Source organism: Coregonus clupeaformis, unplaced genomic scaffold (assembly GCF_020615455.1).
Source record: "Coregonus clupeaformis isolate EN_2021a unplaced genomic scaffold, ASM2061545v1 scaf1882, whole genome shotgun sequence".
Taxonomy (NCBI): Eukaryota; Metazoa; Chordata; class Actinopteri; order Salmoniformes; family Salmonidae; genus Coregonus; species Coregonus clupeaformis.
In genome coordinates this window covers 1-104,613 of record NW_025535336.1, presented here as the reverse complement: position 1 = coordinate 104,613, position 104,613 = coordinate 1, and the positions used below count along the sequence as shown (strand labels likewise).

The following is a 104,613-nucleotide window of genomic DNA, read 5'->3' as shown; positions in this document are numbered from 1 at the left end:
TTCGCTGCTCTACCGGCACCCCAATGGTGGAACAAATCAAATCAAATCAAATCAAATCAAATCAAATCAAATTTTTATTGGTCACATCGCCTCCGAATACAACAAGTGCAGACATTACAGTGAAATGCTTACTTACAGCCCTTAACCAACAGTGCGTTTATTTTAAACAAAAAAAGTAAGAATAAAACAACAACAAAAAAAAAAAAGTGTTGAGAAAAACAAAGAGCAGAAGTAAAATAAAGTGACAGTAGGGAGGCTATATATACAGGGGGTAACGGTGCAGAGTCATGTGCGGGGGCACCGGCTAGTTGAGGTAGTTGAGGTAATATGTACATGTGGGTAGAGTTAAAAGTGACTATGCATAAATACTTAACAGAGTAGCAGCAGCGTAAAAGGATGGGGTGGGGGCAGTACAAATAGTCCGGGTAGCCATGATTAGCTGTTCAGGAGTCTTATGGCTTGTGGGTAGAAGCTGTTGAGAAGTCTTTGGACCTAGACTTGGCACTCCGGTACCGCTTGCCGTGCGGTAGCAGAGAGAACAGTCTATGACTAGGGTGGCTGGAGTCTTTGACAATTTTGAGGCCTTCCTCTGACACCGCCTGGTATAGAGGTCTTGGATGGCGAGCTTTGCCCCAGTGATGTACTGGGCCGTACGGCACTACCCTCTGTAGTGCCTTGCGGTCAGAGGCCAAGCAGTTGCCATACACAGGCGGTGATGCAACCAGTCAGGATGCTCTCGATGGTGCAGCTGTAGAATTTTTGAGGATCTGAGGACCCATGCCAAATCTTTTTAGTCTCCTGAGGAATAGGCTTTGTCGTGCCCTCTTCACGACTGTCTTGGTGTGCTTGGACCATGATAGTTCGTTGGTGATGTGGACACCAAGGAACTTGAAGCTCTCAACCTGTTCCACTACAGCCCCGTCGATGAGAATGGGGGGCGTGCTCAGTCCTCTTTTTTTCCCTGTAGTCCACAATCATCTCCTTTGTCTTGGTCACGTTGAGGGAGAGGTTGTTGTCCTGGCACCACGGCCAGATCTCTGACCTCCTCCCTATAGGCTGTCTCATCGTTGTCGGTGATCAGGCCTACCACTGTTGTGTCGTCGGCAAAACTTAATGATGGTGTTGGAGTCGTGCCTGGCCATGCAGTCATGGGTGAACAGAGAGTACAGGAGGGGGACTGAGCACGCACCCTGAGGGGCCCCGTGTTGAGGATCAGTGTGGCAGATGTGTTGTTACCTACCCTTACCACCTGGGGGCGGCCCGTCAGAAAGTCCGAGGATCCAGTTGCAGAGGGAGGTGTTTAGTCCCAGGATCCTTAGCTTAGTGATGAGCTTAGAGGGCACTATGGTGTTGAATGCTGAGCTGTAGTCAATGAATAGCATTCTCACGTAGGTGTTCCTCTTGTCCAGGTGGGAAAGGGCAGTGTGGAGTGCGATAGAGATTGCATCATCTATGTGGATCTGTTGGGGCGGTATCAAATTGGAGTGGGTCTAGGGTTTCTGGGATTATGCTGTTGATGTGAGCCATGACCAGTCTTTCAAAGCACTTCATGGCTACAGACGTCAGTGCCACTGGGTCGGTAGTCATTTAGGCAGGTTATCTTAGAGTTCTTGGGCACGGGGACTATGGTGGTCTGCTTGAAACATGTTGGTATTACAGACTCGGTCAGGGGACATGTTGAAAATGTCAGTGAAGACACTTGCCAGTTGGTCAGCACATGCTCAGAGTACACGCCCTGGTAATCCGTCTGGCCAGCGGCCTTGTGAATGTTGACTTGCTTAAAGTCTTACTCACATCGGCTACGGAGAGCGTGATCACATAGTCGTCCGGAACAGCTGGTGCTCTCATGCATGCTTCAGTGTTGCTTTGCCTCGAGCCCGAGCATAGAAGTGGTTTAGCTTCGTCTGGTAGGCTTGTGTCACTGGGCAGCTGCGGCTGTGCTTCCCTTTGTAGTCTGTAATAGTTTTCAAGCTCCTGCCACATCCGACGAAAGGCTCAGAGCCAGTGTAGTATGATTCAATCTTAGACCTGTATTGACTCTTTGCCTGTTTTGATGGTTCGTCGGAGGTCATAGCGGGATTTCTTATAAGCTTCCGGGTTAGAGTCCCGTTCCTTGAAAGCGGCAGCTCTACCCTTTAGCTCAGTGCGGATGTTGCCTGTAATCCATGGCTTCTGGTTGGGGTATGTACGTACGGTCACTGTGGGGCGACATCATCGATGCACTTATTGATGAAGCCAGTGACTGATGTGGTGTACTCCCTCAATGCTGTCTGAAGAATCCCGGAACATGTTCCAGTCTGTGCTAGCAAAACAGTCCTGTAGCTTGGCATCTGCGTCATCTGACCACTTTTTATTAACCGAATCACTGGTGCTTCCTGCTTCAGTTTTTGCTTATAAGCAGGAATCAGGAGGATAGAGTTATGGTCAGATTTGCCAAATGGAGGGCGAGGGAGAGCTTTGTATGCGTCTCTCTGTGTGTGGAGTAAAGGTGGTCTAGAGTTTTTTTCCCACCTCTGGTTGCACATTTGACATGCTGGTAGAAATTAGGTAGAACGGATTTAAGTTTCCCTGCATTAAAGTCCCCGGCCACTAGGAGCGCTGCATCTGGATGAGCGTTTTCCTGTTGATTAATGGCCTTGTACAACTCATTCAGTGCAATCTTAATGCCAGCATTGGTTTGTGGTGGTAAATAGACAGCTATGAAAAATATAGCTGAAAACTCTCTTGGTAAATAGTGTGGTCTACAGCTTATCATAAGATACTCTACCTCAGGCGAGCAAAACCTCGAGACTTCCTTAGTACTTTGATTTTGTACACCAGCTGTTGTTTACAAATATACAGAGACCGCCACCCTTTGTCTTACCGGAGCCAGCCGTTCTGTCCTGCCGATGTAGCGTGTAGCCTGCTAGCTGAATGGTATCTATTGTTGTCGTTCAGCCACGACTCCCAGTGAAACATAAGATATTGTAGTTTTTAATGTCCCGTTGGTAGGATAACCGTAATCTTAAATCGTCAATTTTATTCTCAAAAGATTGAACGTTGGCTAATAGTATTGATGGGAGAGGCAGTTTACTACGCTCGCCGTCGGATCCTTACAAGGCACCCCGACCTACGTCCCACGATATCTCCGTCTCTTCCTCAGGCGAATGACGGGGATCTGGGCCTTGCCGGTGTCTGTAGAATATCCTTCGCGTCCGACTCGTTGAAGAAAAGTCTTCGTCCAATGCGAGGTGAGTAATCGCTGTCCTGATATCCAGAAGCTCTTTTTGGTTATAAGAGACGATGGCATAAACATTATGTACAAAATAAATTACAAATAACGCGGAAAAACACACATAATAGTACAATTGGTTAGAGGGCTGTAAAACGGCAGCCATCTTCTCAAGCTCCCTCACGACGCCAGGACAGCGGAGTCACTCACCACCTTCCGGAGACATTTGAAACCCCACCTCTTTAAGGAATACCTGGGATAGGATAGTAATCCTTCTACCCCCCAAAAAAAATAAAAAAAAATAAAAAAATGGTAAAGTTATTATCCCACTGGCTATAGGGTGAACGCACCAATTGGTGAGTCGCTCTGGATAAGAGCGTCTGCTAAATGACGTAAATGTGCCCTTGAGCAAGGCACTTAACCCTAATTGCTCCTTTAAGTCGCTCTGGATAAGAGCGTCTGCTAAATGACTAAATGTAAATGTAAAATGTAATAGACATTTGGGAATATATTAGAAATTGGTATTAAGAATAATTGGTAAAACGTAATCATTTGTCATTATAGTCAATACTTATATGGATTTCTTGGATTCGAAATGAAATCAATTAAACTGTTATGTTTTGTCTTCTAGTGAGGTAAATACAGATGGTGTCTTGATGCATAGCAGGGATAATTTGGCCTAGAATGGTGTGAACCTAAATAAAAGAAACAACCTATGAACCGGCTGAAGATGAATATAGGAGGCGTTGAAGACGTTTCTGTAAAGTACCACTTCTACCTGCAACTGGTCTACATCAGCCAATCGAAGCTATCGAATGATTTTTTCTCATGTTTTTATCTCGAGGGAGTGGGACAGGAGTCCACCATTGAGTGCGAATGTCAAAAGATACGTTCAAATGCAACATTTCTAATGTTGTGGGTGCAATGGTTGGCAAATGGATAAGACACAATGGGGTGTAGAGTTAGTGGTGACTCGTATGAGACATTGTAGTTGGGACATTGTCATGGGCAAGTCATTTTGAAATGTGAAGATGTCTGAAGAACATAATGGAGAGACGCCAGAAGATTTAAGTGCCGGGAGAAAAAAGGGGTTGCTTAGCTGGGTGGATAATAAAATTGGATTTATCTAAATTTGCTAATTGGGGTAGTAGGTATATACACTGTTAAATTAATAGTATTAAGAATGCATTGAGATAATGATCTGTATTTATTATCAGGATGAGGAAAGTCATAATAGAATTATGGATGTTTATACTGTATGTTAATATAAGTGTACATTCTGATTGTTGTAATGAGTGATAAAGTTGAGGGTTTTAATTTTGATTGATAAGGCCCAAGTGAATCAATAACAATTGTCATTCAAAATTTTGTTGTGATAAGTAATTTGGTTTTTGGGTTATCATTTATAAGATGAATGAGTGATTTAAGTAAATCATTAGTATTTATTAGTATAAATATTTTCAAAATGAAGGATATTACTTGTACAATTTAGAACTGTCTTATATAGGTATTAGGTTAAAACAGCGATACATTATGGTAATGTCTTAGGATACACTTATATGATTTATTTTGAGTAGACATTGTTGAATCATAATGTTTTGAAACATGTAAATTAATGTGAGGATTGTGACTGAAATCATGAATATGTTGATTAATTGGATTAACGTATTAACATATGAGTCACTATTTACATTTGAAGTATTGGGAGGTATTGATATGGATGTTTAGAGTGGTACATATCTATGTTGCTAGGCAAGTACTTAATTGGTTCCTATCATGGGGTTTTGGTATTTTGAGACATAGGAATATTTATGCTATTTTCATCTGATCTGATTGTGGTTGAATTTTTCAATTCTAACTAGTTCAAGGATGTACTGATTTAACAGGGAGTGAAAAACAGAGTGAATACTGTGTATCTCTCCTCAGGCATATTATCAGAACAGAGTAAGGGTTGAATAGAGTTCAACATTGTACTCATTAACAGTCATCGGTTTTCAAGCAATTGGGTGAAAGGTTACTCATTAGACTATGCAATTGATAATCGCATAGCATTGGATGCTATTATAGTAGATAGAGGGGGAATGTATGTGATTATATAGCGGATGCATGTTGTACATGCTGGCCATCAAGATTAGGAAGGTCTTGGGGAATTTAAATAAAGCTATGGGAAATATTAGAGACATGCAGGAAGGCATTAAGAGGACTAATTCTTAATATATATAATCTTATTCCAGTTTAGAGTCCATTGATAATGTTGATTGAGGAATAGGGAATGTTAAGTTGGAAATGGATAACGTGGATTTTAAGGTTTACAGGATTGAAGATGTGGAAACAAGACTATCTCAGTCGATCAGATTGTGCCCCAAGTGAAAAGAGAAAAGCTTGGGGTTCCTCTGAATGAACATGGATGAAGAAGACTGACGTTATTTTTATTTTGATATATTCATTCGAATATATTATAATATCCATGTAACTTAGAAAGGGTCATGTATTATTGCATTTGTATGGATGATGTCATGAATTGTATTTCTATGTATGTTTTTTTGGTAGCATAGTTTAGACTCTAGTCATATATATATACTACTGATTTTATACTGATGAATTTAGGCTATAATCGGTTTAACTCAGCGTTAACCTGCCAGCCGCACGCTAGCAGAGTCAACAGAACATGTTGACAACACCCTACCCAAATTGCCAGTGTGTATCAGAACAATAATATGTCTTTTGCATTTTTGAGATTGAGATTTTTTGTTTAAATGGTGTTAAAAAGATATTGACACCAATTTTTATAGGATTGTATAGGCCTATTCCAGTAGAGAACCTAAACAGGTTATAAATCATTTATCCTACCATAGTCCACATTAGATCTGTCAATATTTATTTCTCTTAAATTCTATTAGTTCCAAATCACATGCACCAGAACAGTATTCAAGTCATAATATAGACCAATCTCTACAATTAGCTTATCAGATAAAACTCAAAACCCAACCTAGGTTTTTACATTTTAACGCCTATGCAGTCTTCAAAATAAATAAATAAATAAAAATTCAGCCCTTAACCATTTTCGACTTCCCATAAATGCAACCTAATTTTAAGTCCACATAGTCCAAGGTTCTGTATCGCATGAGTAAAAAGGATGAGTCCATCATGCATAAAAATAACATAATAATAATAAAAATATTAATAACAATAATAATAATTATTATTATTATTATTATAATATAGGATTGTAATGTGTAGTGCGGAGCAATGTGTATCATGATATATCACTCACAGCCACATTGTTAACTTTGAATCCTTCAACAATTGGTTGTTTACATACAATTTATCTACCACTAGATGAACATTCTGCTTATCTGCTCGGAGCATTTTGAAAGTGGGTTAGGGCACGTCGTCTCCACTATTTCATGGGGAAATTGCTCATTAATAGAGAACGGTGTGTTCTTCAGCTCCCTACCCCGTTGTAGCAAGGCAGTCTTCATTTTGTAGTGAATTAGCCTATTCATTTTGTAGTGAGTTAGCCTATTAATTTTGTAGTGAGTTAGCCTATTCATTTTGTAGTGACTCAGCCTATTCATTTTGTAGTGAGTTAGCTTATTCATTTTGTAGTGAGTTAGCCTATTCATTTTGTAGTGACTCAGCCTATTCATTTTGTAGTGAGTTAGCCTATTCATTTTGCAGTGAGTTAGCCTATTCATTTTGCAGTGAGTTAGCCTATTCAGTTTGTGAGAGTTAGCCTATTCATGTTGTAGTGACTTAGCCTATTCATTTTGTAGTGAGTTAGCCTATTCATTTTGCAGTGAGTTAGCCTATTCATTTTGTAGTGAGTTAGCCTATTCATTTTGCAGTGAGTTAGCCTATTCATTTTGCAGTGAGTTAACCTATTCATTTTGCAGTGAGTTAACCTATTCATTTTGTAGTGAGTTAGCCTAGCTACTATCTGACGGTGGGACGGTGCCTTCCCTCCCCTCTGCCACCCAAACCGTGAGCCATTTGAAAATAATTTGTGTCCTCCTGTTCCTCCTTCATCTTGAGATTGTTTCATGAAAACCTTGACTTTATCCTCAGTTGCCTTATAGTTTTCATCCTACTTTATTCCCATTATGACAATATTATTCTTCATACTTCTGCACTTCAGACCAAGTCATTCTGTTTTCATTGTGTTATCATACTATAGCCTCTCAGTAGTGCAGGGTTCCCCAACTGGCGGCCTGCGAGCCAAATTTGGCCCGCATGTGATTTTATTTCCCCCCCCAATTTTTCTGAACAAAATGTATTTAGAGACAATAAAGAGACAAGCAAATCAGCTTAAAGTTATTTTAATTTTGGAAATCTGTACCATAGTATTAGCAAAAATAATAGAGAGGTATACAGTGGGGGAAAAAAGTATTTAGTCAGCCACCAATTGTGCAAGTTCTCCCACTTAAAAAGATGAGAGAGGCCTGTAATTTTCATCATAGGTACACGTCAGCTATGACATACAAATTGAGATTTTTTTTTTCTCCAGAAAATCACATTGTAGGATTTTTTTATTAATTTATTTGCAAATTATGGTGGAAAATAAGTATTTCGTCACCTACAAACAAGCAATATTTCTGGCTCTCACAGACCTGTAACTTCTTCTTTAAGAGGCTCCTCTGTCCTCCACTCGTTACCTGTATTAATGGCACCTGTTTGAACTTGTTATCAGTATAAAAGACACCTGTCCACAACCTCAAACAGTCACACTCCAAACTCCACTATGGCCAAGACCAAAGAGCTGTCAAAGGACACCAGAAACAAAATTGTAGACCTGCACCAGGCTGGGAAGACTGAATCTGCAATAGGGTAAGCAGCTTGGTTTGAAGAAATCAACTGTGGGAGCAATTATTAGGAAATGGAAGACATACAAGACCACTGATAATCTCACTCGATCTGGGGCTCCACGCAAGATCTCACCCCGTGGGGTCAAAATGATCACAAGAACGGTGAGCAAAAATCCCAGAACCACACGGGGGGACCTAGTGAATGACCTGCAGAGAGCTGGGACCAAAGTAACAAAGCCTACCATCAGTAACACACTACACCGCCAGGGACTCAAATACTGCAGTGCCAGACGTGTCACCCTGCTTAAGCCAGTACATGTCCAGGCCCGTCTAAAGTTTGCTAGAATGCATTTGGATGATCCAGAAGAGGATTGGGAGAATGTCATATGGTCAGATGAAACCAAAATAGAACTTTTTGGTGAAAACTCAACTCATCGTGTTTGGAGGACAAAGAATGCTGAGTTGCATCCAAAGAACACCATACCTACTGTGAAGCATGGGGGTGGAAACATCATGCTTTGGGGCTGTTTTTCTGCAAAGGGACCAGGACGACTGATCCGTGTAAAGGAAAGAATGAATGGGGCCATGTATCGTGAGATTTTGAGTGAAAACCTCCTTCCATCAGCAAGGGCATTGAAGATGAAACGTGGCTGGGTCTTTCAGCATGACAATGATCCCAAACACACCGCCCGGGCAACGAAGGAAAGACATTCGTAAGAAGCATTTCAAGGTCCTGGAGTGGCCTAGCCAGTCTCCATATCTCAACCCCATAGAAAATCTTTGGAGGGAGTTGAAAGTCCGTGTTGCCCAGCGACAGCCCCAAAACATCACTGCTCTAGAGGAGATCTGCATGGAGGAATGGGCAAAAATACCAGCAACAGTGTGTGAAAACCTTGTGAAGACTTACAGAAAACGTTTGACCTGTGTCATTGCCAACAAAGGGTATATAACAAAGTATTGAGAAAATTTTGTTATTGACCAAATACTTATTTTCCACCATAATTTGCAAATCAATTCATAAAAAATCCTACAATGTGATTTTCTGGATTTTTTTTTCTCATTTTGTCTGTCATAGTTGACGTGTACCTATGATGAAAATTACAGGCCTCTCTCATCTTTTTAAGTGGGAGAACTTGCACAATTGGTGGCTGACTAAGTACTTTTTTCCCCCACTGTATGTGATTGTATACATATCTAAGCAAGGTTTGAAGTGATTATGTTTTAGTCATCTGTTTCGGCATCTTGCGGTCAATTTGCAGTCTATACATTATTTGTAATTATGTTCTGGCCCCTTGACCATCCACTCAAGAAAAGATCGGCCCGCAGCTGAATCTAGTTGATGATCCTTGCCATAGTGGCTTTTAGGGAGTCCACGGTCGTTTTCAAAAACATATTTTCAGCTCATATTTCTTCCATCATTTTATTGCTGTAATCCATTCCTGATTTGAGGGCCTCAACGTCCTCCATTAACCCAGGCAATAGATCTATCTTTTTTAACTGCTCGCTCATGCTTGACAGCAATGCCCATCTTCTGCTGACATTGTTATAAAAGTCTCTTCTTCCATTGTCATATTTGGAAGTTTAGATGGCGGCTTACCTTCAGTTTTGCTCGAGGAGAGTTCTGCTATGATTCTGGTTCGAGCATTTCAAAGTGTTGATCAATAAATAGTTGAAGGTTCTCTATATTATCCAGAATGTTTGTTTTACTATTAATTAATGTAACAAGCTGTGCCTACCACGCTGCCACGTCATTTCCCCCCTAAAAAACATGTTACCCTTACCTGATAGTCTGGAGAAGATGAGGAGGAGGATGGAGAGGGAGAGATGAGAAGCCATTTCTGGGTATGTGTCTCCGTATGTTATATGGTACCAATGCACAATGTGTGTGTCTAGGACCAAACCACCAAAGAGAATGACTGAACTTCCTAATAGCTGTCTTTAACTCTCTTCCTGCTTCTGTTTGAGTGTATATGCCCCCCTCAGTGGCAGATAGAAACTATTACATTCTATGAACTAGTTGTAACATAAGGCTCTAAGGCATTACAACTGATTACTTTATTTGATTAGCACATTTGTATATCTACAGATGACAAAAATAACTTTCAATAATAGTACATTTACTTGGCCAATAGCAATATATAACCTTAAATCAAAGACTAAGGCAAAACAGCCTACATGAAACATTTACACTACTCCTCCTGAATAGAGTTTTGCACCAGAGTTGTAAACTCACTGAGGAGCACTAGAACATCAAGATGAAGCATACTTTGCAGACTATTCCATGCCTCTGGTGCACAATAGAAAAAGGTAGTCTTGTCTAACTGGGTAACGGCCCTGGGGACATTAAGTAGCAACCACCTAGTAGACCGTGTCTGGTAACTGCTAGTGGTGAAGGAGAACAGGCTACAGAGGTAGTGGAGGAGTTTACTCAGAAGGGCTTTATATATGAACACATACCAATGTAGCTGTTTGCCCATGTAAAATGAGGTCTAGCCCACCATTTGATACAAGGCGCAATGGTGGATGAGTGACTTGGCATTTGTAACAAAGCACAAGGATGCATGATAGACTGAGTCCAGTCTCTGTAGCACAGGGGAGGCTTCATGCATGTACATTAAGTCACCATAATCAATTAAAGAAAAGTGTCTTGAACAAGCCTTGTTGCGAAAATAAATAAATAAATACTGTATATATTTCAGTTAAACCTTCCTCACAAGATTATCAACATTAACTTTGTAGGACAGTTTATTTTCCAACCATATACCTAGGTATTTGTTTGATGACACATTTTAATGGAGCTAAAATTGAGCCCTGGGGTTCACCTCTAGTAATCTAAAAGAAAGCTAGACTTGTGATTCTCAGCATAGATGCATTTTGTTCTGTCTGTGAGATACTTTCTAAACCAATTGACATCCACTGAGACCAATGTTATTGAGACAGGCTAGCAAAAGTTTGTGGTCAACTAAAGCCAGACTGAACCCCAAACAGGATGTAATATTCAAGTAGGAATGTATTTAGCTGAGAGTTCACTAGGAAGTCAAAGACTTTGACCAGGATAGGTAGCTTGGAAATTTATTCACAGCTTGGAAATTTATTCACATCTGAAGGGTCTCCACCCTTTAGTAGGGGGTGAACATATGCTGAGGAAGAGCACTGCATTACCAATGTTTGGCATGTAGAATAATGTTTGCCCCCCATCTGTAGAATAATTAAAACATTTAGAACATGTTCCTCTGTAAATTGCTGCAATACAATGACATTTTTTAACGGGGAAATGTAAAGGGAAGACTTTTCTAGAGGCAGTGTATATTTAACAGTTTCCTTCAGTGATGATTTTGACTGCACAAGGTATTTAATGAGTGTGGATCATTGAAGGTGGTAGTGTAGTTATCTTCCATGTGACTAGAACACCAGATATCACCACCACCAGCATGCCCAGAGGAACCAGTAGGACTTTTAGATCTATGGAACTGAAGGTGAAAGACTTTGTTTATTGTAAAATATAGTCCGTAAAACATATAAGATATTAAGATTTTTTTATGATACTTTTTGTGCTGCTATGACTAAATGGAAATATTTGTTCAGCTCTTCACACCTTTTATGTGTGAAACTTGGCCATACGAGAATAGAATGCTGCTACTTCAACAAGCCACAGAGGTACGAGGAAGTGGTAAATGTCTCTGTTTCTATGATGGTAAATGTCTCTATGACAACAGTGTCACGGTTAACTAAGCCAGAACCCAGAAGCAGACCAGGACACGGTACGTGAGACAAAGGTGAGTGTTTATTTATAGAGTCCGAGTGAAGCTGAATAATCCAGGGAACAGAGCGGGTGGCGTGGATGGGTTGTTGAGGGTGCAGTGGTTGGTCCGGTACTGGCTCGGCAGCCGCCGACCATCAGGCAGAGGTTGGGTGAAGGTTCCGGGTGAGAGACTGCAGACAGAACAAAACGGAGGTGAGTACACAGCAAATCAACAAGGTGCAAAACAACAAAACTAACGCTAGAACTCAAAGGCTGATACGCTGACAAACATACTGTTCATGGCTAACGATCCGGCAGGAACTGGATGTTGGGCCAGAGCCTAAGAAGGGTGATGATCAGGACCAGGTGTGCAGATTGCTGATGGGATGCAGGTGCGGAAAACCAGAGCGCTCCCGGAGCGTTCCCGAACCCTCGGGAAACTGGAGAATACGAGCAGGAACACTAGTCACCAGACAGGACCCGACTCAGACAGCCGGGATCGTCACAGTACCCCCCCTCCGACGAACGCCACCGGGCGAGACTTCCCGGAGCGCCAGGATGGAGGCGGTAGAAGTCACTGATGAGGTCTGCGTCTAGGACCTGTCGCCGCGGAATCCAACTCCTCTCTTCAGGACCATACCCCTCCCAGTCCACGAGATACTGAAACCCCGGCCCCGCCGTCTGGAATCCATGATGCGACGCACCGTGTAGGCAGGACCACCTCCGATCATCCGAGGAGGAGGAGGAGGAGGCGGAGGAGGCAACAGAGGACTGAGGAAGACAGGCTTGAGGCAGGAGACATGAAAGGTGGGATGGACTCTGAGCGTCCTCGGTAGTTTGAGTCGAACTGCCACTGGATTGATCACCTTCTCCACCACAAACGGACCAATGAACTTCGGCAACAACTTCCTAGACTCAGTCCGTAACGGAAGATCCCGTGTGGCCAACCAAACCCTATCTCCGATGGTATAGGTGGGAGCGGGAATCCGGCGACGATTCGCCTGGAGCTGATACCGGTCCGAAACTCTAAGAGTGCCTTTCTGGCCCGATGCCAGGTCCGGTGGCAACGCCGAATATGGGCCTGAACAGAAGGCACTGAGAGCTCCTTCTCCTGAGAAGGAAACAGGGGAGGTTGGTAGCCATACAGGCACTGGAAGGGAGACATCCCAGTGGCAGATGTAGGAAGAGTATTGTGGGCATACTCAACCCAAGGCAACTGAGAGACCCAGGAGGTGGGGTTGGAAGAGACCAGACAGCGTAGCGTTGATTCCATCTTCTGGTTGGCTCTCTCCGCCTGACCATTGGATTGGGGGTGAAAACCAGATGTGAGACTGACCGTAGCTCCAATGGCCAAACAGAAGGACTTCCAGACAGCAGAGGTAAACTGAGGGCCACGGTCGGAAAACGATATCACTGGGCAAACCGTGGACCCTGAAAACCTCCTAACCAGGATCTCGGACGTCTCCGAGGCAGAGGGAAGCTTGGCAATTGGCACAAAGTGGGCGAACTTGCTGAATCTGTCCACGATAAGTCAGAACGACCGTGTTCCCCTCAGAAGCGGGCAACCCCGTGACGAAGTCCAGGGCCAGATGCGACCATGGTCGCCGGGGAATAGGAAGGGGGTGAAGTAGTCCAGAGCTGGGCCGATTGGTACTCTTATTCTGCGCACACACTGGACAGGCAGCAACAAAACCCCCGAGTATCCTCGGCCATGGCAGGCCACCAAAAACGTCTGCGAAGAAACGCCATAGTCCGAGCCACGCCAGGGGTGACAAGCCATCTTGCTGGCGTGGGGACCATTTGAGGACAGCAGGACGAACCGACTCAGGCACAAACAACCGACCGGGTGGACCGTTACCGGGACCGGGCTGAGTCCGAAGGGCCGCCAGCACCTCCTCCTCAATCTTCCACATAACTGCTCCCACGACGCAGTTCGGGGGAGGATTGTCTCGGTCTTGGACCCACTCTCCTCCGTCTTGGAGAACATCCGGGACAAGGCGTCCCGCCTTGCCGTTCTTAGATCCAGGTCGGAACGTCAGGGCAAACTTGAATCGTCCGAAAAACAACGCCCACCTGGCCTGACGGGAGTTGAGACGTTTAGCCGATTGCACGTAAGCAAGATTCTTGTGGTCAGTCCAGACAATAAACGGTTGCTCCGCCCCCCTCCAACCAGTGGCGCCACTCCTCCAAGGCAAGTTTCACCGCGAGAAGCTCCCCGGTTACCCACATCGTAATTCCTCTCCGCAGGCGAAAGGCGACGAGTAGTAGGCGCAGGGATGGAGTTTACTGTCCGTGGAGCATCGCTGCGACAGGATGGCGCCAACTCCCACATCAGACGCGTCCACTTCAACGACGAACTGACGGGCCGTGTCCGGTTGAGAGAGAATCGGTGCGTTGGTGAATCGCCTCTTCAAATCCAGAAACGCTCGATCCGCCTCCGGATTCCACTTGAAGGTCCTGATACTGGAAGTTAAGGCAGTTAACGGAGCGGCCACACGGCTGTAATCCCGGATGAATCTGCGGTAGAAATTGCAAACCCCAAAAATCTCTGGAGCTGCAATCTCGTACCGGGCTGGGCCCATTCCAGAACCGCTCTAACCTTCTCCTGGTCCATCCTAATCTCTCCCCTGGAGATGATGTACCCGAGAAAGGATGTCGTGTGGGCGTGAAACTCGCACTTCTCGGCCTTCACGAACAGGCGATTCTCCAACAATCGCTGCAGAACCTGCCGGACATGCTGGACGTGGTCGGAAGGTTCCTTCGAGAAGATCAGAATGTCATCCAGGTAAACAAACACAAAGAGACCGATCATATCTCTCAGGACGTCGTTCACCATACTCTGGAATACCGCTGGAGCATTGGTCAGTCCAAACGGCATCACCTGATACTCGAGTGACCCATCGGTGTATTGAAACCCGTCAACCACTCGTCCCCCTCTCTGATCCGGACCAGGTGATCGCATTGCGTAGGTCTAGCTTGGTGAACACCGTAGCACCCTGTAAGGAGTCGAAGGCAGAACTCATCAAGGGCAGGGATACTTGTTCTTGACCGTGATGTCATTCAACCCCCGATAATCAATACACGGTCGAAGAGAGCCATCCTTCTTACCCACAAAGAAGAATCCTGCCCCCAGGGGGTGATGACGAGGAGACGAACGAGACCAGCAGCTAGGGACTCCTTGATGTAGGTCTCCAACGCCTCACGTTCAGGTCGGGAGATACTGTATAACCTTCCCTTGGGGTAGACAGCTCCAGGGACCAGGTTGATGGCACAATCATATGGTCGGTGGGGAGGGAGTGACAGAGCCTTCTGCTTACTGAAAACTTCCCCCAAATCGTGATATGTCTCGGGAACCAGGGACAAATCTGGGGGTTTAGCCTCAATCACCTGACTGGGAACCGAATGGGGGCAGGCAGTCTTGAGACAGTTAGCATGACAATCAAGGCTCCAACTCGTTACCTTGCCCGTCACCCAATCGAACGTGGGATTGTGTTCCTTCAGCCAGGGGTATCCAAGGACCAGAGGAACATGGGAAGACGGCAGAATGAAGAATGAAATCATCTCAGAATGATTCCCCGACAACCGCATCTTAACCGGTTCAGTCCTCATCGTGATACGTGCCAGACTACTGCCGTTCAGAGTGGTCGCTTCAATGGCTTCCGACAATTGCTCCTTGGAAAGCCCCAGCTGTTCCACCAACTCGGCATCAAGAAAGCTTCCATCGGCACCTGAATCGATAAAAGCGTTAAGCGCTAAGCTCTGATTCCTGTTCACAAGGGTAGCCGGAAACGGGGGTCTGACAGAGGTACTGAGAGGTTGAAACTGGCTCGCTAAAAAGTCCTCCCAACTTTAGCGAGCCGGGCAGTTTGACGACCGCCGGGGAACAGGTGGAGATGTAATGTCCCGAGCTACTACAGTAGAGGCAGCAGTTGGTCTGACGTCTATGTTGACGCTCCTCCTTGGTTAACCCGTGCCGCCCCACTTGCATGGGTTCAGCATCGGGAGAGAGACCTCTCCACTAATCCATTGTGGTGGAGAATGATCGACGTGTTCTGGTCCACCACCCGACCCGACTGGGAACTGAGAAGCTGATCGATTGGACGGACCCCATTGCTTCTCCCTCCTTCGCTCTCGGACTCGATTATCCACCCGAATAGACAAAGCTACCAAGCTGTCCAGGTCACTAGGCTCCGGATAGGAGATCAACTCATCCTTGAGCTGCTCCGACAGACCCTGGTAAAAGGCCGCTTGCAGAGACTCCTGCTTCCACCCACTCTCCACAGCCAACGTCTTGAACTCGATCACGAAGTCGGCCACGCTGCGAGTTCCTTGGCGAAGCGAAAACAGGCGCCTAGCTGCGTCCCTCCCTCGGACGGAATGGTCGAAGAGCTTCCTCATCTCGGCCGTGAACCCCTGGTATGAAGCCATGCAGGGATCCTGTCGTTCCCAAACGGCTGAAGCCCACTCCAGCGCTCGACCACGCAGCAACTCAATCACAAAGGCTATCCTAGCCTTGTCTGTGGCATAAGAGTAGGGCTGTAGATCGAACACTAGTCCACACTGCATAAGGAAGGAACGGCATCTTCCCAGCTCTCCCTCATACTTATCCGGCCGAACCTTGGGCTCACGGATGGACACAGCTTCAGAAGCGGCAGGCGAGATGGGTGAAACCGGTAGTGGATCCTCCACCGGACACTGCGTTGGTTCTGGACCTCCGTCAGACCGGTAGAAAGGTTCCGAACTGACAACGCGATCTCCTGTAGTACCGTGCTATGATAGCCCAACATCTTCTCCTGCTGGGTAATAGCATGGCGAACAGAGTCCAGGTCCGCTGGGTTCATTACTGGCCGGATCGTTCTGTCACGGTTAACTAAGCCAGAACCCAGAAGCAGACCAGGACACGGTACGTGAGACAAAGGTGAGTGTTTATTTATAGAGTCCGAGTGAAGCTGAATAATCCAGGGAACAGAGCGGGTGGCGTGGATGGGTTGTTGAGGGTGCAGTGGTTGGTCCGGTACTGGCTCGGCAGCCGCCGACCATCAGGCAGAGGTTGGGTGAAGGTTCCGGGTGAGAGACTGCAGACAGAACAAAACGGAGGTGAGTACACAGCAAATCAACAAGGTGCAAAACAACAAAACTAACGCTGAACTCAAAGGCTGATACGCTGACAAACATACTGTTCATGGCTAACGATCCGGCAGGAACTGGATGTTGGGCCAGAGCCTAAGAAGGGTGATGATCAGGACCAGGTGTGCAGATTGCTGATGGGATGCAGGTGCGGAAAACCAGAGCACTCCCCGGAGCGTTCCCGAACCCTCGGGAAACTGGAGAATACGAGCAGGAACACTAGTCACCAGACAGGACCCGACTCAGACAGCCGGGATCGTCACAAACAGTGTCTTGGCCTATATTGTGTGAAGACGTTTAAGGTATTATTTCTATTGTTATCCATTTGGAAGAGTAAGTGTGAAATACAGCTGAATAAGTGATCATTACCTCATGTTGTCCTTCTCCTTGCCCCCCTCAGGTCCTTGGACTGTGTTGTCAGTCTGAACAGGCTCAGCAGTTGGAGAGAAAGAGGATTGTTCAGTGGTTGGAGCTTGGGTTGCTGTGAGGTAAAAACAACAATGGTATTATGACTGGTGTACCAGAGAGACACAGGGTAGACTGAACTGTAACAAGACATTGTAGCTAAGATTTGACCTTCTTGTCCAGCTTATTTCATTTGCCCCAACATGTGGATTTTGTTGAGTTCAAACCCATGGTAGGACCACTAAGTTTTCCCAAAAGCTTTTTATCAACAAAGTCAAGAAAAGCTTTTAATTTTAATTAATTTAATTAATTTGTTTACATCCCTGTTATTGAGCATTTCTCCCTTGCCAATATAATCCATCCACCTTACAGGTGTGGTATATCAAGTACCTGATTAAACAGCATTATCATTACACAGGTGTAACTTGTGCTGGGGACAATAAAATGCCACTCTAAAAGGTGCAGTTTTGTCACACAACACAATGCCACAGATGTCTCAAGTTCTGAGGGAGCGTGCAATTGGCATGCTGACTGTAGGAATGTCCACCACAGCTGTTGCCAGAGAATTGAATGTTCATTTCTCTACCGTAAGCCGCCTCCAACGTCGTTTTAGAGAATTTAGCAGTACGTCCAACCGGCCTCACAACCGCAGACCATGTGTATGCCGTCGTGTTGGCGAGCAGTTTGCTGATGTAAACATTGTGAACAGAGTGCCCCATGATGGCAGTGGGGTTATGGTATGGGCAGGCATAAGCTATGGACAAGGAACACAACTGCATTTTTTCGATGGCAATTTGAATGCACTGAGATACAATGGTGAGATCCTGAGGCCCATTACCGTGCCATTCATCCGCCGCCATCACCTCATGTTTCAGAATGATAATGCACGGCCCCAAGACGCAAGGATCGGTACACAATTCCTGGAATCTGAAAATGTCCCAGTTTTTCCATAGCCTGTATAATCACCAGACATGTCACCCATTGAGCATGTTTGGGATGCTTTGGATTGACGTGTATGACAGTATGTTCCAGTTCCCGCCAATATCCATTGACTTTGCACAGACATTAAAGAGGAGTGGGACAACATTCCACTGGCCACAATCAACAGTCGGATCAACTCTATGCGAAGGAGATGTGTCATGCTGCATGAGGAAAATGGCTGTCACACCAGATACTGACTGGTTTTCTGATCCACGCCCCTACCTTTTTCTTAAAGGTATCTGTGACCAACAGATGCATATCTGTATTCCCAGTCATGTGAAATCCATAGATTAGGGCTAATCATTTATTTCAATTGACTGATTTCCTTATAAAGAACTGTAAATCAATAGAATCTTTGAAATTGTTGCATGTTGCATTCATATTCTTGTTCAGTATATTAACATCATAGTGATCAGAATAACAGCCTTACCTTGGTCTGTACATTTAGCTGGTTCCTCCTCTTGGGGACAACAGTGCTGTAAGTCACATCATCACCATTGACAGGAAATGGGTCCTGCTGGTAGAAACACACAAAGGGGGTTGATGATAAAAACTCATCATCAGTCTACATGTATGAGATACCTTTGGATATTTACATAATCCACAATATAAGGCATGTATTTGTTTTAACAACATTAAGATATGAGCTTTCTTCCTCTCAAACAGCACAGTGTCAGTCAGGTTAAATAGGAACAGGACAGAGAAGCAACATAGGCCTACTGTGTCTGCAAAGCTCAACAGGAAATCACAACACCTTAACCACTGACCTCACTACAGATCCTATTATTAGCTCTACACTGCAAAACACTTATAGAAACTGAAATCACACTGAATATAGAGTTAACATATATACATTGTACAGTTACAATACAATGGACATTAAGCTGAAGGGCAAATGTGTTGTTTTAAGTGCATCTTATGTCCATGTACTGCATTTTTCACAGACAGGGTCTTACCCACAAGGCCTTGAGTCAGATGAGAGGAACATGAGTGTAGCCTACCACTGAGGTGTTTGTTGTCTGGTCCATGGCCTTATTGTCCTCTGGAATTAAGAAAGAGAGATGCAGTATTAGAGACCTCTGAGATACACTAGAATAATACTGAATACATTAATCATAGAATAGTTATACTTTTGAGTCTCCTCCTCTTATGTCAAGATACATTGGTTATAACAGGCTAATACAGTTGTCTTCAAGGAAAATATTGATGTCTCATGAAAATATCTCCAAAATCAAACTTATAATTTTCCAATATAGTAATTATAGAATGAATACTTACTATGCTTTCTCCACATCTTCCATGTAACTAAGACACCAGATATCACCACCACCAACATGCCCAGAGGAATCAGTAGGACTTTTAGATCTATGGAACTGATGGTGAAAGACTATGTTTATTATAAAATACAGTCCATGAAATATCACAGTTAAATAGATTATTATTATTTGGTTTATGTTTTTTGTGCTAATATGACAACATGGAAACATTTGTTGAGCTCTTCACACCTTTTATGCATGAAACTTGACCATCCAAGAATAGAATGCTGCTACTTTGACAACCACAGAGATATGAGGAAATGGTCAATGTCTCTATGATGGTAAATGTCTCTATAACAGTGTCTTGGCCTTTACTCGGTGTGAGATTTTTAAGGAGGGTGTTTTTGTGCCTGAAGCTCTAGTGTGAAAAACAGAAAATGTTCCCTTTCTTCATAATATTTCTATTGCCATCCATTTGGAAGAGTAAGTGTGAAATACAGTTGAATGAGTGATCATTACCTCATGGTGTCCTTCTCCTTGCCCCTCTCAGAACCTTGGACTGTGTTGTCAGTCTGAACAGGCTCAGCAGTTGGAGAGAAAAAGGATTGTTCAGTGGTTGGAGCTTGGGTTGCTGTGAGGTAAAAACAACAATGGTATTATGACTGGTGTACCAGAGAGACACAGGGTAGACTGAACTGTAACAAGACATTGTGGCTAAGATATGACCTTCTTGTCCAGCTTATTTCATTTACCCCAACATATGGATTTTCACTTAGTATTAGCACTGTTGAGTTCAAACCAATGGTAGGACCGCTAAGTATTCACAAAAGCTTTGAATCAGGATACAGTTCAATTTGTTTCTGATGATAAGCCAGCAAGACTGGATAAAACCAGGTTAATACTTAATAATACAGTATCTGATTGCTCTCTACTCACTGGTCATAGTGGTGGTACTTTGTGTGGTGGTTTGTCGTCTGACAGTGATGTGAACAGGCATCATACGGTATCCCACTCTACACCTGTACCAGCCAGTGTTATCCATCTTCAGATCAATCATATTCACCGTTAAGATGTTTCTTCTTGTGGTCTGCTGTAGGGTCACTGATGTTCCATCTATACTCCCAGAATTCCCCCACATACAGGAGACACTGCCAATCCTGCCAATCCTGCACCACTTCATATGTCCAATGTCACCATAGTAACATTTTACAATGACACTCCCTCCTTCAACTCCAGTCAACTCCTGTTGGTCCACATAGAGTTCTGGAGTACCTGAACACAGAGGTACACACACAAAAGAAGGTCCTGAGTGATCAAGTGTTTTTTTGTAACAACTGACCACAAATATCATAATTATGATATGATGGATAGAGAACAGAAAGTAGACATATACCAACATTCCTCATGTCAACTTGAACAATAATAGTGATACCAGTAAATGAAACCAGAACACCAGTCATGTAATCATATGGAAGAGTTGCAGGGATCTTACCTGGAGTGACAGGTAGGTCGAACCATCCTGTCTGGACTACTGGTCCACCACTGATCTCTATAACACACCAGTAATGTCCAGAGTCCTCTGGCTCCAGATCAGTCATGGTAACATTGATTGTTTGCTGGTTGATGTCATCAGAGATTGAGACCTTATTTGTGCTTTTAGGAGGGTCAGTGTGTACAACAGGGGAGCAACTATACAAATAGTCTCCTTTACACAAGTATGTCACATGGGTTTTGTATTTCTGATCATAGCGACATGGGATGGTGGAGGAGCCTCCTATCTTCACAGACATACGATAAGCACCTGTAGACACAACAACAGAAAACACACTAGATTGGAATTCAATAAAATTCTCACAGCAGTAAAATGACATTCCATCTGGACTATAACACACATAATACAGGAAGTGTTATTGATAAGACAAGCTACTGCTCCTGTCTTCAGAGTGTCAGCATGTGTCCAGTCCCAGTCCCTGACCTCAACTTCAGCACTTCATAGAAACATGTTACCCTTACCTGATAGTCTGGAGAAGATGAGGAGGAGGATGGAGAGGGAGAGATGAGAAGCCATTTCTGGGTATGTGTCTCCGTATGTTATATGGTACCAATGCACAATGTGTGTGTCAAGGACCAAGGCACCAAAGAGAAAGACTGAACTTCCTAATAGCTATAGCTGTCTTTAACTCTCTTCCTGCTTCTGTTTGAGTGTATATGCCCCTACATTCTATGAACTAGTTGAAACATAAGTCTCTAAGGCACTACAACTGATTACTTTATTTCATTTAATTAGCACATTTGTATATCTTATATCAAATAAAATCACGTATAGTGTTACTAAAGTTGGAGGACCCATTGAGACCAATGTTACTGAGTCTGGCTAGCAACAGTTTGTGGTCCACTGAATCAAACTGAATCAAACACTGCAGCACAATGTCGTTTTTCAATAAGGGCATTTATGATGTCATTCGCCACTCCCATTTGCCACACCTCAGAAACAATGTATTCTTTAGGCCTACTGTCAATAAGGCTCACACAAGATAGTTTGAATTTCTATGAAGCAGGTGGTCTTTATTTGGCCTTTATTTGAGTGTCAAGGATTCCAAACAGTGTTTTTGTAAAACATGCAGAACCAATGAATGATCATAATAGTGCCATATTATGGGACCAATCCTGTTCCTTCTTGTAGTTTCTCCTAGGGAGCTGGTTCATAGTAGCTCTCATTCATCTCCATATAGTCATCCTTTGCGTGACGCAAAGCGACGATCCCGGATTCTTCCACCAACGTCCTTTCATCCTGAAGTATGTTTTGTCTGCTGAAAAACTGTTTTTTTGTTGTCTGCTTGACATTCTGTTGATGCGCCTGGAATAATGATGGACACCCTAAGCAAGACTGTATACTGCGAAAATAGGCATCTTTAAGCAAAGCTAGAACAGCAAGAGGGAGGAACTTGCATACTAATTAATAGGCTCCTCCTCTTCTTTGGGCTAAGACTTGACTGCACTTCCCATAATGTAACAGTGTTAATGTGCAGACCCCATCTATAGTGAATTGTGGTCACATTCAGTGAGATAAGCTGTTTCTGGATACTGTTTAACGAGGGTCATGTTCACTTTGCATCATATTATATATTTTGTTGGGTCTTGTCCAATAAGAAATTATATTTTTTGTTTACAGTTTGGCTACGGTGTGTCCTACTGAACACGACCCAGGTTGATTCACTTTGTAGTACTCCAGCACATTAGTACAGTGTTTTTGGACCATTCTCTCTCGGCTCTCTCCCTGTCTCTGTCTGGTCCACTGAAGTAGTTACTTACATGACGTGTCTTCACTGTCAACCGGTGCGGGTGGCTCACGAGGCAACATGACATTCTGCTGTATTGGCCTCAAGCAGTTCTGACGCCACGTGACATGGACAAAGAGGACAAGACAGAGAACAGTTATCACCATTACCAACATCTTCACCCAGATTCACTGGAATCAACATCACAATTAATGTGCATTTGTGAGAATGTGAAATTGAGACACTATACTTTAGAGAATTGTATTTCAAAGTTTTTCCAATGTTCTCCCACAAAATTCAATATTATATTATATTTGCCTAATTATGATCTTCAAGATTGAGAGAGCAGAGAGGACAGAGTGGTCTCCCATCTCCTCAAAGTGTATGGTCCTTGAAGGCATCCTCGCGGTATAGGATGTTTTCCCAGTGTCAGATGGCATCCAAGAGCGTGTGTAGGTCTTCCACCTACAGTGTGGAATATAGAGGGACTTGTGTGAACTCTGAACCCTTACCCTACCTCATGTCCTCGCGCAAAGCAGTGTCCTTCTTCAGACAAAAGCCTGCCACGAAACATAAATTGAAAATGTGTCACATTTATAATATTGAGTTTATGATATTGAGTTCCGCGTGCTGTTGCTATTAAAATCCTATAGATGGCAGTACAGTTTAGGATAGAGCCTTACAGTATGGACAGCACTGACTTCTCCACATCCTGTGTTGTGGCATTTTCTCTCTGCTGGAGAAGCTAATCTTCTTCCCAACCTTCAGCTCTGGACAGACAACACACTTTCGCTCATAAATAAATAAAATATTGCACACCTGAAGTCACAGGTTGGGAAAAGTGAAAACTAGAATGGGTGCTCCAGCACACAGTTTAGTGAGAACATTTATGAACATGTAACGTTCCGGTCAAAGAGACCTTTGCCAAGACATTCATTAGTAGCCTAACTATTCTGTTTGGCAAACGGTGTACAGGCCTACAGGAGACACACAACCAAACCGCATGCTGCTAAAAGACTGACATAACGCTTTTACATTAGTGCTGCACTTGTGGACATATATTATGTAAACTTTAAGGAAAAAATATATATATATATATGATTTGTTATTAGGCTACTGGCTCTTTGCCATTTGTTTACTACATGTAGTACATGTGTAATAAGTGTGTGTTTGTGTGTGTGATTATTATTTGACCCTGCTGGTCATCTATAAACGTTTGAACATCTTGGAGAAAAATCTGCCCTTATTGACCATGTACTGTTATAATCATTCCACATTTCCAAATGATTATGTCCATTATCAATATTGATTGGAAAACAAATGGGGGCACCCATCTGAGTGTCATTTGTCATTTTATGAATGGAAACTTTGTAACCGCTGATTTTACACGTTTCCACAATACTGCCGCATGTAGGTTTAACTTTATTTGATGGACGGCAAATTGTCCAATAGTGGCACTCTCTTGAACAGGAAGTAAAATGACAGTCGACCAATAGGTCTCACATACATTTACGTTCCTTTTCCCTCTCTGGTTTTGTCACGCCGGGTTGTTCGCGCAAAGGTGAGATATTTCATAAACTCTACTCTTTTACACAAATAACTCAAATACTGCCAGGCTTTTGACGTGGAGAAACATGAACATAGATACAGCGGTAGGTTTATGTACTACCTCAAGACAGGTCTACGCTAAAAATAAATATTGCAGCCAAACATTACACAGGAGAGAGACAGCCTACGCAATCGGCCCTTCTGTTTTTTAAATGAGCTCTTTACTGACAGATTTACCCAGTGCGTTAGAATGTATATGTGGCTGGCTGGCTTCCAACTGAACCTGGCTGGCTTCTTTAGACATCAATGACACTAATGCATGTCTGTAGAAGTCGCACCTTTACCTTCAATTTTAAGTTCAACTGTTCTTTAACTTTACCTTGAGGATTTATGAATGAATTGTCCCGTTCGATGCATTGTATAAGCATTTTACTGTATGTCATTAAAGTATAATATAGGCCTATGAGATTATCATCTATTCTTAGTGTAGGCTAACATTATTTTTGCAAATACATGAATAGCCTATTTCCATTGTTGGTCAAATTATAACTACAATGAGCATTTATTTTCATTGTAAAATCTTGCAAAATATGAACAAATATAACATGTCATTAAGCACATTCACAACCTTTGCATGTGTAGGCTGCTATATATAGGCTTTACAGATGCGTTATGCATTGCCAATGCCACTTAACACAGTGACCAGTGTTGGCTCAACATATGTTCATCCTCTTTGTACTGCTACCGGGTAAGGCTGCCTTGTCTTGTTCTCAGCCTGTGTCCTTACCATTAGTACTGCAGTACTGTTAACCTTTGCCAAGACATTCATTAGTAGACTAAATATTCTGTTTGGCAAACGGTGTACAGGACGACAGGAGATACACAACCAAACCACATGCTGCTAAAAGACGGACAGAACGCTTTTACATTAGTGCTGCACTTGTGGACATATATTATGTAAGCTTGAATTTTTTAAAATATATATTATTTACATGTCCACCTCATTCCTCACAACACATGTTCATAACTTTTGAAAATACTTTCCATACACACCTGTGCGTGAATTTGTAATTGATGAGAATGATACCATATTAGATGATTAGACTGTGGCTACATGTGTAGACTTTAGATGCTGTCCATGTAGGCTATTTGTTTTACACATCTCATCAGAGAAGAGTTCCAAAATGACTATATTTCCCTTCAATTCCCTGTTTTAGTGTTTGCTAAGCAACACTAACTTCTAGAATGTGTTTTTTCTCCGCCTCCTTGTTTGCCAGTAATCAAGCATTTAATCACTTGTCAAATTAATGTTGAAGACCATTCTCATCTTTCTTGATCCGCTTTTGAGCCAACTCATGAATACGAGATTCCCTCAATTTAACAAGGTCTGTAGCTTGCACCTTATCCATTGCGTAGGCTACGTATTCATTATATATCAGGGAATCTAATGGAAGAAATAATCTAAACTTCCTACGGACCCGCAGGTGCAAACCTGAAGGATACGACAATCCTTTACATAAACTCACCTGAACCGGACCTTCAAAGTAATCAATAATACTCCAAATTATCCAGTCGCCATTTACCATGCTTCCAAAGTTATCAATATAATCCACAAGTTCCTAACGATATATCACGTCGCGGTCCATTTACTGTAGTGGGCATTGTCCTTTGTGCATTCCTTGTGTTCCTGGACCATTTGCATTGCAACTCCAGGTAACAGAGAGAACATAAAGTAGGGCTAAGCCTACATGTCTGATGCAGTAATTGTCTACTTTGCAGACAGACAATGCATTGGGTCTTGCAGAGGACTCTCCACAGGACAAAGAGTTCTGCTCATCTGCTTAGAAGACTCTTCTCCCAAAAGGAGTTACCTACTTTAACGCTTTATACCAAGGTAATGTGAATTGTTGAGTATTGTAAATTATCAGATAATATTTTTTATTAATGATGTTCATATTAGTGGTCCCTCTCAAGGTTTTCCTTGACACTTTTTTTTGTGTTCTTTTTTAGGCACGTTTTGATGAATGCATTAGTTAGCCCTATTGATATTGAATACAATAAATTATATGTAAAATAATATGATGTATTTAACCATTTTCCAGGACCCATGCCCATTGTGTGATGAAGCAAAAGAAGTCCTTGAACCATACAAACACAGGGTGAGGTTATGTTTCTCAGAAAAATGCACATTATATGTTTGCTGAACAGTTGGATAAAAGTGTCTGCTAAATGGCATATACAGTGCATTCGGAAGGTATTCAGAACCGTTGACTTTTTCCACATTTTGTTACGTTACAGCCTTATTCTAAAATTGATTAAATTGTTTTTTTTCCTCATCAATCTACACACAATACCCCATAATGACAAAACAAAAACTGGTTTTTAGAAATGTTTGCAAAAAACGGAAATATCACATTTACATAAGTATTCAAACCCTTTGCTATGAGACTCGAAATTTAGTTCAGGTGCATCCTGTTTCCATTAATCATCCTTGAGATGTTTCTACAACTTGATTGGAGTCCACCTGTGGTAAATTCAATTGATTGGACATGATTTGGAAAGGCACACACCTGTCTATATAAGGTCCCACATTTGACAGTGCATGTCAGAGCAAAAACCAAGCCATGAGGTCGAAGGAATTGTCCGTAGAGCTCCGAGACAGGATTGTGTCGAGGCACAGATCTGGGGAAGGGTACCAAAAAATGTCTGCAGCATTGAAGGTCCCCAAGAACACAGTGGCCTCCATCACTTTTCCTTGAGCTGGCCGCCCGGCCAAACTGCGCAATCGGGGGAGAAGGGCCTTGGTCAGGGAGGTGACCAAGAACCTGATGGTCACTGACAGAGCTCCAGAGTTCCTCTGTGGAGATGGGAGAACCTTCCAGAAGAACAACCATCTCTCCAGCACTCCACCAATCAGGCCTTTATGGTAGAGTGGCCAGACAGAAGCCACTCCTCAGTAAAAGGCACATGACAGCCAACTTGGAGTTTGCCAAAAGGCACCTAAAGGACTCTCAGACCATGAGAAACAAGATTCTCTGGTCTGATGAAACCAAGATGGAACTCTTTGGCCTGAATGCCAAGCGGCACGTCTGGAGGAAACCTGGCACCATCCCTACGGTGAAGCATGGTGGTGGCAGCATCATGCTGTGGGGATGTTTTTCAGGGGCAGGGACTGGGAGACTAGTCAGGATCGAGGGAAAGATTAATGGATCAAAGTACAGAGAGATCCTTGATGAAAACCTGCTCCAGAGCGCTCAGGACCTCAGACTGGGGCGAAGGTTCACCTTCCAACAGGACAACAACATTAAGCACACAGCCAATACAACGCAGGAGTGGCTTCGGGACAATTCTCTGAATGTCCTTGAGTGGCACAGCCAGAGCCCGGACTTGAACCCGATCGAACATCTCTGGAGATACCTGAAAATAGCTGTGCAGCGACGCTCCCCATCCAACCTGACAGAGCTTGAGAGGATCTGCAGAGAAGAAGGGTAGAAACTCCCCAAATACAGTTGTGCCAAGCTTGTAGCGTCATATACAAGAAGACTCGAGGCTGTAATCGCAGCCAAAGGTGCTTCAACAAAGTACTGAGTAAAGGGTCTGAATACTTATGTAAATGATAACTTCAGTGGTTTTTTTTGTGCAAAAAAAATCTACAAACCTGTTTTTGCTTTGTCATTATGGGGTATTGTGTGTAGATTGATGAGTAAAAAATCCATTTTAGAATACGGCTGTAACGTAATAAAATGTGGAAAAAGTCAAGGGGTCTGAATACTTTCCGAATGCACTGTACTCTGAGTGTACAAAAGATGAAGGACACCTGCTCATTCCATGACATAGACTAACCAGGTGCAACTCAATGTTAGGAAGGTGTTTCTAATGTTTGGTATACTCAGTCTATTATGAAAAGGTACATTCACTAATGAATGGCTTCTCTTATTTCTGTCATTTTACAGTATATTTTTCAGCAGGTAGATATCACACTGCCAGAGAACAAAGTTTGGTGGGACAGATACAAATACGACATCCCAGTCTTCCATCTGAACGGACAGTTTCTAATGATGCACAGAGTTAACACTACACTCCTGGAGAAACGGTTGGCTGAAGTGGATCAAGAACAACAATAAAATGAATTTGCAATAGTATAGCCTACTTAAAGCTAGAATTCAGGTCACCCCGCCTGTGTTTTGGTATAGAGCTGAGGGATGGGCACTAGATACATTTAACTACGCTCAAATTCATGGACAGAGCTATGGATGCAAGGACTGACCATCCATGATATAAAAATTATAGTTTCAACCAAGTTTTGAGGCTATACAGTGTTTGTTTGCATTTACATTGTTTAGAGTAACACAAGCTTATATTTTGGGTTCTGATGGGGTATGACAGTTGAACTAAGGTCATGAGGCATTTAAAAGTTATATTCTTAAAAAATCAATGGGTATATATATCATTATTAGATATGTCCAAAAATGAAAGTAGCAACTAAGCATTCCAGCTTTAAATATACAGTTAGGCCTACTCATTATGTGTTTATATAAAATGTAGGCTAATTTTTATTTAACTGAAATAAATATAGGCCTATAATTTTCTTAACTGGAATGCATGGTTATGATGATAATTATCTTTTGTCAAGAAATGTAAAATAACAATAACACAACCCTCTTACTTACCGGTAATTGATTTGACAGTGAAAGTTCCTGGATAGACCACTAGGACGCGCCACGGTACCCGAGTTCATCTTTATTTATTTTTATTTATTTAATTATTTTTTTCCGAGATCATCATGCCGGCGAGGACACTCCCATTGGTGGCAAGTTTTGTTACTGTAATAATCTGATTGGATTGGGGAGATCGTTATTGTATGTCTGACTGGCTAGACGGCTTGACTCACCAGCTGACCCGGGAAGTTGGCGTGGATCACTGACATTAAACCAAACGATTATTTGATCATCCTGCGTCGCAGTGTGTATCATCATAATTTGAAGATTTGGGATCTCGCAATGAAGGTATGTCTAGTTTAGATATTAGTAAGTACAATGGTGTAAGGTGTGGCACATGAGTTGACAAAATGAACATTTCGTTTTGTGTCTGGTTTAATACACCCACACACCCTGCTGTCAAAACAATGCAATGGGGTTTACAACGCATAGAGCGAATGTTAGTTACAGTGTTACAATCTTACTGTTTGACAACAGAACATGTTGGATACGTGTAATGTGTATGTAATTACTTGTCTTTATGAACAATGTCAATAGTCACCTTGAAGCGTGTGGTTTTTGTAAGTGGTCCTATAATTGCGAGGCTACTTTCATATATCTAACATTTACAATGCATACCATTTTCTCAAAATGGTATCTGGTCTTTGAGTCTTCTTAGCAGCTCTCTTTTTGGGACTTGCCAGTGATAATCCAAAAAAGTTGTCATGAGACCGAGGGCACATTTGCTCCAGAACATTAGTTAATTAGTCAGTGCATTTCTTGTACAGTTGTCATTGCGTTCAGCTGTTGCCTTACTGTTGTCTCATGTAGGCTTCAATTGGACAGCCAAGCCAAGGATGCCATACAGACTGAAAAACATGTCAATATGATATTTTATAAATTGAAAATAATAAATGAAAATTATTTTAAACTTTTACACACTCTTTTAAAGTGTGCCTATTACAGCAAAACGGTCTTATTACCCTTTTCAATTACTCGTTGCATTGAGTGCACAGAGCGCACGCACATTATGCATATTTAGCTACATGTAACTGCCAAAATAAAGGAAACACCAACATAGTGTCTTAATAGGGCGTTGGGCCACCACGAGCCAGAATCGCTTCAATGCACCTTGACATAGAGTCTACAAGTGTCTGGAACTCTATTGGAGGGATGCGACACCATTCTTTCACGAAAAATTCCATCATTTTATGTTTTGTTGTTGATGGTGGTGGAAAGTGCTGTCTCAGGCCCCACAGCCGCCACTCCAGAATCTCCCATAAATGTTCAATTGGGCTGAGATCTTTTGACTGAGATGGCTATGGCATATGGTTTTCATAATCATAAAAACCATTCAGTGACCACTCGTGCCCTGTGGATGGGGGCATTGTGGTCCTCTGTAGCTCAGCTGGTAACACGCTTGTAGCTCCATATTATTATCCTATGGGGGCATAGCCATTGTAGCTAAAATAATGGTCTGCACAGCATTTATATACATGACCCTAACCATGATGGTATGTTATTGCTTAATTAACTCAGGAACCACACCTGTGTGGAAGCACCTGCTTTCAATTTATTTTGTATCCCTCATTTACTCAAATGTTTCCATTATTTTGGCAGTTACCTGTATATCATAACTAATACTGGAGTTTCTACTGGATTTAAGAGATGCACATATGTCTGTGCTCTATCTTGTTATTTATCACGCGATAGATAGGTGATGTATTATGTTGAGAGGGTCGAACAATATGGAATTAGGTTATTGGTCCATGCCATAAGGGGACTAGACTGTGGAATATTCATGATGTTTCACAGAAAACGTCTGCAGCAAGGTGCTGCTTCAAGGAATCCAGTCCCTGCGATGTGTCATGAGTGTGCTTTGGCCCTTTAAAAAAGGTATTGTTTGGCAGTGCTTTGTTTACAGTTGTTCAGCATATCATGCCATCACAATACTCCCAAACATACAACACACAGAAAATATGTTCATTTATACAGTATTTCTGAGTAAATATGAATTGTGGTTATGAACATCTGATTGTGGAGGCCAATTTAATCTCTTGCCGGAAAGTATAGAATAAAAGATAGCTTGAACGGTTTTGGTGAAATGCTCATTTGGCTGTGTAATACCAATACTCACATTGCACTGTGCTCTATGTGGAGAGTTTAGCGTTACTAATGATCTCTGTGGTGTATTATTTGGATTAAAATGTGAATTACAGTAAAGGTTGGACTAGAACTTGTGTGAAACCCATGGTGAATGGATATCATTGTGGCTATGAATATTTTAGATGGGATTAATACTATTCTATTGTCTGCCTAAGCCTCATAGACAACAGTGGTGCAAAGCATCCTGGGGGATCACAACAACAGAAGTTGTCATGTAACAGAGAACAGTCAGATTCCAATAGGCTGGGGTGTAAAATAAAGGCCCATATTATATGCATATCCTATGTTTGGAAAACTATATACTAACAACGAGGAAAGAAGATGTCAAAGAGAATTTGCAGAGATTGAGGCAAGGGGTCACTCACAGACAGTGTTGAGGTCAGGATTCAGGAAGTCAACAAAAATTCAAATTCCAATTTTCCTTAACTGATATTCCTTTGTTCCATTAACTTCCTGAATTGACCGAATGGCAATGGCATTGACACCAACCCTGCTCACAGAACACATCCCCAGGGAGCATCAAAGTAGATTTACAGTGCAGTATGTGGGAGGACAGCATAGTGTTATAGTGTCCTACAATGTGTGCACTGTGAAAATATCGATTGATCAGTGCTGGGGCTACCAGGTCTCAGAATCCACTGTTGTAGCAGGCATTGTGCCAATTCTTGATGGCTGTCAGCCATCATGAAAAGGGAAAAGTACCAGTCTGAAGTGGAGGCTGTGCAGAGGACAATCACTCCCAAGGTTTCTCTGAAGTGTCAGTTTCCTTAGTGTGTTATAGCTACTGTACATCTGTACTTGGTAAGATGGAGGGATAAAATACTGATGTGAATTGGGAGGAGAATTTGATATATTCCCCAGATGCACCAACATAATATTCTCAGTGTGTGTTTGAATTTACGAGTGTGTGTGTGTGTTAGATAGATAGTCAGTAGTAGTTATTTGAATCAATCTAAACGGGCACCGTTCCAGCACAAGGCCAATGTTGTTGTTGTTTTTTGCCCCGGAAAAAATCTGTACAGCGGTTTTGGTTAAGTAGTATCCCTAGATTTCCATCGGATTTAACTGATCATTCAAAATCCCTATTTCGCCAAAGAGCTTGTTGCTAAGCAATGGGATAGCTTGTCACTCCTCGTCACTCATCTGATTGGCCCAGAAGAGTAAACAAATTATGACATGTCGTTGTTGATGTTGCTTATCTCAGACTTGATCTACTACTTGACAGTTGGCTCACTGTCAAACTAATCCCCTGCAGAGTTTCACATTAACCGGACAATGACGCGCTATACAAGTTATTATTACCTTAAGTAATTCTGTGGTGATACAGTAATATCCTCTGATTGACAGGGATAATCCCTCCGAGCTAAAGGCACAAGCCCCTACGGGCTGAATCCATGTCCGCCGTTGGTTTCCCCTCCCCCTTGTCTGTTCAGACCCACAACAGTTTCACGCCCTCTATTAATTGCACAAAGCACAGACTTTGCTATAGACCACCAAGTGCTAACAGTCAGTATCTGGATAACATGTGTGAAATGCTTGATAATGTATGGGATATCAACAAAAAGGTATATTTTCTGGGTGATTTAAATATTGACTGGCTTTCATCAAGCTGCCCACTCAAGAAAAAGCTTCAAATTGTAACCAGTGCCTGCAACTGAAATTGAAAAAATGTATGGTTGAGAGGGATGGCAAATAAGGAATGGCAAATAAGTCTTGCTGCACAACCGATTGGCAAACATATTGCAAATTGAGAAATCATGCGACTCAACTGAATAAAAAGAAGAAGAAGAAGAAACTACACTATGAAACAAAGATAAATGACATAAAGAATGATAGTAAAAAGCTTTGGAGCACCTTAAATGACATTTTGGGAAAAAAGGACAACTCAGCTCCATCATTCATTGAATCATATGGCTCATTTATCATATATAGCCAACTACTATTTTTTTATTGGCAAGATTAGCAAACTTAGGCATGACATGCCAGCAATAAACACTGACACTACACATCCAAGTATATCTGACCAAATTATGAAAGACAAGCATTGTAATTTTGAATTCCGTAAAGTGAGTGTGAAAACGTGAAAAAATTATTGTTTTCTATCAACAATGATAAGCCACCGGGGTCTGACTTGGATGGAAAATTACTGAGGATAATAGCGGACGATATTGCCATTCCTATTTGCCATATTTTCAATTTAAGCCTACTAGAAAGTGTGTGCCCCGAGGCCTGGAGGGAAGCAAAAGTCATTCCGCTACCTAAGAATAGTAAAGCCCCCTTTACTGGCTCAAATAGCCAACATATCAGCCTGTTACCAACCCTTAGTAAACTTTTTGAAAAATGTGTGTTTGACCAGATACAATGCTATTTTACAGTAAACAAATTGACAACAGGCTTTCAGCATGTTTATAGGGAAGGACATTCAACAAGCCCTGCACTTACACAAATTACTGATGATTGGCTGAGAGAAATTGATGATAAAAAAGATTGTGGGGGCTGTTTTGTTAGACTTCAGTGCGGCTTTTGACATTATCGATCATAGTCTGTTGCTGGAAAAATGTATGTGTTATGGCTTTACACCCCCTGCTATATTGTGTATAAAGTGTTACCTGTCTAACAGAACACAGAGGGTGTTCTTTAATGGAAGCCTCTCCAACATAATCCAGGTAGAATCAGGAATTCCCCAGGGCAGCTGTCTAGGCCCCTTACTTTTTTCAGTCTTTACTAACGACATGCGACTGGCTTTGAGTAAAGTGTGTCTATGTATGCGGATGACTCAACACTATACACGTCAGCTACTTCAACGACTGAAATGACTGCAATACTTAACAAAGAGCTGCAGTTAGTTTCAGAATGGGTGGCAAGGAATAAGTTAGTCCTAAATATTTCAAAAACTAAAAGCATTGTATTTGGGACAAATCATTCACTAAACCCTAAACCTCAACTAAATATTTTAATAAATAATGTGGAAATTGAGCAAGTTGTGGTGACTACACTGCTTGGAGTAACCCTGGATTGTAAACTGTCATGGTCAAAACATATTGATACAACAGTAGCTAAGATGGGGAGAAGTCTGTCCATAATAAAGCGCTGCTCTACCTTCTTAACAGCACTATCAACAAGGCAGGTCCTACAGGCCCTAGTTTTGTCGCACCTGGACTACTGTTCAGTCGTGTGGTCAGGTCCCACAAAGAGGGATTTAGGAAAATTGCAATTGGCCCAGAACAGGGCAGCACGGCTGGCCCTTGGATGTACACAGAGCGCTAACATTAATAATATGCATGTCAATCTCTCCTGGCTCAAAGTGGAGGAGAGATTGACTTCATCACTACTTGTATTTGTGAGAGGTATTGACATGTTGAATGTACCGAGATCTCCGTTTAAACTGCTGGCACACAGCTCGGACACCCATGCATACCCCACAAGACATGCCACAAGAGGTCTCTTCACAGTCCCCAAGTCCAGAACAGACTATAGGAGGCGCACAGTACTACATAGAGCCATGACTACATGGAACTCTATTCCACATCAATTAACTGATGCAAGCAGTAAAATTAGATTTAAAAACAGATAAAAATACACCTAATGGAACAGCGGGGACTGTGAAGCAACACAAACATAGGCACAGACACACGCATACACACACACACAATAACATACGCACTATACACACACGTACACATGGATTTTTGTACTGTAGATATGTGGTAGTAGAGTAGGGGCCTGAGGGCACACAGTCTGTTGTGAAATCTGTTGTGAATGTATTGTAATGTTTTTTAAATTGTATAACTGCCTTAATTTTGCTGGACCCCAGGAAGAGTAGCTTCTGCCTTGGCAGGAACTAATGGGGATCCATAATAAATACAAATACAGATACTACACAGCAGCCATGCCTTTCTAGATACAGAGGGACTGGCCCTACACAGTGGTTTTGCTCATGTTGTGGTAAGATATAGGATGTCCATTTTTGTTTTAGGAGGTTAGCTAGGTCACAGTTCAAGCCATACTTTGAGCAGTTCTGTACTAAATGCCCTATTTGATGGTCATGTTCACTCTTTACAGACAGAGAAAGGCTGATTATAGCGATTGACTTTCCCACTATAACCCAAGAGATATACTGTAGCCTATTTATTCATGTGGGATTGCTTTGGAGAAGTTGGAGTTAAAAGGGCATCTGAAAAACAAAAGGGCAGAAATCCTCTGCTCTGATTTGTGCCCCAGGGGCAGCATGCCATGCATAAGGCAGCATGGAGTCCTTTTCCTGCCATGCCACAATGGTCGGTTGGCAGCACACCCAGAGCTGGGTGGGCACTGTCCCTGGCAGACACAGTCAGGGCCCCTTTGTACTCAGTCCCACATCGGCTATTTATATCCATTAACTTCCTTATTGCCGTAGATTAACCATAAACGAGGCACTATGGGGTTTTATCTCAGAAAAGCATGCAGCTATGTTTTGGTCAGACACTGAGGCTAGTTAATAGCTAGCTACTATTGAAGAGGAATGCTGTAGTGCAGTTAAATACCCAAAGGCTGTTTAAGTGTGGGAACAGTCTAGATAATTGTACCGGCCTTGGGTCAGTGGAGGACATGCTCACAGGCATTTGGAATTGGATGTTCTCAGTACAAGTGAGTTAATTGCTCGAAAACGCAAAAATGTTAACCATGTGTGCAGAAACATTTGGAAAATGAATTTGTCTGCTGGCAGTCTGTTGAAAAGTGTGAGTGAAACTAAAAGCTAAATTGTGTTTACCACAAACAGGCTATTAGAGAGTTGGAAGTTCTCGTGTGTGGTTTGGCACTGGCCAATCCATGTCCACTGTCTTTGAAACAATTATTTTTGGTCTAAGGTGAAAAGCCTTTGTGGTGCGTTTCACTTGGCTGAGTGGAAATGAATAAACACATTTAAAAATGAGGTCTATAAAATTACTACCACCTTAATACACTGTCTGGCATCAGTACACTATATCAGTTCTTGTTTTAAACCTTTTGCTACCAAAACCAGAAAGAGGTTTAAATGCAGTTTTCACCTACAGTATTATTAGCTAATTAGTCTTAAAGATTAGACATTTGGAAAGATTTAAGACACCACAACTATTGTGGGGGTGAATGATATATGCTGTCATGCAAGCCTAGGCGAGGACCACACTAGCATAATGAGAACCCAGAAGTGCAGTCTTTTGCAGAGTTCTCACCAAACTGACCCACTTCCTAAGTGCCCCTTCCTCTAGCTGTCTGAATGAACCCCACTTTGTCCCAAAGGACTCTGAGAAGGGAAGGAAGAGGAGGGGAAGGAGGGTCTACGACTCTACGTCCTTAAGGATGGAATTAAGACTGGTTAGAGGTTACTGGCTGTGGTCAGCGGGGGGGTGGAAAGCAGTCTGTCAAAGGAGCTATTTTTAAGTCTCTCTGGTCCCTTTCCCACAGTGCTAGGGCTCGGGGAATGCGAGAGGGGGAGAGACCTCAAGTTGAAGCCAAACAGCATGGCTAGCTAGTGTGGAATGCTATCGTGCTATCCTATAGTCTACACAGTTTACTGTTTCAGTTGAGGGCTGATTCACAAGTACTGTAACTGTGTGATTGGGGTCATACTATACTCTGATTCTTTTGAGGGCTGATTCACATGTAGCCCACTGAATGTTTTGTTTTGGGGAGGGCTGAGGAAATCTGCATGGAATGAAGTCATTGTTTATCCATCGTGATGGCAAACTTGAGAATTCCTAGTTACACCACATTTCGCTGGAAGAAATCAAGCTAATCCGATAACTGTGAGTCACAATTTGATTAATGGATTTGATAAAAGCACAGTCTTTCCTCTCTACCCTTTATCTTTTAAAAGGATCAGCGACTAGAAAGACCAAACATGGGGAAATATAGCCGATACATTGTTGCTGCAGAGAGTTTGACCTCTGAAAGATGGGAAACGAGTTAATAGGCCTTTGCACAATGGTTCCTCAATAAAAGGCATACCACAATGTTATGACGCACTTTAACTATTGTTGGTCAAACCTAAAAACAATATTAACAATAGACATCTATTATGTTTTTTCAATTGATATGGAGATAAGACACTGTTTCACTGAAGAAGTAACATTTAACTAGAAGGTATTGGTTATTGGTTGTCACCAACTCTATAACAATTTATACACTTAGACTACTGTACCTTACAACTGAGGGACTTGACTGACCAAGGTCCTTGACAAAACAGTGTGAAAATCAATCTACACCTAACAAAACGTTATACACTTGACCATGAGCCACATTCTTCCTTTACATTTCCGTCCCTTGTTCAGTACTTCACCTTATCAAGGCTTGATGTAGCCTGGTTGAAGCAGACTGATGTGAAACACTGCTGACCATAGCGTTCAGTCTGGTTTAACCAGGCTAGGCTTGACCACACCTCGTGAGTAAATCGCTGATGAGAGTTATGTGCCTGGTCGGACGGCTTCAGCAGCAGGTGGCTGCCAACTGTCACACACAGAGCCACAGCTGTGACTTGAATGCAGGACAGGAGTGGCATCCCTGAACAGCTTGGCATTATGATGGCGCTGGGTCACAATCTGTTGGAATGCCACTCTCGCCCACTGGAGCCAGCCCAAAGCTAATTTACACACTGTAACACACACACTGTAACATCTACTGTAACACACACTGTAACACACACACTGTAACACACACACTGTAACACACACACTGAAACACACACACTGTAACACACACACTGTAACACACACACTGTAACACACACACTGTAACACACACACTGTAACATCTACTGTAACACACACTGTAACACACACACTGTAACACACATACTGTAACATATACTGTAACACACACTGTAACACACACACTGTAACACACACACTGTAACACACACACTGTAACACACATACTGTAACATATACTGTAACACACAGTGTAACACACACACTGTAACACACACACTGTAACACACATACTGTAACATATACTGTAACACACACTGTAACACACACACTGTAACACACACACTGTAACACACACACTGTAACACACACACTGTAACACACATACTGTAACATATACTGTAACACACAGTGTAACACACACACTGTAACACACACACTGTAACACACACACTGTAACACACATACTGACAAGTCATCTAATGGGAGATAGAGATAGATACACTGTGCATTTACAGCCATAGTAGGATTGACTGGGAACCTTGTTTATCACTTTATCTCACTGTTCCAGAGCCTCCAGATATTGTAGTGAATAGGGAGGATAGCCGATGAACCGAAAGACCTCAAAACACACTAGACTCTGGGCCTCTTTGCAGGGTGACGTGCAGGCCTGGAGTGGCTTATTCTGTGGGCTGCAACATATCAAAAACATAACGGCAGGTAGCTTAGTGGTTAAGAGCGTTGTGCCAGTAACCGAAAGGTCGCTGGTTCTAATCCCCGAGCCGACTAGGTGAAAAATCTGTCGATGTGCCCTTGAGCAAGGCACTTAACCCTAATTGCTCCTGTAAGTCGCTCTGGATAAGAGCATCTGCTAAATGACTCAAATGTAAATGTAAATAACAGAAATATTGCTCTTTATTCTAGATGGCAGAGAGGCGTGTATGTTCTACACGATACATTTCTACGACATTCTGTAACATTGAAATGTCCTGAAGAAGCCTATGACAATGTCCCAGTATCCACACTATGTATAAGCCTATGACAATGTCCCAGTATCCACACTGGAACACTACTTAGAATGAACCAATGTATTGGCCATGCATTCTAATGCTAGTCTGTGTGTTAGTGTGGATATTGGCACAAAGCCAATGTCTCCAGCATTGTTTGGTCAATCAGTAGGGAATCCATAGGATTAAGTAGAGTAGGTGAGCGAGTGAGCGAGGGTCTAGGCAGTAAGGGATAAATAAGAATTCAGAGGAATCTCCACCTCGCTTATCAACGACACCCCAGGCTTATCTAGGCAGAACAGTGCTTTCACTGTGTGACTAGGTCCTATTCACTTACCAGAATTGCATTTCATGCTCTTGTTTTTGAAAACTTAGTCCAGTCAGATTCAAAGCTGTCATCGCACTAAGCGAGTTAGCATGCTCTAATATTTTGAAGTTAGCTTAGCTTTGTCAGTTCATTTTAAACTGTGATGTCCACACCCAATGCTCGACAGCTCTCAGAGTAGTTATTTGCAGTATTTCAAAACATATAGCATACAGTATGTCGACATGGGATCATCATTCACAACTTACAGTAAAGGATTTCCTATCTTAACAATATCTATAGAACGTCACACTTGTTTACCAAGTCTCATGTGCAGATGTTCTTAATGTTCACTGTATATCACTGTCCTTGTCTAACTTTATTCTGGTATACAGGTGTTAGACAGGAGAGTAAATTTGTTAGCCGCTTTTTCTGGCACTTTGAAGGTCTTTCCCAAAAGCATGACTCTGAATATGTTTACATCCTTTTCTCCACCACAGGTACTTGAGTCAAATCGTTTTTCATTGAGTGACTGATTTACAAAGAAAGACAAATCTGTAGAAAGTACCATGAGTAAAGTGTTCCTGAAAGTCGACCAACAATGATTAATGTCATCAGCATCCTGTTTTGATGGTCTGACTAGTGACTACTACTGTGTCCTACTAGGGTCATAGCTAGGCTCTTGCCTCAATTGGTCAACCTTGTGACATGGTTGGAGATCACAGGTTGTCATGGGGGACACATTCTGTTGCTGCACCGTGGCTTTAAAATGTAGTTTATGGCAGTAACGAGAGAAGCTGTAGTCCGCACTGGCATGGGTGGCGTCTCTCCTATGCCTCAACGGTGTGAGGTCAACAACAACAGGTGAGGTCACCCAGTGCCAAACCACAACTTTTCAAAGCACATTGGTCCTCTACCCCAAGTGACCTGGAAAATGACTACCCACAAAGGTAGAGTGAGGGGCAGACTGGGGTGGATCAAGTTACCATTCAACGTGTGTGTGTGTGTGTGTGTGTGTGTGTGTGTGTGTGTGTAGTTTTGCGATCTGCATTTGCAACCTTAGTTGCAGGTTTGCAACTTATGTATATTTACAGTACATCTCACAACCACTGTATCGTATCTCCACACCCACTCAAAGCATCTATAAGGGTCTACAGTAGGCCTATGTTGCATGAATGACGCAACAGGAAGTGGTTTGACATTTTTCATGACAGTTGAACAAATAGGCAACACTCCACCCACAGAGTGCTAGGGAGGCTCCACTTCCTCTGTATCCAAACACGATGTGAAACTAAACCGGGTGACAGTTCTTCTAGTCTTTCCCTTCCTTTACTAATCCCTGGCGTATGTCTGTACCAAATACTATTCGAAATAATTTCAAATACTTTAGCTGTTCTTGATTGAGCTTGCCTAGCACAATGGAACCCATGGAAAAGTCCAGAAAGTGCAAACCCCGCCCACCTGACACTTCAGGCAGGCTAAAGCAAACGCTCAAAAGTATTTGAAAGATTTCAAATAGTATTTGAACCCAGGTCTGGTCCCTACCACTTCTCCGTCATTTATATTTTTACACTCGCCCACAAACGGTTGCGTTGTGTAATCCAGTGGGCATTGTGAAGAATTGAAAAAGTCCTTGTCCTGTTGTCTCGCTGGGCCTAGTCAGGAAGAGTTCATTGGCATGGTTGAATGTACAGTCCTGAAAGCTCTATCTGTATCCTATAGCATGTCATTCACATCTGCTTGTACTGTAATAGGGAGTGCCAGAAATATAGTGCGTAGTTCCAGGGGCAAAAGATCATTATCTGAAAGGAACGTCCTCTGTGGACGTGTTAACAATGTGGCTAGTAATATTACGTTTTCGCTAAAGATCTTTAGCGAAACCCTCGGGGAAAACCAGCTGAAGGGCTCTACTGTCTCAGCTGTATACGGATATAAAGAAGCCATTGTTTATTGTTTGCTGCTAGTTTACAATTAAAACCCTTGTGTTATTTATGTGTCTTGTTTAATGTTGATTAATTGCTATGCTGTCATACGGATGCATTTCAATAGGGTTCGGTTGCATGCTTTGGTAGCTTCAAATGTTTACAATTAAAATCCTTGTGTTTATAATGTGTCTTGTTTAATGTCGTTTAATTGACATACTTTCATATGGATGTGTTTAGTGTGGTTACGTTGTATGCTTAGTTAGCTACAAATATGGTGAGTTATTATATTTAATCATTGCTCAACCAACCACACTATCTTTAGCCTGAAACACTGGGTGTTGTTGTCAGTGTGTGTGTGTGGCCTTCCTCCAATCTGCTGCGTTGACAGAATGTTTACCTGAACACCAGACGTATGACCTCAGCCGCATTGCTGCAAATTAGTTTTGTGTTGACAGCATTGTTTACTTGTGTTGTCGCAGCCAGCCTCTGTCTGTTTTCACTTCCCCTAGTCGTTCGGTGCGGTCTGGAATAGCTGAACTGGGACATGGATAATGCCGGCACACTGAATAGACAGACGTGTTTAGTCTGTGGCAGTTGGAATGTGATCGCTGTCTGTTCGCCTGTTCAGTTTTGTGGTAAATATCAACACAAGCTACAGAGGGATTTGTACATTTTTAAGCGAGTAAGCATTGTGAGATGTTTGGGATCTGTCAAGGTTTTCTTTTCCTTGATCCTTTTCTCTGGTCTTTTTGTTTTTGTTTGTTACATCACTTCAAATCTTAATATCAACCAATCACAGTGACAAACCGTCAAATAAAATACATTCAATCAAAACCAGAGATATTATTATTTGAATTCCTGTGAAGAAACGTAGGTTGTACAGACTAGCATGAGTTATTCGTATGTATAGTTTTTAATCTATCCTCTGTCTCAGGGAAGCAAGGAAATCTATACAGGTTAGCAAAGCCTCATCATTTGAGAGTGATTTTATACTAATAACCTATGTAGATCTCCAGCACCTCAAGAGAGATTACCTTTAGTATAATGCTAGCAGAAACGTGCAGGGAGGCTCTGCATATTACAGTAGGTTAAACATTGACTGTCATGTCTGTATCAATATTGATGTTACACAGGAAATGGAAATGATTCTACTTGACTATGGACTATAGTTGACTGAAAATGTTCTCAGTAAAGTTCACCTAACTTTATATCTTTGTAATTTCTACACCACAAAATACAGAATTTAACAGAGGCAGATAAGCTATTTAACAGAGGCAGATATACCTATTTAACAGAGGCAGATAGACCTATTCAACAGAGGCAGATAGACCTATTCAACAGAGGCAGATATGCTATTTAACAGAGGCAGATAGACCTATTCAACAGAGGCAGATAGACCTATTCAACAGAGGCAGATAGGCTATTTAACAGAGGCAGATAGACCTATTTAACAGAGGCAGATAGACCTATTCAACAGAGGCAGATAGACCTATTCAACAGAGGCAGATAGACCTATTCAACAGAGGCAGATAGGCCTATTTAACAGAGGCAGGTAGACCTATTTAACAGAGGCAGATAGACCTATTCAACAGAGGCAGATAGACCTATTCAACAGAGGCAGATAGACCTATTCAACAGAGGCAGATAGGCCTATTTAACAGAGGCAGATAGACCTATTTAACAGAGGCAGATAGGCTATTTAACAGAGGCAGATAGACCTATTCAACAGAGGCAGATAGGCTATTCAACAGAGGCAGATAGACCTATTTAACAGAGGCAGATAGGCCTATTTAACAGAGGCAGATAGGCCTATTTAACAGAGGCAGATAGGCTATTTAACAGAGGCAGATAGACCTATTCAACAGAGGCAGATAGGCTATTTAACAGAGGCAGATAGGCTATTTAACAGAGGCAGATAGACCTATTCAACAGAGGCAGATAGACCTATTCAACAGAGGCAGATAGGCTATTTAACAGAGGCAGATAGACCTATTTAACAGAGGCAGATAGACCTATTCAACAGAGGCAGATAGACCTATTCAACAGAGGCAGATAGACCTATTCAACAGAGGCAGATAGGCCTATTTAACAGAGGCAGATAGGCCTATTTAACAGAGGCAGATAGGCCTATTTAACAGAGGCAGATAGGCCTATTTAACAGAGGCAGATAGACCTATTTAACAGAGGCAGATAGGCCTATTTAACAGAGGCAGATATACCTATTTAACAGAGGCAGATAGACCTATTCAACAGAGGCAGATAGACCTATTTAACAGCAGCAGATTCAAAGCATTGAGTCTGACCTTCAGGATTTCACACCAAAAGAAGATACTGTATTCTATCCCATTGACGCATCAACACACACTTTAAGATGCTTGAAACCCTTGTCAATATCCCTGTACCTCTCCCCTCCCCTCCTCTCTTCTCCCCTCCTCTACTCCAGACAGATGATGCTTAGTAACCAAGCCAGACGCCAATGAGTGATAACCGTCTGCTGCCATGACGACCAGTCGCTGCACTCTGTTGCCGGAGGTGCTGCCGCAGCATTCTAACTCTGCCCACACGGGGAGCTGCTTGAGTGACAGGGACTTTGATCCAATGGGTAGCCTGGACTGCCCGACAGAGCCTGACCTCCCAGGAAAAGCAATGGAAGAGCAGAGCAGTCCTGCCAATGGAGAGCCACAGTACTACATGCAAATGTCTGCCAAGGATGGGCAGCTGCTGTCACCTGTCGCGGGAGCGTACGCCAAACAAAGGTATGGACCTGCCAAACATGGATGGAATAGAGTTTTGGACGAGTGTGGAGGGGAGGGGGTGGTGGGGGTCAGAGGTAAAGTGAACCTAAAATACTCTTTTATTTTTATTTTGAGGAAGCTAGTTTTAAATATATACCCAAATACGACCAAACACAATTTCTGAATGGTAACAAATCAAGTGCCTCTCAAAAGGATTTCCCCCTCTATCTGTCTGGGATGGCTCTATTGTTCTCTGTACACAGTTGAAAGAGGACCATATAGATCATATAGATGAGTAACTTGGGCTTCAGACAGCTACATAACTTACATACCAATCACACTATCTGGCCCTATGGGGTAAATGTCTGTACATTTGAAACAAAACAGATGTGCTGTTCTTGCCGGATAGTGCAAAGTCTAAATGTAGCACCTTGATTAGCATGTACGCCTGACGGGACTCTTTGTCACACACACACACACACACTCCTATGGGAGACAAAATGGGGTTTTAGCGGCAACAGCTGCAGTCATGCAGACTGGGTCACAACTGTTAGCCCCCCCAAAGCCTGCTTTATAATCAGCCTGTGGCATAGAGCTAGCTAGCATAGAGTGGCTTAGAGATAGATAGCATAGTAGCAAAGAGGTAGCTAGCATAGATTGGCATAGAGCTGTTAGCATACATTATAGAATTGGGATCAAATTCATTTGCTACCTATTACAGAATACCTATTACAGACTAAATTGCCATGGCAGCTACAACATACAATGTATTATTTAATAAATACTGATTGAAGGAAATAGGTATGTGCTAGCCTGGTCTCAGGTCTACTTGTACCGTCTTTCCAACTCTATGACTGGTCATTGGCAAGACAACACAAACAGATCTGGGACCAGGTTATAAATATGCCTTTTTGTCGTATATGTCTAATATAAAGTAATTGTTGTCATGTTTGTTCTGTTGATGATCAACATGAAAAACTATTACCAGATTAGGTTTAAAGGCTTTTATTACACTTTAAACTGACGACGACTCTAAAGTTGTTTTTCTCTAGCAAAATCTTCTTATTCATTATTTTGTCTGACAAGATGATGTTCATTCTGTTGTGTTAGTTATAGGCAGCGACCAGTGTTTATGTTCAAGGGGGTGATTTGTTGAGTGAGGGGCTCATTCATTCCGTCAAAGACATTGGCTTAGTTTCCTGATGAAATCAAGGCGATCAACAACCCGACATAATCATCATCCAGATTAGAGGATTAGATGCCATATAGGAGATTGGTGAATCATAGAATCATAGGTTACAGTCCATATAGTACATTTAAGTAATACAATCCTCATTGCATATGTTGTTTTAATCCAGAAAATGTTTGATTTGAGTCTGTAATCTAAGAGATGTACTGTATGAATGCATGTTCAGTACACAGACAGAATAGACAGGGTATTCTAACAATGTGTGACAGCCAACTCTGCTGACAGCGTCAAATTACACCAACACCCTCCCAGGGTTTTGTTATTTTACCAGCTAGTTTTCTATCCACTGAAATATCGACCTGATATTTTTGAAAACCTCTAGTCAGTGAATTGTGAGCTCCTATTTTAGTTGTTATTGTTCTCAGAAAGGGGGAAGGAGGATCCCTAGTCAGTTGTTATTGTTCTCAGAAAGGGGGAAGGAGGATCCCTAGTCAGTTGTTATTGTTCTCAGAAAGGGGGAAGGAGGATCCCTAGTCAGTTGTTATTGTTCTCAGAAAGGGGGAAGGAGGATCCCTAGTCAGTTGTTATTGTTCTCAGAAAGGGGGAAGGAGGATCCCTAGTCAGTTGTTATTGTTCTCAGAAAGGGGGAAGAAGGATCCCTAGTCAGTTGTTATTGTTCTCAGAAAGGGGGAAGAAGGATCCCTAGTCAGTTGTTATTGTTCTCAGAAAGGGGGAAGAAGGATCCCTAGTCAGTTGTTATTGTTCTCAGGAAGGGGGAAGAAGGATCCCTAGTCAGTTGTTATTGTTCTCAGAAAGGGGGAAGGAGGATCCCTAGTCAGTTGTTATTGTTCTCAGAAAGGGGGAAGGAGGATCCCTAGTCAGTTGTTATTGTTCTCAGAAAGGGGGAAGGAGGATCCTTAGTCAGTTGTTATTGTTCTCAGAAAGGGGGAAGGAGGATCCCTAGTCAGTTGTTATTGTTCTCAGAAAGGCGGAAGAAGGATCCCTAGTCAGTTGTTGTTGTTCTCAGAAAGGGGGAAGGAGGATCCTTAGTCAGTTGCACAACTGAATGCATTCAGATGTGTCTTCCGCATTTAACCCAAACCCTCTAAATCAGAGAGGTGCAGGGGGCTGCCTTAACCGACGTCCACGTCATCGGCGCACAGGGAGCAGTTGTTGTGGGGGTTAACTTCCTTGCTCAAGGGCAGAACGGCAGATTTTTCCACCTGCGGCCCCAAGCTTCAAGGGGAACAGAAAACATCAGCGTATCTAAAATGTCTTCCTGTTCCTCTTTTTCTCACCTCTCCATTTCTCTCTCTATTTTTTTCTCACCTCGTTCTATATCGCTGAAGCTCTCTGCCTGAGCGGCCCATGTGTCGGATCTGTCATGACGGAGGGGGTCAGGAGGAGCTGCTCTCCCCCTGTGAGTGTGCAGGGACCCTGGGTACCATCCACCGGAGCTGCCTGGAGCACTGGCTTTCTGCCTCCGGCACCAGCGCTTGTGAGCTCTGCCACTACCAGTTCACTGTACAGAGGAAGAACCGGCCAATGATGGAGGTACAGTATACAGAAGCATAAGTACACACATGCACACACACACAAAACACAGCATGTAGAAAGACCATTGTCATACTGACATGCTACCCATACTATACATACCACCTCACATATACTGTGCATGGCCCATCATACTGTGCATGGCCCTTCATACTGTGCATGGCCCATCATACTGTGCATAGCCCTTCATACTGTGCATAGCCCTTCATACTGTGCATAGCCCTTCATACTGTGCATGGCCCTTCATACTGTGCATAGCCCTTCATACTGTGCATGGCCCTTCATACTGTGCATGGCCCATCATACTGTGCATAGCCCTTCATACTGTGCATGGCCCTTCATACTGTCCCCTGTAGCTCAGTTGGTAGAGCATGGCAATTGCAATGCCAGGGTTGAGGGTTCGTTTCCCACGGGGGGCCAGTATGAAAATGAAAATGTATGCACTCACTAACTGTAAGTCGCTCTGGATAAGAGCGTCTGCTAAATGACTCAAATGTAAATGCAATACTGTGCATGGCCCATCATACTATGCATGGCCCTTCATACTGTGCATGGCCCTTCATTCTGTGCATGGCCCTTCTCGCCCAATCTGTCCACATAATCCCAACAAACACATACAGTGAGGGAAAAAAGTATTTGATCCCCTGCTGATTTTGTACGTTTGCCCACTGACAAAGACATGATCAGTCTATAATTTTAATGGTAGGTTTATTTGAACAGTGAGTGACAGAATAACAACAAATAAATCCAGAAAAACGCCTGTCAAAAATGTTATGAATTGATTTGCATTTCAATGAGGGAAATAAGTATTTGACCCCTCTGCAAAACATGACTTAGTACTTGGTGGTAAAACCCTTGTTGGCAATCACAGAGGTCAGACATTTCTTGTAGTTGGCCACCAGGTTTGCACACATCTCAGGAGGGATTTTGTCCCACTCCTCTTTGCAGATCTTCTCCAAGTCATTAAGGTTTCGAGGCTGACGTTTGGCAACTCAAACCTTCAGCTCCCTCCACAGATTTTCTATGGGATTAAGGTCTGGAGACTGGCTAGGCCACTCCAGGACCTTAATATGCTTCTTCTTGAGTCACTCCTTTGTTGCCTTGGCCATGTGTTTTGGGTCATTGTCATGCTGGAATACCCATCCACAACCCATTTTCAATGCCCTGGCTGAGGGAAGGAGGTTCTCACCCAAGATTTGACAGTACATGCCCCGTCCATCGTCCCTTTGATGCGGTGAAGTTGTCCTGTCCCCTTAGCAGAAAAACACCCCCAAAGCATAATGTTTCCACCTCCATGTTTTATGTTGGGATGGTGTTCTTGGGGTCATAGGCAGCATTCCTCCTCCTCCAAACACGGCGAGTTGAGTTGATGCCAAAGAGCTCGATTTTGGTCTCATCTGACCACAACACTTTCACCCAGTTCTCCTCTGAATCATTCAGATGTTCATTGGCAAACTTCAGACGGGCCTGTATATGTGCTTTCTTGAGCAGGGGGACCTTGCGAGCGCTGCAAGATTTCAGTCCTTCACGGCGTAGTGTGTTACCAATTGTTTTCTTGGTGACTATGGTCCCAGCTGCCTTGAGATCATTGACAAGATCCTCCCGTGTAGTTCTGGGCTGATTCCTCACCATTCTCATGATCATTGCAACTCCACGAGGTGAGATCTTGCATGGAGCCCCAGGCCGAGGGAGAATGACAGTTCTTTTGTGTTTCTTCCATTTGCGAATATTCGCACCAACTGTTGTCACCTTCTCACCAAGCTGCTTGGCGATGGTCTTGTAGCCCATTCCAGCCTTGTGTAGGTCTATAATCTTGTCCCTGACATACTTGGAGAGCTCTTTGGTCTTGGCCATGGTGGAGAGTTTGGAATCTGATTGATTGATTGCTTCTGTGGACAGGTGTCTTTTATACAGGTAACAAGCTGAGATTAGGAGCACTCCCTTTAAGAGTGTGCTCCCAATCTCAGCTCGTTACCTGTATAAAAGACACCTGGGAGCCAGAAATCTTTCTGATTGAGAGGGGGTCAAATACTTATTTCCCTCATTAAAATGCAAATCAATTTATAACATTTTTGACATGCATTTTTCTGGATTTTTTTGTTGTTATTCTGTCTCTCACTGTTCAAATAAACCTACCATTAAAATTATAGACTGATAATTTCTTTGTCAGTGGGCAAACGTACAAAATCAGCAGGGGATCAAATACTTTTTTCCCTCACTGTATGTTTGTCCGCGCTGGTCTTAAAACCAGTCCTGCTCTTCATGTTACATCAAAACAACATGCCAAAGGATTTTGTTGGGCTCTTGCTATCTTTAGTGAATCTGTCATTTGTAGTTATAAGCTGTGGTGTGTGTGTGTGTGTGTGTGTGTGTGTGTGTGTGTGTGTGTGTGTGTGTGTGTAAAGTTTGGTCTATATGCACAGATGGAATGTGAAGTGAAGGGGGTTGAAGACACTTTGGGCTTCTGGTAAACATTCCATGACACTTCTCACACTCCACTTCCTCTATAGTCTCACCACTTACACACGTAGTCAACCAATCCTCCATGTTACTGTGGGTTTTATCATCAGTGTAACACTAGTGTGACGTAGTCAACCAGTCCTCCATGTTACTGTGGGTTTTATCATCAGTGGAACACTAGTGTGACTCTGTGTGTCTTATTAGCAATGTAACAGTTAAAAGTGCATGTCTTTCTGGGGTGAGTTTCCCGAAAGGTCTTAAATTGCTAAATAATTGTCAACACAGCAAAAACATCTAGTCATCTGTACTCTGTAAATTAATACTGCAAGTGAATTAATTATGAACTCCAAATGAGTTTCGGTTCTTGTGGTAATAAGTAACCTCACCGCTAATATCAATTGTATTTCTCTTACCCCTCATTTCCCCATTTTTTGTGGAATGAATTCGACCACAGTAATAATGTGTGTTCCTATGTGTGTGATTGTGTTAGTGTCCTCGTCTCCACAATAACCTCTAGCTAACACGTTATTACCCCCTAGCATCTCCTCCATTCTTTGTGCGTCAGGACACTGCCTCCATATATAATATATAATTGGACAGTGGTGGTGCGAAGTGGTTGTTTGGTGGTAATTACACCCATACCATGCAGGTTGACTCGCTGGTAGCGTTTCTCATCAGACCCGGGTTCAACTACTATTCAGAAACGTTCCAATACATTGACCGTTTGCTTAAGCCTGTCTGGTGTGCCGGATTGGTGGGATTTGCCATTTTGGGACTGTTCTATTGGTTCCACTGTGCTAGGTGAACTCAATCAAGCACAGCTGAAGTAACTGAAAAGATTTCAAATCGTATTTGAACCCAGGTCTGATTCCTCATAAATATGAATATAATATCTAATCAATATATCGTGCCTCATCATCTGGATCATAAGCAGAGCTCTGTTGCATGGGGTTTTGAGGATGCACCAGGATTGTATTTATTTATTCTTGGAGCCAAGGACTTTTAATATTGAGAAACCACAGATAGTGTGGGTTGGTTTGCGATTGAAGTTCTCGTTATGTTCAGGAGAAGTCTACTTTCCAAATATTTTAAGAATAGTCTCTAATTAAAGATGCACTCTCTAACTTTTGTATAATTTCATCCAATAGTTTTGAAAGTGATGCTCACAAGCCAAATGTCATAAAATGGTGCAATATGTTATCCATTTCTTATGATGTGTTACATCCTGAAAATCATACAAATGTGATTGTGGTCCTCTGTAGCTCAGCTGGTAGAGCACGGCGCTTGTAACGCCAAGGTAGTGGGTTCGATCCCCGGGACCACCCATACACAAAAAAATAAAAATAAAAATGTATGCACGCATGACTGTAAGTCGCTTTGGATAAAAGCGTCTGCTAAATGGCATATTATTATTTACTATATGTTACCAATTTGTTGTGATCCTGGAGTGCATCTTTAATATACTGAAACCAAAAATATTGTTGGGTAGTTAGCAATCCAAGCTAGCTGTGTATCCAAGCGCATGTGGCTTTGGAATAGAGGCAGTATGCAGACCATAAGTGATCAAATGTCATAGCTAAATCAGCAAGGCATCAAACAAGCAACATAGCTGGTTGGGTGATCATTTGATTGGCTCTAGCCCAACCTAACCCAGTCCCAGCAGACCCGGCCGGCATCCTGTTTTAGAGTAATCCAGTTATACTCTCCTATCTCCTAACATATTGCTATCAAACTCAGTTAGCAATTTTCTGTTGCATGATAGCAATACACTGCACCTCCAGTTCCTGTTAGCTGGAAGAACATAAAACAATATAATGGTGTTAGCTGAGCAAATCTAGAATTTACTGTAACAAGACCTCGAAAACCCAAGGGTGGTTACCAGAGCCCTCTACTACAGTACATACCTGGTTTGAGGAATTAGAGAGGTAACTTTGGTCAACTGAGTTAAACTCGGGATAACCGGTACGGGATAACCGGTACCACGAAAGTGGCTCACCTTTTAACCAGGTACATTTCTATGGCAATGAATCCTTCAGAACTAACCTGCTCCTGGGCAGGCTAACTCCATTTATACTGAATGAAGTGAGAGTCGGGAGCTGAGGAAGAATGAAATCAGATTCCCTCTCTCTCGCAAAGATTGCATCATCATCCCCTTTATTTGAGAAAGACAATGTTTTTGTGTTAAAAAATAGCTATGTTAAAATACCCATCACATTACACATTTAGTAATTACAGAATGCATTTGAAACTTTACGCACAGTAAAACTTGTGTATGACTTAATACAATAATTGTATCGATAGGAGTGGGAAAAAAGGTGCTTGTGCATTGATAAGGACAACAAAGACGACATTAACGATAAGTACTACAATAGACGGGATGGTTGTTTAGCAACAAAACCGACCCGTGCGCAACTATGGGGCAAAACAGACAGGGTTGACTTAGACTGTTGACAACATGTAAACTATATTTACTCTCTAAATATTTATTGAAAATATAAATACGTTTGCACAATGAGCACTTGTCTTTCAAAAACATTTTCAGTTGTTGGTTAGCTAGCTAGCACGTTTTTGCCTTATTAACCTTATCCTTCAAAACAAACATGGTATCAATAACAAGATACAACGAGCTGAAACGAGTCAGGGGGAATCGTTGCTAGCTACCGGACATCCGGCCACATCAGCCAAACAGCTTCAACAAGCGTATTTCACACCATAGCCTGCTGAACTTTATTTCATTTTGATTTCGGCACAAATGGAAATGTGGCACTGACTCGCCCATGAATGGATGTTTCGGTTGTTAGCAAAAATGTGACATTTTCTCTCCTCTCTCCCTCTCTAGTGGGTGCGTAACCCGGGCCTGCGCCAGGAAAAGCGGACGCTGTTCGGCGACATGGTGTGCTTCCTGCTCATCACGCCTCTGGCCACAATCTCCGGGTGGCTGTGTCTGCGGGGGGCCGTGGACCATCTGCACTTTTCCAGCCGCCTGGAGGCCGTGGGCCTCATCACTCTCACCGTGGCCCTCTTCACCATCTACCTCTTCTGGACCCTGGTGAGTAGGGGGGAGGGAGGGTGGGAGCCAGTAAATCTCAGAGGTCAGCCTGAATTTGGGCATTTCTTGTGCATATTGGGCAAATTCGTTCCCGTTTTCACTTGATGTGTCTGTGAAGCAAAACCCTTGCACAAATACATCTCATTCACAAATATATCATAAGAGGACACATATAAAAACCGTTTGACTGGTAATGAAAAATAAACCAAGTATAAACAGTAGTTGACTCTCTGGATCCTCCATTCCTGTTGTGTATCCTGTAGGATCCTCTTTTCAGGGTGCTATGCAGGAAATAGGAATGCTACCCTGGGAACTTAGCACTTTTAGTCAGCTACTTGGGTTGCTAAGGGTAAAAAGTTGCCCTTAGGCACAGATCTAGGATCAGCTTACCCTGTCCCAATTCTAGACATTACTCAACACAAAACCAACCTCAGACCAGCGTCTAGGACAGGGATGGGCAACATTGATGGGGGTGAGGATCACAAAAAATCTGAACTCATCATGAGAGGCTGCAGTTGCTTGTGGGTCTGTGTACCCCCCAGATAGCTGGCCACTAGACTAATTTACCAATCTGAAAAAAGTTAGCTGACATTGGCTAATTGAGTGACTATCAGTGACTGACATAAGAGAAAAACTGCTGATGCACAACCAAATTTCAAAATGTCACCTTGTGTATTCTACTATTCTAACTTGCAACAGTAAGTTGAGACAGACTGCGATTTTGTAATTTTTATTTTTTTATGTATTGATCAGAGGGCCTTCAAAATGTGGCCCGCCAGCTGCCCATCTCTGGTCTAGGGGCAACATCTTCCTATTCCACTTGTTTGGGCTTAATGCATTACAGTAGTGGGCACAGTATCTACACTATCTTAACCTGATTTGACCTCTCTCTACCACAGGTGTCGCTCAGGTATCACTGTCGGCTGTACAACGAATGGCGGCAGACCAATCAGAGGGTGGTCCTTCTCCTCCCCAGGTCACATGGTGAACAGTTTGCTCCGCCCTCTTTAAGAGGTCCGTCACGCGAAAAACGGCCATCCAAAGAGACTATTGTCTGAGCAGCCCTCTCTTCAAAAGCAATTAAGGAAAAACACGGAGGAAAAATTAGGATGGTTCCATAGGCGCCGGAACGAAATTCGCTTCTCGTGCCCTCCAGCGCTGAACTTGAGTGTGGAATCGCCACCAAATATGTCATTAATGGGAATGGACTGGCCATTGAAACTGCAATGTTCAGCTACGCCACATCGTTGGCCATTCTGGCACCTGGAATGGTTTTAACACACATTTACACGGAGGTAGAGTTACTGTACAACAGAGACCTTATTTTCGGTGAAGCAGCATCCATTTTGGACTCAAAATGCAGCAGCATTACGTCCCACCAAATGTCATACAGGGATGGACAGGTAAATTTGGTGATATGGACGGGGTGGAGTGCATAGTTGGTCATAAACCATTTGGACTGAAGGACAGCCAAGAAAAGTTTGCCACTGTGACCGTATGCTGTGATTGGTGATTCCTGTGAGGTGCAGAAAACATTATGTCCGGTTCTTATAACATGCCAACATAAACCTGTGTATAGTATTACTATATTAGTCAAAGTATCACATTCTACCAATCAACAAGTCAAAGCCCAAAGTGTAAATAAGTACTTCAACTACTTCAGTATTTTACATAGTATTAAAAACTCTTACCTTTACCTACATGTGTGGGTCTGTGTGCCTCAAACCAGGGTCATGTTCATTAGGCACCAAACAGAAGAAAACTTACTGAAACAGTGAGGGACTACCTGGACTTATCCAGTAAGACACTCATTTTCATTATCTGTTTCAAAGCTATTTAAAACTTTTCACTACAGTATGCCCTGCTGAACGCAACCCAACATAAAGACAGGCTTTGTGGAGTGTTACAGTTTTTTCCGACTGCTTACACACAAAATCTTTTCATGTCACACGATTTTTGAAACCTCTCACTCAAAGTGCAAAACTACACACCAAATCTCCAAAACCATAAGCTATTTCTCAGCCTTTGACTCAGTTGTCAATTGCATAAAACACTTTTTTCAAAACACTACACACAATTCTCTACCTAAAACACAAAAATCTAACAGGAAGTGACTTGCTTTCCTTTTCCAAACACAACCATTCAAAATGCTACACTTATTCACCAGGTCACACACACACTCTTCACATGTGCAAACACTAATTGCTTAACTGATCACTAACCAATCACTGCTTTACTGTAGTATAGGCCTATAAATAGGTCAAAGGTCAGATTACCTGTTTTGAACAATGGATGCCAACAATGGACAGAGAGCAAGAGGAGTAGGAGGGAGAGGCAGGGGACAACAACGAGGACAAATTCAAAGACGAAGTGTTGGAAGAGGAGGAGGAGGAGGAAGAGGAAAATGAAGAGGAAGAGGAAGAGGAAGAGGAAGAAGAGGACGAGGGCAAAGAAGAGAAGGAAGGAGATTTATTTATGTGGATGAGGTTGGCTTCAACCTCACCAAAACCAGGCGCCGCTGAAGAAATGTAAAAGGACAGAGGGCAATTACCAATGTCCCTGGACAGCGTGGGGGGTAATATAACTATGTGTGCTGCCATCACTCAAAACGGGGTCCTCCATCACAATGCCACACTGGGTCCGTACAAGACCGGCCATAGGCTCACTTTTCTGGATGCAATTTACACAACGCTTGTCCCTGATCCAGATCGGATTTGTGGTTATATGGGACAATGTTAGTTTTCACCGGGCTGTTCTGGTCCAAAACTGGTTTGCCACCCATCCACAATTTGTAGTTTTGTACCTACCCTCATATTCACCTTTTCTAAATCCCATAGAGGAATTCTTCTCAGCCTGGCGCTGGAAAGTGTATGATTGCCAACCCTATGCCCGCATGCCGCTTCTCCAGGCAATGGAGGACGATGTGGGGACATAGAGGTTGCCTCTGTCCAAGGTTGGATACGCCATGCTAGGGAGATACTTCCCCTCGATGTTTGGCAAGAGAAAACGTATCTTGTGATGTGGACAAAGTATTGTGGCCAGACCCAGCCCGGAGAAGAGATGAAGCGTAGCTTAGCACTGGTGACTGCCCACCCCCTACCAATTCCTGGACTGCCCCCCGGGACCCCACACACACAATTGTGTTCTTTACTGTATTCTAAAGAATATACTTTTGGTTTACATATGTTTATGGTTTTGTTGTGTGCTACTGTATACAACAGTAATGTTTGGCCTAATAAATATTTTCTGTTTCTACATTGCATTGGTGTTTACAGTGTACTTGTTACCCCTCTCAGCAGATTACTTTCACTGTAGAACATTGTATTGAAATGTAGATATAAGCCTATGAAAGACCAAAGAGCTTTAGATTTAGAACAACAGTGTTTACATGGTATATCCAAAAATGTACTATTATGAAAGAAGTGTTTGCCATTTGATGCAAATGCTTCATTCTGACATGTGTTTCTGGCATTTGAATGCAGTGTTACATTTTGAAGGAGATGTGAGGCATTTTGCATTTTGTGTGTGCAGTTTTGGGAATTGTGTGTAGAGTTTTGAAAAAAGGAGACATAGTTTTGAAAACGTGTGTAAGCAGTTGGAAAAAACTGTAAACAGGGCATAGGTTGATGTAGGCCTATACTAACATCTGTGTTTCTTTGCAAGTCCCCCCTTAGATAGGAACACGTGCATTAACAGTCTTCATGTATATTTTGAGGTTGACCTTAACATATCAACAAAGGGACATTTAGAATTAATTTATATTATGGCTATAAAGTATCATTTTTTTTGTGTGAAAAATACAATATGGTCTCAGTTGAGAACTGGTTGACCGTGGTTTATTGTAATATATGCAAATATTTTTAGTGTTAGTCATTCACTTCACTTACGAGTAGCTCTCATGTGTTTGCTAGACATCCCGTCATTGTGACTCATGCATTTCCAGATTTCTGTGCCCATTTATCATTTAAAATATGTCATTGTCAATCGTTTTTTTTCTTTTGTTCCAAGGATTTCATAGTGGCTGCGTTGTAAAGTATTCTTCCGTGATAGTTACTTTCCTAGAAATGGTTGTTATAGCCTAGCCAAGACTGTTCAGGTTTATGATTATATGAAGGGCCAAAAACACTTACATTTTCTGTCTAGAGAACTCCTTGTTATACTAGATATATTAACCTATCCAAGGAATTTATTTTTCTCCTACCATATTGAGTACATGGAGCACTTATTTAACTGTTCATCTTCATGTGATTAAATGTCAGTCTTCACATTGAGCTTGTTGGTGAAGTGGACTAACCTTTTTTGTTATGTTTTTGTGTGCTTGTGTGTGTGGGGGGGGGGGGCAGTTTGATAAAATAATTGATGTATTTTCTCTCTACAGTTCAGTTATTTTATCGGCTGATGTTTTTAAATAAAAATATGAACATTCAAGGACTCCGGAGCTGTTCTAAATGTTATTACATTTCCATTCAAGTATAATAAGTGATTAACTGAATCAGCACACATAAAAGCATCCTTCCAGATAGTGTCTGATTAGTAACCTTAAAGCATACGCCAATATGAACATGCTCAAAGGAACATGTAATGGGTTTTACTTGACCTTCATAAAGCATTAATTAATACAATTTCAAGTGCCATCTCTCTCCAGGATGTAGATTTTTCTATGCCATAGAAAAGGATAGGATACTGTTCTCATAATTCGAAAGAGAAGTACGATTTCTCATTGAGTCAAAAAAATAAAGGCTTTGGATATAACAAAAAGGCCATCTGTGGTCTACTAGATAGAGGGGTGTATTAATCAGTGCACAACGTAGAAAAACGCTTTGCAACGGCCAATGTTTTGCAACAAAAACAAGTTTCTTATTGGATAAGTTCTGTTTAGTCCCTCCCCATTTCTACCGTTTACTTCCTAGTTAATGCACCCCAGTCGTTTGGTCCTGGCTAGAAGGGATCCAGCTTGTCAAATTAAAGTCAAAAGTAGATTTTGTTGCATTTAAGCTAACCCTGACCCTTTTTCTTAATTCTCCTAACCTGCTACGAAAAGTCAAATCTGTCATTAATTTGACAAAAGCGGGATCCCTTCTAGCCATGACCTAGTTGGTTCAGAATAACCATCAAACAGATCAGGGCCCTTACTCACAAAGCATCTCAAAGGAGGAGTGCTGCTGTAGGATCAGGATAACTGATTAAAAAGGCTAAACTGATCCTAGATCAGTAATCCTATACAAGACACATTGTGAATATGGGCATATATTTTAAAACATTAAACAATATTCCAGTCTAATGGAAATACAACAAAATCATTAGTTTATTTTGTCATTAAATGTGAAGGTTACAGAAAGTCAAACAATGCATGCATATGACACCATTACAACAACAAATCTGAGGGAGCAAATAAAATCGGTCCGATAAAATGTTAAATGTATGCATATGACCGACACACAATGACTTAAACATTGGCGAGGAAATTTCAGTCTCTGAAAAAGTATATCTAGTACAGCATAAAAATGAAGTGTATTTGCATTCAGCTTCATAAGTTAACATGAGTATATGCAGTCATGCTAAATTCAAAATCGATAATAAATCCTCAATTGACATTTGTTAAGAGTACAATCATGATCACAGACCCATTGGTTTGAGGAATAACACCAAAACAGCCATCTTTGCCTATTACTTGGCTGCTGGCTGAGTTGTTAGTACAGATAATCCTAACCGTTCACACATTAAGATAATGCCAAGCTGTTACATGGACATTAAACCTGTACCAGACATGGATCCAGCAATTAGTGGTTTATTTAAAAGGGGCTCCTGGAAGAACGTGTGACCAAGACTTGGACAGCAGGTTCGATTTAGCCATTTCTGCATTGAAGCTGATGTGATACAATGAAATGAAATAAAAACTATTTTCCCACAGAGTTGACAGGTAGTATACAGTATTGTCTTGTAAACAGTCTTGGATGTAGCATATCGAGTCAAATATATGGAGAACATAGTGGAGACAGGACATTCTTCTCAGTAACCAGGTTTCCATCCAACCATTTCATGCAGATGAATGACTGGATGCATAAAAAGTCATGACAGGCCTTATGGAAACAGCAAATTTGTCAGTAAAACGTCCCCATGTCGACAAAACAAAATACGCTAGACAAGGTGAGATATGTCGGTGAAATAGGTTTTGCGACAATTGCGGTGGAAACGCTTTTACGCTGAAATATTTGTATAAAAACCATCATGTCGCATTAAACGTGGAGTCACGCGATGTTGTAGCCTACTACTAAGGAAATAAAACCATCTATAGAGTTGAATGCTATGGAAATGCATGCAACTTCAGTTTTATGTTAGACACAGGAAAACTTAAGCGCAAAAGTGCTTTTATGTGCACTACATCACGCACAGCATTTTATCGGCAACAAGTCAGTTCGATGGAAACATCTGGTGGGAAAATGTGCATATTTTTTCTATGCTGACTTTAGAATATTCGCATGAAAATCTGTCGCCAATTGGATGGAAAACTAGCTAATGGAACACTGACACCTTGTGGTCTAGTGTGTAACGTTCAGACAAAACTTTGCCAATACCAAAAGTGGTCATCTGTAAGTACACGAATGGAGGACCATTTAGAAAAGCTGCGTGCTTCTTTCAAATTGGAAAGCTTTATTCTTTAGAGTTTCACATAAACATTAACTACATTCTGAAGTATGCAACAACCTGGCTGTCTAACTAGTATCTGAGAGAGAAAAAAACACTATAATAAAATTACCTTCTATAAAAGAGGCTGTTAAAATGTTATATTTATCGAAAATCAGATGTAAAAACAAAAAGTCACAGCACCTCGAGGTACAGATTCATTCAGCAAGCTGCCTCTCCTGCACAGAGCTGTCCAAAGTAATACTCTACAAAATAAACTACCGGGACTAGAAAACATAATTTGGTTCAGAAAAAAATGCAAGTAGTGATGGTTCGTTTTAAGATTTCACATAAAAAAATGTAGAAAAAAATAACGGTTTTACAATCTTGAGAAATTAGGAATTTCTAACTAAAAAGAACAGAATAGAAATTCACACAGTTCTTATAATACACTAAAAAGATACAAAATAGTTGTGTGGTAGTTCGGTTGGCAGCTGAGACTGGTTGAGAGAGGGGGTTGTGAAGGGGTGGGGTGAGGTATAGGGCAGTGGGGTGGAGTAGTGCTGGTGTGATCACATTATGGAGCAACCCCTCTTGGTGACACGTGGGTCTCCCTGGAAAGCCACAAAACAATAACATTCAGTCGATCGACACAATCACATCAAATAAATATTTTGTTGAAAAAAGCTACATGCCAATACCACAGTATATTCTCTGTCAGTCTAATACTACTCTAACATGGTGATTTTTGCAAGACAGTGTTGCGTGGGCTTTCTCTTGTTATTTTCTTTCAGTCCATAATCACTCAATTCTAATCCAAACAAATATTTCATTGCAGAAAATAGCTATGGTTCCCCATAAAGTTTCATGTTATTTACAGTGTATTTACCTGCTGGTGGAAGAGATCTTCCTCGATGACCTCCACTCCCTCATCATCCTCATCCTCCTCTTCCTCCATGGCTGTCTTGTACGAGGTGCTCCTCCTGGCCACCTCCTGGAAACAGGAAGAAACCCAGGTTGTGTTCATTAGGCACCGAACTGAAGAAAACGAGGGACTACCTGAACTTGTCCAGTAAGGAAGTTGTTTTTCGATTTCCGTAAAAAAACATTTTCTACAGTGTGCCCTATTGAACACTGCCCTATTGAATGCAGGTGCGTTACGCCCCATAACAACTGATCCAGGGGACTGAACTAAGGAGAGCTGATTGGACAGCTGCTTTGACAGCAGCAGTAAAAAGGTGGAACAGGGCGCGCCTAATGAAAAAAAATAAATGACTACAGCGGACTAGGGGTTGTTTACAGACGGGGCCAAGGAGAGACAGACATATGGGGCCCACTTTAAAGCGACAACTTAACAATAACTCAGGCCTCCATAAGTCCTTTATAAGACTTGTATAAATGCTTCATAAGAAGCGGTCGTGCTACATAAATTGGATTAAGGGTTCTGTACCTCTCCCTGAGGGTTGAGTAGCAGCACCTGGACGTCCTCCCCTGTGCCCCAGGACGCCTGGCTCTTCCACACCAAGTCTGTGGGGGGGCTGGAGGCCACACCTGCATTGGACGCCCACACCTGGGGGACACACAGAGACAGACAGAGAGACAGACAGAGAGACAGATCAAATATCTGCTTGTTTCACCACAGAGAAATCTAACTCCGCTCTACAGTGGGTAGCATATATGGGACATTTTTTATATTGTCCCATACAATCTGTATTCAAAGTTGGGGTTGGGGGAATTGCAGTGGAACAAAATAAAGAATACAGATTGTATGGGACAATATAAAAAATGTTTTAGAAAAATATAAATATTACATTTGGATCAAATGTAATGAATTGAAGGTTACAGTGAAGCAACATAATACACAGGAAAGCAGGTATTCAGGCCATTAACTAGCAGAAAAGGTAGTCTTACCGTGACTTTCTGGCCTGCCTTCAGGACAAATTTGGGGGTGAACTTGTAGGTGGCAGAGACCTCTCCGATGGTCCTGGTCAGCTCATAGCCCACCATGGCCTGGTTCTGGGGAAGAGGACACGGGAAAACATGAGTTCTCTATAAGTACCCTTTATATACGGTACCACTGACATATTCATCTCTTTTTCAAGGGAGCACTGGCCACGTGTGTGTTCCTCTCCAAAACGTGTTTGATTAACTCTGGGTGTATAGTTTAAGTGATAATGCCACAGGTTGTGGTTTAAGCTGTGGTATTCAAAGTTGGGGTTGGGGGAATTGCAGTGGAACAAAATAAAGAATACAGATTGTATGGGACAATATAAAAAATGTTTTAGAAAAATATAAATATTACATTTTTATCAAATGTAATGAATTGAAGGTTATTTGTTGGTCTAAAAATCTAAACATACATATTTTAAGGTTGTGACATTAGATTTGGGGCGGGAGGATGGGGTCACCAGAAATTTGGGTGAAAATTAATTGGGTCCCCACTGGTTTATAGGATATTGTCACAGCTAGAGGGGGTTGTTAGGCCTCAGATGCAGTTGAGCACCTTGTCATGTCTGCACCACACATGCTCAAAACTATGGCTCTGTTCCAGACGGTCTGCAAAGCAGTCACGCACCATCTCACATCTGGATAAGAGTTTCAAATGTCAGTGACTGCATCGACAGGATATCAAACGACCAAATGCTTTGCAAACGATCTGGAACACAGCCTCCATCATTACCGGTGAAATTCTGCTTTCAAACAAAAGCAACGAGTGTCTGAGCGCACACTGAGGTTTGAGAACACACACACATTCAAATGTATGCGAGAACATTCGATAACAGTGTGTGTGTGTGTGTGTGCCAGTGTTTGTGTATGGGTGTGTGTATGTAGTGTGTGTGTGTGTATGTGTATAGCGTGTGTCCCACTCATCTGCCACCCCTCACCTCATCGGCGGTGTTGTGCAGGCGGATGAACTTCCCATCAGTGTCGAGCTCGTCAATACACACAGGGCCGGTGGTGGAGGCGGAGTGGGCGATCGAGACAGAGCTGCTGGCCTCCTGCTCTTCCACATCCACACGCTTCCTCTTGCCCCGGGTGGTACGCACGCTGCGGGAGCTGGACTGGGCACGGGAGACGGTGACACGGGACGACGGGCTGGGGGACAGCTTCAGTCTAGTGAAGGGAGAGGGATAGAGTGAGAGAGAGAGAATGGGTATGAGAGATACATTAAACTAACACCATGATATTCTCTGTAACACCTAGACAACGTGTCAGCTTATGACGAGTGATAGACAAACTAGGAAGTTAGCATTTCTCCTGCATGAAGAATCTACATAGATGTGTATGCATGTGTTCCAACTGGAAGACTACCTACACAACCTTTAAACAACACCACATCAGCCTGGAACATGGCCCAGAAGAGGACAGACTCAACATCACATCAGCCTGGGACATTGGCCCAGAACAGGACAGACTCAACATCACATCAGCCTGGGACATTGGCCCAGAAGAGGACAGACTCAACATCACATCAGCCTGGGACACGGTCCAGAACAGGACAGACTCAACATCACATCAGCCTGGGACACGGTCCAGAACAGGACAGACTCAACATCACATCAGCCTGGGACACGGTCCAGAACAGGACAGACTCAACATCACATCAGCCTGGGACACGGTCCAGAACAGGACAGACTCAACATCACATCAGCCTGGGACACGGTCCAGAACAGGACAGAGAGGGGAGCCAAACACTCCAAAGAGAAGATGACTGATGTTTAGGTCTGAATGATGTGTTGGTCTTTTCCCCCACTTCTCTCTGTATGTGTTCACCTTGCCCTCTAGTACATTCTCTCTGTATGTGCTCACCTTGCCCTCTAGTACATTCTCTCTGTATGTGCTCACCTTGCCCTCTAGTACATTCTCTCTGTATGTGCTCACCTTGCCCTCTAGTACATTCTCTCTGTTTGTGCTCACCTTGCCCTCTAGTACATTCTCTCTGTATGTGCTCACCTTGCCCTCCAGTACATTCTCTCTGTATGTGCTCACCTTGCCCTCCAGTACATTCTCTCTGTATGTGTTCACCTCTAGTACATCTGCATTCGTGCAGAACTTTGTGTGTGCATGTAGTTGCAAGTGTGACTGTTGCATGAGTCATGATAAGTGCATGTATGAGTCACTCCTCCTCTCCCTCCAGTAGTTTCCTGTAGGCATTGATCTCTGTATAGGCGTGTCTCTTCACCCTCACCTCTCCTCCTCTCCCTCCAGTAGTTTCCTGTAGGCATTGATCTCCATGTCCAAGGCCAGTTTGACATCCAGCAGCTGCTCGTACTCATCCAGCTGCAGCTGCATCTTGGCCCTGATCTCTGCGATCTCCCGCTCCTTCTCCCCCAGCATCCTGCGGCTGGTGTCCCTCTCCTGGGCCAGGGCTGACTCCAGCTCCTGGATCCGGTCCTGCCATCCACGGGTCTGGAGGAGAGATATTTTACAGGTTAGGGTTGTGTTCAGTGGGACACAGTAGATTCTCCCTACTGAACAGGACCCAGGTTTCATGCTGAAAAGTGGAGCTATGCCCATTTCCCTTCCAGTCTAACTCCTTCCAACTAGCAGCGTTCTTCAATCCCAGGCCTGGTGGCCCGCAGTGTTCTTCAATCCCTGGCCTGGGGGCCCACAGTGTTCTTCAATCCCTGGCCTGGGGGCCCACAGTGTTCTTCAATCCCTGGCCTGGTGGCCCGCAGTGTTCTTCAATCCCTGGCCTGGGGGCCCACAGTGTTCTTCAATCCCAGGCCTGGGGGCCCACAGTGTTCTTCAATCCCTGGCCTGGGGGCCCACAGTGTTCTTCAATCCCTGGCCTGGGGGGCCACAATGTTCTTCAATCCCAGGCTTGGGGGCCCACAGTGTTCTTCAATCCCAGGCCTGGGGGCCCACAGTGTTCTTCAATCCCAGGCCTGGGGGCCCACAGTGTTCTTCAATCCCAGGCCTGGGGGCCCACAGTGTGAACAACTTTTGTTCTAGTACTAACACACCTGATTCAGCTAATAGGCGACTTATCAAGCCTTTCAGCATGCGTGAAAAAAATGCATTCAACCCTATTGGTTTTCAACACGTTGGGGGGAATGCATAGGTGAACGCAATCGGTTGCCTGAATTGACAATACAATAGACTGAGCACGTGTTGTATGCACTTGTATGTAACATTATTATTCCTGTATAACATTATTCCTGTGTAACATTATTCCTGTATCCTCCATATCATCTCTTACGCTGGCTAGCTTAAGTATCAGGCTCTGGTCTAAATGTGTAGCCTAAACACTCAAGTCTTTAAAAAGCAACTCGATGGCATCGTAGCCATTGTCATTAGATTGTCCCCAGTAGGTGTACCATTATTACTAGTCACCTCAATCGTGTAAAAAGGCCTTTACAATACATTTGATCGATGACGTCTCACCTCTTTCTGCATGCTGGCCAGCTGGGACGCTAGGCTCTCCACACGCAGGGACGACTCCCGGAGTTCCTCGCGGGCCATGCTGGCCGACGAGCTGTTCATCTCCGACGACAGGCGCACGTTCTCCAGCTGCACCAGGGTACACAGGAGGACAGAACAGAGTTAAAATGGTTTATGTTGGTAGAAACAATGTCTATTTCACACATACGGAAGGATGGCTCGAGCAACGCCTCACAAAGAGGAAGTGAATGTCACAGAGAGGGCTTCCTGACCAGCCAGGGAGGAAGTGCAATACGAGAGATGGGTATTTTAGATTTAATGTGTAACGCTACGCTAGTTGATGTGACTTTTTTGGTATCCAATAACTAGTACGTTTTCGACACAGATTTACATGCAATGTTCCCAATAGGTCACCCCAGCATGGCGAGACCCACTGGAATGAGGTTTACTTTATGATCAATTCCACAGCCAGTCAGGAACTGAATCTCCTAAAAGCCTTGGTATATGACCAAACAATAATGGGACATCCACCGTCTGCATCAAGGAGGATCTGGGATGGTGTGTTTCTGCCTCGCACCTTGGCAGGTGTGTATATGTGTATGCATATCACACCTTTGCCACAAGTTAACAGGTGTGTGTGTGTGTGTGTGTGTGTGTGTGTGTGTGTGTGTGTGTTTGTTTTCCGTCTCACCTTGGCCACGTAAGTGTTCTCCATCTCGTCCTTGTACAGTTTGACCTGCTCATCATGCTGCCCTCTCATCTCAGTCAGGGCCTGGGCCAGTTTGAACTCATACTCCACGGCCCGGCCAGAGTCCACCTCCACCAGACGCGTTTCGTGTCTCCTCCGTGTCTCCTTGATCTCCTACAAAACAGACGGGGGGGGTTAGAGGTCAATGTAGCGACGTGTTGTTTTAATGTCATATTTTGCACAAAGTTAAAACATCCATTTACTGTCTGTCTATAATGCTGAACTGTTATGCACTACTGAGTTCCTCCAAGCTCTCTCTCCAAGAGAAAGGGTCATAGTGGCCCTTCACACCTAGGGGTGATACCATGTGACCTCACTCTCTTAGCCTCTCTGGTCCTTGTCCTCTCTGCCCTGCTCTGGGCGCCACCATTTCTCAGAAGTTAAGGAAAGCGCCTTTTTGATACAGTCCCCTGTAGCTCAGTTGGTAGAGCATGGCGCTTGCAACGCCAGGGTTGTGGGTTCGTTTCCCACGGGGGGCCAGTATGAAAATGTATGCATTCACTAACTGTAAGTCGCTCTGGATAAGAGCGTCTGCTAAATGACTAAAATGTAAAATGTAAATGTTTGGGAATTGGGACAGAAGAGCCCATATACTAAACAATCGCAGATGAAGACATAAGACTTTAAAAAGAGCGAGTACGAGCGTGGAGGGACTGTAAGAAATACTTGGGCATCTCCTCCCAAATATGTTCTCACTCGCCTATAGTAGGCAACCCAGACTTGCCAAAAGCCCTGAGAGATGCCAACTTTAATCTTTGGCATACTCTAGGAATCAGGACCTTTTCAGACCTATTTCATCAGAAGACCACTACACTGAAATCCTTTCAAGAGCTCTGCAATGAATTCAATGTGCCAAGATCCCATTTTTTTTAAATATCTACAAATTAGACATGTCATCTCCTCATTTACTTCCAAGAGGAGGTTTAGAACTCAGTTGAATGAAGTTGAAACCCTTCTTGTCACAGCACAATCCATGAAAGGCAAAATATCCTATATCTATAGACTCCTTTCTGAGAAAGGAGGATCCTCCTTTACTCCTTTGAAAATAATATGGGAAAAGGACCTTGGTCTGACTATCAGTGACGAGTTATGGGCGGAGGTTTGCGACAGGGTATACTGCTCCTCTACTAATGTAAAAATGAAAGAATCTAATTACAAATTCTTGTACAAATTTTATTACACTCCCCTGAGACTCCATAAAATGAAAACAGACATTTCTCCTAATTGTAACAGATGTACCTCTGAAAGTGGAACCTATATGCATGTATTTTGGAGCTGCAGAGAGATTGCCAGATTTTGGCAATCTATACATACTGCTGCACAGAAAATACTAGATGTACAGTTTGATATGACCCCGTGTCTCTATCTTCTTAATGCCCAGCAGGACTTTGTTCTTGATCCTGACAGAGAAAATTTGCTCATGACCATTACATACTTTGCTAAGAAATGTATTCTTCTATTGTGGGCCTCTAATACTTCTCCTACATTTAAAATGTGGATTGACCAGATTGTTGACTTTCTCCCCCTTGAAAAGCTCACTTATGACCTCCACAAGAGACAGCCCAAGTTTGATAGACTCTGGTCTCCACTACTCAACTATATTTCAAATTGGACAGAGTGAATGGGGGAATCAGGGAGATGGGCGGATGCGTGTTGTGTAAGGTGCTGTAAAACCTAAAAACTAATTATTGGCTCGTCATCTCAGCTAAGGCTGGAAATAGCTAATAAGAACCTTGATAGTGCTGCTGCAAGTTCTATAATTTATATTTTGTTATAATTATTATTTGTGTGTGTATGTATGTATGTATGTATGTATGTATGTATGTATGTATGTATGTATGTATATATATATATATATATATATATACACACATATATATACACATATATATATATATTTTTTTTTATTATTATTATTATTATTATTTTATTTTTTTATTCACATCTGTGAATGTGGAATGTGTTTGGTTGGTTGATTGATTGAAAACTTAATAAAACTTTAAATTGAAAAAAAAAAAAAGAGCGAGTGTAGCCTGAACGTTACCTTTTAAGCTCACCTTCAACAAAAGGAGAAGACACTTTAGAGCTCAGGGCAACAAGGAACGAGCCAACTCAGAGGAAGCCAACAGGGCAACAAGGAACGAGCCAACTCAGAGGAAGCCAACAGGGCAACAAGGAACGAGCCAACTCGGAGGAAGCCAACAGGGCAACAAGGAACGAGCCAACTCCGGAGGAAGCCAACAGGGCAACAAGGAACGAGCCAACTCGGAGGGAAGCCAACAGGGCAACAAGGAACGAGCCAACTCGGAGGAAGCCAACAGGGCAACAAGGAACGAGCCAACTCAGAGGAAGCCAACAGGGCAACAAGGAACGAGCCAACTCGGAGGAAGCCAACAGGGCAACAAGGAACGAGCCAACTCGGAGGAAGCCAACAGGGCAACAAGGAACGAGCCAACTCGGAGGAAGCCAACAGGGCAACAAGGAACGAGCCAACTCGGAGGAAGCCAACAGGGCAACAAGGAACGAGCCAACTCAGAGGAAGCCAACAGGGCAACAAGGAACGAGCCAACAGGGCAACAAGGAACGAGCCAACTCAGAAGAGGAAAAGATCAACAAGAAAGGACACAGCCAGCAGCAACAAGCTCAAGGAATCAACTCAGGACCAGAGAACACACGGACATCTCGTCTCCTTCATTCTCTACCATGAGGCCTAGCCAAGGATCAAAGGCTTTGATCTCAGATTGAGTATAAATAACATTTAATGTTCAGGATCTCTAGGTCTTTTCAATTCTATTTCCTACCTTTTCACGATCATTCTAATTTTGACATTTTAGCAGACACTCTTATCCAGAGCGACTTACAGTTAGTGAGTGCATACATTTTTCATACTGGATTATGTTTGTAAATATTTAGATTAGTGTTACTAAATGATGATTCTATAAAAGAGCTTGTGTTCGTCTTGTTATTCTGGGAAAGAACTCCAATTAATTCTCAAAAAATTCATACCTTCAGATTAATAAATGTATTACCATTATTCTAATTTTAGTCTTAAAGTTATTATAAATAACTCAAATCAGGTCTTCTTAGAACACCAATTTTGTCGAAGAAAGGACTTGTGCCCCGTTAATAACGTCATAGTAATAAGTGTAACACTACCCTACATCAACTTGGTGCCTCCTCAAAAGTTCAGTCAGTGTTGGACAAAGAACAACAGAAGACGAGCTGGTTCAAGGCAGAGCCATGTATTCAGAGAGTAGGGCCAATGAGGTTTCTGCATTATGATGCATTTACATGACACTTATAAACATTCTATGGCAGCCATGTTAGCTCTCCATTAACATTACATGGGGAATATAACATTTTTCAAAAAAAGATTATAGAATTAGAACCATATTCTAAAAGTTGCAGTCCCAACTCTAAATCCACGGCTCTGGTTCAAGGTGAGGCACGCACATTCAAGGAAACGTGTTTGACCATATGGCACTCTAAAGGGTGTGCTTAGCAAAAGAATGCTAAAGGCATGTTGAGAATGACGGCATGTGAGGGGTGGCTTGTTTTACCATAACATTATGTCATACTCAACAACGCATACTCAATTGTTACGTCCAGAGGACACCGAGCCAAGTCTGATCAGTGCAATTGTTTGATATTGTGATTTGTTTTACTTGTCCATTCGGACAGGCGTTAATGTCAAGCCCTGTATAGTATACCTGTATACCTGGTTCACATGAGATACACCACCTTTCCCTTTACAGTTACCCAGGTTAAGCAGTCTTTATAATTAAAAAACTGTCCACATTTCATCAACCTGATGTGGTGTATACTGTGAGTTTTGCATTTGCTGCACCAAACATCCCCACTAAAAAAAAGACACAGCTGTGCTATAACCAATGGTGTATATAAAACAGGTATCTGAATGTGAACATGTATATAGTTATAACTAATGGAGGTGTTGGACAGTTGTCTGACCTCCTCAAACATGTTCTTGCGGAACTCCAGCTCCTCGGACAGACTCTGGTAGCGATTCTCCAGGTCGATGCGCAGCAGAGTCTCCTCTCCCAGCTGCTTCTTGGCGGAGATCAGGCCAGTCTCCAACTGTAGGAGAACAACAAGATACGTGAGTGAGTTCTCCTTCTAATCTACTGGAAGTTTTTCCATGTGTTTTGAAGTCGTTCTGGACTGAGAAAACACGATGACGGCCAGTAAAATTGTCAATAAAAAAGATTAACAATAAAAAGGTGCGATGTTTAAAATGTTGCAGATAGAAAAGGAATGGCAAAGAGGATCTCTTATTCTGAAATCAGATATACTGAATAAGGCTTGGGAAAGAACAAGACTGGGTAGGTGTGTGCAGGAGCAATAGGAGGACAGGATCATTGCTGGAATGGATTGAACGGGATGGAGTAAAACGTAGTTTCCATATGCTTGATGTGTTTGACTCCGTTCCATAGATTCCATTCCAGCCATTACAATGAGCCCGTCCTCCTATAGCCTCTTTTCACAATGTAATTGAGATAGTGATGGGTTATATTGCCCCCTTCTGGCTAGTGATGCAAAAGCTCCTCAGATAAGGTCTACATCCAAATGTCTATCTAAATGTGCTCAGCAGCTGTGAGATCTATTTCAACTAGTCTTCCAGGTGCATTTTTATTACAAGTTAAATAGTGTTGTTTCTATCTCCAATATATTCATGATAGTTGGCTTCGTCAACAGTTAGTTTCACTCAAGCAGCAATTGAACTAGTCAATGTCATCATTTTGAAAACAAACTCTATAAAGATAACGTTGAATTTAAGCATGCAATTTCAGTGCAGCTAGTCATCAATAGGCTAGGTGACCAACAGTTGCCATGACAAAATCACAATCTTGACAAATGAGGAAAAAAAGTTCGACAACGTTAACAATAACTTTCCCTGATCCGTACTGCAGTCACACACTGTAGCACTTGGAGGAAAGCCTGTTACAAATGAAATGCATTGTTATCATCATTGTTATCTGATCATTTACCTCCTGGACGGTTCCCTGCAGGTCAGCCAGGCTAGCCTCCAGGGCCCTCTTCTCTGACAGAGTGGTGGCCAACACCGCCTCCTTTGAGTTCAGCTGGGTCTCCATGTCCCTGAGCCGGGCCTGGGCGCCAGCCGCATCAGACTCTTTCTTGGCAAAGCTGCAGGCAGAGGTTGAGGAGGCATAGCAGCATTTAGTACGGCCCAGCCATGGCATGGTGGTAGTGTGTGTGTATTAAACGCCCATTGGGGATTTCACTGACTGAAGTCCCCAATGTTTGTATAGGAGTGGCATTTGTCATAAGGTGCCTTTGAGTAAACGCACGTGAAACATATCAGCAACGTCAGGAAACGTTGCATACCGTAGCAATGTCTTGTAGAGTTGGTTAGACAGGATGGCGAGAGTTGTGATGTCAGCAGATCAGAGAGGATCACCATTTCTCTTGGTATTCAAATACAAAAGACCTGTTGTCTTCAATTGAAATAGCATTCACAGTAGGGTTGCAAAGTCCATGGGATCTAAAGATTGCTTACTGGTAATCCATAAAGTCACAGTGAATAGGTCATTTGGGTGAACTAACCATTTAAAGTAGCCTGGTTAAAGCAGACTGAATGGTAATAATGAGCATAGATTTTAAAATCGGGTTTAACCAGGCTACATTTAAAAACAAACTGTCAAACGTAAACAGCATCTAATAACGTATTGCATAAACTATCCTGTGATTTCACTGAAAGGAAACCTGGCCATTTCTCGTGCCATAATCAAACCGCAACAGACGGCCATATTTGGTTTGAGTTGAATATCAAACTCCACATTCAATCGGGAGTTCCTGTGCACACAACAGCCAGCTCTGTGAGGAGCAGATGGGGAGAAAGGATATGAGGTTCTTCTACTGGCTATTTGTTGAGGCTCATCCAGCCCCCTCTATATGAAGGCACCAGATGAGATGAACATAGCAGTTCTTCTCTGGGGTGTGCCCTACATATACAATACTGCTGAGTTCACGCTGTGTACCGACTAGGGTTGAATGGCGGGAACCCGGTTACCGAGATTTACCGCCCAAAACCACTCACTTTTCCTGGGATAAATAACTGTGAGAAACAGGAAAATTATAATAAATGATTTATATGAACAGCATGGTGTGAAATGGAACTTAAATTATATGCGATTTCTAAATCTGGCTTCTCTATGGCCTTCTCTCTGCATGATGAATCATCAACGCTCATGGTGGGGACAGACAGCCCATCTCAGTATGGAGAGCAGTTCACAGTACATGTAGACCTAACATCTCATCAAGGTAACTTTCTTGTGACAGGTAGGCCTGCATTTACTGCAGCATAGTCTATGCTACAGTAATATGAAGACAGAATGCGCGTCTAATTTACCCATCTCCAACTGTCTTTCGGGGTCACATTTTTATTTATTTATTGTAAAGATTTTTTATATTGCAGCTGCAGAGTTTTAAAACAGCCTATCACTTGCTTTAAAATCAGTGCACGCGCGAGAACTCTCGCATTCTCTCTCCAACGCCATTCAAATTGCATCCAAAATAGATCATCCTGTCCTAGATTGATATATAGCCCTATATATTAGATGTCCTAGCCTACATATTTCAGTTAATAAATTCAATGCAGTATTAGCCTTATATTCTGCTAATGAATGATGGGTTACACATAACAAGCATCTAACTTATAGCCTCTGTCTGTCTATTGCGCAATACGCCCAAACCTGTGCTCCACTGGCCTCTCTCCTTAAAAAACGCTCCTTAGCTCTTGGGAGTCCCATGCAGGAAAAGCTAGACTAGAACAGCTTGCTGGTATTTATTTTTTTAGCATTTCTTATACCAATAGACTATTCGAAGAGGGACGCAAGCTCTTATTTGCTTAATGTTAAATACAGCAGCCAACAGAACTCACAGGTAGTTTGAAAGAAGAGCGAACACGCGATGGCGGTAGGCTATAGCAGTTATTTATTCAGACCCATGACAATTCAATCTTCGTGAAGAGAAGTGAAAGCCTTCTGCATGTAATTCTAGTCCTATATTATTCAAGGATGTCATTAGAATGATGAAGAGAAGGACAACGAAACGTATTTCATTTAACTTCTGAAAGCGAGGAAGGAATGAAGCAACAAGACAGAAAGAGGTAGGCTAATAACATTAGGGTGGAGGAGATCTTCATGGGCTATACTCAGCCTTGTCTCAGGGTAGTAAATTGGTGGTCTGTTGATATCCCTCTAGTGGTGTGGGGGCTGTGCTTTGGCAAAGTGGGTGGGGTTATATCCTGCCTGGTTGGCCCTGTCCGGGGGTATCGTCGGAAGGGGCAACAGTGTCCCCCACCCCACCCGTCTCCAGTATCTATGCTGCAATAGTCTATATGCCAGGGGGCTAGGGTCAGTCTTAAATCTGGTGTAATTATCCTGTCTTATCTGGTGTCCTGTGTGAATTTAAGTATGCTCCCTCTAATTCGCTCTCCCCCCCTCTCCTCAGCCCTAGGACCATGCCTCAGGACTACCTGGCCTGATGACTCCTGGTCATGCTGCTGCTCCAGTTTCAACTGTTCTGCCTGCGGCTAGAGAACCCTGACCTGTTCACCGGACGTGCTACCTTGTCCCAGACCTGCTGTTTGACTCTCTCGTTCTACTGCACCTGCTGTCTCGACCTCTGAATGCTCGGCTATGAAAAGCCAACTGACATTTACTCCTGAGGTACTGACCTGTTGCACCCTCTACAACCACTGTGATTATTATTTGACCCTGCTGGTCATCTATGAACGTATGAACATCTTGAAGAACAATCTGGCCTTAAATGGCCATGTCCTCTTTTCATCTCCACCCAGCACAGCCAGAAGAGGACTGGCCACCCCTCAGAGCCTGGTTCTTATCTAAGTTTCTTCCTAGGTTCCTGCCTTTCTAGGGAGTTTTTCCTAGCCACCGTGCTTGTGCTGCACCAGAATCGCATGTTCTCTCCCTGCTTTATCATGGTTTGAACAATGTGCGTAATTCCAGTCCATATAATACAATACAGTTCACAATCAAAAAGATTATCCTACTGGAGCTAGTTTCATTTACCCAAGAGAGCATATAGCTAGCTACATCTATGTTATGTTTAACTGTCGTGCGCAACGTGCATTAGTCTATATCATATATGTATTGGATAACGTCACAATCATTTGGGCTTGTGCTCAAAATGTCTAATGTAGGGCTCATAAAATGTATGGCTCATCAGGCTCAGGTAGCATCAACCTTGAATTTTCAAACAAAGCTCTAACCAAATCCAGACATAGGCCTATTTATTAAAAAGTATGTGGACACCTGCTCGAACATCTCATTCCAAAATCATGGGTATTAATATGGAGTTGGTCCCCCCCTTTGCTGCTATAAACAGCCTCCACTCTTCTGGGAAGGCTTTCCACTAGATGTTGGAACTTTGCTGCGGGGACTTGTTTCCATTCAGCCACAAGAGCATTATTGAGGTTGGGCACTGATGTTGGGCGATTAGGCCTGGCTTGCAGTCGGCATCCCAAATATGTTCCATGGGGTTGAGGTCAGTGCTTTGTGCAGGGCAGTCAAGTTCTTCCACACCGATCTCGACAAACCATTTCTGTATGGACCTCAATTTGTGCATGGGGGCATTGTCATGCTGAAACAGGAAAGGGCCTTCCCCAAACTGTTGCCACAAAGTTGGAAGCACAGAATCATCTAGAATATCATTGTATGCTGTAGTGTTAAGCTTTCCCTTCACTGGAACTAAATGGCCTAGCCCGAACCATGAAAAACAGCCCCAGACCATTATTTTTCTTCCAAACTTTACAGTTGGCACTATGCAGTCGGGCAGGTAGCATTCTCCTGGCATCCGCCAAACCCAGGTTCATCCGTCGGACTGCCAGAAGGTGAAGCATGATTCAACACTCCAGAGTCCAATGGCAGCAAGCTTTACACAACTCCAACCGATGCTTGGCATTGCGCATGGTGATCTAAGGCTTGTGTTCGGCTGCTCGGCCATGGAAACCCATTTCATGACGCTCCCGACGAACAGTTATTGTGCGGATGTTGCTTCCAGAGGCAGTTTGAAACTCTGTATTGAGTGTTGCAGAGGACAGGCAATTTTTAGGCGCTATGCGCTTCAGCACTCGGCGGTCCCGTTCTGTGAGCTTGTGTGGCCTACCACTTCACGGCTGAGCCGTTACTGCTTCTAAGAACTTTCCACTTCACAGTAACAGCACTTACAGTTGACCGGGGCAGCTCTAGCAGGGCAGAAATTTGACTGACTTGTTGGAAAGGTGGCATCCCATAGGCCGAATCCACTAATTTGAAGCGGTGTCCACATACTTTATGTAGAGTACTTTATAATGCTTTTGAAAGACACTTACGGTTTTTGGCGGGAAATACCGGGTTACCCGGGAGAAAAGTCATTTACTCTCGGGATGGTACATTTGTAAAACACCAGGAAAATATTCAACCCTAGTACCGACTAGGATCATAGGATGATTCAAACATGCAGTAAATACATGTCTAAAGGTCAATGTAATGGTGCGTCTGAAACAGTAGAGAGTTTAAGGGAAAAGGGGGTGTGGAGTTATTTCACCAGAAGCCACTGAGGATTTTACAAACATCACATGATGTAGGTGTAAAGCTTGTGGATGCCAGGTGTGTTTGAAGGTAACATTAAAAGGGGAGGCAAGGTGTGTATCCGTCAGGGGGAGGGAAGCATTCCTGCCGAGTGCGGGTGTTTCGTGTCTGGGTTCAACCAGTGTGGTCTCTTGCCTGACTGGCAAACCATGATATCCACGTTACGCATGGATATTTCTAGTTAAATTAAGTGTCCGTTTCAGCTTGTTCGTCCATACATGCCTGTCTGCTTGGTATGTTCTGAGAACTGTGGTGCCTTAATGGTGAAGTTAGAAATGCATGTTTAGGCGGTAGGCATACCTTTTTATTTTTCCAATTAAACTAGTTGCACATCTGCAACTACAAATAGCGAGTGCTTTCATAAAATCTAAAACATTCTCGCCCTCACCGACTTTGCGTTGTTGGCTTGTTTTTTTTTGTAAATTATCAATTGTATTCTCCCTCTCGACTTGGGGGTACGAGGTATGCCTAGGTAGAGCACACTGTGTGGAATGTCTGGAATTTCAACACACAGCTGAATGCAGGGGGGAATGTCTGTTTTTCTCTCAACCGTGCGTCGGATAACAGTCTTTCATGTCACAGAAGAATTCTCCCTAGGTAGACGAAAAGCTTTACAGAATGCCAAAGATGCTTCTTTTAGACAAAGACCCACATTACATGTTGCATCACAAGGTAGTGACAGGCTTACTTTATTCTAGAGTTAATGAGCGCTTGCGTCATAGTTTTTCCCAGTACCTGCGCTAGGGCGTGTTTTGCGTTCTTGTTTAATACACTGAACGCAACAATTTCAAAAGATTTTACTGCGTTACAGTTCATATAAGGAAATCAGTCCCTAATCTATGGATTTCACATGACTGGGAACACAGATATGCATCTGTTGGTCACAGATACTTTCAACAACAACAAAAAGTAGGGGCGTGGATCAGAAAACCAGTCAGTATCTGGTGTGACCACCATTTGCCTCATGCAGCGCAACACATCTCCTTCGCATAGAGTTGTTCAGGCTGTTGATTATGGCTTCTGGAATGTTGTCCCACTCTTCAATGGCTGTGCGAAGTTGCTGTATATTGGCACGAACTGGAACACGCTGTCGTACGTGTTGATCCAGCGCTTCCAAAACATGCTCAATGGGTGGCATGTCTGGTGAGTTGTTGTATTTATTATGGATCCCCATCCCCTACTCTTCCTGCGGTCCAGCAAAATTAAGGCAGTTATACATTTTGAAAACATAATACATTCATAACAGATTTCACAACATATTAAGCGTGTGCCCTCAGGCCTCTACTCTACTACCACATATCTATAACACAAAATCCATGTGTACATGTGTGTATAGTGCGTATGTTATCGTGTGTTTGTATGCATGCGTCTATGTTTGTGTTGCTTCACAGTCACCGCTGTTCGACAAGGTGTATTTGTATCTGTTTGTTAAGTCTAATTTTACTGCTGGCATGAGTTACTTGATGTGGAATAGAGTTCCATGTAGGCTCTATGTAGTACTGTGCGCCACCTATAATCTGTTCTTGGCTTGGGGACTGTGAAGAGACCTCTGGTGGCATGTCTTGTGGGGTATGCATGGGTGTCCGAGCTGTGTGCCAGTAGTTCAAACAAACAGCTCAGTGCATTCAACAAGTCAATACCTCTCACAAATACAAGTAGTGATGAAGTCAATATCTCCTCCACTTTGAGCCAGGAGAGATTGACATACATATTATTAATGTTAGCTCTCTGTATACATCCAAGGGCCAGCCGTGCTGCCCTGTTCTGAGTGAGTATGCAGGCCATGGAAGAACTGGGACATTGTCAGCTTCCAGGAATTGTATACAGATCTTTGCGACATGGGGCCGAGCATTATGCTGAAACATGAGGTGATGGTGGCGGATGAATAGACAATGGGCCTCAGGATCTCGTCACAGTATCTCTGTGCATTCAAATTGGCATCGATAAAACGCAATTGTGTTCGTTGACCGTAGTTCATGCCTGTCCATACCATAATCCCACCGCCACCACGGGGAACTCTGTTCACAACGTTGACGTCAGCAAACCGCTCGCCCACACGACGCTAACTGCCCATTTCAGTTGAAACCGGGATTCATCCGTGAAGAGCACACTTCTCCAGCATGCCAGTGGCCATCTAAGGTCAGCATTTTCCCACTGAAGTGGGTTACAAATCCGAACTGAAGTCAGGTCATGACCTTGGTGACGACGACGAGCACGCAAATGAGCTTCCCTGAGACGGTTTCTGACAGTTTGTGCAGAAATCCTTCGGTTGTGCAAACCCACAGTTTCATCAGCTGTCCGGCTGGCTGGTCTCAGACGATACGGCAGGTGAAGAAGCCGGATGTGGAGGTCCTGGGCTGGCGTGGTTACACGTGGTCTGCGGTTGTGAGGCCGGCTGGACGTACTGACAAATTCTCTAAAACAACGTTGGTGGCGGCTTATGGTAGAGAAATGAACATTCAATTCTCTACAACAGCTTCCTGCAGTCAGCATGCCAATTGCGCGATCCCTCAATCCTTGAGACATCTGTGGCATTGTGTTGTGTGACAAAACTGCACATTTTAGTGGCCTTTTAAGCCCCGTTTCCATTGGCACTTTGAAATCAACCCAGGCTGGGCTGGCCTTGGTGGGCTAGCTCAAATTGAGTTTCCACTGCCTCCAGAAATTAGAAATATCATGTTGCTAGTTAGCCAATATATGACTGCAGCTGGATTTGCTGATGTTGCTAGCTAGCTAGCTAATAGACAATGCCATGGCAACAAGGTAGAAATTAAGCTAGCTAGCTATCCTGTTAGCTAACGCCAGCAAGCTAATTACATGGCTCTGAATCTGGCTGGCACTGGCATGAGTATATATACACCCTATACTCCTGCCAGTGCCAGCAAGACTCAGAGCCATATATTCAGCTTGCTGGTGTTAGCTAAATGGTTAGCCTCATCATTAGCATCACAGGCTAGCTAGCTTAATTTCTACCTTGCTTGCCATGGCATTGGCTATTAGCTAGTGAGCTAACCAAGCAAACCAGACAGGTTTGGCATGATGTACAATGGCTTGCGAAAGTATTCACCCCCCGGCATTTTTCCTATTTTGTTGCCTTACAACCTGGAATTAAAATGGATTTTGGGGGGGTTGTATCATTTGATTTACACAACATGTCTACAACTTTGAAGATGCAAAATATTTTTGGGTGTGAAACAAACAAGAAATAAAGACAAAAAAACAGAACTTGAGCGTGCATAACTATTCACCCCCCCCCCCAAAGTAAATACTTTGTAGAGCCACCTTTTGCAGCAATTACAGCTGCAAGTCTCTTGGGGAATGTCTCTATAAGCTTGGCACATCTAGCCACTGGGATTTTTGCCCATTCTTCAAGGCAAAACTGCTTCAGCTCCTTCAAGTTGGATGGGTTCCGCTGGTGTACAGCAATCTTTAAGTCATAACACAGATTCTCAATTGGATTTAGGTCTAGGCTTTGACTAGGCCATTCCGAGGCATTTAAATGTTTCCCCTTAAACCACTTGAGTGTTGCTTTATATTTAAGTCATTTAGCAGACGCTCTTATCCAGAGCGACTTACAGTTAGTGAGTGCATACATTATTTTTTTATTATTTTTTTCATACTGGCCCCCCGTGGGAATCGAACCCACAACCCTGGCGTTGCAAACGCCATGCTCTACCAACTGAGCTACATCCCTGCCGGCCATTCCCTCCCCTACCTTGGACGACGCTGGGCCAATTGTGCGCCACCCCATGGGTCTCCCGGTCACGGCCGGCTACGACAGAGCCTTTAGCAGTATGCTTAGGGTCATTGTCCTCCTGGAAGGTGAACCTCAATCCCAGTCTCAAATCTCTGGAAGACAAACAGGTTTCCCTCAAGAATTTCCCTGTATTTAGCACCATCCATCATTCCTTCAATTCTGAGCAGTTTCCCAGTCCCTGTCGATGAAAAACATTCCCACAGCATGATGCTGCCACCAACACGCTTCACTGTGGGGATGGTGTTCTCGGGGTGATGAGAGGTGTTGGGTTTGTACCAGACAGAGTTCTCCTTGGTGGCCAAAAAGCTCAATTTTAGTCTCATCTGACTAGTGTACCTTCTTCTATATGTTTGGGGAGTCTCCCACATGCCTTTTGGCGAACACCAAACGTGTTTGCTTATTTTTTTCTTTAAGCAATGGCTTTTTTCTGGCCACTCTTCCGTAAAGCCCAGCTCTGTGGAGTGTACAGCTTAAAGTGGTCCTATGGACAGATACGACAATCTCCGCTGTGGAGCTTTGCAGCTCCTTCAGGGTTATCTTTGGTCTCTGTTGCCTCTCTGATTAATGCCCTCCTTGCCTGGTCTGTGAGTTTTGGTGGGCGGCCCTCTCTTGGCAGGTTTGTTGTGGTGCCATATTCTTTCCATTTTTTAATAATGGATTTAAAATGGTGCTCCGTGGGATGTTCAAAGTTTCAGATATTTTTTTTATAACCCAACCCTGATCTGTACTTCTCCACAACTTTGTCCCTGACCTGTTTGGCGAGCTCCTTGGTCTTCATGGTGCCGCTTGCTTGGTGGTGCCCCTTGCTTAGTGGTGTTGCAGACTCTGGGGCCTTTCAGAACAGGTGTATATATACTGAGATCATGTGACACTTAAATAAAGTCCACCTGTGTGCAATCTAACTAATTATGTGACTTCTGAAGGTAATTGGTTGCACCAGATCTTATTTAGGGGCTTCATAGCAAAGGGGGTGAATACATATGCATGCACCATTTTCCCATTATTAATTTTTTTTAAACAAGTTATTTTTTTCATTTCACTTCACCAATTTGGACTATTTTGTGTATGTCCATTACATGAAATCCAAATAAAAATCCATTTAAAATTACAGGTTGTAATGCAACAAAATAGGAAAAACGCCATGGGGGATGAATACTTTTGCAAGGCACTGTAGCTAGCGTTCAATATGACCTGGCCAGCTAGCTCACGTTAGCTAGCTAGCTTGTTTCAACTCTGATTTGCTAGCTAACGTAGCTAGCATTTGAGGGCTGACTGTTCTCATAAAGGTTTGTGTAGTGCAAAAATGAATGAAGGATCCAGATATGGTGGTAATACGTGTCATGTCTGACTACTACAGTACTGCTTGTCCATGTGCTAGCTATCTAAATGTTGGGTCAGCATCCAGCATTGATTAGCTTGGTGGTTTGCATAGTAACGGCGTCACGAGCCAAATTGTAATCGAGCTGACGCCAGTTGTGAAACTGGGCTGTGCTGGCCCGGGTTTCCCTCGACCCAGCTCGAATTTGAGAATTCTATTCAAGCCAGCTGGAATTTGGCCACATTTTTAGTGCCAGTGGAAACTGGGCTTTATTGTCCCCAGCACAAGGTGCACCTGTGTAATGATCATGCTGTTTAATCAGCTTCTTGATATGCCACACCTGTCAGGTGGATGGATTATATTGGCAAAGGAGAAATGCTCACTAACAGGGATGTAAGAAAATTTGTGCATACAAAATTTGAGCAAAATGAGCTTATTGTGCATACAGAAAATTTCTGGGATCTTATTTCAGCTCATGAAACATGGGACCAACACTTTACATGTTGTGTTTATATTTTTTGTTCAGTATAATAGAGTATTCCACTGACATAACCCAACAAATGCAACAAATTGAAAAGTACACTAGAGGTGGACAAGCACTCGTGTTATAAATGTAAGCAAAGCAGCTGCTAGCTTGGTTGGCAGAGCTGGACAAAAGGCCACTTTCTGTAGCAAACGGGCTGAACAACTGGCTCAATGAGGGGGACCGAACATGGACATCTTGCAGCTGCCATGTCACTCTTTGCTGAGGGTTGAAAAGCCATTTTACATCTAACACATCCTGCCACCATAGCACACTGGCCTCAACCCACCCAGGTCATCCACTTAAACTACACAGAATACTGTAGAGAAGAATTCTTTAGAGTAGCCAAACAAAGTGGCCTTATCGCTCAGCATGTAATTTCAGTCATAATTATTTATTACATACTAGTACACCACGTCAGACAGACCCTGTTTCAGAGCTGGTTAAATATGACTTGTATCAGAGGACTTTCACGTATGTATTGACTGGGCTGAATAAACATTTCTCCATTAACATTCCATACGACGACATGAGTACACATACCCTTACAAAAAAATATTGCCGTTTTGAAACTGCAGTAAAAGTGCAGTAACCGCAGTCAACGTATTTTGTACGCAGTACTTGCCGCATATTGCAAATTTTTTTGTACGGGTAGTCCAAATGTTTAGCAAAACATATTTAGAGCAAAGGGTAACTTTCAACTAGTCTAGCTTGATTTTCCCAAGATGTGGTCTATTTGTTAGAAGTTTATCTTAATCTCTGAAAATGTGAGTGGTAGGTCGTCGAGTCCACGCTCAGGCTTTTTTAGGGGATTCGTTTTTTTTTTAAATACACCAAACCCAAAACTATGCTTTATGATATCTAGAGGGTACTGGGCTGGCAAGAGACCGTTGGAGATCGGAGTCAATGGCGCACATGCTGCAGCAGAATTAGTGGTAAATAAAGGGTATCTGTTGTTCAATGTAATCTTCCAACAGGTGTAGAGTCTGTGCTTGATGCTTCAGTCAATCAAAATGGCTTCCAACAACACTTCCTAGTTCAACTAAAAGATTTCACGTTTGTCACCATACTTTGCCAAGAGGGAGATACAAAATGATTAGCCTAGGCTGTAGAAAATGTGGTACATTTCCAAGTTTTGTGAAAGAAGGGGTTCTGGAATGGGTCATTTTAGATCCCCTTTGCGAATCGCAAGTAGAAAGGCATTTCTTAAATCTTTGTCCTAAAGTCTTGAGGGCAAATATATGCATAGCTGTGCAAAGCCACTAGGCAGATGTTCTGAGGAACCAGTAAACCAAGAGTTCATGCGTTTGCACACACTTCGGTGCAACTGCCTGCTACTTCATCTTCAGCGATAACTCCGTCATTTAAATCTTCATAGTGGAACGAGTAACATGATTTACTTGTGCAGTCAGTCCTCTTTTCATTGAGTTGAGGAAGTTCAGCTCTCCAAGTGGTCTAACGTTTGTCTAGACTACGAACTGATGACATATGGCCACCATAATGTTCATGGAGCACAGCTGTTCAAGCACTAAAGAAACCAAAAGCTTATTTTTGACTTTTTACGCTAACCGACTGTCTTCACCTTTTTAGTCAACCCTGGTCCTCATCTATTTAGGCCTAAACTATCACCCCCTTTCAAACCAAAGCTGGGTCTCTTCCATCCACAAACATGTTGCATGTTGTTGTGTTTGTTTTCCGCAATGTGCTACAGCTTAACCAATTACAGCGACTCACAGTTACACACCCTCTGATTACAATGGCATGGGACAATAAACCTTTTCCAAAACGGAAGCAGGCAGGAGGGCTGGGAGACATTAACGTGTAAACTTAGCTCAACCATCCACCATCAGTGGACTCATTCCTTAATTGATGGCTTTATACACGGTTTAACCCTTTATATGGATAGGGGTTGACCAGATCAATAAGAGAGAGAGAGCTTGTTTTTATGCCATTACTCTAGCTCATGTGGTGTTACGATGCATAGTGTGCTATGCTAAAAATTCCAGGTGCAGGTACTTCGAAGGCTGGTTCAGCCTTGAATTAGCAGGTCTGGTCAACACGTGTCCTACTATCAAAAATAAATGCATGTGTTGCAGGTACAATATTAGTATAAAGTTCTAAACTGCAACATGGTCCACAAAAAGAGAAACTAGAGACCCTTAAATATTGTTCATATACGTGCAATAGGCATCCTTGGAGATATCTATATTACCATGTGTACTGTAAATGCATTTTGTCAAGAACAGTAGACTGCTATTCAGGAAGTAACATGTGTTAACACTCCCCAATAGATATCTATATGGAATAGTAGTATTAGTGTGAACTTCTCCCTTTATTGCTGCTCAGAATTACCTCTTACAGACTAATATGACCTACCACCTGACTGTATAGTCACATGATCAGGAGTAGTACACAGAGCCTAATTACTTCTGAATCTTCAAATAACCGTCTGGTCAGTCTTCCAAACTGATCCCAGCCTAGTGCTGCCCAGAAAAACAAGCCTTTTTGTTTTGTTGATTTGGCTAAAGAGTACGCAAATTGGATTAAGAATCGAATTTGAATAGTAGAAGAATAGGAGAGGCAAGACTTGTCAGGAATTGGTTTGCGTTCCATAGACCCCTTTCCAGTACACGACACACTGACGTCACGCAGATGCGCGCAACTCTTGGCGGCAGTAAGAAAGCCATCGCCATCTGCGCCCATTCAACATAACCTAGATTTCCATTATTATTACTTCTAAACAAAAAAACTTTGGGATTCTCATCCGCTTATGATGTTTGGATTTTTGCTTGAACAGTTGCTAAGATTATATTTGGTTGTGATCTTTGCAAAATAACTATTTTGGATGCAGCAGTTGTTAGCTAGAATGCTAACGCTCATTGATATAGGCTGTAGCAAAAGCTAGCCAAAGAGCTATTTTACTGGTTGAGGTGTTTAAGTATAATGCAGTTGATTTGCGATGACAAACATTATATTAAGCAGGACATTCATACAAGCCTTAAAATCCAATTATAATCCAAAAGTAGTGTGAAGTGCACTCATAAGCAACATGTAAATAGAGGCTTTTTTTTGCTGCCATTCTATAATTTTTTTTATTTTTTTTTATTTCACCTTTATTTAACCAGGTAAGCCAGTTGAGAACAGGTTCTCATTTACAACTGCGACCTGGCCAAGATAAAGCAAAGTAGTGCAATAAAAACAACACAGAGTTACATATGGGGTAAAGAAAAAAACATAAAGTCAGAAAATACAACAGAAAATATATATACAGTGTGTGCAAATGTAGCAAGTTATGGAGGTAAGGCAATAAATGGGCTATAGTGCAGAATAATTACAATAGTATTAACACTGGAATGCTAGATGTATAAGAACTCCCCCTTGTTCTGCCACCAACTTGCACGCGTCGCCCTCGTGCAGCAATGTTTGCAAACACAGAAAGGGGTCTATTGTGAACTCTGTTGAGATGGGAGGAATCAGTATTTTTTTCCTATACTTTCAATTGATATGAATGTAGTAGTTGATTCTATTTTTAGACAAACTCTTCAGAGATTGTAAGTGTTTGGATAATATCCCAAACGAGTCAAACCCTCTAATATACTAACTGTAACCAGCTGGTAGAAATGTGTCATACTGATTCTAAAGTCACATGTACACACTATCTACCTTGTTAGCCCTTAACTCAACCCCAGAACAAGTTCATGGCACTCAAGAGCAAACAGACATTCACAAACTTCTCAAGTGACCTCTACCCGCCTCTCGTACTAATGACTTCCAGCATTTACATGCTGTCAGAGTGTGGGGACAAAGACAGAGGACAGTTCATGTGGCGCTGTAGTAAATTCCTACAACACTCATCATAATCATTGGCTCATTTCATTGACCTCTTCCTTCGATGACTATGAATGGTTGTTGTGGGGGAATGACTACTTCTGAATCCTCACCCAGACTTTACTCAAATAGCTCTGGGGCATCTACATCTCAGAGTACCCACAGAATTCCCTGCATTTTTTACAGCTTACAACTTTATAGGCAGGAAGTAAAAAGTGAAGTGACCAAGCCCAAAAGCATTTACAGCACCAAGGGCTCATGCCAAGTGAGATAAGTCATGATTTTGGGGATAGAGTCCAATTTAGTAAGCTATTACAATACCAGTTAATAGTTTGATTATATAAATTCAGTTGTATAAGAGTTTCTATTGTATCATGTTACTTTTTGGATAGAAAACTAATTACAAACAATTACTTTGTATACACTCGAGTTGTATTTTGACTGGGCAGTGGTCGCTTGGAATGGCTCAGATTTCAAGATTTAAACAATGACGCTCTGAGATCCATTCAACGGTTAGGAATTAAGGTGGGCGCCCCTCCCCCATCCTATCAAAAAGGTGTGGCACTTGGAAAAGTCAGAGCAACACCAATGCCTGCACTTCAAAACGGAAAACAACTGACTCAATAGAAAAACAAAAACGAATAAAAGTTCTACCGTTTGTATACATTAGTGTTCTAATAAAACCAGAGTTATAAAAGGGAACACTAGCCTACACCAACTGTGTTTTCAATTTAGCCTACTTGTACACGAATGGTCTACCCAAGAGAACGTGAACAGTAAAGAAATTGGATACATTTTAAACAAATACCGAGGATATCGGTCTGATGTTGCAACCACTTGATTCCAATGTTGCAATTCATTAATGTGTTTGAAGTGTTCGAATGTGCAACACTTCGGCGACAAATCTCGACGAATTTTCATATAGGCCTAATTTCAACAAATTGTTCTCGTAAATAAAATAAGTTACTTACTTCTGCAGTAACTGCTCATGGTCGGATTTGATCTTTCCCAATTCAATCTGCAACCTCGCGCGTTCTTTGGCGGTGTCATCGAGAGATCTTCTAGCGTCAGCGAGCTCGGTTTCATACAGTGATTTCAAACCAGTAAGTTCCCGGGTTCTTACATCTTCCTTCTCGGTAATCTGCAGGTGAAGAACGCTGTTTTCGGACTCTAGACTCCGGACTTTGTCGATATAAATGGCTAGGCGGTCGTTCAAATTGCAGAGGTCTTCTTTCTCCTGCAACCTGGATATCCTCGTGGGGCTCAATGGAGTACTACCGGCGGCAGAGCGGGTGCTTATTCTTTGGCCGGCCGGAGTTGAAGTTGCGGTTGCCATTATGAAGCAGAAATACTGAATCAAATAGAGAAATATACATTCAATTAAATACTGTTTAAAACGACAGAAATATATATTTTGAAAACGCTGGAAAAATTATGACCACGGCAGACTAAATCTGGCAAAGCTGTAGGACATGAAATGCAGGTCGCCTATCCGCTAACCTAAGCAAAAAAAATGAAAGGTTACAAAACACATACATTTACAACAGAAGGAAGTAAACCAAAAGTAGCTCACATAAGGCAATTGAAAACAGGCAGGCGGTGGAATTGGTTTAGAAATATAAGAAAGCCGCAAAGCTCATGCAAGTATCTTACTTTGTCTCAACCGAAAGAAAGAACGCTTGACGAATATGGCCGCTCATGAATATGTAAAACTAACGTGACCTCAACCAACCAATGGTAACATGCAACGCAACATGTCCTTTCAACTTTAGCATTCGAGACAAAATTCAAAATAGATGGAATGCGTTTTCATGCTGGGCATCGTGTACTCCCAAGGCAGACGGTTGCCTCCCACAATGTATCCAATGTTGCGCCAAAATAACCACTAAAATAACCACACGTGGTCAGTCTGAGAAACCGCTGTATTTTTTATAACATATACATATATATATATACATATAGGGCCTAATATTTTATTTTCATTGATTAACTCAGCGTTTAATAAGAGACCCATATTACGAAATATTATGAAATATTTAATTTGTAGTCCATTATGACACTTTTAGGGTAGGCTACATAACACACAAAAAAATGAATGTTTTGACTTGATGATTACCATTTGAGCTATAACCTCTTGCCTCATTGGAAATATTTGAAATATTTAATTAACAGAGTTGGTAAGCTCAGTGCAGTGTTGTAAACTGTGAAGACATGTAGGCCTACATAAAAGTATATAAGCCCCCCATCACACCTGTCACTAGGCTACCACAAGAGCTCCTGCCAGATGGTCAACTTCACAGCACTGACAGACTACAACAAGCAGTGGAGGCTGCTGAGGGAGGACGGCTCATAATAATGGCTGGAAAGGAGCGAATGGAATGGCATCAAACACATTACATTTACATTTTTGTCATTTAGCAGACGCTCTTATCCAGAGCGACTTACAGTTAGTGAGTGCATACATTTGTATTTTTCATACTGGCCCCCAGTGGGAATCAAACCCACAACCCTGGCGTTACAAACGCCATGCTCTACCAACTGAGCTACATCCCTGCCGGCCATTCCCTCCCCTACCCTGGATGACGCTGGGCCAACTGTGCGCCGCCCCACGGGTCTCCCGGTCACGGCCGGCTACGACAGAGCCTGGATTCGAACCAGGATCTCTAGTGGCACAGCTAGCACTGCGATGCAGTGCCTTAGACCACTGCGCAACTCCATTCCTCTCTCCTAGCTCAAGTCCTCCCCTCAGCCACGCTGAGTACAGACTGAGCCAAAGAGTTAGAAGACTCATTTGTCCAAAACACACTCGAGGCATCAATCAATCAAATGTTATTTTGTCATATGCTTCGTAAACAACAGGTTTAGACTAAAAGTGAAATGCTTACTTATGGAACCCATGTGTTTGATGTATTTGATACATTTCCGCTCCAGCCATTACCACAGCCTGTCCTCCCCAATTAACGTGCCACCAACTCCTGTGACAACAGGCCTTAACAGGGTGATAAATAACCTACTAGTCTAGAGATATTTTCTCTGGTTTCCAAGATATTACACAGGTTATAGGCTTTTCATTGCTCTCAAGTAGGGTGATCAAAGTAGTAACTCTGTCATTGGTGTTATTGTAATATGCCAGTGAGTGAATAAATCATTGATACAATCCACAAAACATCACAATGATCCCACAAACAATATTGACAAAATCTATAAATCCAATATGGGGTAGTACAGAACATGTACTGTAGGTGTAGTACAGTACAGTTGTGGGACACCTTGACATTTTATTGTGTCAACAGTCAACCCTGTTTACTGCCTCAGGCTGGAATTTACTGGCCTCTCTGCTGTTTGTCTGCTGTACTCTGACAATGTGATAATGAATCAATGCATGCATCTCACAGTATATGACTTTTGTACAGAAGCTGCCTGTGTTTTTCGTTAAAGTTGGATGGTGTTTCTTTTTTATTAGCAACCCTCTAATTTGTCTTAATTTTATTTTTATTCTTTCTGCTTGTATTTTGTATTTATATTTTGATGGATTTTCTGTACTTTATGTTATTCAGGGCTCATCTGTAAAAGAGACCTTGGTCTCAGTATGACTCCCTGATCAAATAAAGGTTAAATAGAAAATAGAAGATTACAATTATGACATAACATTCTATAACAAACAAAAGCTTGATTAAAAAAATAAAATTAAAAGATCAATGTATGGAAAAATATATTTGTTGATGAAAGCATTTTATAAAGGCAAATGCTGACAGACCTCTAAAAAGGTTTTGGTCAGAGGGGCTTTGTTGGACTTTGCAGACACCCTCTTTTAACTGAAACCAGTTGGAGGTGTGAGCACATTATTTGACACGTAATGCAACTTACTTTCCTTTTACAGGCTGACCTTCACCTCTCCTTGTGATGCCCATCTCTCCAAAACAGACTCGAGGCATCAATCAATCAAATGTTATTTTGTCATATGCTTCGTAAACAACAGGTTTAGACTAAAAGTGAAATGCTTACTTATGGGTCCTTTTCCAACAATATAGAGTTCATGATTTTTTAAAAAGTGATGCAGCCAGTCAAGATGCTCTCAATGGTGCAGCTGTAGACCTTTTTGAGGATTTGAGGGCCCATGCCAAATCTTATCAGCGTGCTGAGGGGAAGAGGCGTTGTCGGGCCCTCTTCACAACTGTGTGGGTGTGCGTGGACCATGTGAATTCCTTAGTGATTTGGACACTGAGGAACTTGAAGCTTTCGACCTGCTTCACTACAGCCCAATCGATGTGGATGGGGGCGTGCTCGCCCCTCCGTTTTCTGTAGTGTCGTCAGCAAACTTGGTGATGGTGTTGGAGTCGTGCGCGGCCACGCAGTTGTGGATGAACAGGGAGTACATTAGAGGATTAAGCACACCCCCCCGAGGGTCCTGGGCTTGGAGGGGTGTTGAATTCTGAGCTGTAGTCAATGAACAGCATTCTTACATAGGTATTCCTTTTGTCCAGGTGGGTGAGGGCAGTGTGGAGTGCAATAGAGATTGTGTCATCTGTGGATCTGATGGGACAGTATGCGAATTGGAGTGGGTCCAGGGTGTCTGGGATGATGGTGTTGATGTGAGCCATGACCAGCCTTTAAAAGCATTTCATGGCTATAGATGTGAGTGCTATGGGGCGATAGTCATTTAGGGCAGGTTATCTCGGCGTTCTTGGGCAGGGGGACAATGGTGGTCTGCTTGAAACAAGTTGGTATTACAGACCGGGTCAGGGATAGGTTGAAAATGTCAGTAAAGACACTTGCCAGCTGGTCAGCGCATGCTCTGAGTACGAGTCCTGGTATTCCATCTTGCCCCACGGCCTTGTGAATGTCAACCTGTTTAAAGGTCTTATTCACATCAGCTACGGAGAGCGAGATCACACAGTTGCCCGGAATAGCTGGTGCTCTCATGCATGGTTCAGTGTTGCTTGCCTCGAAGCAAGCATAGAAGGCATTTATCTCGTCTGGTAGGCTCGCGTTGATGGGGAGCTCGTGGCTGGGTTTCCCTTTGTAATCCGTGATAGTTTGCAAGCCCTGCCACGTCCGTCGGGAGTCAGAGCCGGCGTAGTAGGATTCGATCTTAGTCCTGTATTGACATTCTGCCTGTTTGATGGCTTGTCGGACGTCGTAGCTGGATTTCTTATAAGCGGATTAGTGTCCCGTTCCTTGAAAGCGGCAGCTCTGGCCTTTAGCTCAGTGCGGATGTTGCCTGTAATCCATGGCTTCTGGTTGGGGTATGTACGTATGGTCACTGTGGGGACGACGTAGTCAATGCACTTATTAATGAAGCCGGTGACTGATGTGGTAAACTCCTCAATGCCTGGGTGAAAAGGGTCAATATCGGGGGACATCTTTATATTTCCGGATATCTGACATTTTATTAGATATAAGGAGTAGACATGCTCCAGATACGCATGTCCTTAATTTCATATACAGAGCTTGGATATTCCCCGTAATGGGACAGTTTCTACATGCATCCAATCCGGACCCCTGCGACTGTATGTGTCCAGGGAGATATCTGGGGTGAGATACGTTCAAGACATGCACCTGACGCGTGTGCACCCGCTTACATATTTGTAGAATATTCTAACTTCAGAAAGGGTATGTGTCATCATGCTAACATATTTAAGCCTTTATACTTAGGCGTGAACAAATCCACATATTTTCAGAAATGTATCATATCTGTAGTTACCTGATCATTTATGTATCCGAATTTCTCAAAAAAATGCATCATTTCAATAAATATCCTTACATGATATGTAATATTCATCCTCGTATGTCTGATCAAAAATAGGCTACATCTGTTCAGGCACCGAAAATTATAGTGCTTCTTCGCATGAAGGTGACATATCTGAGCATACATTTGCACCATATTCAGTAGAATGCACGGAAAGGCAAACATCGTCATATTTAATCCAAGTTGCTATTTCCAAAGCACATCTCTGTTATTTCTGTTTACAAAATGCAGAATAGGAAATCCAGAACTCCAATCACAACATAAGTTTTCTGTAAAGATGCAAACCTTTGCAAAAAAAGTATTTTATTCACAACCTCAATACCCCTGTCTGCCCTGTTTGTTATGGACGAGGGACGTGATGGTTGCTGATTGGGTCGTAAGCGGCTGTCCCTCACAGTCCAGAACCAATGTGGTGGTAGTGTTGGTCTGTGATCTGCTCCAAACTGTCAATGCATAAATCATGAATCAAAATTGTCAATATTGCACAAAGATATTGTCATTTCACAAATTACCACAAGGTAGCTACTCTACCTCCTTCATTCATAATGAGAAAACTAACTGGAACAAGCTAGTGTAGTGTATTAAGATTATGACTATTCTAGTGGAACCAGAGGGGATGTTTATTTTAGTTCAAAAATAGCCATTTGTAGGGTGACGCCCCAGGGGAGACAGGTGATTGGACAGCAGAGGGAGCAACCCATATTTTTGCATTCTTTATAAGTATAGGCTGGAGGCAGAGGGGGTTAGAACATACATTTTCTTTGGACACTGTTCTCCAGCCCGGCAGGGTCTGTAAACTTATGCTGACATCTTGTGATATAAATAAAACTTATAATCAAAGTACAGCCTAAGCGGACTCTTTGTTTGACAGCAATAATTACCAGCATTGACGCGATACTACAAATGGGGGCTCGTCTGGGATCGGTCTGCATCTCTCCTTTGTTCCATTCATTGCCGCCAAGCTGACTCGTTCTGAAGTCATGGCCAGATAAGGGTGAGTTTTTTCTCACCACTTTGGCATTTGTTAGGTTGGAGGCTTGTGAGTGTGCATTGGAAGGAGGGTGTACCGTGTAAATTACTTGGGTGTGCTGATGTGGTCTTATTGCGGTCGACTAAGGGTCTGTCATAATTATTCTAAAATTTTAGAGCAATTGATGGTAGTAAAAGGCAGATATAAAAAGGCAGATATACAAGGCAGATATTAAAGGCAGATATACGTATACATTAGGGCATTGCAATCTTGTAAAGACCCCAGGGGGGCCATCCAGGATGGGCCGAAAATCCTTTTGCGCGTTAGATGTGTATTAGGTGGGTTCTGGGAACTCGAGTTTGTGGAATTTATTTGATTGTGGTTACTGCTCATCTTCTATCCGACGGGGTATCTGCTTGGGGGAACCTCTCTGTAGATATCCATTGAACTCACGGCATCATAAACGGTAGGAAATAAGACAAAGAAAAAGGGCAATGCAGGTTACATTGTTACATGTTGCAAGCCACATGTTAGATACATGCTAATGCTAATGCTAAATGCTAATATGCTCCATGCTACATGCTAACGTGTGACCTTAGAGGGCCATTGCGATGGAATAAAGCCTCTTAAATTATGTTTGTGTGTGTGTAGAATTTACGTTCTATGCTTTGTGAGCTCTGTTAAGTGTTATTGTTTGACTATAAGGGGTAAAAGAGAGGAGCTATAGCAGAATGCTAACGTTCTGTTGTCTGGAGCTGCTTGAGGGCTCCCTTCCATGGTGAAATCGTATCGTTGAATGTATTGCGCATGCGTTTAATTTTACGGCACTACACTACAACACGTGGGAGTTTACTGCACTAGATTATGACACGTGTGATTTTACGGCACTACACTACAACACGTGGGATTTTACTAAAACTACAACACGGGGGATTTTGGGTAAATCGGTCATTCCTCTGTTAGACTGTGCTGCGGGGAGAGACAGACACAGACGAACGTAGAGATTTGAAAACGAATGGAATGTTCTAGTTGTTACGTCGGCTGTTTGAAAATGAAACTATTTGTTGAGATCTATTGATTTTATAAATTAGATATATGTTGACTGATTAAAATAAATAAAATAAAATGACGGTCCTGAGTTAATTCTTAGAGCGAATGTGAACGGAGGAATATTGAATGGTTGAAGTGACTCAGTGACTGCATAGACTGCTAAATTCTTTTTCTGTTTCTCTGTTCTTTTGTCATATGAGAGGAAATAGGAACGATGGGACGAGAGGAGAGAGAGAGAAAGAAAGAGAGGTGCTGATGTGTACATCACGTGACAAGGGGTGACGCGACAGAGGATCGAGTCAAAAGGTTTTGGTGCTGTTCTGTTTACAAAATCTTCCCCTACAGGATATTTGATGTTATGACAATTTCACAGAGACTTGGCAAAATACTGATTCATAAAAATTTGCATTTTTGGAGTTTCTGTGCATCAGTTGGTTTGATTACAGTTCTGTTGGAAATCGAGTACTGACATTATTCTGTAAAATTAAGATAATTGGGTGCTTATAAAGCAAGGGGGTTTATGGGTATTGTAGTGTTGTAGGATTGGAAGTCTTTATTTTTGGATTACTCTGAGGTTGACTACTTGCATTTACTTTCCGGATGGGTTGTGGTAAAATAGCCACTAATTGATAAATTGGTAAAATAGGATATAGAGATAAAAAATTGTTTTTGATTATTCATAATTTTTTTATTTTTTTAAAAACTTTTTTTTAATTTTAATTAAAAATAATATTTTGAATACATTTTTTAAATATAATTTTTTTATATTCATATTTTTGTTGATTGATAAAAATAAAAAATATATATATATATAGTCTAAATATAGGCTATATAGTCTAAAATAAAATAATTCACAATAAAGGAATATAAAAGAGTTGGTACAATGGGAAAAAGATATCAGGACTATGAAGGTAATTACACCTGTTGATATAGTACAAAATAGTAATCCTTTAACTAAAGTATTGCTAGGTTATCCGGCAAATGAAACAAAAGTTGGCCTGACATTGAACAAACCATAGCTAGTAGAGGGAATCTTAACCCTGACGTCATCAACATAATGAAAGTGCTTCTGTCAATTCATAAAGCAGCTCAAAAGAAGGGAAAAAAGGGAACTACGTAAAGAAAAGAGACAGAGAGCTGGGTGTTCTTAAGTTGTCCTTCATTCTCAAACAAAAACTGATAAAAGATTCCAGCGATAAGATAAACAAAGGTATAGGGAAAATGCTAAAGGAAGAGAAGGCGACAGAAAAACTAATGGCAGAAGTTAGTACACCTTTCTCACATACGGATTCAGCAAAAAGACCCCCACCTTATGAGAAGGAAGTAGAGCTTAGGGATGTTTATCCTCAGCTTCCAGTGATCATCCAGGAGGGTGATTATTGCATCAGAGATGAAGATGAACGAATAATAGATAGAGGACAAGCAGAAACGACAATAAAAATGAATCCAAAACTCCAGAAGTAAGAAAAAACCGAGATGTCTGGAAACTAAGAGAAGAATGAGGTTCGGGAAGATAAAGATGAAGATACAGAAGAGAAGAAAAACTGCTGAGAAAAGAATCCCAAGAATTGGAGGAGAAGAATACATTGAGGCCAAGGAAAGAGAGAAAAGTAAGAAGATGATGGAAGATGATATTTCGAGGACAGAACTTAGAATATAACCTTTTGAAGAATACTGATATGTCAACAACAAGAAAGAACAGGATCAAGAAACTCTCAGAAAACTCAATCAAATACAACTGGTGGAGAAGAAGAAGGAGAAGAAACAAGCTTTGGTTATGAAGAATCAGAGTGAACCAAATCAACAATCACTGCTACAGCTTCAACTGAACAAGGTCAAATGCAATTGTACCAGCCACCAAGGGCGGTACCAGTTGTTTCATATCCACAGCCAGTTTCTGGACAGACACAGAATTGTAGAGGAAGAGGACGAGAAGGCTTAGAAGGAGGAGGAAGGTTTCAGCTACACTTCCAGCAACTTTCAGAAGAGTGTTATAATTGTGGACAGGTTGGTTACTTTACCTGTGAGTGCAATGCGCCAGGAGGAAACAACAGAGGACATTTCTGAGGAAGATAAAGGAGCAAGTGAAGATCACCTGTTCTCCAGGTGAACACTTAAAGGAGCAAGGATTCTAGAGTGCCTAGAAGATCCGAAGGGGGGTGTCAGCTGATAGCACCGATTTAGGGAGAGGAAGAAAATATCCAACAATTGAAGTGAAAATAAAAAGGACTATGAGAAGTGATGGTGAATAGTGGAAAAGCTTTTATCTGTGTTGAGCCTAAAGAGGTTAAACATCTCACTATGTAAAATTAACTAATTAGGATAGGGATTTGAGGTAGTAAAACAGCTAATTACTCTTAAGGAACCAATTGAGCTCTGCTATAAAAAATCAAAGAGAAATTAAAATAGACATACTAATATTAGAACATATACCTATTGCATTGTTGGGAAGAGATGCATTGTGTAAATTGAACTGTACAATAAGATGTACACTAGACGGCTGTCTGGTAGAAGATTTTAAAAAAGTAGGGTTTTTGGGAATCATATTTGCTTGAAAAGATAATATCATAGGAAGTATGACAATCTATTAGACTGCCTATTAGACAATCTGTCTGAAAAATAAAGTTAAAAGGGGTGACTGTTATTCTTGGTTACATTCCCACACCAAGAGGGGAAGGAAATTTCAAACTAGGCTAAAAGATGTTTAGTCGTTTGCCAAGTCTGTGTGTGAAGAAGTCAGAAGCAGGTGGGGACTTCCCAATCACATATTCTAAAAATTGGTGGTAAAGGGATTTTGTGAATAAATCAGTGGAAAAGGTTTTTAAAAGTTAGGAGAAAAGATTAGATTTAAAAAAGTTAGGAGAACTAGGGTTGAAGGAACTATAAGACAGTAAGCTAAGTTTCAAAGGTAGTAGTAAGAGAGAGAGAACAGTGGTGAAGGAAATTTAGAGTTTAGTGGGAAGATAGATATGGCAGGAGTTTAGATCTGTTAGGAGCAGATGCATTGAGAAAGTATGCATTGCTGAATGATAAGAGAAGATTGAGGGTGATTGAGTATCTATAGTTACAATTCCCAGCAGGAAGATCAAGGTAATTGTAGGTGTATTTTTTTTATAATCAAAAGTTTGAAAGTGAGGGTTTAGAGTAGAAAGAGAGAGTGATGTAGTGACACTAGTGGTGATAGATGGAAGTACAAGTGAAGAGTTCAAAGCTTTGGGGAAACTAGATGAAGTAACAATAAGGACATCAACACTTCAGTATATTAAAACAACAGTGAGAAGCGATTTAACTCTTTCAACATTGATAGTTATTAAAGCCATAAATATATCGCATTTGATTACAAGGGAACCAATAGCTCCAGCACCAATTTTAGGGGGAAAAAAGACTGTTATTAGGGTTAGGATGGGTGATACAGCTCATCTTCCTTGTAGCTGTGAGAGATGGAGTGGGGGAGGGGACGTTCCTCCCACATGGAGAGATAATTATGGAGAAGAAGTATTGTTATCAGGACCAGAAGTAGAAGCTGTTGCCCCTAGTCAAAGGAAGTATATTTTGTACAACAATATGAAGGGGAAGAGGGTTGTGAGTGATTGTTCACTTATTTTGCGTAATGTTACAGAGAAAGATCAGGGAGAATATATGTGTACTTATCTAGTGCAAGCATTAACATTTGTTCCGGTTAAGAATTATTGGTTAAAAGGCTATGTAATTCGTAAAGTGACGCTTATAATGGAAGATTTGAAGTCTGTTGAAGCTTCCACAGTCACCAAAGGAGTTCAGGAGAAGTATATTACAGTAGCCACTCCAACAGTAAATAATACACAGAGGATATCGGTAGCTTTCCCACTAGAAGTAGTTAAGGGTGTTAATACATCAACTAAATCAACTACTTTAATGGTAACTTTGAAAGGGATTAATGGTACGACGGCAATAACAAATTTAGGAAGTATGACACCGACACCGACAACAACTTTTCTGAAATAAAAGGATGTAGCAAGAGTGACTCAGCAGATAGTGATAGAGAAGAATATAGATTCATCTGAAATAGTGAAGGATACTATCATGGAGGTACAGGATGAGTTCTTTGATTTTAATGACAGACAGGGAGAGGTATCTGATCAGTACCGCTCGTTAGGGAAGAGAGAAACTAAATGGAAGGCATATGGGTTTGATTCTTCTGTTGTGAAAATTAAAGATGGATGGGCAGGTAGGAATCTTTGGTTCCAGCAGCTAGTTCATTCTGTAAGATCAGTGAGGAATCTTGAGGGTTCATGTCTGTTGAGAATTCCAGCACCAGACACGTGGGGTTCCATTTTAGAGATGGTCGCTCGACCTCTATCAAGTACGTGTCAATCTTATGCTTTGTCATGACTGTTGTATCAGCAACAATCATTAACAGATAAAATAATGTCGTTGTCAAAACATTTGTTTAAGCCTAGGTTTAGGTGTTATTGGGTTAAGTGAATTAACTTATGTGAATTTGTTAGATGGGAGGGAAAATCAGTTAACAGCGAACCCTGAAGCATTGGAGGTGAAACCAGTGAGGGCTAAAAGTTGTTTTTGTTCTAATAAAACATATGATGGAAGGGGTATGTTTATGGGAATCAGATTGTGATGATTATATGATGACTTTGGGTAAGCATGACCTTAAGGGTAGTAATGACAAATATAATGTTACTTTTTATGTTCCAGTTAGTAAAAAGAGCAGGACTTTGATGGTGAAAGATTAGCTTTTGCCTGACAATGTGACTATTGGGAATTTTAGCGATATTTGGAGGGTTTGTGGTGATAAAGCATATATATTCTTACCCTATGGATGGACAGGATGTTGTTACATGTCAACGTTGAAGCTTCCATATGAGGTTTCTACCATTAAAAGAGGGGTAGCACCTGACACAGATAAATCTGAATCTAGGTTTGGAAGTAGGGTGAAAAGAGACATGGCGACATTTCATAGTCTTGAAGCCTATCATTGGAGGATAAGTCTAAGAGAGAAGGGGGGACTTTTTCCATGGTATGGTGTAAAATTTTTGGCAGATCATATTGATAATATTAGCTATACTTTGATTCCAGATAGGTCAGATAGTATCACTATGCATATAAGGGATGCGTTTGGTAGATCTGAAGGAGCTGGATGGTCAGCAAAGACTTGATTGCAAGATCAGTTAGGCCCAGTGGGAGCAGTGATGGATTAGATTTTAATGGCAGTTTTGATAGCACTGTGTGTGATGTTTGTAATTTGTTACTGACCTTTGAGAAAGCTATGATATTGAGATAGGTTGGAGTTGTGATGCCTGGAGACAACGCTCAGATGCCGTTGTTGACTGTTCCTGATCTGGATGAAGATGGACAAGTGGGACTGGATGGAGTATTGATGGATAAATATCATTTTTGATTATTTTTCAATTTTTTTCAATATTAGTGTGATTTTAGTATGATGTTATGAATCAAAGGGGGGAAATAGGATAATGTGATTCATACATTATTTATATATAATTTTTATATTCTTAGTTGATATTGATGTTTAATTTGAAAGTGTTGTTTTGCAAAAGATACTGTTTGGTCTTTTCTTTTCTTCCAGAAGCATATGGGGGAATATGTAGAGATTGAAAAACGCAAACAAGGACAATATGAAAGGACAATGACTGGAGGAGATGGAACAAGGAAGGTGTGGAAAGGTTCCGATTCCATCATCAACAATGCATTGGAAGTCGAGACTACAGAGGAGATGAAGTGTAGTGGACTACATTCCAGTGTCTGCAATGAAATATAGACATATTTGCATGTGTAATACATAATGTGTGTCATATTCTTAGGTATTATTTTTTGTAGAATGATATTTGATGATTATTGGATACATGTGGGGATCTTAGATGTTTTTGTTTATTTCGGGAATGCTTAGGGACAGGGAGACTAGGCAGGGATAGAGATCCACTGTAGGGTCCGATGGGTCGACCAGCCTGAGAGTGGACATTTTTTGGATAGTATTTTGTTTGCAGGGGCTTACATGTGTATTTAATTGCATCATAGTTTCAAATGCATTGATAAGGATTTATGAGTTGATCTGGAGTACCTAGGTGGTTGCCTGGGGCAGAGGGACCGTGAGAGAATTTTACTGTCTTGATTGATGGATGGATATTTGGAAAGAAGGCTGCCAGACAGTTTTTCGCTCTCACACTCCATAAAGATTTGTTCATATTTCATAGTAATGTATTCACACTCCATAAGATTTGTCATATTTCATGTTTATTACACTTCATAAAGATTTGTTCATATTTCATAGAAAGGTATTTACACTCCAGAGGGAAATGGTTTTGGTTTATTGTTAAAGATACTCAATAAGATAAATTGCTACTTGTCATAATCCTGTTCTTTTTGTTTTCGAGACTTTTAGTTCGTCTCGAAGGGGGGAATATGTAGTGTATTAAGATTATGACTATTCTAGTGGAACCAGAGGGGATGTTTATTTTAGTTCAAAAATAGCCATTTGTAGGGTGACGCCCCAGGGGAGACAGGTGATTGGACAGCAGAGGGAGCAACCCATATTTTTGCATTCTTTATAAGTATAGGCTGGAGGCAGAGGGGGTTAGAACAGACATTATCTTTGGACACTGTTCTCCAGCCCGGCAGGGTCTGTAAACTTATGCTGACATCTTGTGATATAAATAAAACTTATAATCAAAGTACAGCCTAAGCGGACTCTTTGTTTGACAGCAATAATGACCAGCATTGACGCGATACTACACTAGCTAGCTAAGTTTCTAATTAGCTAGCTAGCTAAGTTAGTTAGCTAGCTATCTTATATTAACCAGTAATACGTCTAAATGCATTAAAACGTTAGCTGTCACCTTGTGACTTGATGGGGAGGGGGGGGTTGAGCACACAGTTTACACACTCATTTGTGGTGCCCAAATTAAAAAATGACAGTTGGCAGTCCACAGCAGAAAATATGTGATTCTTGTTGCTAGGCTACCTGTTGCTAGTGGTTATTTATTATTGAGCATGTCCTCAAAACTCAAATAAGCATTAGAAATGGTCTTTAATTAGCATATCAAAATGCATATAATAATCCTGATATGGACCTGTCAAGAGCATGTGCATTGTACAGTATGTGCTGAGAAAATATACTATGTAGGCCTACTGTTTGTACTTGTCATCATATAGAGAAAATAAGATGTCAACATAGGCCTATCTCAGGATATCTAATGAGTCAAATCCGGCCATACCATGTATGATATCCGGAGGGAATCCAAAAATGATTTGTGCATGAAAGAAAAATATGGATTTCATTTGTCAAATTATTGAGCATGTGCTGAAAACTCAGAAATTCATCAGAAATGTTCCTTATTTTCAGCATATCAAAAAGCATATCAAGATCCGGATATGGACCTCAACCAAGAGAAGCATATCTGGAATCAATATAGCTTCATACCTTGAATGTGCTGAGAAAACCCAGATATGCGATATATACAGTCAGTATTTGTCAACATGAAGAGAGAAAATAGGATGTCACATATCTCAGGATATTGAATGAGTCCATATCCGGCCATAGGAAGTGTCCATGTGTGATATTCGGAGTAATCCCAATGTCATACACTACCAGTCAAAAGTTTGGACACACCTACTCATTCAAGGGTTTTTCTTTATTTGTATTATTTTTTACACTGTAGAATAATAGTGAAGACATCAAAACTATGAAATAACACATATGGAATCATGTAGAAACCAAAAAAGTGTTGATTCTTCAAATAGCCACCCTTTGCCTTGACAGCTTTGCACACTCTTGGCATTCTCTCAACCAGCTTTATGAGGTATTATCCTGGAATGCATTTCAATTAACAGGTGTGCCTTCTTAAAAGTTAATTTGTGGAATTTATTTATTTTCATTAGAGTTACCAGCCTCAGAAATTGCAGCCCAAATAAATGTTTCACATAGTTCAAGTCACAGACACATCTCAACATCAGCTGTTCATTGGGGACTGTGTGAATCAGGCCGTCATGGTCGAATTGCTGCAAAGAAACCACTACTAAAGGACACCAATAAGAAGAAGAGACCTGCTTCGGCTAAGAAACACGAGCAATGGACATTAGACCGGTGGAAATGTGTCCATTGGTCTGCAGTCCAAATGTGCGATTTTTTGTTCCAACCGCCGTGTCTTTGTGAGACGCGGTGTGGGTGAACGGATGATCTCCGCATGTGTATTTCCCACGTACCCCCGCACATTGACTCGGTACCGGTACCCCCTGTATATAGCCTCATTATTGTTATTTTATTGTGTTACTTTTTTTTACTTTAGTTTATTTAGTAAATATTTTCTTAACTCTTATTTTTCTTAAAACTGCATTGTTGGTTAAGGGCTTGTAAGTAAGCATTTCACGGTAAGGTCTACACCTGTTGTATTCGGCGCATGTGACAAATAAAATTAGATTTGAATGTGCATTTTCTTGTTTGCTTACGGCCCTATACAGCTCATTGAGTGTGGTCTTAGTGCCAGCATCGGTTTGTGGTGGTAACTAGACAGCTACTAAAGATAAACTATTTTGGTAAATAGTATGGTCTGCAGCTTATCATGAGGTATTCTAACTCAGGCAAGCAAAAACTAAAGATCGCACACCAGCTGTGGTTAACAAAGGGACACACTCCTCCTCCCTTTGTCTTACCCGAGTCTGCTGTCCGGTCTTGACGGTGCATAGATAAACCAGCGAGTTGTATATCCACGTCCTCGTTCAGCCCCGACTCTGAGAAACATAGGATATTACAGTTATTTAGGTCCCTTTGATAGGATAGTCTCGAACTGAGCTCATCCAGTTTGTTCTCCAGTGACTGCACGTTCGCCAATAGAACAGAGGGCAATCACCCCCACTTCCTCTTTCAAGTCCCTTGATTAGGGCCTGGTCCGGAGTAAGCAGAACATCCAGAGCTGCCTGCTTGTTGAAGTAGACATTTTCATCCAAATCGAGGCTAGTGATCGCTGTTCTGATGTCCAGAAGCCGTTTTCGATCGATGGCAGAGACATTATGATGGCACAAAATAGCAGAATTGGTTTAGGGTCCCATAAGACAGCTGCTATCCACTGCAGCGCCATCTTACATTTTACTAACAATTAGGCCTACCTCTTTAATGACAATTAGGCCTACCTCTATTTGTTTTCAGATCCAAGAGGACCAAACAGTAGATTGGTAATGATTATACTTTTGATTAATAACATTGATTTAAGTAAAGATCCTGATTAATATATTATGTAATTGCACTGTGGGCCTTCTTGGATGAGAGAAGTTCAATTATTGTGGAATGATTGAGGCCTATAGCTCCAACAGAGGACATAACATAGAATGTGCAATATTTGCTTTTAAGCATTACTTGCATCCTACATATCAAAAGCTTTGCGATGATGAAATTACAGATTAAGATGTAGGAATTCCTGGTAAATGTCCTCTGCCTTATCACCAACTTTGTGAACAGAGTGGGATAAAACAGAGGCCAGTCCGAGTGACCAGTTCCCTTCAAAGAAGGGCATATCTCATTGAGCATCCCCTGAAAGCTCCCTGATAATGCCAAATATCTAATCTCAAGCTGAGGTATCCTGTCGTTTGTTCTCTTCTTATGCCAAGACAAGCCCCCCTTGGCCCTGGCCAAGGAGAAGGGAGGTGTTGGCTACATACCAGTCAATCCTCACAAATTGGGAATTCAATAGGGTTTTGCACATTGCAAATTTTTTGACCAGTGCAAAGTATAGCTTTCTTATTTGGTCAAACTACTTTACAGGTGAAAGAAGCCAACATGAACTATTTCAGACAACAAAATGAGCTGCTAACACAGGAGAGGTTAGAAGGCGTGACATATTTTAGGTTTACATTGCCCTCAGGCTAATGTTGTCCTGAACACTTCACCCCTCAATTCCTCAAGTATCACCTTTAAAGGTATTAATTAACTCAACTCCCTCATGATCTTGTCAACAGAAAAACATTTCTGGAATTTCTAGTGTGTTTAGCTGTTCAAACCGAAACATACCTTATTACCAGGTGCTATGCCAAAATTACATAGTGTAAACCAAATCCCATCCGATGAACACAACAGGTTAAATTGTGTGATTTTGCAAGTTTCTCAAAACTATAGTTTGTATGCAACTATACTGAACAAAAATATAAATGTGTAAGGGTTGGTTTGAGGTGTGACCCAGGTGCGGTGCAGGATAGACAGTAGGCAGTCGGCAGAGATGGTGAAACAAGGATCTTTACTGGTGGTCCCAAAACAGGATACAAAATAAGAGGAGCAAATTGGTCTCGAAAAACAGGCTGACAGCAAACATACGAAATACTAACTACGACTGAAAACAACAATGAAACAGGGAGAACACTTCTCAAGTACCTGTACATACGTCTCGCGATCAGACACTGATTAGTACTGTTTGGCTTCGAGAACTAGCAGAGAAAACAGAGCAAGGGAACACAGGGAAGTGAGGGCATAAATACACAGGTGAACAGGTAGACACAGGTGACACCAATAGGATAATGATTAGTCCAGACTGTGAGTGAGGAGGTGCCTAAGGTTGTCGGTGGTTGACACCTAGTGGGTCGCTCCGGAACTGCGACCTCCTCCTGTAACATAAATGCAACATGTAAAGTATTAGTCCCATGTTTCATGAGCTGAAATTAAAGATCCCAGAAATTTTCCATATGCTCAACAAGCTTATTTCTCTCAAATGTTGTGCAGAAATTAGTTTACATCCCTCTTAGTGAGCATTTCTCCTTTACCAAGATAATCCATCCACCTGACAGGTGTGGCATATCAAGAAGCTGATTAAACAGCATGATCATTACACAGGTGCACCTTGTGCTGGGGACACTAAAAGGCCACTCTAGAATGTGCAGTTTTGTCACACAACACAATGCCACAGATATCTCAAGTTTTGAGGGAGCGTGCAATTGGCATACTGACTGCAGGAATGTCCACCAGAGCTGTTGCCAGAAAATTGAATGTCTCAGGGAAGTTAATCGGCGTGCTCATCATCCTCACCAGGGTCTTAACCTGACTGCAGTTCGGCGTCTTAACCGACTTCAGAGGGCAAATGCTCACCTTCACTGGCCACTGTCACGCTGGAGAAGCATGCTCTTCACGGATTAATCGCAGTTTCAACTGTACCGGGCAGATGGCAGACAGCGTGTATGGCATCCTGTGGGCAAGCGGTTTGCTGATATCAACGTTGTGGACAGAGTGCCCCGTGGTGGAGGTGGGTTTATGGTATAGGCAGGCATAAACTAACACAATTGCATTTTATCGATGGAAATTTGAACGCACGGAGATACAATGAGATTCTGAGGCCCATTGTCAGCCATTCATCCACCGCCATCACCTCATGTTTCCGCATGATAATGCACAGCCCCATGTCGCAAGGATCTGTACACAATTCCTGGAAACTGAAAATGTCCCAGTTCTTCCATGGCCTGCATACTCACCAGACATGTCACCCATTGAGCATGTTTGGGATGCTCTGGATCGACGTGTACGACAGCATGTTCCAGTTCCCGCCAATATCCAGCAACTTAGCACAGCCATTGACAAGGAGTGGGACAACATTCCACAGGCCACAATCAACAGTCTGATCAACTCCATGCGAAGGAGATGTGTCACGCTGCATGAGGCTAATGTTGACACACCAGATACTGACTGGTTTTCTGATCCACGCACCTACCTTTTAAAAAAAAGGAATCTGTGTCCAACAGATGCATATATGTATTCCCAGGCATCAATCCATATATTAGTGCCAAATTAATTTCTTTCAATTGACTGATTTCTTCATATGAACTGTAACTCAGTAAAATCTTTAAAATTGTTGCATGTTGCTTTTATATTTTTGTTCGGTGTATATGAAAACGATATAACTTTTTTACTTGCAAAGTTTGTGTCTGTAAATGTAAGTAAGCTCAATGCCTCTTATGTTTATAAAGTAACTTATTTAAGCTCATGTACTGTATGTAATGACTGTGAAACAACAATTCATTTTGAACTTCCTAAAACCTGACCATGGCTTTGACGGTATCAAAGCTCCAACTTGCCAACTAAGCATGTCTGACAAAGTCCTTGCTGGCTGCAGGACAGAGACCTCTGTTCTGTCGGCTTGCAGTTTAGAGTTGGTGATTTGCAGATAAGCCAGTGTGTTCTACTAACCCCACCATTATAGCATGCTTGTGTCGCCTGTGCTGTAATTTACTGTGAACTAACTGTTAGGAGGAGACCAGAGAGACTGTAATTATACTGTTTGTCCTCTTCAGAGGGGCTGGAGGACAGATTTCTTCTGAATTTCAGCCGGTTTTGGTGGGATGGAGTTTTGGCCTGCCTGGTGACATCAGCAGGCAGTAAATTAGTTAATAGACCAATAAAGAGAGTTCCAAAGCTCTCTGCCAATAACAGCTAATTTTCAGTTTTTCTCTCCCCACTCACACCACTCCCAGACAGTCCTAGCTAAATTCTTACTTGAGAAATTGCTATTTTTTAAGAAGCGATTTTTGTTTCTTTTTTACCATTTTAGTTAAAAACAATCACAGTAAGGTATTTAATTGTTACCCAGAAACGATTTAATATTGAGATAAAAAACGGCTGCATTAAACCTTTAAATTGCATACCATAGTAGAACAGAATGTTGGGGTCAACTCCATTCCAACTGCAGTCACTATAAGATGGAAACAGATTCCAGCCGCCAAAACTGTTTGCAATGATGTTAGGCTGATGTATTTTAGTGCGTCATGTATGTTAAAAAATTGTTTTAACCAGGTTGTATACTGTTAATTAAGGGATGTGTTTTACACTTATTTTTAGTGACCAGAAAATTAGATTTAACCTAAATATCTGATCAGATGACAACCGAAGTATTGATGTCCTCATGAAATGCTGTCTTTACCTGGTTGTAACCTGTTTATTTTACAT

The 104,613-nt window shown here is 42.2% G+C and overlaps 3 protein-coding genes across 5 annotated transcripts; 2 read left to right on the top strand and 1 right to left on the bottom strand.

Annotated features, from left to right (window-relative positions):
• Positions 1-24,319: 24,319 nt before the first annotated feature.
• On the top strand, positions 24,320-28,665 carry cunh5orf63 (chromosome unknown C5orf63 homolog). 2 transcript variants are annotated; one of them, XM_041897487.1, is made up of 5 exons: positions 24,340-24,366; positions 25,221-25,310; positions 26,133-26,247; positions 26,456-26,512; positions 28,307-28,665. In XM_041897487.1, the coding sequence occupies exons 2-5, from the start codon at positions 25,249-25,251 to the stop codon at positions 28,475-28,477; spliced, it is 405 nt and encodes a 134-aa protein (XP_041753421.1). In that variant the 5' UTR covers positions 24,340-24,366; positions 25,221-25,248; the 3' UTR covers positions 28,478-28,665. The 2 variants fall into 2 exon arrangements, with proteins under 2 accessions (XP_041753422.1, XP_041753421.1); XM_041897488.1 differs by lacking the exon at positions 25,221-25,310 and having other exon boundaries at positions 24,320-24,366.
• Positions 28,666-28,725: 60 nt separating this feature from the next.
• LOC121582000 (E3 ubiquitin-protein ligase MARCHF3) lies at positions 28,726-53,800 on the top strand. Its single transcript, XM_041897486.2, has 5 exons — positions 28,726-29,359; positions 43,561-43,873; positions 46,391-46,595; positions 51,895-52,104; positions 53,004-53,800. Exons 2-5 carry the CDS (start codon positions 43,617-43,619, stop codon positions 53,160-53,162), a joined length of 831 nt encoding a protein of 276 aa, XP_041753420.1. The 5' UTR covers positions 28,726-29,359; positions 43,561-43,616; the 3' UTR covers positions 53,163-53,800.
• Positions 53,801-57,385: 3,585 nt separating this feature from the next.
• Positions 57,386-85,662, bottom strand: lmnb1 (lamin B1). 2 transcript variants are annotated; one of them, XM_041897484.2, is made up of 12 exons: positions 85,573-85,662; positions 84,891-85,270; positions 69,868-70,024; positions 68,831-68,956; positions 64,805-64,975; positions 64,117-64,242; positions 62,918-63,138; positions 61,614-61,842; positions 60,640-60,744; positions 60,179-60,298; positions 59,618-59,722; positions 57,386-59,342 (listed from the first exon to the last, which is right to left on the bottom strand). In XM_041897484.2, exons 2-12 carry the CDS (start codon positions 85,253-85,255, stop codon positions 59,301-59,303), a joined length of 1,767 nt encoding a protein of 588 aa, XP_041753418.1. In that variant the 5' UTR covers positions 85,256-85,270; positions 85,573-85,662; the 3' UTR covers positions 57,386-59,300. The 2 variants fall into 2 exon arrangements, with proteins under 2 accessions (XP_041753418.1, XP_041753417.1); XM_041897483.2 differs by having other exon boundaries at positions 85,493-85,584.
• Between the last annotated feature and the right edge of the window lie 18,951 nt (positions 85,663-104,613).

Excerpts from the sequence above, each read along its gene's own strand:
- cunh5orf63 (XM_041897487.1), top strand. The coding sequence starts at position 25,249 with ATGCTGCTAAAAGACGGACAGAACGCTTTTACATTAGTGCTGCACTTG. Across the intron at positions 26,248-26,455 it reads CTTTAACGCTTTATACCAAG|GACCCATGCCCATTGTGTGA; the intron begins GTAATGTGAATT and ends ACCATTTTCCAG. Across the intron at positions 26,513-28,306 it reads TTGAACCATACAAACACAGG|TATATTTTTCAGCAGGTAGA; the intron begins GTGAGGTTATGT and ends GTCATTTTACAG.
- LOC121582000 (XM_041897486.2), top strand. The coding sequence starts at position 43,617 with ATGACGACCAGTCGCTGCACTCTGTTGCCGGAGGTGCTGCCGCAGCAT. Across the intron at positions 46,596-51,894 it reads AGAACCGGCCAATGATGGAG|TGGGTGCGTAACCCGGGCCT; the intron begins GTACAGTATACA and ends CTCCCTCTCTAG. Across the intron at positions 52,105-53,003 it reads TCTACCTCTTCTGGACCCTG|GTGTCGCTCAGGTATCACTG; the intron begins GTGAGTAGGGGG and ends TCTCTACCACAG.
- lmnb1 (XM_041897484.2), bottom strand. The coding sequence starts at position 85,255 with ATGGCAACCGCAACTTCAACTCCGGCCGGCCAAAGAATAAGCACCCGC. Across the intron at positions 64,976-68,830 it reads GCAAGAACATGTTTGAGGAG|GAGATCAAGGAGACACGGAG; the intron begins GTCAGACAACTG and ends TCTGTTTTGTAG. Across the intron at positions 59,723-60,178 it reads TACTCAACCCTCAGGGAGAG|GAGGTGGCCAGGAGGAGCAC; the intron begins GTACAGAACCCT and ends TCCTGTTTCCAG.